Source organism: Lipophrys pholis (assembly GCF_963383615.2).
Source record: "Lipophrys pholis genome assembly, chromosome: 3".
NCBI classification, from domain to species: domain Eukaryota; kingdom Metazoa; phylum Chordata; class Actinopteri; order Blenniiformes; family Blenniidae; genus Lipophrys; species Lipophrys pholis.
Window position 1 is genome coordinate 14248769 of NC_137627.1, and position 144179 is coordinate 14392947.

At 42.5% G+C, this 144179-nt stretch overlaps 9 protein-coding genes across 14 annotated transcripts in view; 4 read left to right on the forward strand and 5 right to left on the reverse strand.

Annotated features, from left to right (window-relative positions):
- Positions 1 to 9565: 9565 nt before the first annotated feature.
- On the reverse strand, positions 9566 to 76543 carry cux1b (cut-like homeobox 1b). 4 transcript variants are annotated; one of them, XM_080459364.1, is made up of 22 exons: positions 76426 to 76543; positions 57972 to 58082; positions 53521 to 53568; positions 49505 to 49583; positions 46580 to 46717; positions 42643 to 42766; positions 39196 to 39272; positions 38200 to 38266; positions 33430 to 33478; positions 30851 to 30955; positions 30148 to 30339; positions 29956 to 30014; positions 29601 to 29643; positions 28940 to 29036; positions 14674 to 14877; positions 12054 to 12166; positions 11696 to 11812; positions 11484 to 11567; positions 10991 to 11047; positions 10831 to 10911; positions 10525 to 10589; positions 9566 to 10431 (listed from the first exon to the last, which is right to left on the reverse strand). In XM_080459364.1, the coding sequence occupies exons 1-22, from the start codon at positions 76486 to 76488 to the stop codon at positions 10383 to 10385; spliced, it is 2022 nt and encodes a 673-aa protein (XP_080315490.1). In that variant the 5' UTR covers positions 76489 to 76543; the 3' UTR covers positions 9566 to 10382. The 4 variants fall into 4 exon arrangements, with proteins under 4 accessions (XP_080315490.1, XP_080315492.1, XP_080315491.1 ...); XM_080459366.1 differs by lacking the exon at positions 76426 to 76543 and adding an exon at positions 64985 to 65051; XM_080459365.1 differs by lacking the exon at positions 53521 to 53568.
- Positions 17586 to 25771, reverse strand: LOC308107349 (homeobox protein cut-like 1; the record flags this gene model as incomplete). The annotated part of the gene is made up of 8 exons (XM_080459670.1): positions 17586 to 21190; positions 21424 to 21688; positions 22969 to 23157; positions 23264 to 23551; positions 24367 to 24508; positions 24795 to 25348; positions 25462 to 25563; positions 25726 to 25771. The coding sequence occupies 8 exons, from the start codon at positions 25769 to 25771 to the stop codon at positions 20683 to 20685; spliced, it is 2094 nt and encodes a 697-aa protein (XP_080315796.1). The 3' UTR covers positions 17586 to 20682.
- A 9255-nt stretch (positions 76544 to 85798) lies between the features above and the next one.
- On the forward strand, positions 85799 to 87476 carry LOC308107113 (alpha-(1,3)-fucosyltransferase 4-like). The gene has a single exon (XM_080459238.1). The coding sequence runs from the start codon at positions 85907 to 85909 to the stop codon at positions 87014 to 87016; it is 1110 nt and encodes a 369-aa protein (XP_080315364.1). The 5' UTR covers positions 85799 to 85906; the 3' UTR covers positions 87017 to 87476.
- Positions 87477 to 95988: 8512 nt separating this feature from the next.
- col26a1 (collagen, type XXVI, alpha 1) lies at positions 95989 to 118849 on the reverse strand. Its single transcript, XM_080458967.1, has 14 exons — positions 118361 to 118849; positions 118059 to 118181; positions 117415 to 117518; positions 102999 to 103060; positions 102770 to 102896; positions 102178 to 102276; positions 101912 to 102049; positions 99371 to 99460; positions 98452 to 98504; positions 98291 to 98353; positions 97823 to 97858; positions 97503 to 97547; positions 97347 to 97431; positions 95989 to 96901 (listed from the first exon to the last, which is right to left on the reverse strand). The coding sequence occupies exons 1-14, from the start codon at positions 118534 to 118536 to the stop codon at positions 96762 to 96764; spliced, it is 1341 nt and encodes a 446-aa protein (XP_080315093.1). The 5' UTR covers positions 118537 to 118849; the 3' UTR covers positions 95989 to 96761.
- A 1105-nt stretch (positions 118850 to 119954) lies between these two features.
- On the forward strand, positions 119955 to 124037 carry srprb (SRP receptor subunit beta). 2 transcript variants are annotated; one of them, XR_013935202.1, is made up of 8 exons: positions 119973 to 120182; positions 120469 to 120563; positions 120693 to 120770; positions 121657 to 121739; positions 121951 to 122087; positions 122176 to 122230; positions 123143 to 123468; positions 124019 to 124037. XR_013935202.1 is itself a non-coding variant. In XM_080459540.1 (7 exons), the coding sequence occupies exons 1-7, from the start codon at positions 120017 to 120019 to the stop codon at positions 123351 to 123353; spliced, it is 825 nt and encodes a 274-aa protein (XP_080315666.1). In that variant the 5' UTR covers positions 119955 to 120016; the 3' UTR covers positions 123354 to 124007. The 2 variants fall into 2 exon arrangements, 1 of the variants encoding a protein (XP_080315666.1); XM_080459540.1 differs by lacking the exon at positions 124019 to 124037 and having other exon boundaries at positions 119955 to 120182; positions 123143 to 124007.
- Positions 123933 to 127674, reverse strand: wdr53 (WD repeat domain 53). The gene is made up of 3 exons (XM_080459539.1): positions 127615 to 127674; positions 126055 to 126550; positions 123933 to 125338 (listed from the first exon to the last, which is right to left on the reverse strand). The coding sequence occupies exons 2-3, from the start codon at positions 126541 to 126543 to the stop codon at positions 124679 to 124681; spliced, it is 1149 nt and encodes a 382-aa protein (XP_080315665.1). The 5' UTR covers positions 126544 to 126550; positions 127615 to 127674; the 3' UTR covers positions 123933 to 124678.
- Positions 127675 to 129498: 1824 nt separating this feature from the next.
- Positions 129499 to 132515, forward strand: neu4 (sialidase 4; the record flags this gene model as incomplete). Its single annotated transcript, XM_080459730.1, has 4 exons — positions 129499 to 129699; positions 130152 to 130407; positions 131425 to 131850; positions 131989 to 132515. 4 exons carry the CDS (start codon positions 129499 to 129501, stop codon positions 132513 to 132515), a joined length of 1410 nt encoding a protein of 469 aa, XP_080315856.1.
- Positions 132516 to 133958: 1443 nt separating this feature from the next.
- Positions 133959 to 141139, forward strand: lxn (latexin). Of its 2 annotated transcripts, none has more exons than XM_080460028.1 (7): positions 133959 to 134161; positions 137974 to 138150; positions 138274 to 138336; positions 139031 to 139205; positions 139366 to 139502; positions 139751 to 139813; positions 140764 to 141139. In XM_080460028.1, the coding sequence occupies exons 1-7, from the start codon at positions 134021 to 134023 to the stop codon at positions 140875 to 140877; spliced, it is 870 nt and encodes a 289-aa protein (XP_080316154.1). In that variant the 5' UTR covers positions 133959 to 134020; the 3' UTR covers positions 140878 to 141139. The 2 variants fall into 2 exon arrangements, with proteins under 2 accessions (XP_080316154.1, XP_080316155.1); XM_080460029.1 differs by lacking the exon at positions 133959 to 134161 and adding an exon at positions 137610 to 137727.
- The window catches only part of gfm1 (G elongation factor, mitochondrial 1), a 13004-nt gene continuing 2980 nt past the window's right edge, over positions 134156 to 144179 (reverse strand). Inside the window, exons 6-18 of the mRNA XM_080460027.1 lie at positions 143931 to 144081; positions 143471 to 143625; positions 143244 to 143328; positions 142977 to 143114; positions 142648 to 142749; positions 142463 to 142519; positions 141887 to 142024; positions 141138 to 141220; positions 136407 to 136569; positions 136098 to 136242; positions 135831 to 135991; positions 135254 to 135307; positions 134156 to 134777 (exon numbers count right to left, since the gene is read on the reverse strand). Coding sequence (XP_080316153.1) covers positions 134646 to 134777; positions 135254 to 135307; positions 135831 to 135991; positions 136098 to 136242; positions 136407 to 136569; positions 141138 to 141220; positions 141887 to 142024; positions 142463 to 142519; positions 142648 to 142749; positions 142977 to 143114; positions 143244 to 143328; positions 143471 to 143625; positions 143931 to 144081 — 1564 coding nt within the window. The 3' untranslated portion in view covers positions 134156 to 134645. The remainder of the gene's footprint in view (positions 134778 to 135253; positions 135308 to 135830; positions 135992 to 136097; positions 136243 to 136406; positions 136570 to 141137; positions 141221 to 141886; positions 142025 to 142462; positions 142520 to 142647; positions 142750 to 142976; positions 143115 to 143243; positions 143329 to 143470; positions 143626 to 143930; positions 144082 to 144179) is intronic.

Below are 144179 nucleotides of genomic sequence, written 5' to 3' on the forward strand. Positions count from 1 at the left end.
AGTATTTATTAATGGTAGTTTTATGTATATTTCTGGTCATCTTGCTTTGGATATGGCCATCTTCTGTCTCGTTTCCTGTGTTTTCAGGATCATCGTGGTCAATTTGCGGCACTGTGTTGCAAATGTGTGGCTGTTTGTGTCTTCATAGACATTTATATTTGCATTTACATTTATTTGTATTTATATTGTATTTTAATGCTCATTTTGTGACTCTTTCCTCTAGGTTTAAGTCTCCACTAGGACTTTTTCTATCTATCTGTGGCAGCTTTTAAACTTCTCTGTGGTTATTTTGCACCTGATTGATGCATTTATCAAAAAAATGTGAAAAGTGAATACTTTTTTTGTAATAACACATTGTGTAGTTGCCCAGTAGTACTCAATACGATATGAACATCTAAACAATTTTAACGAGAAATAGTGGACCACTTGTGATTTAGGTTATTTTACACCACTTTACAGGAAGTTTAATTAAATAACTGGCATGTAATGGTGTAATTCTATTGACTTTGATGCCCTCAAATATAGAAATATCCTTCAAAATCACAGATGGACACTTACTTTTGTTTGGGCCTGATAATGTACACAAAGAGACACAGACAATGGGAGCATTGCCCTCTTAAAGCTTTATTTAGTTTCCGAAGTTATTTTTCCCTTTTAAAATGCATTTGATTGATGAAAAGTTCCAAAAAATACCCTAAAAGCATTGCCATTGTCTTTGTTCTCATGTTGTTTGGTCCCTCCAGACCTTCCGCGTGGCTCAGTGATGTATACTCCGGAGTGAGTGACAGAAAGACTTTAGCTCTGCGTACCTTAATTATAATCCCCCGTGAGCCGATTGACTCCGTATGGTGAGGGGCTGAAATCATAATCTGGTCAAAACAGGTGGCATAAGGAGGACGAGCTGCTCTGGAAGGTCAAAACCTGAACTCAATGTTTCCTCCTAAAACTGCCACAAGAACTCGGATCTCTGAACTCTTTGGGAAGCGATTAAATGCAATGATTAGCAGTTGATAAGTGATTGAACAAAAGAACGAGATTAAAGTGTCGGCAGATTTGTGTTGTGTGCAGTGAAATGTTTCTTGGAATCGGCTTTAATATTCCTGTAAACATTAGAGTGTAAGAACATTAAAGCGGATGATCGGGCTTTGTGTCACTATGCATTGGTTTGATGATTTCAAGGGTTTTTACTGTGAAACATGAGGAGTTTTGGGTTATAAACAAGGTGTTTGAAAGTTCCACAAAAAATATATGTGACTGATGAAGTGGCAGTATTGTGGTAAAAAAGGTTATTTGTGAGTCAAACGCTTAATGGGTGATAGATATGGAAAGAAGAAAAGAAAGACTAAAGAAAAACATTGAAACAAAGAAAGAAAGGAATAATGGAAAGACAATCAGAGTTTAACTGCCATGACTAAACTTGTAACAAGAAGTTTTCATGAAAACGTGAATATTACTACAACTTGATTTTGGTTATAAAGTGTTCTCATATTCTTAAATTGAGAACTTAAAAATGAAAAAAAAGAAGAAAATGTTCTAAAGAAAAAAAAATAATATTCTACAAATCTCTAAGAAGTTTAAACTTAACCTTAAGTTGCACAGCCAGGCCTAGTCTGAGCCAACATGAATCCATACTATTTGTTGATACATACACATTGATAGATGTTATGATTCTAGTCAACGTCAGGCAGTTTTCAGACAGTGAAACATCTCTCCACAAACGCCCCCGATTACACATTAACATTATCATGTTAAAGGTCATTTCACCAACACAAAGTAGGCCCGAGGTACACAAATGAAGAACAAACAGTTCAATGAAAAGGGTAATATCAGAGGTGTGACATCAGTGACGTTGTTTCATAAGCAGCGATGACTGTTTCACTGATGACGACACAAATCTTGAAGCTTATCATTCCGACTTCAGCCCCAGAACAGAGCACAGAGCGGCATAACAAAACAAAGAGAGACCTGTGCTGAGTGAGGGCGTCTCACTCCAGAGACCCTCGCCTCGTATTGATCCTCAAACACTTCCTGCCGGAAGGACGAATCGACAGAGGCCTCGAAGGCAGCGGCCGCCTCAACCTCCTGCTCGTTCACGGCAGATCCCACCGCTGCACCACATCTGTGTGTGTGTGTGTGTGTCCCTTCTCTTTCATATCCAAAGCCCTCTAACCAAATCAAGGCATTATCGCTGTGTTTCCTTCAATTTCCTCTCATTTCACTGCAGAAGATCTCGATTTTCTCACACGTCCTTTTAGCTCACGCCAGTCTTCAGTGCCGAGGACCCGTAACACAACAGTTCACACCAACGTGGACTCCTCGGTGGGCGTCATTGATCGGGAGGTCAAATCCTGTTTGTGCCATATTTAGACTTCAGAGGGGTGAAACGCGGGCGGCAGGGAGAAAGACAAAAGGGAATAAAAACAGAGATGCTCCTGAGTTGATTCGCTGTGAAAGCATGTGAAGTGGTGGAGATGGAGATTGGCCTCCTGGGGCTGTTTGAGGATCAATGTGTCAGCAGGCTTTAATAAGAAACTGCCCCTCACTGTCTTCTGACCTGGAAAACATGTTGCTGATGTGCGCTGCGGAAAAACTTTGAAGAAGTCACGTCTCATTTTAGCTCAGGGGCTATAAGATAAAATAATAACCTTTAAGTGATGGCAAAATTCGGAAAAAGTCTGAAAAACGCAGCTTGACATCTGCAGGCCTTCCTTCACATACCTCCAGTAGAGATTTAATGCTAATGCTGTTTCTCAACGTCTCGCCGTTTATTTCTGCGTGTTGTGTTTTGCCTGCTCATAAAACAATGTGGCACATAGTGACTGAAATACTAATAGCAACAACTGAACAACAACAAAAATGCAGTTATGACCTGGTGTTTTACCCTCTAACCAGTAATTTAGCAAACTACATATAACAGAATGGAGAACAACATAAAACGCAATCTGAGGGCAGGAAAGTAAGTGGAGCAGTGGGTAGCACCGTCACCTCACGACAACAAATTTACTGGTTCAAAACCTCAATTTCATTCATTTCTAATTATTCAATTTAACACTGAGATATGAGCCGAGAGATCAAGTTAAATAGATTCTACATCAGTAAAAAATGATTATGTTGAGAATATGCTTCCACGCTTAATGTTTTGTGTCATGATTCAATTAAATTATTTTCCTTCTACTTATTCCTCTTCACTTGAACACAAAGAGAAACATTTTACTGACATTATGCAATAGATTGACTGGATTGGATGGATGCAAATAAAAACCTAAACAAAAGAAACAATAGTGGTTTATAAGAGGTTGATAGTTGAAACGTTGGAAAAGTTTTTCAAATGGCCACTATAGCAATAAAATAATGGTAAAACTTTTAAACTCACTTTTACGGAAAAGGTTCAAAATCATGACAACAAAGTAAAACCTGGAGTCCAGTTAAAACCTCCTGTCTTATCTGCTATTTCAGCATTCAGCCGAGGTGAAATGAAAATATGAATCATGCCCACAAGCACTCCCGTTAAGAAACATCTGCCTCACTTTTTCAGTTTGTGTGGTGGGATTGTGGCGTGACGTCAGATCTCGTCGCACACAATCACAAGTCTGAGTCACACCAACTGTCACCTCAGTGAGACGTTGGATAACCCGCTGGTGAAATGTCACTGTGTGTGTGTGTGTGTGTGTGTGTGTGTGTGTGTGTGTGTGTGTGTGTGTGTGTGTGTGTGTGTGTGTGTGTGTGTGTGTGTGTGTCAGTGTCATCCTGTACCTGAGCGTCGTATCTCCTGATGTTGTGATGACGCCGTCACGGCCACTATCTGTCCACAAAGCAAGGAAACAACAATAACATGAGGGAAATCACTTCAGTTAATCATGTGCTGCAGAGCGTCTGTCAATAATCTTTTCAATGGAAAGAAAATACACGCAGGTATTATCTGATATTAGTCAGCACAACTCCTGCAGAGGGAAACATCCTTTTGAGTAAATAACAAGAAACACATTTTACATGTTTATTTAATAACCAGTCAGGATTTTAAAACCAAAACACTGAATATGACAAATTGTTAGAGTTTAATAATAATACATATCATTCATTTATCATATCAATACCATAAGGCCAGTGAGCACAACACCACTAATGCAGCTCACATAGTATATTAACCACTAACACTCAACTTTAGGGAGTTTCAGTTCATTTTTATGAAGCAGCTAAACAAAAATGTTTAAAGATCAAGAAGTGTTTTTGACCCTCAGACTTATTTTAGCCCTTTTTTTTTTTTTTTTGACATTTCCAATCTTTTTGATCAGCACTTAAATTGTGAGACGTTGCCTTTGAGGTGGGATTGCACATTTCATTCTTCAATTTTCTCTCATATCATAGATCAGACCAGGACAGTCGGCAGTCCATCATCTCAGAATGAAGACAGTAACACACACAACCATACATGATCACCAACTAATCCAACATGCATGTAAGGAAGTACTCTGAGGAAAAAAATTATAAAAAATGCACAGAGAAAACATACAAACGACACTCAGAAATGCACTCAGACCAGAACTGATCTTGCTGTGAGGTAAAAATACTAATGATTACACCCACACTGTGAAGACTGAGAATGCTCAATACAATCAGAATAAACTCAAATAAATGACTAGAAGAGCTAAATGAGGATGTTCAGAGTGGTATAGATCCATTTTACAAGGTGAATGACTTTCTATCAGATCTCAGATATGAGCTTTTTATCAGGATAAGTTTCACTCAATTTTCACAGCGATAGTATGTCAGTAATAAGTAGTTATGACAATGTGTCATGGAGTTATTGGGCTGGTATGTGTGCCAATGCTATGTGTGTCTTTTAAGACAATAAAAACAATCCAGGGGGTTCAACCAACCAGATCAATGGAGGTAATTTGGAGTCATGAATTCTATTATCTGAAGATGTTATTCAGCTTCTTTTTTTTCTCTCTCAATAATGACAACACAATTGCCAGTTTTGTTTGAGAATAACGAAGATCCTGCTCCACCTGTCCCTTCTCATCATGGTAACCACATGAGGTGGGATGAAAGCTGTGTGGGGAGGAGACTGGAGAGGCGGGCTGGTCGCTGGGGTCACAAGAGAGATCCGCTCCAGCTATTTGTCATCCGGACAGGCTGCTCCGACATCACGTGGCCGAGTGAATCAGCCAGACGATGTCGGAGCAAATCAGAGAGGAGAGGCGGGCACGGGGTTCAGCATGGAGCCACCTGACAGAGGAGACCTGTTTCCATAGCAACACTCGTGAGGGGATGGGGGAGGTGAGGGTGATATAAAGGGGTGGTGAACCAGTTTCCTGCAGACAGAGGGAAGGATGAAAGCAAGGAAGCAGATCGAGGCCTTCCCAGAGGGAATTATCAAAGGTTGAGATGTTAATGATTTTTTTTTTCTTCTTAAATAAAAATGAATGACACCTCTAAAGTCACACACACACACACACACACACACACACACACACACACACACACACACACACACACACACACACACACACACACACACACACACACACACACACACACACACACACACACACACACACACACACACACACACACACACACACACACACACACACACACACACACACAGCAATCCTCCCTCTTTCACACAGACACACTCCTACACACTCTTTGTATCTATGCAACAGTCTTCAGCAGTTTATGGTCTGAGCTGCTCGGCGACACAAAGGAGGGAAAATCCTGAATGGTGTGTTTGTTCAATGGAAGCACTGAATGAGATTTTCACAGCCGCAGAGAAGTGAATGAAGATGATGCCCCTGAATGGGAGCAGCATCGGAGAGAGGAGAAACGCCTTACCTGCCAAGCTGAAGCGGGATTCATGGAGAGAGTTCACACAGTTCCTCTCACTCACACCGGCACTGAGCCGCAGCTCCACTGAAAACTCTTCATCCGTTTGTTTTCAGACGATTTTATCTCATAAAGATCCAAAGCTGGAGAGAGAGCCAAAGATCCGCACACAACTTTCATCCATCCATCTCCACTTTATCCCACTTGGAGCTGTGGAGGATCACAAATCCCCACCTGACAATGAACAAAAGCAGGATTCACCCTGGACTCGTTCATTGACAATACATACATTACCGGTTGTTACACTTATAAGACAAGACAAACAAGTGTGCGTTTTAACATAATAGTTTCATTTTATGATTTCTTTATGAAAAAAAAAAAAAAAGATTTGCTGAAGAAATAAATGCTGCAGAGAAATGACCTCCAGACTTCCTGAGTTCCTCCGACAACCAGAGCTTCAATGAAGCGGAACTAGAAGATGGTGGTAATGATGGATTGAATCAAATTGAGGCCAAACTGTGTTGTGGGGGTTCGCACTCTCACTTTACACTGAAAATATCCCAGGTTCGAGTATTGGTGGTCCCTCCAGACTTACTCGGAGTACTCCGGTTTTCCCACACAGTCGGAAAACCAGCATTTGAGGTGATTGTAAATATCCTTCAGGTTGAAATGACCCAGTGATGAACTGATTATCCTCAATTAGACATTATATATAAAGTGGATATTGGCGATGGTTGTTTTGATGATTTAAATCGCTTTAGATAATAGTGACTTATGATTCCATTTACATAGCATATTTACATATTTCTGACAGACATCAGCACATTTGCAGGTGTGTAGAAGCAAACGTTTAATTTTTGTGGACGTCGTCAGCAACAAAGCACATTTTAGAGACCGACAAAACAACTTGGGGAAAAATATGATTTGCTTGAATTTACACTGGCCTACATACAGAAAGCAATCGCATTCAAAGAATTGAAGCTATAAAATATGCATGACCTGTGTGTCCTTGTTAAATGCCTCATCAGCCGTCTTCACTTTGGCTTTTCAGAAACTTCAAACATTTTATGGGCGAGACGAGGAACTGATACATGGAAAAAAGATCATTTGATTAATGAATTATTAAACGTTTTGCTGGAGGAAGCTCTACGTCCGTCTAAATGTGCTATTAGGACTGTTTAAAGGACACCGGAGGAGATGTTGGGAAGGCCTTTTTTTTCAAACAGGGAATATGGAAAACAGAGACAGACCGAGAGGGAGGACAGTCAGAAGAGTCAGCTCAATAATTCATACTAATAAAACAGAACTTTACTGTCCTCCCTGCTGAAGCTGTGATAGAAATGACACCACTGAATAATATACACTAATCTTTACTTCTGGGGTCAGTTTTCCCTCACTGCAACATGACATTTGCTGGTTTGAAACGTGGCATGACGCGGCAAAATCTAAAACGCTGAGCCATCATTGAGATGAAAGCCCTCAGAGCGAGGATCAGTCCGAGTGAAATGACCAGCACAGTAAAAATAACACGAGGCCATTAGGCTTACTTAAGACCTTTGTTATTCCACAGATGGAGGCTGTTAATATTTATGGTGCTGGTGATGGGCAGCAGGAGGAGCGGAGAGGAAAGAGTGATGGGCATGAGCGAGAGGAGATGGAGGGGAAATAAAAGCCGTGAGCATCAGATTTTGGGGTTAAAGGTGAACGGCGCTCTGGAGGGCAGAATGAGGCTGTAATTGTGCTGAAATGGCTCAGCGTCTCTGCTCTGATTGATAAGCAAAATGGGGCTTCAGACAGAGGGCAAAGTGGAGGAGGATGAGGGGGGTGGGGGGTGCTGGTGGTTGGGGGGGCGGGGGGCATATCTGTGGTCTGCTGGTCTCGTTAGGCTTTAATGGCCGTGAGCCGTGGTGCTCTTTAAAAGGAGGCCTCTCATGAATAATGCAGTCTAATTCAGTCATGCTCAGATGCAGGCAGCCTTCAGTGAGACTTCTGAAGCTCAAGTCACTGATCAGCAAATCCACTTCCACTGTGTGTGCTTGTGTGTGTGTGTGTGTGTGTGTGTGTGTGTGTGTGTGTCTCCGTGCAGACACGAGTGAAGCACGACCAGTTGCTAAACAGACCCCTGGGTGCTCTGTATCAGACTACATTCGTCTTTTCCCCCTCCATCACCGGCTCATTACAGACAAAATATCTAATGTCTCCAACATCTAATAAGGGCTTCACTCTTCCAGCTTGAACCCATTTGTTTTAAAAATTTGATATTGGTACTTATATTTAAGTGGCACAAATGGTGAAGTGAAACGTGGCACTCTTTTGCCTCACAGGGAGAAAATCCAAAGTGTGATTCCAGGTTTGGAGGCCTTCAATACAGTGTGTGTGTGTGTGTGTGTGTGTGTGTGTGTGTGTGTGTGTGTGTGTGTGTGTGTGTGTGTGTGTGTGTGTGTGAGGTCAAGTTTCCTCCCATCGTCAAAATATATGCGTTTGACCCTTGGTGGCTTAATGGTGCTCTATAAAGGGTTAATCAGGGCCTGAGGCTGGCATACTTATAATCAAAGCAAAATAATATCAATGAGAAAAAATATAGCATTTTGAACAGTTGGTCAAGAGTAATAATGTAATAAATGTATTTTTATGACATTCAAAACTGAAGTGACAGAATCACAGTCACCATAAAAGCCAACAACATCTTGGACAGTTCAGTTCACCTCAGAGCTGCAGATCCAGATCTACACGGCAGGCATCGACTCTGCGCTCTGCACATCCATCACGGTCGAGTTTGGATCGGACATCAAACAGAACATGAACAAATTACAGCAAACCCATCAGGACGACACGCGGCATCAATAGGAACCGACCTGCACACGTCCACAGAGGAGAACAGAGGCAGGTGGAGAAAAATGAGGCCACATCCTCAACACTCCGCTCGAGACCTGGTCAATGTTGTTTTCTATCTCACCCTTAGTATGAATAAGAGCAACTATTTGTGTTTGAAGACATCTGTACAGTCTATACATATATATGTTGGCATTTGTCTGATAAGAGATTTAGTCCAATTCAAAGATATTCCCTCCTTTGAACCATTATCATCATCCTGTTGGGAGCTATAAATAACACAAGGTCAAATTATCAAGAGCTGCACTTAAATATGCGCTCAGCTCAACATCTATCTTCTTTCTCCAACACGGGGTCATGGAGGCTGGAGTGTAGAGCGCAGCAAACACTGGGTGAAGGGCAGTGTACCATCACAACAGTCAATCAGAGCTGACAAACGAACACACACACACACACACACACACACACACACACACACACACACACACACACACACACACACACACACACACACACACACACACACACACACACAGAGACGGCAATTAACCTAACAAGCATGTGTTTGGATTGTGGAAAAAAGCCAATGTACTTATAGAAAAGCCCTACAGGAGTAAACGTGCTCAAACGCATCACGACCAGTTAGCCGGTTCTTATGACGTGTCCTTCAGTCTGCAGGAACATGCTCTTCACACATATCTAAATGGATGGAAGCATGTGTTAACCTTGCTCTTTTCATTACCACACACACAACTCATTATGAAAACGTAGCAACACCGGGAGGGAAGATGGGCAAAAATAGGAAAATTTGGACATCAAATCACCACAACTCAACTTTGAATTTATTTCCACCCATGTTCCTTTCCAGGGCTCCCTATATATGAAATAAAAACATGACACAATGGACTGCATAGTATTTATTAGGTATGTATCCGCAATGGCAGAAAGGGAAGAATAAAGCAGGTAAACATGCACAGTAATTCAGATTATAGGGAAAACAGACTCAGTAACCATTAATGCCTCAAGGCTCCATCATCAGATCAAACTCTGTGGAAGCAAATCACAGTAACGCAGTGATTCCCGAGGGAGACATCACTGAAAACGTTACTTACCCCACACCCATAACCCACGATCGTCAATCTCACGTCAGCTGAAACTCAAAATGAAATCAAAACAACCTTGTAACCGCTTCCTTTGTCCCAACACAGCAAACTGCCAATATAATCTCATCTTCAATAAACTGTAAAGAAAAATTATTCAATGTCACATTACCCCCCCTTTAATCAAATTATGTTAATCCAATAATAATAAACTGACACCAACTAAATCTTAACTGAATGAATTTCTTAACTTTTCAAAACACCAGTTGCCCCCAAAACGTCTCAACAAGACCCAAACTATGTGGTCCCTCTGGTACAGAACAGTAAACACAATAACCTTCATTAAATCTGAGCTTAAGCAGCACTGATCACATCTACTATTATTATGGCATAAATTATTACTGATTCCCCTTCACCCTTGTGTTAATCTAAGATTATATATGAAGAGCTCTCAAGTTTGACTGAACTTATAGCTATACTATATTGATGACTGATTCGAGATCAACGTCAGAAAACCTGATATCACTCAGCTTTTTGATTAAAAGCTCTGAAGCGCCCCCTGGTGGAGAGGTGAGCTAATCTATGCAGGCCGTCCAATGTTTCATGTCGGTCTCCTCCAGCTTAAAGGTTTGGGTCGTTCTCGTGGAAACGATGGAGGTGGTCGGAGTACCTGCGAGAGAAAGAGAAGAGGAGAATCATCTGTTTTTAGCTCAGGCGCAAAGCGACGTCTGTGACTTCTGACATCCAAAGGGTTCGCGCTCACTTTTTAGCACAGAAGGCGGCGCAGTCTCTGCCGATGCTTTCGCTCCAGGCGGTTTTATACAGCACCTGAAAATAAATAAATCCCCGGTGAGAGGACAGTCCAGGAGACACGTTCAGGAAACACGTTACTAATACAACTGAAACCACCAACATGAAAAAGTCATTCAGCTTTCATGAGAATAATGAAGACTTTCACATGGGTGCTGAAACGTCTCCAAAACCCTTAACAAGTCAATTTTACTTTTAACCCTTTATTGGGCACTCATTGAAATGTTTTTTCTTTCTCTTGTACTTGAGGTGAACTCACCAGGAAGACCAAGCAATGGAGGAACAGAGTGTAAAAGAAAGCAATGGTCCTGGCCATCTTATTGGAGAGGATCACACGTCCCTGAGAAATAAAGAAAACCACATATTTAGAGTCACCACACGCGTCAAAAGGGTGTCATTGGTGTGAATTTGCTCTTTACCAGGCTGAGGGTGGCTTTGTCCCACGGGCTGAGGCTCAGGTATCGACGCTGACGCTCCTGAGAAACAAACAAGACTGAAGCTCCAAAATATATGAGACGTGTCCTTCAAATGTACGTCACATCAACATACAAACATGATTTATCTGTTCCTGTGAGGAAGTCTACAGTCATTTCTTAACAACTGCAAGGGCAAAACTATTTCTATTTTCTATAATGCTGCAGGCGGCTGAACGACATCTATTCAAACTAAGAGAGTCCTCATGTTTGAGAATCAAACCTCTGTGAAAGACTTTTTCATGGTAAATTTTGTTCACTCCAGTTTTTTATACTGTAGCCCAACTACTACAGCCCAAAGGAGATCACAATGTGATATTAAGTTCCGCCAATAATTGTTTGAACTTTTCTTTTTGAGCCGTCTTTCTGTATGGCGGGTGACTAGAGCGAGTCAGGCTGAAATCAAATCTTGTGTGACGTGCGGGTGTGCACCTCGTACCTTCTTGCTGAAGGACGCGAATGGATCCAGTCGCTCCTCGTACTGGGAGGAGTAACGCATCACGGTGTCGTCACTTCCTCCAGCCTGCAGCACAGAGACAACGGGAGGGAGGCACATCTTCATTTATATGTGCAGGTTTCATTTTGCACCAAACCGACGATGTAATCAGAAACACACAGCTGATTCACTTATACAAACGCAAAGCGACGTACTCTGCCTGCGTAGCTCTGCAGGAACTTGATTTTCTCGTAGAGCTTGATGTTGTCGGCTCTCAGGCTGTCCAGCTCATTCTGCAGGGCCTGCATGGTCTGCTGTATGGAGCGGTTCTCCTGCAGGGAGAACACACACACAAGAGGAACTTTCTGTTACCAGACACAGGTGTGGGTACACAGGCGCATCTGGGAAAAGTACATTTGATCCAATTTATCACACAAAAGATATATTGAAATATTTGAGGATTTTTTTTAATGAAAATCAGAAATACAGACAGAGAGAGAGAGTGTGTGTGTGTGTGTGTGTGTGTGTGTGTGTGTGTGTGTGTGTGTGTGTGTGTGTAGGACGGTGACTCACAGCTTCCAGCTCCTGGTTGCGGGAGCGAAACCTCTCTCTTTGGCTGGAGATGATGGAGAGCAGCGAGTCCATCTGTCCCTGAGGGAGCTCAGGATGGGAGGTCGTGCCAGAGCCTGGAGATGACAGACAGCACAGACACACCAACACACACATCTCATCACGGAGCTCAGCTGTTCACATGAGTATCCCTTTTGTACATATGCTTGTTTTTGGGTTTTTTTAACTGTTTTTTGTAGTTTAATTAGCAGCCGTTGATCAGCCATTATAGGCACGTATAATATAATGCTCGGTCAAGTACTACTTGCAGAAAGGAGGCCGACTGGCTTGATGCACAAGTTTCTGGAAGTGATGGTTTCCCCCCACAGACCCCTGGTCCCAACACATTCAAGGCTGTCCGCGTTCACATGAAGATCTGTGTTTGCTTCTCCAAGATGTTTTGAAACAACATGCGTACAGGATTTAAAAACTGAGAAGAAATGATGCAGCTTCAAAGGCAAAAGGTGGTCGTATCCTCTATCTATCCTCTGCACTGTGACATTTGCTTCAGGACTATGGGTGAACGCAGCACAGCCACGACTAGTCGTCCATCCATCTCCGATGCTCAAACTCATTCAGACATTCACAGAGGCAATATATAGTGACCAGACAACCTGAAAAGATTGTCACAAAGAAAATCCTGATTTCTTTTTCAAAAGATTAACTTTGCAGTTTGCTTGAAGTGATGGAAATGACTAACATTATTAATGTTAGTCATAAAGCCTTTTCCCTCATACCAAGCTAAAACGTAGGCACAACACAGTATTTGCATTTGTTTCGCTTCATCCAGAGCAAATTCCTTCATCTCCCTCCCAGAGTGAGCGTGAATTAACTAGTTAAGGACAGAGTTTTGATTTCTTTTTTTTATTCTATGTTCTCCTTTGTTTAGGTGGGAGGCATCGAGCCATCAAGACTAGTCAGGTAGGACACATGTTTCAAGACATATGATCCAGTCTAGTTGCTTTGAGCGACATCACCTTGTTTGTAACACCACCACCCCCACCCCCACCCCCACCCTGTGCCTGTCCTTTATGTTGTGCCCTTGGCCCTGAATCTGGGGCATATCAGATGATTGACTTGTGTTTTAGTTTTCACATTTAAAGACAGGCATTCCGTTTAGCTCCAGCACCCAAACTGACACTCTCGCCTTTTCCAAAACATAAAAAGAGAAACACTTCATTCTGTTTAATCAGTCTTGGCAGTCGTATTTAAAAAAGCGAACTCCTGCAGAGCTTCCGCTCAACACATTGACCTCTTTTCACTCAAGCTGAAGTCAGACTTCAGTCACTGTTTCGTCTGCAAGGACCAGCTCCACATTTACGTGTCACCACCTCATCGAGAACAAAGGCGGAGATTTCAAACAAGCGTCAGAACTGGGTGATTAATTCAGTTTAGGAGATGAGAAACAGCAGCTGCTTAGAAGAGGAACTCAAACATCATCCAGACTCCCAAATTTCATCATCCATCTTACCTTGATGTTGTGTCACTTCAAATACTACTGGATGTGTTAACCAGCATGTGAGGATCACTTTAAAGCCAAAAGGCCCGTGCTATGATGGAGAGGTTCATAAATTAGAGCTAATCTTTTTCAGCCAAAAGAGACAACTGTTTATTCCCCCGTCCTGTCACACCTGAAAAGATTTGACAAACATACCTCTCATGACCATAAAACCTTCCGTTTATAAATCTCTTAAACAGAAAGACTAACAGTGAACAAAGCACCATAGCTCTGTGACCATGTACTCGTCAATATGGTGGAACACAGGACTCCCAAGAGTGGGGAAGGTAAAATGTATTTGACTATAAATATTATAAAGGAAAAATGCATTTGACCATTTTCTAGCATCTTTGATGCACCAGCTTAATCAATAGCAAGGGCAGATCAGAATTTAACTTGTTTTGACCCGTTCTGAGTCAGGAAACATGCAATCTTCTGACTCCGCTTCAGCAAAAACATCACTCTACAACTGTCAGATAATAAACGCTTCAGTTTTCTTGGAAAAGGGGGCAGAAGCGCTAGTATATAGGTGGCCTGAATATGATTATAGATATAAGGGTTAAATGGTTTCTGCTTCTGAGCTCCTCTCACTGGTTTTAAAAGAACTTATTTATGATATTGACTGTTTAGAATTGGATGCAAATTAGTTCATGAATGTTCCCTTTGATAAACAATCAGTCTGTTCAGCTGTGTGTGTGTGTGTGTGTGTGTGTGTGTGTGTGTGTGTGTGTGTGTGTGTGTGTGTGTGTGTGTGTGTGTGTGTGTGTGTGTGTGTGTGCGTGCGTGCGTGCGTGCGTGCGTGCGTGCGTGCGTGCGTGCGTGCGTGCGTGCGTGCGTGCGTGCGATCTTTCAAATCCAACCAGCCTGTATACTCTGTGCTGGATATATTTTAAAAGTTTAATATGTGTTGAAGCTTCAGACAAATGTTATTTGGTAGAAAAAGGACAAAATTGTCTCTTCTGATAATAAAAGCTGCATACTCCAGCCTCAGAAGTACAGAAATGATCCTCTAATCCAACATGACCTGCCAATGAAGCATGACCTTCTTCCTCTTACTGCTCCTCTACCTCTGGAACCTGGACGTACCGGTGAACATAGCCGTGGCCTCTTTGATGGGCTCGGGGATGTTGCCCATGTTGCTGACCTCTGACCCGTCTGCGTCGGGGCGCGGCAGGGAGGACATGGCCTGGACGGTGCTCAGGTCGTGCTCCAGCTTCAGGATCAGCTCCTTCTGCTCTGTGCTGGTGCGCACCGCAGCTGAAAACTCCACCTGAAGATCAGCGTAGCGGCCTGTGGAAAGTAGAAAGGATCAAATCAATTTGTCATTTATCAGGCTGTTTATTTTTGTTTAGATATTATCGTTAATTCCCGGAATAACTCACCTGTTGCAGCTATAAAAATGGCAGAAGTGACCCCAGAAATTGTGGTAAAACTACCTTTTCCCTGATCTCTTTCTCTGAGAATACTTATTTTACAGAATCAATGCATATATTGAACAGTACAACTTTAAAACAAGCAAACAAAAAAAACTACCACAACACACATTTAGTATTTGTATAAAAGAGATTTACTTCAATTATCACACCTAGGGTGCATGTGAATAATAATGATGATGAATCAAATGTCAATCATAACAAATACATTGTGAACGTTTCATACAGTGATATTGCTTTTCAATGTTGTAGAAGGGACTGTTTTACAGTGCTGAGAACAAACAACATGGTACGTTTAGTAAATAGAAAGATAAAGAAACAATGATACATGAGGAAAAAACCGAAGGAAGGGTTAGAGACCCCAAAGGAGGAAAAAAATAAAATAAAAGCATCTCAGGAGTGACAGAAGTGCTCGGGAAACGACTTTCAAAAAACATACTAACCATCCCTTTACAGTCATGCAGCCTTTTGTACTACAATACACACATACGCGCACGCACACTCACAAAAATAAGCTGTGGGAGAAGTTATGAAAATTATTACTTCCACATCGTTGATGACAGGTTGGAAAACAAAAATAAAAACAAAACAAAAAAATCACCTAAAAACACTCTCGCTAAAGCCTCAACAAGCATCTTAAAGCTTTCCAAAAGGGGGGGTGAAGATCTCCCCAGGTCATTTGGTTGTCAGACTACACTGTGGTTTAAGCTATGGGTGAACTGAAGCGACGACACTAGGTAGCAATACACAGACAAAAACTGTCAGCAACCTTTCAACAGAGGTGGATAAACTATTTCACTATTTGGCTTTTTGCTTCCTCTTTTAAGTCGTGCGAGTATCGACTGAAATGTTTATTGTGCCAGAGTTCGTCTCTCTGGGTGTTAAAATCTTAGTCGACTATGAAAGAAACTGAGGAGATGAAAAGGAAAGGATTTTAAGACTTAAAATTAACTGAAGCCAATGTGTGAGGAAAGACAAGTAAAAAGCACACTGTTAAAAGCAAAAAGAAGGGTGAGGAAGTTTAAAGGATGAGTGTATTGTGCTGTATTGTGTGTGTATGTATTACTGAGTGTGCTATGCATACAGCACCGCTGATTCAGAAAGTGTTTCCTTACAAAACCCACTTCATAAGATATATTTTAAAAGTATTACAAAAAACATCTGAGGTTTTTTATTTCTTTTTTTTTTTTTTCTTTTTCTTTTTTCTCCTGAATATGGTGACCAGTGCTGCTGTTCGGGCTTCCATTACAACTAATATGTCAAATGAATAACCACTACTTCAACAGATCATACAGTAAAGCTTTACGACTTCAGAAAACATGATATGATATACAGCATCTGTTACACCTTTACAATGTTATTCAACAGTGTATAGAATCATCTGATTTAAATTTGTAGAAAAATATCTGTGGATCATGGAAAAGTCCTGAATCGTCCCTTCTCTCCTCCTGCCTTCAAACAAAAGCATACTGTGACAATAGTGAGTCAATAGCTACTTGATCCGACTGTATTTACACGTCTCTTTTTCCAAATAACCATTAGAATTGGCACACGTCATTATCAATACCTGTAGTGCCGTTATTAATGTCACAGCAAACCTGACACAAAACAGAAAAAATACAAAAATGCCCTATGAATAAATTCAGTGTTATTACAGTGTATGCTGTTTCTGCATGCTTCCTCCTTCATTCAATGCTCTGGCCTTTCGCTGCTAGTTTATGTACAACGTAAGAAATGCATTGTGGGGTTAAACAGCCGCCTGAAATAGGACCTGCAGGTCAGTCATTAAAAAGAGTACACGTAAAGTTCCTTTGCTCCGGTTTCACTGCTTGCCAGCAATTATATACACCCTTCTCCAGAGAGCTGAGGAAAATCAACTTTTAAGTACCAATATGAAGTCTATGAGAGATGAATTTGGATGCGGGTGTGAGATACGTCCCAAAACAAATCAGACGAAATTGTCTACATCTAATGACATCACTAGTTTGGTGCCCTGCTTGGCAGTTAAAGGCACAAATCTGATGATCTCACGTGGTTTAGGTGCACTGATGGATCTGGCTAAGAGATGGGGCGATGGGTTAAGTGCTTAAACTTTACAGTAGCTATTCATGAGTTTAGGAAACACATGTGGCGGTTGTCCAGGCCGAGCCGCAAGACAGAAGGCCAAGTTACTTCAGTGTGTTGGAGAAGACAGCTGTCACACACGCTGTCGTCCACAGGTAGAGCCAATATTTGACAAATTTTACAATTATCAGACACACTGGGAAATCCAATTTTAACCAGCGTGTTGTACTGCAGTGCATCAGTATCTCTTTCCAGGGTGCCAATATGTCTGCATGCACCGTCGGGGGAGGAAAACGGACGGTCTGAGGAGATTCTGAATAGGAACCCAAACTGATGGCGACTCAAAGTATCTACAGCTGTACAGAACGACGGGCCTTTGTGTCACACAGACGTGTGGAGTTTGAAATGAAAGCTGTACATGTTTGCAGATCATCATATAAAAAGACATGGGTACAGCTATTTTATGCAATTTTTTTTTTCTTTTTTCTTTTTTTAGTGTTAGGAAGTGGATAAGAGTCTGTGCTTGATTCACAACCGCTTTTTGGGGAAGAAAAAAAAAAAAAAAAAAAAAAGGCAAACACTTCCCAGTATCCCGGGATCGTACTCTTGTTGTAGTGTTTACAGACCCTGTCCTAGGTTACATCTCAAAAAGATCCTAATAAGTGCTTTGTTACTAACTGCAATAGAAATTCTGCATAATCATAGGCTGGCTATTTCTGCTCGATCTGGCGTAGCACACCTGCTCGCTGGTACACTTCTCTAATCTCAATTTGGCAGATATGACCTCTTTCGAGTTAACATGTGATCTCAAGTTTAGGTAATTTCATTTGACCTATTTGACAAAATGCGTATAAATTTGGACCAGTTAATTAAGTTGATGTGATTAATGAGTGGGCGAACTCTAAAGAAAGCTGCATGCCCTGCCAAATGTTAACGTAGGGCTTGCCCGAAAGTTTTTTTTTTTTAAATAAAATGTTGTATCGGAGAGTAGAAAACAGGAAAAGAGATATCCTATCATATATTCACCAATATTGATATGTCCTTTGATTCTCTAGCTAGCAATTTAAGAGCATAACAATTGTGGTAAGATCTTTATGCTTACGGGAGCATGAACTGTAGCAAACACATATTTAAAAGCTATTGAAATGACACTAAACTTTAGGATTCATGAATATACAAACAAATGAGAACTAGTACATCTTTGTAAATATTAACCAATACTGCCGGCAGTCTATACGTCTAATAAAAATGTTACTTGCCCTCAGGAACAGTATAATCCCTTAAAAAATAGACAACTCAAATGATAAGACATTAAATGAAAAAAAAAAATACAGCACCTATAAATAAGCAGAATAAAAACCAAACTATAAATGCAAAATAGCAATAAAACCAAGCTACAGTAAATCATAGTATTACACTACTTTGTGAGAAGATTAATGTAATGGTAACGCATCAAACAGCTTAAAGAAGGGTGTCAGTTGTGCACTAGTAGTGTGTGCAAGTAGATACGAAATATGACCCCACTCATTGGAAACACTGAACACTCCTCAATCTCACACACTCGTCCACACACATGTATTGACAGGCATGCGTGTACATGCATCCATGCACACACACACACACACACACACACACACACACACACACACACACACACACACACACACACACACACACACACACACACACACACACACACACACACACACACACACACACACACACACACACACACACACACACACACACACACACACACACACACACACAAAGGGGAGGCAGTGGGCTGACAGGCACTGAGGGCTTGTGTGGGACAGGGAGGAGGTGATATGCCTTATAATTTGTAGTGTATACAGTAGAATTCAATGCAAAAGACTTACATCCCTGGATACAGGATAGACTGGAGGAGAGTGGAAACTACTCACACCAGGGTTGGGGTGAATTCACATCGACTGCAGATCAGTCTGGGTGCAGCAGTTCATTCATTGAAACCCATTATTCAGTCAAGAATTTCATTATTGACATAATTACATCTGATTCTGAGTGAATTGACCTCGACCCTGTCTTACATGCAGGCAATTACAAATGCACTCCGCACACATACACACACACACACACAGACACACACACATACAACCACACACACATTCACACTCTTCCTGATTTGGCCTATAAAAAGATGTGTTTGTGAACAGAGAAAATTTGTCGGTGGTTCAGACACATATTCATACACACACACACTCTCACACACCCAGCAGGTCCAGTGCTGGGTCAAGCTGTGACATGCACAACCGAAAACAACAAGAGACACGTATAGTATCACCATGTCAGACAGCTACAGTACTACGTGGATTCATTGTATTTTAACAACGCAACATCATTCCATTCTAATTTGTTTTCTTTTTAAAACTCGTTACTCTCTTATTGTCTGTTCTTATTTGTGTACTAATCAAAAATGGTTCCTAAGATTCCCTATTTTGTACTCTTTAGAGTCAAAAGACTGTGCAATCTCTTATTGGCAACCAAATTGCAATATTTAAAAAAAGAAGAGATCATCCTTCATCCTAAAAAGAAGGGTTTAAAGGAGGCAAAAAGAGGGTTCCTTCTTTCCTTCCTCTTCAGATGGGTGTGTGTATTTGTGAGGACTTACAGATCCTTCTGGCCATCACATGGCTGTCAGCAGGATAGGATATGGGACACAAGAGGTCAAAGTTCATCTTTCTTACATCAGTAACCATGGCAGCTCAGCCGGCAGGCCTTCCACTACCCTCGTAAGAGTGTAGGAGTGAGATAAAAAAGAAAACATGCTGCCATTGAGAAGAGAGCACACAGACACACCACTTTTTGGGGTGTGTATCCAAACAAAGACACTCACACACACACACAGATAGGTGCACACTGACACAACCCCTAATGTACACACACGCACGCACGCACACACACACACGCAGTGAGTGAAAAAGGCAAAGGGTTTGTAACAGTCACTCTACAGTGTGAAAAATGAGGCGTCTCACTGAGTGAGGGGAGGTTTGTGGACACTTGGGAGGTGAGAAGAAGAGCGGAAAAAAATCTCCTTTAAGAAAGTGAAAGTTCTTGTAAGAGAGTTCCTGTCTCTATCTATCATCTATCAGTGTCTATCACTGTGACAGCTGCTGTGTCAGGCCTTGCCTGTGTTACTGAGTCCAGGTTTCAACCCCAGCTGTGGGTCAGACCCCAGCTCAGGACTAACCAGTCTGGTGCACCAGTGGCTGGTGATAGGGGGAGGTACAGCAGGGCCAGAGGCCAGCAGGACGGCTAAGTGCTTATCTCAGTACAAAAACAAAACTCAGTTTAAAAAAAACAAAAAAAAAAAAAAAACAGGAGAGACACTCAAGTTCTCTTATTTTGTTCTTCTATGTATTCAGTAAATCTTCTTTTAAGGGTTTTGCCAACCACTCTCTGCTCCTTTCCTCTTTTTGGAAAGCTTCTATGTAATAAAAATGGCTGCTGAGCTTGACTTTGGCTGTGTCCACTCTCCAACTGGAACAGAGCAGGAGGGGTCCAAGGTTAGAGGTTGTGAGGTTATGAGACGAGAGGGATGAGGGATGGTCAGGGGGAGCTAGAACTCCCACTCTGAGGGATCCTCTTTGCTGGCAGCCTTCTCCAGCCTGTGGATGATGTTATTGAGATTGGCTGCTTTCTTCTTGCGCAGATTGTTGTCCCTAGGGTTTCTGACGGGGCCAGAGGCTGGGATGTTAGTACTCGAGGCCGAGCTACTGGAGGACGCCTCTGTGAGGCTGAAGAGCCCAAGTCCAGCCTGTCCACAGCTGGAGCCTGGGCCGGATAAGCCTGAGGTGACGCAGTCTAACTGAGTAGGAGAGCTATTAGATCCCCCTGCTTCGGACTCAGCCTCCATGTCGTGGTCTTTGCATGTTCCTCTGTGATCCTCCAGGCCGATGCCAAGTCCCTGGCGTGTCTCCACTGTGCCCTCCGATTCTGTCCCATCACAGCTGTCCCCCTCTCCTGATTTGGACCCACGCAGGGAAGGAGACCCACCCTCACTGCCAGGCCCTACCCCTCCAGCTGCCTGGATCTCCTCTATAAAGAGCTCTCGTCGGATACGCGACCTGGGACACAAACATGAGTTCAGTCAGACAACAAAGAAACCAAAGACAGTAACAACACATTCACAAAAATATTTGCTCAAGTTGAAAAACTCTAAACCCACAAATAAAAATCAATCCTCATTGTTGTCATTGTGCAACTCGCCTCAATATCATGAAGTTTTAGATGAAAACTAGCAATGCTACTACGAGACAACAATATCTGAATTTCAAGTATGTCTCCTTCAAATGCTCACCTGTAATTATGGAACCAGTTGATAACAGTACTGGTCTTCAGGTTGAGCTGGGAGGCCAGCTCCTCAATGGTTTTGGGGGAGGGATAGGGCTTCTGCTGATAAGCCTTTTTTAGGGCCTCCTTCTCTTCGGGGCCCAGCACCACTCTGGGCTTCTTCAAATGCTGCTGTCCAGGACTTTGTGAGCCCTGCACATAATCTGACCCTGCTAAAGCTCCGTCCACAGAGTGTCCATCACTCAAGGAGCTCAGCCGCCTCTTCATGTAAGCTGCAAACACACAAAAACAACAAGGAAACGTTAGCACAATTCTAAACAATATGGGATTTAAAAGGTGAAATCATTGGATGAAGCGATATAGAAGATGGATGGATAGTCGCTTTATTTGTACAGATTTCACGATATGAACACAAGTTATGCCATCCTCTTCAATCACCACTAGATGGCGGTCTCGTCTTACTTTCTATTTTCAACAATGAAGGCATCCCTTCCATTTTACAGCAAACAAGCAGCACCATTCACTGAGGGCACCAGCAGGCTGAAAATGAACAGCTCATGGCAGCTTTGCATGAGGTTGACATTTTACCAACCCCATTACACGCTGGCGGATATATTAGCGTTGCAGGGAAAAACCCTGAGAGCAAGGTTAGACCATGCTGAAAGTTGTGCGCTGCCTCAAAGGCTTGCACTACCAGGGTGAGAGGTCAAATGTGGTTACTCTAGATGAGGTCCATGTCTTTCCTCTGGGCTCTGCTGGTGGCCAGGACTATTGCCTATTCCTAGTCGGATGCATTACTTTTGGTCAATAGTCTAAAACGATGTTGAATGCAGAGTAAACCCCACCGGTCCAACGCCCCAAACACACAGACGTAAGGTCAGTTTTGTTTTTCGCCCTTGTGTGTTAGTTTGTGATATCAGTAGCAAGAACTGATCCTGGACGGTTGAGCCCACTGGCAGTTTCAAATATCTGATCTCCACAGAAAGAGAGCAGGACAGAGGGAGAGAGAGCTTCAAGTGAGCAGTTAGGGGTCACCGAGGCAGCTCGGAGGCTGAGGCCTCTTGGCTTGCTGATTCTTTAAAATCTTGCAAACAGAGGAGATTACAGAATGATGAAGTGATGCAGTGGGCTATGGACTCGCAAATAATAAAAACACGAGCTTATAGACACTGATGATTATTATGATGATGACGATGATGAAGAGGAGTGCTGATGACTGTGAGTAAGCAGGCCCTCGGCAGTCCCCGAGCTGTCACATCGAATACAGTACGTGATGTCTGCAGTCCTGATTGGTACTGACATCACACCAAGATGACTGTGATCCGCACAACATGCTCTGCTGTCCTGCACAAAGGATATTGTGTGTGCAGATGTGCATGTGGTATTCAAAGGCTGCTAGTTGTTTTTTTCCTGAACGTATTTCTACAATAAACAAATGCTTACACAGATAACATGAAGGCTTTTACAAGCCTTTGTTTATCTTCTTTGAGTTGCCGTACGGAGTTATGTGTTAAATTATTATTTTTTTACTCAAGCAGTCTTTGTTACACACCTTTCTTTTCCAGACGTTTCATGTGCATGAGTTTCTCCACGCTTTGGGGGTCCTGGAGCCAGAGCTGCATGCGGACAAAAGGCTCCCGACCCTTCAGGCTCAGCTTGTGCCAGGGTTTGGGCCTGGCCAGCAGGTCTGAGACAGAACCCTGAGTCAGGCCCAGGATTGTCTCCCCAAACAGACGCTGGCCTGGTTAAAGAGAGAAAGGGGAAACAATATTGTAATTTCAGACAGAATATCATCAGGAGGAGGAAATGGAAACCAACTAAGCAAACTAAATATGAATGTTTCTTACCAAGATTATTATCCGTCAGCACCTCCTTAACCTTCTTGGTGATGGCATAAGTATCAAGCTCAGGAGACATTGCAACCATCTCCTGGATGCTGAGACCCGAGTGACCTGGTACGGGGAGCGGGGTGCCCGGCTGAGACTCCCCTCCTGAGGGATCCTCAGACGTAGGTTTGAGGCTGGAGGACTGTGAAGCGAGTGGATCCCCTGCGAGACCATTGACAGACTCTTCAGCTGAACTGAGGGGGGACTCGGGAGCTGGGCTGCAGCTTGCTGATGTCTTGGGAGTACCCTCTGGTTGAGCAGAACAGACAGGGTGACAAAAGATGATAAAGGGTTAGGTGACATGTTATTATGTCAGAAAAAAAAACCTGTTTCATTTCCTCTCCCCGCTGGGTTCAGGAGGGACTTCAGTCATGCTACATCACCTAATTTAACTCCTGTTAAACAAACAGAAAAAGGTGCTTAAGTTTTCAGTTTGAAGCTTTTTTGGCTTCCTCCTCCTTTTCCTTCATCTCCCTGTCTCTGTCTGTGTAGTACTGCTGTGCAGCTCAGCAGGCTGGAAGAGAGCAGTCATGAGGAGCTGTCAGTGTACATTAGCTGCTGTTTACACCCCCAGAGAGAAAGAGACACACACACACACACACACACACACACACACACACACACACACACACACACACACACACACACACACACACACACACACACACACACACACACACACACACACACACACACACACACACACACACACACACACACACACACACACACACACACACACACACACACACACACACACACACACACACACACACACACACACAGAGCTGCCATCTGGCGCTGCAACACTAACTTGTCTATGACATGACAAACCAGCAGCTTGCTGGCTGACACTGCCACAGCACTGGGGATGGGGGGATGGTGGGGGGATGTGGTGGTAGGTGGGAGGGAAGCATGGAGGAGGAAGAGGAAGGGAGGGGTAGGGTGAGTGGCAGACTGACAGAAATGGCTCGCCACGAGCTCTAATCAGGTTTTCAGATTAATACTTCAGCCCAAGGAGCATAGTTGCGCGAGTCTATATAGTGCATGTGTGATGAGTTTACCTTGGTTCTGAGATTGCTGGGTGTGTGTGTTTTGGCCCTGGTCTCCGTTCAGCCATGGCTGCATGCAGAGGTATGGCTCTCTGCTCCTCTGGTTCAACTTGTTCCACGGTTTGTGTCGAGACAGACTGTCACTCAATATTCCCTAAAACACACGATGGAAAGAATATCTCAGTGGTGCAACCATGTAGAGTAAATGGTAGAATAAACCTCAACACTGTATGCATGTGTGTGTGTGTGTGTGTGTGTGTGTGTGTGTGTGTGTGTGTGTGTGTGTGTGTGTGTGTGTGTGTGTGTGTATATATATATATATATATCATCTGACAAGCAATATTGTTGACAACTTATACTAGCAGATGTATCAACCACAACGATCAAAATTTTTAATTCTTGTATTGTGACATTCCAAGTAGACTCTCCCCTCCTCTCACCTCTTTGGAGTCTTCCTGGTTATGGTTATCCTCTCCTGTCTGCACAGAGAAGCTTCTTCGAGTGTCCGTATGCATGTTGCTCCACCACTGCTCTCTCCAGTAACCCACTCCTCCAGCACTCCCCGAGCGGCCCGAGCCCTCAGAGCTCCGGCCAAGTCTGAGACCTCCATCAGCAGACAAGTCGATCCCCGAAGAAGCTCGGCCTTCTCTCTTCACACTGGAGCTGAAGTCCAGGACTGGAGATGGAGATGAGGGCGAGGACAAGAGGGAACTTGGAGGCTTCTTGAGGGAAAGCGCCAGGGGGTTGTAGGGAGGCAGAGGGGCTGTGAGCGGAGAGCTCAAGAGGTCCCTTTGAGACAGTGAGGCCGAGGAGGAAGACGAAGATGAGGCTTTGAGAATGGGCTCCAGTGCAGCCTGTTGGGCCTCCATTTCTCTGCGAGCTTGCTCTAAGATGGAGCGGATGGCTTCATCTGATCCGCTGCCCCCTCCACTTCCTAGTCCACCTCCACCTCCTCCTTTTAGTCCTGCATATGACGGCTGAGCGTGGGACAGATCTAGGAGGTGAGCAGAACAGGCCATCAGGAGAGATGTAGGTATGATATAAGATATTTTAAACTACGACTTTTCTGCAGACAAAGAGGAGGGGAAAAATAAAACTTTATCTCACCAGCTTTCTGCACTTGCAGCTCTCTTTTAGCCTGCTCCAGAATAGACTTGATGGCCTCGTCTGAACCTGCCTCTGGGGTGCGGACACGAGCGGTGATGTTACCTGGAAGGAGGGAAGAGGGAATGGGAAGAGATGAAAAAACTCATCAGATTAAAAAGTAGGAGTTATCCACAGAGCAGATGGAATAGAACACTGCCAGATAATTACACCATAGCACAGCACAAAGAGCAGCATTCCCACCACTGAGCTACGAGGAAGCAATACTGGAGGGATCGTCGTAATTTCTCTGGTCCCATCGGAGCTCATACATGCACACGTGCTGCAGGGTTCGTACAGTAAATGCTCCCAACAGAATAACAACTACCAATAAAATCCCTAAATACACATGCTGGCTTTTCCTTTGACGCAAGTCACTGAAACTGTGTGGTTACCTTCAAGGCACATTTATATCTCCACGCCTTCCCACAATTAATAAACGGCAACACTTCACACGCACACACACGATAGATACAGTTCACCCCGACACAAACATGCCACACAGACAGAACGTGCTAGAATCTCTGTGTGTGAAGGGGACAGACCTGTGTGTGAAGCTGTATCGGAGAGGGCTCTCCGCTTCGGAGCGTCCTGAAACACTCGGCTAAGCTGGGGCTGGCCTGAGCCCTCTGTTAAAAACAATATACCACACACTATGTTACAGCACTTGTGTGTTTTTTGTTTTTTACTAGACTATATGGTGCCTCACAATGTTCTGCAAACATAAGGAGTGTCTGTTCCATCCAATGCACATTATATAGTGCTATAAATGCATTGATCTTCACCATCTGTGGCCCCAGTAGAAATCAAACGTCTACCTCTTACAGAAATGTTAAAACCACTACAGAGACAGACTAGTGAGGGATTCATTATTTAAAAGGCTTCAGACACTAATGACAGCCTTCTCTTTCTTTCTCTCATTTTTTTCTTTTTCTTTTTTTTTACAGACCGTCTACGACTCTCTGGTAAAATATGTCGAATTCTTTGTACCACTGAGACCACCTTCTAACAGAAATGTCCTGATGCGTTAAGAAAAGCAGGCCCAGGCTAATCGAATATCACCGTAGTTAACAGTACCCCTGGCTTCCTCCTAGTTCCCACCGATCAATAGTATTGATGTGTGAAAGGTTTCTGTATTGACCACAATAGGTGGGAGAGGCTCTCGGGATCAGTGTGTGACTAGGAACTCATTCAAAACAGAGGAAAGAGAAAGAAAAATAAAAAGCTAGTCCATATTGACAAGCTAATCAATGTCTTTGTGTAGGGCTGTATACACACACACACACACACACACACACACACACACACACATGCAAGACACATACACTCCCCCACAAACAGGCGCATTAAAGAAACACAAACTGACCTCTTTGCCGTCCCTGGATGCTGCGCAGTGCAAGGATGTTCTGCTCATCGGCAAGGAACTGCCTCATCTTGTGGAAGGGCTCCTTCCCACGGATGGTTAGCTTGTTCCACGGCTTTGGTCTGGCCAGGATCTCGCTGACGGAGCCCTGGGACAGTCCCAGCACATAGTGGCCAAACACACGCTGGCCAATGTTGTGCTTGATCAGCTGCTCTTTCACCTGCCGGGCAATCTCTGCTGTGTCCATGTCCTCCCCGTCCAGAACGCTTCCTGTGGTGGCGTCAGAGTGGCTGGGTGACGGGGACGGAGCACTGCCAGCTGTGCTGCTCCCATTGACGGGAGCCATGTCGGGGCTAGCTGGAGGTGGCTGGGGGCTGCTGGCTGCTAGAGGGATGGCAGCAGACCCTGAGCCTGGGGTGGAGGTAGGGATGGAGCTCAGGGTGGGAGTGAAAGGGGTGAACAGTAGAGCCCCACTGGGGATTCCAGACGACTCCTGCAAGGCTTTTGAGTAAAAGGTCTGGAGCAGCTGCCGCTGAATCAGGGAGTTCAAAGCCATCTTACCACCCACCAAAGGGAACACGGGGGAGTAGAAGTCCTGCCCAATGCCCGTAGGAGTGAAAGGGTGTGTTTCACTGCTGCTGCTGCTGGTGGTGGTGGTGGCAGTGTTGAGGGGGTCCATGTGAGAGCGAGACAAGGGTCGCTGAGAGGAAGAAGGAAGAGAAGGAGGGGGAGGAGGTGGCGAGGAAGAGGAGTTGCTGGGCATGGTCTCCTCCTTCAATGTGGACTCTTCTGTCCCTTTTCGCCCGGCTGACCCTACAAGAAAGGTCAAACACACAATGCATTATGGGGGAGTCAACAAAAAAGGGGTTCCAAAACGAGAGGAAAAAAAAAATAATAATAATAACAAAAGTTGAAGGTTATTTTATTCAAGTCCCAAATTAATGAACTTTGTTTTCCTTTTTTGCCAACCCCCCCAGACAAAGTGCCCATGCATTTGTGATTTCAACCTTTCTTGTAAGCCACAGCCTGGAAGAAAAAAAAGGACAAACAAAACAATTGACACTGTGCCACTTAACCAGATTAGCTTGGCCTAGAGCTCAGTCCTCTTTCTCTCGGAGGCAAAGAGGAAGTAACTGGATAGAGCAAAATGATGTCCTCAGATAGCCAGGCGAGTCCTCTTCCACGCAGCCGCAGGATGTTCTGACACTCTTCCATTGTCGAAGCAGTATTATTTTCTTTTATTCACATAAAATACATCCATAAAAAAAAAAAAAAAACATTTTATATGGCTCAACAGAAAACAAATGCAGGTCACCAAAAACAGAGACGGCACAGCTCTGTTGACTCCGAGCAACGACTATTTAACTTGTTTTTATGAGTTACACTGATTGCATTTTTACAGTCACCAGAGAAAATATAGCCTGTGTTTTCTGTCTTGCAACTACCCAAATTCATCTTGATGATAAGCGCTGAGAGAAATATTATTCTAATGCATAACCATTGAGACTTAACATGATCGAGTAAGACAGTAAGCTTCCCTTACTGTGAATGTTAATCAATTCAAAGCTATTCAACTATTCAAGCCTAAAGCCATGACATTTCAAACCCATAAACACTGTTGCAGAGGGCAAGAATCCTCGTGTACAGTGCAGAGGATGGTGTCCTCATTTTGGTGCAATGTAGTCTGCCTACCATGCAGGTTGACCTCCTGCTGGGGTATTTACAAACACCAAAGATGCCTTTTCCCCTCCTCAACAGAGCGTGGGGGCTAAATACACAATATATTTGTACCTTGATAAGAAAAAGTTATGACTCTAGGCATAAGAAAGCTGTAGATGAAGATCCAAGTATTGCAAAGCATTACAGAAGCGTTCACAAATAGATAAGTATTCTCAGAGAAAAGATATCTGGATGTTCTGATGTAATTTCCACATAACTCCTGCTCAGCTTCACCTGCAGCTAAACTCTCACACCATCTCCGAAGCACAACCCTCTCGGTCACCGTCTTCGTTCATTGTTGTTGGTCAGCCTATCCCGTGTGGTTGAACCTTCTTTTATGTAACTTTTTTGCAGACTTACCACTCAGCTCAGTGTTGGCGATGCGCAGAGCAGCGCTCTCCGATTGCAGACTGCGGTTCCTCTCCAGCAGCAGTACCTCCAGGGGTTTGGATGAGTCCTGATGGACAGTAGAGGGGAACCGAAGATGAGCATGAACCATTTTGAGAAGCTCGTTCGAGTTGGGAGGACTACAAATTTAACATTTCTTTTGCTGGTTGTCTGTTTTTTAGATGCTTTTTAGTATTTTCGCCATTTATTTTGTCTTTATTAATGTTTTTATAGAGATTTTGATCCATTTCTAACAATTGTAGCAGTTGTATTTGTTCAGTGCTTTCAACATGTTTATTTGTTCTCACATAGAACATATAGACATAAACCAACATTGTCAGCAGGGAAAGAAAATACGTCTGCCGTCTTAATTATAATTAGAAACGCAACATCTATCACCTGCTGTAAAGGCTGTGAGCAGGAGACATGTTTATGTGCGATTCAGTGTGTTAACTATTGAATAACTTTTTAATGCATGACGTTTGTCACTCGACATTACATGGGGGAGGAAAGGCCACGTGTGGCTCCAGAGCCGTGGGTCACAGATCCAAGGTCTGGGTGTTTAATTTCCTAAGACATGAGGCCTTATAATTTTTAACTGGTGCAACATGATGTCCATAGTCCTATTTTTTACCTGCACAGAGTCAGATGACCCAAACTCCATAGCCTTGAGGATGCTGAACAAAAAAAAAGAGAGGGGAAAAAAATCAATTTGAAACACCTGGAAATGCACATACACATCTAGCCGAGCATTTCTTTTTCTTTCTATTTAAATGCTCAAAAAGGTAGGACATAAGGGAGCAAGAGGGTCACAATATAAGGCTACAGACATACAAGCTTCACTGTTGTGAGGTCACTCAATTAAGTTACAAACCCTAAATGAAGACGTTCATCTTACCTAACATTGCTGAAGGCATAAAATACATGCAATGTGTAGATCTATCAAGGACACACGTGTAATGAATGCACACGCAGTAATTACTCCTCACCTCAACTCCTTTTTAACCTCCTCATAATCAGCTTGTTTCTGCAGTTTCTCCTCCAGTTCCTAGAGTGTACAAAGAGATTTTAAAAAAAGGCATGAAAAAAATCGTACATGAAGCAGAAATCGTTCCAGAAGAAATGGCCAAACGGGGTGAAAAGAACTGAAATCCTTGGAAAAGTGTGTGCTCTGCTGGTACCTTGAGAACTGCAGACTTGCTGCTCAGCTGCTGCTCCAGCTGTGTGATCTGGGAGCTGGTGGTCTCTCGGAGTTTGGTCAGGCTGGCCTGCAGTCTCTGGACGTCTTCCACCAGCTGGGCGGTCTCCCTTTCTTTGGCCCTGAGCTCCGCCTCCAGATTTGAGTGGGATGCCTCAGCCTCAGCCAGTTGGTCCTAAAGGCCAGACCAGTTGATAAGCAATCTATAACCTTCACAAATATCTCGAAAAGCTATTTAAAATTCTGCCCTAGAAACATAAACATCATTTTGCCAATGATAATTATAATGCATTTTATAAGTGCCTTCAAAGGCTTGTGTTATATAGTCTGTGAAACGTAAGGTCAATCATATTTATAAAAATGCATTTAAGCTACAAGTTTATATGCTGTGTGTGAAAATAGGCTGAACTGAAAAAAATAGAAGAATCTTTTTTTGAGATGCAGCTGTAAATATCTCTTCTGCTGTCTCTTGTATCGATCCAATGAATCACTTAATCGATAAAACAATCACCTGTTCCTACTTAAAAAAGCATTACAGATGATGCCGGTGCATGACCTTTGATATCAGTGTTCCATAAATCGAGGCTTTAATCAGCAAACCACCTCTAGCATGAAAAGAGCCCTGCTCATCTCCAGACTATCGATACTCTTTGTCAGCCTTCCCGCGAACCAGAGAAACAAGTTACCATGTTGGGGTCGGCCTTGGCTGGACTGCCGAGCTGCTGGGATTGGGAACCCGAGGACAGCTGCTCTCTGAGCGACTCCGCCTCCCTCTGAGCTGTTTCAGCTCGCTGTAAGGTAAGAAAGAGAAAAGATGGAGAAAAGGCCTGCGATGGAGGCTCTTACACTGTCAAACGTGATTAATCTAATGTTTAATGCAGTTCGATTCACGGGTACTTGAGCGGTAATTTTGGTGTGCGGACTTTCCTTTTTACCCCCCATTCTCAACCTGTCTGAATTTTCCTCCAGACCCTGAACAAAAATTGAAACCCTTTTCAACACATGCAAATTGCAGCCTGGCAAGAGAATGAGACCAAGAAAGCGAACGTCTCAAGCAAAGGGTAAAATCATGCCCTACACTCAAGATTTAATTCTGTCAACACAAGTCTTGAGGATACGGTCACTGGGAAACAAGTTCTTTTTTCTTTTTTTTTATTATTCAGGCTCAACATTGCATAAGCATTGAGCGAATGGCAATCAAACTGAAGGAGGAACGTTTTCCAATATACAATTCTCTATCAGCCAACTGTGGATTAGTAAAAAAATCGGGAGCCAACCGCCTTGCAGCATAAACACATGTGTACTCGTGTGGAGGGCTGAAAGGATGCAAAAATGTGAAAAAGACTACTGAGAGTAGACATTTCACTTAATTAAATACATTAAACTATTCCTGATACTTGATGATTCCCGCTGCTGGAGATTTATAGCCAAACTGCCATGCTCCAGTTGGGAATGATCTGCAACACTGGCCAACTTGCCGTTATTAAGAGTTACAGGGAGCCGATTCCACAGCACTCCTAATTGCAACCATATTGAGAGCTGTTATTGACTGGGTGGGAGTTGGACTGCTGGTTGCAAGAGAAAAACCCTGTTTTCCATTTTCTTCTTAAAAAAGCATTAAAAAAAAAAAAAAGCCCGTCTGTGACTGAGCTGGCGGCCATGCTGTCATCCTCTGTAAACCTCAAATCAGAAGTGTGAATAGTGTGTGTGTGTGTTTTGTGTGCGCGGCGTTATAGTTGGAGCGTTAACCTCTAGGCTAATATTAACATTACATGCCTATGCTACCCCTTTAACCACAAATCATACTCTTGGGCTAATAATGAAAGTTAACAACAATGACATGAACAGATACCACAGGAATATTTACAACACAAGGGCAGAGGGTGTGCCAGGGGGCTTATTTCAGCTGGATGGGTTTAGTAGGTGTGTAATAAACATGTAAAATAAACAGCAACCCTCACAGTGATAAGAAAGTCGTTATTTGTTAGTGTAGACCACATTACATTAGTTCTGACTAGATAAGCATGTTCCTATTATAAAGAGTGAGGAGGGTAATGTTCTGCAATCTTATTGTCAACAAATCTCATTAACAAAAGGCCCAAACAGACTTTCTCAGACGCAAGTTTGAAAATATCTGATAGCGGATTTTCTTACCATAAGACGAAGGATCAAGAACTTGTGAGGCCATTTATAGAAACGGTGGCTATTTTTTTCTTAAACTGCTGAGGAGTTACTCAAAGAGAGACTCTTTAAAATATCTGTTTTCATAAATATAGTGCTATATAATATAATGTTTTATCACCCTTTCATTAAACAATAATCTATTAAATAGTTTCATGATCAACTGTCAGAAAATTATTGTAAAAAAAAGAAAAAAGAAGAAAAATGTCGACCAGTGTTTCCCTCAACGTTGATGCAGCATAAAATTCTTTTAACTTCATAATCAACCAGGACCAAACAAAAATTGATCAATGAATACTTGAAATATAAATATCTGTACAAGACGACACATTTTTTTTATTTATTTTTTGCCACTGCTTTCTTCTTCAAAAAAGGCCTGAAGCAGTAAACACATTATTAAAACCATTTATTGATTTTGTGGCGCCTAATCGGTTAATCAACAAATCCCTGCACGTCTAGTCTTTGTGTGTGTGTGTGTGTGTGTGTGTGGGGGGGGGGGGGGGATACTTCATGTTGGGATATTTTCAGCCACAGATTAATGCGAGTTTACTGTTGTGGTGAATATTAACAGCAGCATGACACTGCATCTGTGTTTCGCTTGTAAAGGCCTGCACACACAGCCGGTGTGATCAGAGAATATGTCACCTGCAACTCTGTGTGGCATTTCTGGGTTTTCTGAACAACAATGACGCTTCAAAGCAACAAGGCCCCAAAAAAAAAAAAAAAAAAAGTACAAAAAATTTATTGGATTATGCTCTGTTCACTTTTGCTGACGGGAAACACATACTGACCAGTCTCATTCTGTTACAATAATTATTCACTGCTGTGATGCAAAGTGCAACAACGTCCACATTTTAATGTGAGAGTCTGACGTTTCTAATTTTAATACATTGTATCATGGTTGTGACTCTTTTAATTGCCCCTCAGAGATAAATAAAGTTCTTCTGGTCAAGAATTAAAGGAAGAAAATCTTTATTTTAGTGCCATTCGTTTAAAAATCCTTGATACTTTAAGCAATAAAACCTGTTCCAAACAACCTGGACAATAGTGTGTAACATATAAGTAAAAATAATGAGCTGGTTACCTGATTGGCTCTTTCCAGATCTGTCATCACCATCTCAATCTCATCGGCCCTGAGAGAGAAACACACAGAGAATGCAACCGTTCTAAAAAAGAAGCACCTTAGAATACAGCTAACAGATAAAAGCAAAGAATGGATAAATTAATGGATGATTCCCAGGAAGAAAAGTACACTGTGCACACATCACGTGTGTGTGTGTAATTGTTCAAAGGGCACGCATTTAGAAAATGTTGGTGCTGTGTCCATTAAGCTACTGTCTAAATTTCACCTTAATCCATTGATTGTGAACCCCATAACCCAAACAGCTTGTATGTGTGCATGCGTGTACATGTGTTTAAGTGTATGTGTGTGTTTGTGTGTATGTGGGTGTGCACATGTAAGCCCCTAAACCCGGGCCACACTAAAACAGAGGGATTACATTAATAGAGCTCTAAGTCCTAATACAGCAGACTAATCTGCTATGAAGCTGTGTGATTGTGTCTGACTAATGGTCTGGATGGAGGCCATGGTTCACCTCTCACTTGTTAGAGGTCAGACAGCAGGAATACGTCCCTGTAACACCACCTCTCACTGGACTTTGGAAAAACAGTTTAATGACCTTCTTTCACAAGTGACGTGAACGCCGATCACTTTACAGAAAACATAAGAGAAATGGAAGAAAACAACAGGGGGAGGAATGAATAACGCTGATACTCAAAGAATGTCAAAACACCACGACTGAATCGTCTCTGTGATTTTTAATTAGTTGTTGACGTATGGGTGCGCTTGCTTCTAAAGTCTACTTTTGCATGTGAAGACGCTGACCTCACAGGCTGCCTTCAGTGCAGTGCCTGCGTGTCCAAATGCGTATTTATCTAAGACACTACTCGCTGATAAGAATACATGAGCGGCAGAATTGAGTGCAAAGACGTAAGCTCGCATGTGCACGACTGCATCCATTAAGAACTTTTGATTTCGCTGCAATCTTTTGATAGTGAACCCAATAACCCACACAGCTTTTGTATTTGTGTGTCATAGTATGAGAAACAGTGTTATGTCCCATAGGCTTGAGTACTACTGATTTGAATGTGTTTAACAAAACAGACACAGTTGATATTAGGTCAACATTGTGCCACAGGCAATGCAGCAAAAAAGAATCAGATGTGGGTGGGAGAGCTTTTCACTCTCCGCTTTTATTCTTTCCCGAACAGTTAAAAGGATCTAGTATGCATTTAAGCAACATAATAGTACACTACCTCAACAGCTTTTATCCTGTCTTAAGCTATAGTGTGCGAGACCCACGTGCGCACTCAGTCGCACTCCCGCACACACAAATGTGAGGTCAGGGAGCCAACAAGCTAGAAAAGCTTGTAATGGAGAGCGTTTATGGATAGTAATGCAACCCAAATACACCACCGCTCCTGCTCCAAATGTGATCATTTAATCAAAGTACAGATGCACAAAGTCTTCTTAAATAACCTTTGGATTTGGCTGTATTTGGGAATTATAAAGGCAAAGCTAGAGGCTGGGGGCCAAAGCAGATCACAGGGAAGGGATTTTCTGCATATCCTGATACAGTCAGTCAGTCGCTGGGCAGGGCAGGAACTGTCCACGGACCGCCAATGCACGGAGTGGAATTAATTCATCAAACACCGAACAGTAAAGGGGAGGGGGGGCTTGATCATGATAACGCCTGATTTGACACCACTAAAACTTCCCTCTGAAGAGTCACACAGCAGCCACAGGGAGGAGCTGTAGAGTAGACCTCCAGCTGCACTGGAAATCGCATTCATGCACACAAACAACACACAGCGGCACAAATTTCCATGCACACACTCTTGTGCGCCATGAAAGCCATTGGGTGCACCCAGTGACATCAGTCAGTACTGTAGGACTTCTGAAACAAGCCCAGAGCCTCTAAGCCCCTACTGTACTTCCTCCATCTCAGACAGGCCTTTTCATCTCTTATCATCTTCTCTCCCTTGCTCCTCACTCAACTGCTCCTTTTCTTTTCCACCCTCTATCCTTTCCCCTCAACGTTCCCTTCCCATTGCCCTCCACTTTCTTCTTCTTTCATCTTTTTTCTCCCCTTCCACCTCCCCTCTCTCATCTTTCGCCCTCTCTTCTTCGGCCTCTGTCCTCGGTGCCAGCAGGATATTCCCCTGATTTAGATTTTCATTTCCCTCCTCTATCACACTCTTATCCCTTCTTCCTCGCTGAAGCCTCCAGCCCCTGGTTTGCTTTTTGCCCTCCAGCTTTCATCAGTCCATTCCTTTTCTTTCCTTGGCTTTCTCCACATTGCGTTTTCACAGCGTGTTACCTTGGGGATTTCAAGGAGGCTTAAAAAGAAGCTAGCTGTGAGTGTGTCTGTGTGTGTTGTGCGCCATTTTGTGTTTATGTGTGCTTCAGCTGGACGCAAGAAAGAAAAGCCCATTGACTGCTGCCTAATTATCAGCAATTAGGGTTTCCTTTTGTTTTTTTTAAACGAAAATGGTATCAAGCCAATTGCTCACAGATAAAGACACACACACACACACACACACACACACACACACACACACACACACACACACACACACACACACACACACACACACACACACACACACACACACACACACACACACACACACACACACACACACACACACACACACAATCCTGTGGGGTTAAAGATCAATAGATCATTAATCTTTAACAGGGACTAAACGGGTAAAATGCGGCCAGCCAGAGCCTCACAGCGTCTGCTCAGACAGGGGGCTACACTACATCTACAGTCCCGCCTCCTGCTTGAACACACACACACACACACACACACACACACACACACACACACACACACACACACACACACACACACACACACACACACACACACACACACACACACACACACACACACACACACACACACACAGAGAGAGAGAGAGAGAGAGAGAGAGAAAGAGAGAGAGAAAGAGAGAGAGAGAGAGCAATCGACCAAATTCTCAGGGAGCGTGTGTGTGTGTACGTCGCTGTGTGTGTTTGTGTATTAGTGTGTATTTTAAAAGGCAGATTACCCAAATGCAGCAAGAGGATGGGGGATTTGTCACGCAATGTCCTCCTTAGTGGAAAGTTTAGAGCAAGTGTGTGTGCGCACGCGTATGTGTGTCTGTGCTAAAAGAAGTGCCTGATAAATATATCGTTTGTATTTTGTGGTGCCAAAATATATGCAGTTGAAGGGTTAAAAGTTGTGTTCAGCCAAACACTGGCGATTTGCTCAGCCAAGCAGTAAACGGGGGAAGGACTCCAAGGACTGGGAGGGTGCAGGGTTAGAGAGGGTTTGTGTGTGCTTTAAAGCGTTGCATTAAAATTTCAGATCACAGCACGCCACATAGTCAAGGACCCTGACTGCCTCAGGCTCACGAGTGAGTGAGCGCGCGTGTGTGTGTGTGTGTGTGTGTGTGTGTGTGTGTGTGTGTGTGTGTGTGTGTGTGTGTGTGTGTGTGTGTGTGTGTGTGTGTGTGTGTGTGTGTGTGTGTGTGTGTGTGTGTGTGTGTGTGTGTGTGTGTGTGTGCGTGTGTGTGTGTGTGTGTGTGTGAGCTCATGTGTGTGTGTGGGCGAGCATGTGTTTATTAGCTTCTGTAAGCAAATGGGGCCTGCTATAAGTGTCTTTTCAAAAACTTGTTTTCTTCTGACTAAAAAGGAAGAGACAAGAACAGAAAAAGGAAGTATGAAGAAGCCACTGCGCAATGGCAGGGGGGCTGAAAATAAACAACGACAGCTCTCCGATAGACTATGAAACCTATTGATTAGTGCCATTACTCTGCGTGCAATATCTTCCTGTTGCCTCTTCTCTCACATTTACAGACACACAATGCATGAGATAAAGAACAAAGTGAGGGAGGCAGAAAAGACGAAAAAAATATTGTGAGGAAGACAGAGAGGGATCGATCTGTTTTTAACAGCCAATCAATTTAACAACTCTGTTAATGGAGAGACACAGTGAGTTTGGGACACAGTAAATGGGGTGGGAGCGAGGGACCTTAAAAGCTAAGTTGATACTCTGCCGTCTCTGTGTATGCATACAAGATGTCCTTGACCATTTTATGAACGCTCTCAGATTTAGCACAAGAGTTTGGGATTTCAGGGGAAGAATACTATGTTTTTCTGAAGCACCAAAAGCTGAAAAAACGCTATGAAATGCTTTGTTTTCTTCCCAGGAATTCAATTTTTCAACTTTCCGAATTCAGTTTGGATGCTAAAGTGGTTCTGGTTCCCGCTAGGAACCCTGAGGGGACGACAAGTGTGAATGTCATAAAGTGCCACTTCACAGTGTGGAGTGCCGACATGGAAAAGCTTCTGTTCTTGTCCTCGCCCCACTATGGGATCAATAATGATAGATGCCCACAGCTCAAGTAATTGAGGCTTCTTTATCGTACGGTTCCTGTTAGAAAACCTGTGCGGATTTAAGTCTGAGCTCTCAAAGTGACCCTCATGAGCCTCCTGTCTGTTGTGACCCAGTTGAATCATAGCGAGCACTTTAAACTACACCACGAAACAAATCTATTTTGATGCTTTTCTGTGGCTGCAGAATACATTACAATCCCTGTCAGTATTTACAGTGCGTGGGTAATGCTGGGATTTGGAGGCTGCTGAGCGTTATGGGAGACAATCCAGCTGTCAGGGAGAGAAGGGGGAGTTTCCAGGCAAGGAGATTCACTAAACAGGATGATTATGTCAGAAACAGACTATGAAGGAGCCAGAGGGGAGAAGTCACCGGCAAACACAGACGTAGATCAGTGAGACACGTACTTTGCAGTGGATTCCTCGTCATACTTTGTCTTCAAATCAAAGAGCTCGGCCTGAGTTGTTTCAAGTGCTGCAAAAGATGGGAAATGAGCCGCTCGTGAGTTTCAGCGTCACAAGACAGCTTACAAATAAAGTACATCTTAAGCAGGAACAGCATTTTTAAAAGCAATGACAGGTGCACAACATTTTCTAATGACTGAAAATAACATGGATAACATGTAAATTACTCCTGCAACCTGGTTCAAAGGGCTACAAAAGGGGTAAGAAGTCTTAAAAGAAAATAATGACGTCTTCGGACTGTTAGATCCATGGTTCAGTGGACGATTTTTAAGACAGGGTTTTCTATTAAAAGAAAAGGTTAGTACTGCCATGGTAACATATAACAGAGTATAAACACAAAATATAATTTTACCATGACAGTACAAAAGTCCCAGTCTTCATTTGTAAAGCTTTTTAAGTGTGTACAAAATATTGAAAAAAACTGACTATGGATAATTAGCTGAACTACCATGAATGCCAAAGACAATGCCACCCAAATGTGGACGCAACGCTGCAGATTGTTCAATCCCAATGTTGGCTTTAAATCCTTTTTAGAATCAAGGTGGACCCTTGCGGTTGACTTTCAGTCTCCAAAACCAGAATACTGATGTTCCGTTCTAAAAATGGACTTGCTAAATGCTGGAGTCAGCATCATAACCATTTGTTTATCACAGAGTTTATTTTCTCAAAAAGTCCCCCCCAAAAAAGTTAATGTACAAAATCCTTTAGCAATCTGTACAAGGTATCAGTGAGATGCTAACGTCTTGGGTGGCCACGAAAACTACTACATCCCTGCGGCACTCATTGTTTTTTTCCACAGTCTGCTGATGGGTATTTATTGAGAAATACACTATATTATAAACAAAGTCTGCAAGGATTTTATAGCCAGTTTCATTGATGGATGCATTATAGCTGAGCTGGGTAAAACTGTAGGCCTGTAAAGTGTGAGCAGGCAGGTACCTGTCTGTAGGGACTGGGCCTTGTGTTCGGCCTCCTCCAACCTCGAGGACATGGAGTCTTGGCTCTCCTGGAGTTTCCTACAGAGGCAGGCAGAAGGCAGGAAAATGAGAGTGGGGAGCAGAAAGTCACACTTAAGAGATACTGAGTCAGTAAATCTTGCGTTCACACTTTGTGGCAACTGCAGCGATTCTCTATTTTCCCACCATTTCTGAAGTGTTTTCCCCACTAAAATCCTCCCAACACAACCCACTCCTCATTAAGCAGCCCTATTAGGCAGGAATGTCTGGCCACTGGGGCACACTGCACCCAGGGGGAGAGAGAGGGAGAGGGAGAGGGAGAGAGCAAGGGTTGAGCGAGAGAGGAGGGGGGGAGGGGGCGACAGAAACCACAAGGATAAAATAGATTCATTCTTAGCATATAAAAAGTTGGGCTTTGCTGAGAAATTGCCACTGCGTGTAAAAACATCAATAATCTAGCACAAAGACGGTCTTTATGGCACTCTTTGATGCCCCCCTTCTCCGCCAATCTGTCTCTCCTGTCATCTCTATTTTTCTGCCCGCTACTTCATCCTTTCATCTCTCTCTCTCCCTCTCCTTTCCCTCGCTCCTTGCAGGATAAAATGCATCAGAGGTGCCATCCATTTACTACCCCTCTCAGACACGGGAAGTCAGCTCTCTGCAGACAGGAAGGGGCCTATAAAACACTGACGTACAGGAAATACAGTTGGACAATTGATCTTCTACCATACGTCTGAAAGGGGGCAATGAGCGCCTATGCCTCAATACAGCTCCGCACACTAAAAAAGATGACTGGCACGAGCAAACTGACTTTAAAAATGTCTATTTTCAAACAAGCCTTACAGACCCACCTAAAAACTGGGAATTCCATCAAAATTATTTCTATCGAAGCATTTTAATGACCACGAGCGACTCTGAGAGTTCAGTCTCCCTCATGTAAACCGACAGCTGAAAAAGTTATGAGTCAATATATCATTACTATATCTGCACTGTGAAGTGTGGTGTAGCACTAAAAATGTCATGCTGTGGCTGTTGAACACATCTGCTTAATTCTTTAAGACAATTTCAATGTGTGTTTCAGCTCATAATTTTGGTTAGCCTTTCTAAGGAATTATCTTTTTTTTTTCTTTTGCATCATTGTGCAGCTTTCACACATAAAAACCTTAACAGATGGAACAGCAAACATAAAAGAACCCCCTTTTGAGAATCTCTTAGCTCATTTCATGCACAAGAGACATGAAAAGACTAAAACAACATAACTAGACAAATCTAGAGATATGAGGGAGAAAGACTTGACCGTGAAGAAAAGAGATCCATCTAATGTGATGTCGGTGATGAAGAGAAATAGTAGCCACATTGCACAAAGTGAACCAGATAACATTGACTGCAGAGCAGATTTAGAGCAGCAACACATTCCTCATCTATGGCCTTCTTTAGGAGAAAAGTTTAAAGTTAACAGCTCCAGAGAGAGAAAAAGATGAAAATGCCCTTTAACCTTCTTATGAGGAGGTTGACTAGATTTATTGTAGAACTGTTTAAAAAAATAAAGAGAAAGTGGAACAAATGAGTGCTTCGATCCATTTTTCAAGATGGCTTCAACTTCCAGTGTCTGGCCATTCTTCTGAACACTAGCATGTGCCTCTCAATACCCTCAAGAGCACAAAGTGTGACACGTTGCTTAATCTTGTCTGTGATTGGACGATCGTACTGAGGAAGTCCTGGGGGCCCATTGTAATGACTAGGATATGTACACAAAGCTTCAATTCTCTACATTCTGGTAGTTTTTCAATTTTCTTCTTATTATAAATGGTATGGGGCAGCCATGTCCAAAGTTCATTCTCAGGGCCAATCATGGCCCGGGGTCACATTTTATAGCCCCCTATGATTGAAAGTGTTTCTTTTTTTAGGGTCATGAACAAACTAAATCAATACAACATGCAAATAATATTTTAAACTCTTATTAGTACGATTGTTTAGCATGCATACATACAAATTATAGATAAGTGGACTAATCACATCCTTTACTGCCTGGCCCACGATAAAATCTATGATGCGATGAGCACATCTTTGAATTTACTCACCTACGCCAGCTTGTAACGCTGGTACACAATAGTGTAGCCCTATCATCACATATCAAGAGAAGTTTTCTCCTGTTTAAAATAATATAACCAGGGGCTGTTGGTTATTTAGATCTGTCACATGATCAAATGTGAACCTTGTTGAAAAAGTTCCAGTTACGATAAGTACACATGTCTGGCAGCATAGCGATGACGAAAAAGGAATCAAAGGGATGAAGAATTTATTTTTAATTTCAAAATTTGAACACATTATAGTACTTTTTTTTTTTTTATCTTTTAATCAAACAATTCTGCTTTTGAAGTATGTTATTTTTTAACCATCTTATCTGTATTTCTACTCTTTCTACTCAGCAAAAATCTTTGTTTTGTTGATTTGAAATAAGATCACATAGTTATCCACATTAACAGGGCCTCTGAAGCCAACATTTACTGTTTATCCGTATATTAGGGTGAATTAAATAAGGAATGGTGGTGAAAGAGAGCTTTACTGAAGTAATATCAATGCTGACCACATCAAAGGCAATTAGATTAATAGTATTTATGCTGAAGAGTCTCCTTCCTGGAAAAAGACAGTAGAGGGGCAATTTAGCATTTATAAGAATCAATACATCATCTCAGTAGTCAGAATTTATTTTGTCCATGTTTCGTAAATGTCTTGCTGCAGTTGTGAGTGTACTTATTACAGCTGCAGACTTCCTGTGCATCAAAAAATCACGGACACTTCAAAATCCCTTCCTTAAAGAGGAAGTGACCCACTGCATCGGAATGGGCGACTCTGCATCAAAATAAAGTGACAGCTAAGCATAATTCTTCACTATATTTATTCGGTGGGGTTCAGGCAGTTACTGTGTATTTCCAGCCGCAGTCGAGGACTGTGGGAGCTAAAATTACAACCATAATGGCTGAAAAGCATCTTGATAGGCTGAAAAAAATAAAAAAAAAAGTAGGTCTGAGGTGTTGATTCCGATCAAAGCAGGAATGGCAAGCACCCACATGACAAAAATGCTGGCATTGTCTTTTATGTAGGTTATCTCCCTTTGCACATTCATCTGCAGAGGGAGAGCAATAAGCAACCATTTCTTGATTAAGCTGATAACTCCCAAAGAAGTCCCAGAAGTATTACTTAATAGGAAATTATTAAATTGTGAATAGCTCGGCTAAATAAAGTTTAAAATAAAGCTATCATTCAAAGATTACAATCAGCAGTTTTGCCCGACGGCACAATGACCCAGAGGTTTAAAATGGCAAAATAATGCAGAGGTTATTACTTAAAACACAGCTGCAGCATACAAGCGCGCGCATGCACGCACACGCACACGCACACGCACACGCACAAAGAAGTTATACACTACCTCTCCTTCTCTGCATAGTCATTGTGTAGCTGGAGCTGCTTTTCTTGAGCCAGGTTCTCAGCTTGATTCTTCAAAGACTGCTCGTATTCGCGGATCTTCTCCTTCAAGTTCTTAATGGTGACCTCTGGAGAAAATTCACAACAGAAAGTCAAGTGTCAGGAGACTGAATCAGAATAAATATGCAGGCGATTTGCAAAAACAACCAACAAGAAGAAGTGGTGCCTCAGTTCATTATCGATCTGTTCAATCAGCCTCTATGGTTCATCATGTATGTGATTTGCAGGTTATTTGCAAATTTCAATATACTGAAACTTTTCTGAAAGACTGGCTATATATATATTTAACATGTTAAACTGAACAGTATTCAGAAGGTCTATAATGAAACAAGCATCCCCCCCCCAGGAATAACACCACAGTAACTGATGCAGGTGGTATCTGTGTTTATTCCTGAGACTGGTCACAGAAAAGATGGTAGCTTCTCAGTCTAGTCTGACTTCAGGCTAGACCACGGTGGTTATTCTCCAGAAAGACAGTCTGTTATACCGTGTGAATCTTCTGCACCAGCCCAGACTGGAATTAAACTCAGTATCAGGGATGTTGAGCTTCTTGGAGACTTACCGTGCCTACAGCAGAATAACAGCTCTGGTTACGGTTATTCTGTCTTTACGTTTCTCGTTCACATAACATTCCCTCTCCTATCTATGTCTGCAAATCACTTTGAGGGCCACGGGACAATCTCCTCTCACTGTTTGTGTTTTTCAGACTCTGTGCTCGTCATCTTCTTGCATTGCACTCAGTGACACCATATATTTTTGCAGCTTGACAGTTATAAGTCTCGTCTGCATTGATCACCATCAGCTTAAAATTAGCCTCATAACTCCTGTGTAGCTGACTCATTTGACCTACTTTTGAGTAACTTTTCTCCAGGTGATCGCTGTATTACTCCAATTTTTCATGCAGATTGCCATTATGTGGATGATACGGATATTTTTACTTATTAGTAGAATGCTAAGTGTATCAAATTTTGTTTCTTGACATTTAAAAGACAAGAAAAGGAGACAATTCTCCCTTAGAAAAACACTTTGTCTTATATTTGGATCAATGTTGTAACTGCTGTATGTAATTTGCCCTTTGGATCCGTCTTTTCCACTCATTGAATAGTACTGAAAGCACTTTGCATAGTTAGTCACAGTTTGGGGTTCAGCGTCCTGCTCAAGGACACTTGGACAAATGGACAGATGGCGATTGAACCTGCAACTTTCTGATTGAGAGACAATCTGATCTACTCACGGAACCATCGCCGCACTTTGTGGAAGGCAGACTTTTCTAAGCGAGCAGACTAAACAACACTGAAAAGAACAGAACTGAGCAGCAGTTTGCAGCAGGATGTTGCAGTAAAATCTAACTTTTTCCAGGGAAATCACATCAGCGTCAAGTCCATACTGTGAGGGAGAGTTTGTGGAAACCTGCAGGATGAAAGCTGTAGAAATCAGGCCGTCTAAGAAGAGACAGGTTTTTTTTACCAGCATAAGTTTAAAGGGAATCACTGTGACAAAGAGAATTTCAAGTTCCAGCACTTTCCTTCACTCTGAAATAAGGGAAACATTTGGAGTTGTCATTATTTCTATATTAGTATGTTATAATTTTACTGGTCTCAGTCAGAAGAGGTAAAATGGAGCTGCCTGTGGCTTCTGTGCTAAAATGAGTTTGACACTGCTGTTATGGATCAAAGCCACCTTATTAATCAGCCAAATGCCTCAGAGTACTGTTGTCTGAAAATAAATGGCTAAAATTAAAGACATGAAATTAAAAATATTGAAGATCCACTAAGGTTTCAGCACATTTTCCTATTGCTGATCAAAAAAAGTATCAGATTTGTATTAATTTCATGGTCTCTCAGACATCCGCAAAGTGTACTGTGGTTTCATGGATGTGATGGATGGCAGCGTTGACAATGATGTTTTTGACGGGATATTTGACCTTCACTTAAGCAACAGCGCCTCATATCCCACATTCTTCCTCTGTCAGCACGCACCAAGACCTTGGCCTCAATGGCTCCTGCTTAATCTTTACATTCACATTTGGTAAAGAACATTCAACATTCACCAATAGTAGATACACAGTATTCATTAGGACTGCATTAGTACTGAAACCCCATAACCTGCTGACGGCTGAGCGCTGAATGGGGCAGCCTGAAATAAATCTAACACATAACTGGAGTAATAAATAGGCCTCTGTGGGTGTGTGTATGTGTGTGTTTCTCAGAGAAAGATATAAGTGAGTGAGACAATGATATACAGCGTTGGTGCTTGCTGCCTTTGACTGAGGGCTCTTAGCACTTTGTGTGTGCGTGTGCGTGTGTGTGTGTGTGTGTGTGTGTGTGTGTGTGTGTGTGTGTGTGTGTGTGTGTGTGTGTGTGTGTGTGTGTGTGTGTGTGTGTGTGTGTGTGTGTGTGTGTGTGTGTGTGTGTGTGTGTGTGTGTGTGTGTGTGTGATTTAAACTCCAGTCTCACTGCTCTGACACATAATCAATAGAGGAGAGTCCCCTCAGAGCCCTCTTACCCCTTAACTGCTTAACTGAACTTTAAACATTTAGGTTGCGGGGATCAATGGCCCCTGCACTCTGTCTGTGTGTGTGTATGTGTGGGCGCAGGCAAGCAGGCGGACGGGAGGGTCCGCGTGTGTGAGTGTTTAACAGGAGTGGGAGTTCCACGGTGTGTTTTGGGGTTTAAATATCCCCCATCTATTGAGGCGAGAAGGAGGGATAAAGGATGAGGGAACAGGAAAATCAATAGCAGAATGGAACCCTGCCGCTATCGAGCTGTTCCAATTAACTCTCGCTGAGGAAAAGGGGGATTCCAAAACATTCCCCGCTCGCTCGCTCACTCCTCCCTTTCCACTGAAATTACTCCACTTTTATTACCACTTCTCACTCATCCCTCTGCCTTTGTCAGTTTCTCCATCTTTCCTTACCCCGAGGTAGCTTGTCGTTTTTTATTTATGAAGCAGTGCCTCGTGTTTTTCACCCCCACCAAACCAGTTGGAAAATGTAAAACCTTGTACATTTTTGGTGTTTTTGAAAGATTTATAAGTCATTAAAGACGTCCAAATATGGACTCTCCCCTTGAAAAGAGCCTCCAAATAAGTTCCTTTGATGTTACATTTGCACTTAAAAGTTCTCTGTGTCTTATCATCATCGACAAGCAGAAATAATAGCGAAGGTACCCTTGAAGTACAGCTGCTCAACGATGGAGAAATAATAAATAATAACGGTCAATGCCAATCCCCTGCACTAAGAATTTGCTGTATTGTTTGACAAAACACTTAACACACATTCAGTTCTCATTTGCTTTGACTGTCTTTAGTTGAGGCATCCTTTGCGATGTGGTACAATTTACTGAAAATTAGTTGTTGAATATACTTCCAAGTTACATCTTTGAAAATGAGTAAAGGTAATTTAGTTACTTTTATTATCAGTACTAACTTTTAACTGTCTCACTCGGTTAGGATATCTTGATATATATGCATAATTTCATACTATGATAGTGTTGCTGTGCGACATTAATCAAGCGGTCAGCATTGGGTGGAGTCACTCTAATCTATTGGGAGTCAATCTGATGCATCTGTACTGGGGCCTTGTGAGCAGGCCATGTTCTGAAAACAGTGGTCAGAACAAACAACGCAATCTAAAAATGTACGGACTTCCTAATAACAAAGTCACTAAAATGATAATTTGTTAAAAAAAAAAAGCCACAGTATGTCTTCTGTGTGTGCTTTTTTTTCAGGCTTAAATATGTTAGGGTCATTAGGACGGTGCAGATCCTCACGAGTATTAATTGGAGGAATCCGAGATTCTGATGTGTGATTAATCAATTCCAGTGCCCTATATGAATGCACTTTTCCAAAGTCAGCCCTGTGTGCCTTTGCCTGTTTCTCACCTTGGTTTTTAACGTCCGCAAACTCTTTGTTGTAGTCCTCCAGTGTCTCTCGAAGTTTAGTGTTCTCTGTCTCAATGTCGTGCATCCTCTGGAGCTTCAGCTGCAGCTGCTGAGCCAGCTCCAACACAGGTACGGGATCTGGTAGACAAAAACACACACACTGTGTTAACACACTGCAAAGCAGATTAGACAAGCAAGGGCAACAAGGTGGCCGAGTGAGCTCAGAATAACTCCATTCAGGGCACTGCAACAGCGAGAATATTTTTTCTGTATGTGTTTTTGCCCTGGTGAAGTGTCCTTGAGCAAGGCAATGAATCTCTACAAGCTCCAGGACAACTGTTCTGGAGCTCACCCTGACCCTTGATCCCCCCCTTTGGAGAATTACTGGCACCAGCAAGAACCATAACATATCACTATTAGCAATAACATTATAAGGTGAGCTGTGTGTGCTTTCACTGAAGCACTGGACATCAGTCGGTCAGAGCATGACTTTGTTTGATTAACTAATATCATCTGATAATACAATTTTACAGATTAATAAATGTGTAAACAAATATGTATATTTTGGCATAAGTGGGACACATTCTTACGCGATATCTGCTTTTCGAGTTATTTTTGGAATCGAACTTCAACAAATGTCACATTAACATTTTTAATTAGATTTATTGATGATGACTTTATTTTTATTAACGCCAATGGAATTTGTCTATTTATTATGCAATCGTTTATAATTTCATTGGAAGAAATACTAGTCAACTGTATCACTCTGCTCTGCAGCTTTTTCAGCCAACTTTAAATAATGAAATGGTGAATTTGAATGATTCTCAGGTATTGATGGTGAAAACAGCCAGACTCTGACACAACAGTGTGACTTCAGTCCAGGTCAATGATTAGACAAAAAAAAGAACAAGATATCTGGCTTGCCATAACACAGCACGCACACACACACACACACCAACATTTAGTTTTAATATTCTGTATAAGTAAAACTTTATGCATAAAGTCTATTGAAAGACACGCTATCATCTCTGACTCAAGAGATTTGTTGAGAAGAACTTTGATTTCGTATGAGACGGAAAAGAAAAAAACAAATGTGTTGACTGCTGACACAGCAGGAGAACTGGATAAGTGATACCTGGAGAGGCACACAGATGGGAGCATAGATGAGACACATTAACATGAGAGATTACTTGGCTGTGATCAGTTTAAGTGTTCATTATGATGCTTCTTGAGAATGAGAAACAAGTGAAACGCAGGAGGAGACAGATGGACAAAGCGGTGCTGGAAAACAGGCGTTGCGGAAGGTAAATGGAAGATTAGAGAAATAGCGACGGGAAGAAGAAAGACAACTTTCTGGAGGCATTTTACTAACATCTCTGTGAACACACAGCAGGGTTAACTGTCAGTGTGATGAAGAGAGCTCTGTCAGTCAGGCCAATCACATCTGATTGGTGCTCATGGGTGGCAGACTGGTGACAGGCAGCCAAGAGACGCAGGCGACGCTCATCAGCATGCCAGCTAAAAGAGCAGTTTGTGTGTGTGTGTCTGTGTGTGTCTGTGTGTTGTCGTACAGATAAGAGGAACTGACAGTTTACAGCTGGGGGTAAGGGCTGTGCGTGTGTGTGCGCGAGAGTGTGTGTCTCATGTCTGACGCAGTTAGATATCTTAACTATGCTAATGAGAGATCAACAGAGAACGATTGGGGAATTTCATGCTGATTTTGTGCTGTCAAGGTGACACACCATGCAGGGCTCGTCACACACACACACACACACACACACACACACACACACACACACACACACACACACACACACACACACACACACACACACACACACACACACACACACACACACACACACACACACACACACACACACACAGAATCTAACACAAGCACAAACAAACATGAAGTAACATAACTGTATGCCCTGAATCAGGAGTCCTATCTGCCTTGGCGCCCTTGAAAATCAACTTTCTCTCCCTCTTATCAAACCTTTGTCCTTCACATAGCCCCCTCCCTCCTCCTCGTCCTCCTCCTCCTCTTCACGTCAACTGTACGGCCTGTTAAAAGCAGTTTGACTTGTGGGCCACTGGTGCTGAACGCTCTCTCGCCAGACACCTTTAATCTAAAGCAGAGCACACTGAGCTGACTAACCAGGCCTTCAGCTGATAGAAGACAGAACAAAACACACTGTTTCCTCTTTCAAGACTGCTGCATTAGTCAGGCTGGTCTCTGTCTGTGTGCGTGTGTGCATCAGGCATTACATCATTGTCTCGCTGCAAGTTAAGAATAGCCCCGTCAGAGCTGGCGCTGACTTATTGGGAGCAGTACAATCCAAAGATATTACTGTAGGTCTATCCATGTGGGAATATGATGACCTCCTTACGCTATAGATGAACTCAACTTCTCTCTCTTTCCTACATGCGCGGCCCCCTCCAGGGCTCCCATACAGCTGAAAGTCTCCAACCAGCAGCACTGTGACTGTGTGTTCTGTAACACTCTGTGCCTCGCGTCCCCACTCGGCCTCAGTGTGCTGAACGTGACTGCTCATGTGTGTGCACTTCGCCGCAGCCAATCGTGGGCGCACTTGTCATCCATATCAGGAAGCACCTTCTGTTAAGATCCTCTAAAGGCTACACCAGTGGGGATGAGATCTCGTGGGGACACATTAAGGCGTCGCACACGCCTGGATGAGCAGTGAAGGAGCACCAGAGGGACGGTGTCATGTTTTTTTTCCCTCTTCCTCTGTTGGTGCTGTCTAGAGTGTGTGTGTGTGTGTGTGTGTGTGTGTGTGTGTGTGTGTGTGTGTGTGTGTGTGTGTGTGTGGGGGGGGGGGGGGGGGGGTCTCCTGATCATGTTTTCGCAGTTGGGAGGCATTGCGATAAGCACGTGTAGATAGACATTAAAAGCAGTCTTACCTGGGACATCGATTATTTTCTTGTACACGTTCAAGAAGGCGGCCTCTGCTTCTTTACTTCTCTTACTCAAGGCATCAATCTGTGAAGATGAAAAAGCGATGGTTAATTGTCAGTTATGCCAGCTCACATCCGAGTGTCAAATCCATAAGCTGCAAACTCAGACCCATTAATTTTACAGCAGGAGTAGTCTACATATCTGTCTATCCTCACTATGCGCTGGTATGTTGCATGCAATCACTGCTGTCTTGACAGTGGCTGCATTGGTGTTTCCTTCCTGTGAAGCCAGTTCAGCTGTTCAGCCGATGACGGATGCGTTTCGTTTGCTGTGCGCCTGTGTGTGTGTCCGCTGTCCGTCTGTCTGTCTTCAAGTGAGTGCACCTCACTCCATCAGTCCATCTGTGTGTCTATGTGCGTGTGTGTATGTGTGTGTGTTTGCATGCATGCGCCTGTGTGCAAATGTGTGTGTTCGTTTCCCCTCCAGCACGCTGACATCATTAAACAGCTGGCTCAGTCTTTCCAGCCACAGCAGGGGCAGATTATTCAGTCAGCTCTTAGCAGCAATACAGTGTGGATCCATTACTGATGCAGCCATTAACACAAGAGGGCACGGCATGCATTCCATCACCGATATTATTGAAATGGACAGCATTAGAATGGATCCATAAGAGATTAATTCTAAAGTCATACTGCGGGAACTTTTACACTGTTGTCAATGCTCAAACACGAGGCAATGAACTCTACTACTGGCTCTGTGTCACACTTCAATGTGAGAAGCAGACAGAGTAGGCGAAACGCATCTGAAATCAAGTCTAAATCGAGGGAAACAGATGCCAAATAAAGACATTCAGATGGTGCTACTGTACTGGGCAGAGCTACAGCTGACTACTCTGGCTCACGCACCCAGACTAAACAGCCTTGTGTTTCTCTTCCAACTCCTTCAGCACAATCGCTGAGAGAAAAGGAATAAAGACAAAAGCCTATATAAGTCCAAATATAAAGTCTTCACATTCCCAGCCAAGCCAGTAGTGTAGTTGATGGGTGGTTTAGGGGTTCTTGCCACTGTAAACAGAGCGGGCTACATGTAATACTGCCTGGGCTCCTATGGGAACCTAATAAATCTCTTCACATGGCTTTGATTCATCTCTAGTTTTTTAGCCGCAAAACATCTGGCCCCGAGTAGGCTGGTGCCAGGACCCCTCCCTTTTTTTCCCCCGTTATATTCCTCTGTGTCTTTCTCCCTGCTTCTCTCCCAAATTCTCTCTTTTGTCACTTCCATGTTTCTCCGACTCATTTTTTCCTTTCCCCTCAATTTCTTTCAGTGTCACTCTTCCTCACATGTTTCTCTGTCACACACTTATGTCTCACTGACGTGCACAGAGCTCCTGTCCTGTCCTTCTCTTTACAAACACCAAACTCACACAATGCTGCATGCTGTACTTTAGCATCTTCATGTGCCGTGTGACACTGAGCGATCAGGATCCTTAAATGCATGGCCATTAATGGGAGATTACTGATGCTGTGTACTAATACCTCTCACACACCAACATCAGACCTGATCACCAGTGTCGAAATGTGTGCGTATATAGGAGTATGTTATCATAAATTCTGACAACTATAAGAATATGCTATCAGAAAGTCAGAGTAAAAGAACACAACTTTACGATAAAAGAGAGACACACACCGACACATTAATGCAAAAAATGATGTGCCGATGGCAGTGAAGGAAGCCAGCTGCGTGACTGTACAACGACTGGGCCAAGGTCAGTGGTACAGCAGCTTTATATAGCCCAACATGGGAGGCAGGAAATAGACATTTAATGTAGGACACACCCTACAGTTAGAGGCAGGTTAACTGCAGGACCAGAGCCATTAGAAGACCACCCAGGATTTGCAAATACAACCCTGCTGTTCCAAACTGCAGCTCTTTCAACCAATCCCAATGACATCTGCTATTACATGCTTCCCTGCCCCCATCCCACACACATACACAGACCAAGCAAAACAAATGAAGTGACACAAATGATACCTCACCAGTATCAGTAGGTTACCAATGAGAAGTGCTTGCAATTGCAAAAGGTATCCCTGACACATCTGCGCACACAAACACATACATACATACGTCAGCACCTTGTGCCACCATCACTCAGCACCGCCTCGCTCCCCTATCTTACCCATGGTGTGTGAAGGGCATCAGGCTGACCCATGTGTGTGCATGCATGTGAGTGCGTGTGTGTGGCCCCAGTGGAGTCTGATAAGGGGAAGCTATGGGAAGCAGAGACTGAAGCCTTGGATAATGGAAAAGCTTATCTGATCGATGGACCAACAAGGAACACTGAGCACGCAACACACACACGCACACACACATACACACGTAACCAGTTTACCAAACTGAGGCCTTGTGGAAACAGTACTGTTATTGGTAATAATTATGACCAGAGGGCATCCACCTTTCAATGACAGAGATTAAACCCAGTATTAAGACCTGCAAGTTTCTGGGCTAAAACTTTTTATTGTTCTGTGTGGGTTCCACATTCGCTTAGTAAAGATTCAAGCTCCTGGGTGAAATACTTAAAGGATGAGTTACTGTGGGGCTTCAATAGAACCCACTGGCTGCTGGTGCTGTCTTGTCCTTGATCAAAGCATTGAGGGGTAAGCAAACAAAGCCGGGCTAAAATTACACATTCTCAGAGCGATTCATGTTGTGGCATGCAAGTGTGCAGAATAGTCGACTGATTGATGGGCTGCTCTAAGACTGGCTCGGGTGTACAGTATTATCTCAATAATCATAAGATAATGTCTTTCTCAGTTCCGCGACCACCCACTACGCGTCTCGGCGTGTTCTGGTGTGCACGCCGTCGAGGTGTGTCAACATGAGGATGGTGGAAACAGCTGACAAAGCCCCAATTATACTGCTGCTGTTTCTATTTTCTATTCTCTAAATAGACTGTGGATCATCAGCAGAACTTGGTGAAACCACTATAAATTACAGCATTTTTTACGTAACCACTGGCTGTGGTTGATGCTCTAACACAAGAATATGGAAACTAACCCAGTGTTAAACTGTAATATTCTATGGCCAGTAGCAAAGCAGCCCTGTCACTATCTATTGAGATGATTTTGTTTGTGTGCATGTGTCAGCGTGTGTGTGCGCTACAGAGGAGACGCTGCTCAACGCCCACCCACTCCACCCCAAATAACGCTCCAGTCTAAACCAGCCGCTTCCACTCCTACCCGCCGACATTCACATATGGGAGTGAACTGGAAATGCATGGCTGCCAGTAAGGAGGAGTCACGATAGAAATAGGCCAAAATGATGGAGGAGGAGATAAAGTGCTGCATTGGGAGTATGATATGGCACACATACACACTCACGCACAAGTTGTCTCATTTTGGTCAAGGTGTGTAAAAACTTTGGGCAAAACACTGGAATTGAAGTAAATAAATCTGTGGCAACGAACTAAAATGGGTCATGATTCACCAATTCGGCTAAAAACAACAAATAACCTGACCAAATCATGCAGACGCACAAAGTCTAAGGAAATAGCATTTGGTGAGTTGTGACTGGCTAGAGCTGGGGTTTTGTGGTGCCTTTTTTTTTATTTTTTGCAGGATGCAATTTAAACACACCCTCGGGCTACAGGACTTCATGAATAGGACAGAAAATCAAGAGCAGAGCAGAGCGAAGAAAAGAGGGAGAGGAAAGAGGGGAAATGAGATAGTGGCCAGAGAAAGAACAGGAGATGGCAAAAGAGAAAAGAGGGAAAAGTAGTGAGAGAGAGAGAGAGAGGAGATGACTGTTGAAGAGAGAAGACTAAAGAAGTAAAAAAGAAAGCAGGGCATTGGACAGCAGAGCGAGAGCGAGCGAGAGAGAGAGAGCGAGAGAGAGAGAGAGAGAGAGAGAGGGGCTAGTCAGTGAATGTCAAACAAGGTTTTTTCCCAAAATACTTTGTTTAATACTACAATGGGTATGTTTGTCTATCACTGTGTCAATATAAAGTCCCAAATAACACACTCACCTCTCCTTGGAAGCTCTTAAGCAAGGGGGCAACCTGTTTCCGTAAATCCTAAAAAATAAAGAGCAGAGGAGATTAGTGAGTATCAAAAGGAGATAATCGACCCAACATTTTAATCCGAAAATAGCAGTAAATACACGGGAACATGTGGTGATATACAGAAGCAGGAAAAAAAGAAAACCTACTGGGTTTTATAATAACAGGCTCTGTTATGTTCAAGAAAATGATTCATTGAAATCGGGCAGAGGCTGTTCCTGCCACTGCCGATGGATGAAATGTGGTGTGTGAATGATGAACATGCGGGTAGTGAGGAGGCCACGTTTGTACCCTGAGGAGCTCTGGCGAACTGCGTTTCTCATAGAACAGGTGCAGCACCACCTGGGCCACCCAGAGGCACTGCTAGTGCGTGTCAGCCAGAGAGGGAATGAGCCGCAGCGTAGGCCTACAGTTAATGCAAATCGTCTCCACACACCAAATTTTTTTCTTTCTTCACAATAGAGCAAATGCTCTTCATCCTCCAAGTCCCATTGCATGACTTTCCAGCACGAGTCAGCAGTTTCAGATTAGATAGCCAGTCGAGTATGTATCAGGGGAACATGCAAATCACCATGCTGTTAGCTGAGCCTACATCCTGACAAACTGAACTGGAGCGTACGGTAAAAAGCACAGCAGAATAGGACATTCTGTACAGGCACATTTGATTTGCACAGTTTGTGGACGCACACGGACTCACAAAACTGTCTAACGGAGATGTGAAGTAGGGCAACGACAGATGTGCGCTCAAGAGACTCAAGAGCGCCTTTCAGAAACCCCTCTGCCTAAAAGCCTCGCTGAGGCTGCAGGCAGCACACATCCCAAAGTGACCCGAGACCAGTAGTGTCTAAAGCTGGCCTAATCCCAAGTTTGGTCCAGACAGGCCGCTTGTCTGGGGCTGAGGACAGGTCATGACCTTGGTGACCCTGTCTCATTGTTACCTCATCAAGGGTCAGTGTGGCTGTTTGTCTGGGCCAATTCAATATCCCCCCGCTGAGGATAATGACCTGCACCCCCTCTCCCCACACTGGCTCTCTCTTTCTCACACAAACAGTCAGGAGAAGCAAGAACAAGACACACCTTGAAAAAAAAAAAACACAGGATAAGTGTTCATTCTGTTATAAGCAATATTTTCATTGCGTGCCATTTTTATTTTTCGGTGTTGACGTTCTTTTTAGTTGTAAGATAACCTTTACAATTTATTCTTTGCAAAGATGAATATTTGATTATTTCTACAAATGTAGTGTTCCTCGCTCGAACATCAGCACAACCTGTTTAATGTTATTAACACTACGTACCTTTGACTACAAACAGTTCAAATACCACTGAATAAGTAGATTGTTATCTCAATTATAGGTTAGTTGTTTGGGACTTTCCAAAACAATGTCTTCCATCTCTACCATGTCTACCATCTACAAAAGCCCTCAAAAACCCTAAAATATCGGATTTTGTCCTGACGACAGCACAAAATATTACTACTTACTTTATCAAAAGGTATTATTTGTTGTTCTCAAGCAAAACTAAAGGAAGCAGAAATGTTTACATTTAGGAAGCGAGAATAACAGACTATTAGCTTCAAAATAAATTAAAAAAAATAAAAATCTGCAGCACAATTTGGTAACTAATTTTATATCGATTAATGACATCTCTACATTTACAGATATAAAGTGACGGGAAAGAAAACTCATCATGATGTAACATATGTCAATGACACTCCGACTGCAATTGACAGCTTTCTTGAAAACCATAATGTTCATATCTTGTTTAAAAATATATATTTTTATGTGAGGTCCCACCTAAGAATGGCCAGAAGTGTCTCTTTATTACAAGTCTTGAATATATGCGATTCCACATGTTAAACTATTCGTGTAGCTGTAACTTTTGAGGGGAGCTAAATACTGCAGTCACCTTAACGAGCCTCGAGATACACTCTGGAAACCACACTGAACAAATGCATTTGAAATACCATGCAGCAGCAAGCTCCTGCTGAGCATCCGAGTTCTGAACCCCTTCGGTCCACTCGGTAGTGGTGCTCCGCCCCCTGCCCTCTCCACTTCCAAAGATTTATGACCATATAATATAACAATGCACACAGACACCATGGTCAATCTGTGTGTGTGTGTGTGTGTGTGTGTGTGTGTGTGTGTGTGTGTGTGTGTGTGTGTGTGTGTGTGTGTGTGTGTGTGTGTGTGTGTGTGTGTGTGTGTGTGTGTGTGTGTGTGTGTGTGTGTGTGTGTGTAGTGAGGGGAGTGTAGTGGAGGGGCCCAGGCAGCAGGAGATGGATGGCTGGTGTGTAAGCTGCCGGCAGACAGCAGACAGGCCAGCCCGAGGAATCCTCCAGGGAGTATGGAACTCCCATTCGCTGTCTGTCTGCCCTGCAGCTAAACACAAACGTGTGTACGTGCGTGCGTGCGTGCGCGCGCCCGCCCGCCCGCCCGCCCGCCCGCCCGCCCACACACACACACACACACACACACACACACACACACACACACACACACACACACACACACACACACACACACACACACACACACACACACACACACACACACACACACACACACACACACACACACACACACACACACACACACAAAGTTGTTTTACTACCACTGCTTCTGGCTAGCAATCTTTGGGACATTTTACAACCTTTCCCACCCTTGCCTTTATAACAGTATAGTCGAGCAGTCCTGACTAACTAAAAGGAAATTAAGAACTGAATGAATAATTTAGCAAACTTAGGAAGCACACTGAGATGTAGTCTGGAAAAAAAAATAATTTAACAGTGTGTCAGTCCTAATGAATTATGAAAACTTTGTTTTCACGCTGCATTTCTTTGCACTACTTTCAAAATGCTACAAAAGCCTGTGTGTGTGTATGTGTGTTATTATGCAGACCATGAGTGCAGTTCACACTGAGTACAGCTCAGCAGACTAGACACAGTCAACGTGGGCCGGTCTCCTGGTTGCTGAATAATGGATCAGAGACGGACTCCCGCTCAGCCTAATGCAGTCTGATCTGATGTGACTGTGATCTCCGCTGACTGGTGAGGACCACAGAGAGATGACAGCCCGCTCCATAGGCTGGTCAGCCACACACATGCATGCGTGCACACGTACAGCCACGCACGTGATGGAAGACACAGCTTCGCAGAACACACACAAGACGATCGGGGCATTTTTAATCAAGCACGGGCCATCACACGTTATGAAGCTGCCTATTTGGTAGACAGCCTTGATGCCTCCGTACATCCAAACGCCAGGAGTTTTAGTGCCGATTCTTATTGAGCCTGTTACAGCCCTGTAATGAATCCTGTCGCTCGTCTGGCCTGGCTCAGATTCCTCCTCCACATACCAGGGAGATGCCAGGGGCCACACAGACGCCAGAGGAGTCTTCCTAAATCACAGCCTTGTTACACTGATGAATGTGTGTGTCCTGTTCTGTGATCTAGGCTATCTGCCTGTGTGTGTTTGTGCCTCTGCTTCTCTGCATGTTTTCTTTGTGTGCACGCCTCGTTCTGCCTCCGCATGTGTGTTTCTCCCCCCTCAGAGTCTGCCTCGCCACCCCATGCGCATGTGTGTGTGTGTTTGTGTGTTGCTAGTTATGTGGTTATACTTGGAAATGAGATTAGAGATGAATGTGTATGGGCGAAGTGAAATTAGCGTCTTTTGTATGCAGGTACTGTTTCCTCCAGTGTATATTCCTCTACACCGGGTGGGCTACATGCTCAAGTCAATAGTCACGATATTCATCCTGTGGTAACTATAATAGGCCTACTGTCAACTCCACCGAGAGTTGACAATTTTCTATCCACTGTCTACACCATTCATACATAATTCATACCACCATCAATAATTCACCATGGTGACATTACCAATAATAACACAACAATACTTTGTTTTCACTGTGAGGATTGAAATGCGTTGCCTTGGTAACAGAGATGAAACAAATATTCCCAGGAGGAGTGATGGGAACACAGGAACAGGACAGAATTCCCTCCTGATCCCACTTAGTAGTGTTGTCACACTCTCTTTCTTTCTCTCTCTCCCTCCCTCCTGCTCGGGCTCTCTCTGTCTCTCCGCCTTTCTCCATCTCACATACACATTCACGGACCACACTTTCTGCTCACATAAAAAAAAAAACTAGGTCAGATAATACAAACTCCTGAGGGGTTTTCTGTTTTGTCTCTTTAGGATTTCAGGGAAACTAATGGAGAGACTATTTTTGGGAGCAAAGCCCGCATATATGCGCCGTCTACTCCTCCCCTGCTTTCTTGGTAAATAATCATGGCTGCACTTATGAGGAGAAAAGCAGACGCTTGAGAAACACTGATGCGAAAACAGTCTTTGTCAAAAGAATCGCGGGGCGTGTGCGTGGTCATGTGGCGATGCGCGTCTGTGGATATCTGGATTTCTCACCTCTGGAGTGTTCTTCTTGAATTCACGGCTCAGGTCGATTAGTTTCTTCCTGGACTGTTCGCTCTCGTCCTGTCTGCTGGCAAGCTGTGTGGCGGTGGTGTCTAATTCTTTCTGCAATACAAACAGACAACTTCTTTAGGTTGTGCTGCACAGTATATCATCTATTCCACAGACACAAGATGATCAAAATCACAATGTGGTTTTGTGAATGTTCTGAAAGTGTCTATACTGACATCAGTATAGCCATTTCACCAACTTTTTTACACAAAAAGCACAAACCACAACTTGAGGTGCCATGCATTATTTAGTCATTAGGTACTGGAGGAAGCATTGAGGTGTCATAAATATAATCATTACAAAAGATAAACACTGGAAATATGCTGCTGCTCGTTTTAAATACACAAAATGCAGTGAAGAACAAAACTTGGTGCAAACCTGAAATATTGAAAGAGCAGTGTGTGAAAGCTGAGTACTTTTAATTTGAACAATGAGCTCCTTTGTTGTTTTAAATCAAGTCAAGACCCATCGTAAGTGTTGTGATTCTGACAACATGCTACAGAAGTCCAGTCTGTAAAAAGTTTTTGGATCTGTAGTCTAGTTGTGATCAATCAGCACATTTAATTATGTTGACTTTTTACTGACTTTAACTGAAGGTAACCAAACCAAAAAGCTTGTGCATAATTTACACAGACACACACTAGAGGTAAATAATGAAACTAGGTCAAACCCTAGTAAGTCAGCAATAGAGGGCATATTTGAAAAAAGAAAAAAAAAAAAGAAAGAAAAAAGGTTTCATCATAAACATTGTGGTTTGGACAACATGCTACAGAAGAGCACCGTAAAAACAGGAGTTTTGTTCAGCTTGATATACAGATCCTGTAACTATCACAAATCTTCACCGCTCACAAATTGCATTTCTTGTCTAAATCAAATTTATTACCAAGTCATAGATGTGTAACAAGAGGACTTTTAATATAACATAAGGGGTTTCGTTTTTTTAATCAAAACAGGGTTTTCCTGTGTTTATTTGAATTAAAAATGCTAGAGAAGTTCAACCTCATAACAACCATTTTTCTTCAGCTTGATCTACAGAAACAGTAAGTATCTTAAGCTTATTCCCTTCAGCATCTAAAAATAAAAATGCATGACGCGGCCTTCACAAACGGCAAATTAATGTACTCAACTCTGTTCTCCGCCATTTTTGCACTGACCCAAAACAAGCTGTCGCTGCAGACTACACCTGCACACCTGCACACCTGCACACCTGCGTATGTGAAACTGTCGCCAAATGTGGTTGATGGCATAAAAATTATTTTCGAAAAAGTCATCAGTATTGTTTTTTTTATTTTTTTATTTTTTTAAATCAATTTCAAATTGTGATGCTTCATTAGAAATTTTGGTTGTGGTTCATATTTAGGTGGGAATGGTTTCATTCATACCAGTGCCGTTGCAGTAATATTCATCATTGCTGTTATAATTCAGGCTAAAATAAAAGAACAGGAGCTGTTTCTGACTAAACAGCAGACTCTTTGACCCATCTGGCATCATGCAGACTCCCCGTCCTGCCTCAGCAAAACTCCAGCCTCAGCCCGTGTGTTGCAGCAGGAGAAACAGAGAGGAGAATGACAACACTGATAAATTACTGGGGAAAACCGGATTAGTTTGATCTGCTACCAGCGAGGCCAATATCTGTACCTTTCACTTCCTTCGTCAGTAACAGCCCTGTCAGGCTTGACAACCGCTGTAGCAATAAACCACAAGTCGAACATATACAAGCAGTCCACAACAATTATCGACTACAGTCACCAGACAACCGCTCCCCTCTCCCTGTGTTTACAACAACAGCACAATTATCAACAACAGTGGAGTTGTCAAGGCTGGACTAAGCACCACCTTTATCCACATCCATTTTGCATTGTTATTAATAGCTATTTATGGGACTTGTTCCAGATGATGGGCCGAGTGCTGACATTAACAAGACGTTCCGGCCTTGTAAAGATTGTATCTTCCTCTGCTGAGTACGTGAGTGTTGCTGGATTATGTTTCTGTTGGATTCTTGCCCTCTGTCACGCTCACTACCCACCCCCCCACCCCAGTTTTCCATAGTCTCTACAGATCATCTACTCACTCACTCAACCAGCAGTTCCCACCTCCTCAGTTTAAAATCTTCTCGACTCCCTTCACTCCGCCTCCCCCTTTTTCTTCTCCCCCCCCCCACCTCCTGTGAGGCCGCCCACCCCTGAGAGTGATTAAACGCTGCTGAAGGGCCGTTATGCTAACTAACGCACTAATCATTTAATACACACATTACCACAGGGGCCCTTGTGGCTCAGTCTGCTGACAAGGTCCCAAAACACACTCACGCACACATGCCCACCACCCCTACTCCCCGCATCACAACCCCTCTTCATCAACACACATAAGGAACTACAACCCTCTGAAGAAATAGTGTGATCAAGTCCTAATTAGGAGATTTTCCCCCATCAGCATTAAGTTTAATTCCCTGACCAGCCGTGATCTTGTTCTATCCACAAACCATTAGGAGAAAAAAAAAAAAAAAAAACTCTAACAAATGGACTTGGTCTACTGTCCTCAGCAATGGATTTCATGCAGTAGCACAGGATGTTTGGGGGGACTGCTCACTTGCGAACATGCCATCTTGCTCTGGCTGCCCATGGAGCAGTTGATGTAGCAGCCTGTCTGCCCATGGCCATGGAGCAGCTGCACTATCTGTTAGTGAATTCGAGCATGCACACAAGCTTGTGCAATGCTTGATGAACGAAGGAATACAATAAATTCTAATCATGTTAAAATTAATTGTCAAAAAGTGGAATGCTCCACTTCATGAACAAAGGTGTAATTATTGTATTGGTAAGGATTAGCTACAGGAACACAAATACAGAGCCCAGTTGGTTTCTCATGTCAGTGGCAAATTGACAACATATTAATCAAAATATAATTATAATATGTGTTTGGCTTTGAGGCTTACTTTACTGGTTGTTTGGGGCATCACCGATATCATTCAACTTTAATAAGGTTGTGGAAATTTTCAGTTTTTTAAGCTTGATCTGAATTGAAATGCAATAAGCAGCAACTGGGATGTATTTAAGTATATCCCCAATGTAAAGAGATAATCATCCAAGCTGTGCCACTAAACACCATGAATGTGATTTAATATGATAGAAAGTCCCTTGAACACTCTGTGGACTGAATCGATGTAGATTTAAATTCCCACTGTAATTGAACAGGCTACTGAATGAAGGGCAATGGCAACAAGAACAAAAACTCAGAAAGCCTATTGAGAATGAATAGTGAAAAAACACTTTCCTTCATTAATTACGATTATACTCCTCTATCTATGAGTTTGGTTAGAACATAAACGTCATTGAGCACAGCAACTTTATAAATCCAAACAATGTCCTTGCACTTTTTATACCTAAAGTGAATGTATAGCTCATACCACTGCTTACTCACTTAAATCAACGAATGTCTTATATTCTGAAGATTTATCAAAAAGTTTTTATCAAGCAAACAACAAGGCATATACAAGGCAAACTTGAAAACCGTTGAAGGAGTGTTGATTAAAACAAACAGAATTCAATTCCGCAGGCCATTCTATTTACTCATCAATAAGGGACTCAAACTAAAATAACCTCAGTCTTCAGGGTTGAGCTTTAGGAGGTCATGTGCCAATCCCTGACGCCCTTGATTCGGCCCAATCCCTTTCCAATACGCTGCACGAATCCCAATGTGTTACCAAATCCCCCATCCCAAAAAAAAAATTCTCACTGCTAAGCTAAATAAACACATCACACATGAAAGAGGATTGATTCTATGCCAAGTGGGCAAGTAATTATGGGCATGGTCTTAGTTAAAAAAAAAAAAAAAAAGTGGGGGGAGACCCTCAGACCCAGTCAGATTCTGACTATGCAGCAAACTCTCTGCCCACATCAGCAGACTCAGGCAGACTTTACACTCATCTTGCTGATAGAGCGTAACATCCTGGAAGTGCACAGTCCCAGCTGCCTGCCCGTTGTTCACACACATCAAATCTTACTGACCATTAAGAGACCATTACTATTCCCATTTTAAGCCACATATTATTGCAAATGATAACCTGTCATATTTAAGTACGCTGAGTGAAATACTGAAAGAGGAGGCCTGGCTATTTTCTCTGCTGAATGATGTTTTTGTGTGAAGTGGGTTCCTGGCTAAACAAAACTGAACTGAAATGCGGTCAGTCGACAAGTTACAAAGTTGCACTGAAGCAAAAAAGCACACTGGAGCCGTTATTCCCGCCTCACACCTTTGTTCTTTGTTTCAACCTAGTATAAACATACAGTACAGTAAAGGTCTGAGGCAAACTTGATTCATTTTAACAGTTTGACTTTGGAGTTTTGCTATATTTAACATAAACACTTCACCGTCTTCTCACCAGGTGACAGCCTCAAACTTAGAACATGTGAAGGTATATAATCGGTTCACCAAAAATCCAATATGTACAACTTTAGTAAAGACATCCACTGAAGCTGTGTGAATTCTTCGCAGTAAGGACTGTCAGTGCCTAATACATGGCGTTACTCGATCCTTTCCCACACCCACTTTGCAGTTTGTATCACTGTCATGACTAAAGATAGCTGTAAGCTTGATTAATGGATGGCTAAACAGAAAGATGAAGACTTTTCACTTTCATAATAACTAGAATGGTGATATGTGTCACCAAGATACAATACAGCAGATATCAGAAAGAGCCAGATTGATCGAAGAGGCAAGACTCAAAGACTAATAAATTATTTCTTAAAATGCCTTCGCTTACAGCTCTGATTGGATCAGTAGACACATCCAAGAAATGTTGAGCATTTCAAACCAAAGCTGATACACAAAGTCTGTTAATAAAAAAAATTCTATCCATTTCATACTCAATATAATCCATCGGCAGCAGTTTTGTTTTGTCATTAAAAGAATTTAACATTATTAAAATTGTTCAAGCGCAACACTTTTTAAGGGAAATCCTGTTAATGTTGAATAAGACTGCTTGGCGGGGGCTAAAGCCATCTGGCATACCACTGGGATTTTCTTTCTGTCACTGTTGACAACTGTGAATGACATCGTACTAGTTTGACAAACTTCACAAATGAGTTTGACAAGCAGAAAACACACAAGCAAAGTGGCTCATTGAAAATGACAAAAACATGCACCAAAGGGAGGCCATGAAGTCTATGACAGGAGGGTGGTAGGGGTGATACATTTGAGGAAAACGAATGCTCCTTAAAATGTAAACACCAGAGTTGATCACGTTGGCCCTTTAGTGAAGTGACGTGACCACAATGTCAGAAACCACACAGACCGTGAAAACTTTCTGCCCACTGTGTTTTTGGGCCTTTGGGCTCAGACTCTGAGGTCATCGCTCTCCGGTCGTCCTTGGTCTGACTTTAAAGCGTTTGACTTTTCCAGTGTGAGAGCGGTTTCATTTATTGGTGTATTAATTTATTTAACCATTCACATTATCTCCAGCGGTAGTTTCACATCCAGCCACGGCTGGTTAGGACTGCACTGTCTAGTGTAGCAGAGGACGGAATATGGTGTGTGCAGGGGAGCATTAAGTGGGCTGTAATGTCTGTGTGATTGCTGTAACAGCACTGCTTGGCTTGGCTGGACTGGCCCACAGCAGCAGTCCCTGTCCTGGTTCATTTGGTCGTCTGGTCAGCTGTAAAGACGATTGGAACAGATTGCCAACCCTCCCTAGAGAGACTTCAACACCGACTTGGCCAAGAAGCCTCTCGCACGCCGCTCCACACGCGTGTGCTCTCACATGAATGCACAGACAGGCCGCTGCAGTAACTTGGGGAGCCCAGTCTTTCCACATTCCTTTTAACTCTGTTTCAAAAGCGGAAGTCTGCTTACATGTTGGCCCAGTGAAATTTGGCATGGAGAGCCATGTTTGCAGCTCGGAGAGGAGGCCGGGCCAGACGGAAATGAGCATCTCTCCATCCTACCACTGTCGTAATAACACTAATCACTGATAACAGTCACGGGTAAACAAATCCTATTACCACTGGCCATCAGACCCAAGGTGTATGTATGTGTGTTCTCCTCTGCTAATGAAATTCCTTCCACTCGTCTGCAGGCAGAGAGAGGCCTTCTATCTAACTAATTTGCTCTAATTACTCTAATGAGCCACAGGTGATGATACAGTGCGACTGATTAATTAAATGGGAGGCCCCAATCAGGCATGTCTGATTATGCCAATCATATTGACTACAGACTAAATGAGATAACAGCAGACAGACACACTTTAATTGAGGTATCAAAACTTTGTGGAATTCCTTATACCCTCACGCTCCGACGATGCCGAGACAGATAGGCTGCTGGAATGACAACAAAGTTATTGTTATGTACACAGTATGAAGTCAATCTGCAGCTGCTGTCTGTGCTGCCACGGTGACCGGGAGTGCACACCAAGGAGAGAGCACCACACAAGGATTTGCTTCAGATCTCATTCGCTGTTGAATAATTGGGACTGTAACTGCCCGAAACACTTTGTTTACACCTAGCCTGCAGTCACACATGCCAAGTAGTCTGCCACTACTTCTTTAGTCCAAACACCATGTAGGTTAACTGCTCCACATTCAGTGCATGTTTTACACATTAATCTAATAGAGTACCACCCTTGAATACAAGCCAAGTGTAGAAAAAAAGGAGAGCGAGACAGGCAAAAATATATCCACTCCTTTGCAGTAATATTAACACCATATTAGTCACACTACAGAAGAAGCTAATATTCAAAAAATAAATATTGCCTTTTCTGTGTTCACCACAAAGTGAAGAGCCTTTTACAGGCTCTTTACTTGGCAACATAACACAGATGTTTAGGAGATGAAGTTTTCTGTCCTGCCAGCGCAGTCACTAATCTTTCCTTTTATCTCCGACATGTCTGAGGCTGTTATGTGGTTATGATAGTAAACAGTAAAGGCGTCTGGAAAGATGTCTTATCTGAAATCTACGAGGCCTACCTTTCAAACTCCCCCTCCGTCTCCCTTCCTCAGTGCTGCACCTCCTATGTGGCTGACTGTTCTGTATGCCAAACCTACTGTGTGGGGGTGGAGTCGCGGGGTGGCGGCTCAGTCAGGAGCGACAGCCACGCTTGCTACAACGACATGGTACATGATCACAGATCACAGGCACGCCCCCTCAAAACACAGCACAACAGCGGCACAGATAAGAGGCGACGATCCTGGCTGCCTGGCTTCCTTCCTACCTTTGACATAGCGGGGTGCAGAACGTTAAATGTGCCAGCAGACGCTGTCTTCACAAACCACACTGGGTTTGAAGACACAAGTCATATCCTCCTAAATCTCCCCGTGTTTTACTTTTCCTCCCAGCCATTGGAGTGAAAGCCACAAAGTTTTCTTCTCCACAAGCCAACACAATAGTTTCTCAGTGACAACTGCAGTCTGCACCTTTTTTTCCCCCCTTCATCTTCTTCTTTTTTACGCGTGTGTGTATTTGCACAACTGCGTGTGCACATCCATGTTTGTGTGCAGAGCAGTCGGGGGCGGGGGTCAGCGCAACACTCTCCGCAGTCTAACAAGACACTTGTGGTCCCTGAGCGTTTTGCTCCTTTTTTTGAACACAGATCCATATCTACCAACAGCACAAGAGCTGTCAAGGCTCACCTTAGTGATGCTGACGCAAGCCTGGATCAAAAACAGCCTTTTTACACCGCAGCTTCGTTTGTATTGATCCATGTTTCTCTGCTGAGAGACTGGTTGTTGTTTTATCTCCCCAACATCCAAGCTTTAACTCTCCTCAAGCTTACTGAGAGCTAGTCATTATTTTGCCTGACCTATTGTCTGACAAGGGGATTCAGAGGCCCGGCCTGAGCCTAAATACAAATATAATGAGACTAAGATGGTTTCTGGCATAGAGGAAGTGCAGCTCACTTGGTCTCATTTTGCAGAGTTCGAATTTAGCTGGAGGCCTGTGTCACAAAGGGTGAGTGGTGTGGAGTGTGCAATGGGAGGAGAGGGGTATGGCGATATGCTGGGGTGTAATGCATTGGTGAAAGGGCAAGATTTTTCATCCCTGCGTTTACAGGGTGGAACGGCTAGGATATTGAGATCTGAGATAGGATCAGAGGGTAGTGAGCTGTTTCAGCTACGATAAAGGCCACGCATTACAAACACAGCAGAGAGAGAGAGAGAGAGAGAGAGAGAGAGAGAGAGAGAGAGAGAGAGAGAGAGAGAGAGAGAGAGAGAGAGAGAGAGAGAGAGAGAATCACACCTCTCATCCCTGAATTAATGCCTCCATTCTGCCAGGAAGCCATTCTGTGCCAGTGAGAGGAGATTGGGGAGGGGATGAGTGCACAGATACGGACGAAAAAATGGAAACTGCGATCATGGAGAGGGGCGATAGGGATTAATCAAGTCTGGAAGACGAGTGGGGTTCTCCAGGGCTGGCCTGTAGCATGTATCCAAGGCTGAGGCCCAAGGATTTTTGCAGGCAACTTACATTGCTGCTATTAGTTCTTGTGACATCAAACGCATATAGGAACAGCCATCAGGGGATGACAGTCCTTTTGGCCTCAAAAGTCTGTGAAACTCACCAACTGAGCACTTCTCAAAGTTGTTAAAATTTAGTTAAGATTAGATCTGTTCCCACTTCGTTACTCCCTTTGATTCCCTGTAATTCACTCAGACTTCCATATAAGGCCGACGAGCAGCTTCACGCTGTTGGCACAGTTACAGGACAGTGAAAAAAGGTGTGCATCACTCTCATGTGCCTCTGGTACATTAAATCCCTGCTCTGCGTGATGCCCTTTTTCCACGTTTTAATTTAGCCTCGTCTATCTGTTGTATCCAGTAATTTTGCAGACGCCTGATGACACATCAGCGTGAGTTGTGCCATAGCCTATAAAAGCAGCATGTTGATTTCTCCGCATAAATTAAAAGCATATATCAAAATGCCTCATTAGGCAGGACATATCTTTATGTCTAGACTCTTTCATGTGTCCAACGCATGCTGTCACTACTTTTCTAGTGTGGCCCAGCCTTCTGACTGAGTTTGACATCCATGGTCTATACAATCAACATCAACAGAACATGTCCTGGGGCTTAGTCTTACTCAGCCTTTATGAGCAAGAGTTTTCTGCTCTGCTTGCACGACTTTTTGAGAGGAAAATGCCGGGAATCAGCGAGAAGGAGAGAATGAGCATAGCTAATCCTTACAGTAATGACAGAATAATTAGCTTGCGTTAGGCTAAGTAATGGGTTGTAATTATATCATTTATTCTGTGTTGAGAGAATGTGATATAAAAGACTGCACAATGAAGGAAGAGGAATTGAGCTCAGTGGGAAGTAGGATGGAGCATGTGTAAGAGCTCAGGCTCTTTCTATTGATTGATCCAAACATCAAACGAACCACTGGAGTAATGGGGGGAGTGAAGGACAGCTAAAAGCTATTTGGAGCCTTCACTGCATAAAAGACTTGACCTGTTCCACACAGCCTACATATCAAAACCATCAAACAGCAATCAATAGACCAAAGCGGTCAACTCAACAAACCGTCACCCTACTAAAACATCAAACCCCCGGCCCAAGCGTCAGATGATAGGCTACACTCAGCTTATCCATTACCATCAGATAAAGAGGAGATAAAACACAGAGCCTAATCCTTTCATGTGTCGTGACAGCCACAGCAGCCTCCGAGGCATTCCTTCAGTCTGGCTCTCAAATAGTTTTATGGCGGAAGGCAGCCATTCAGTCAGCTAGCCAGCCAGCCAGTCAGGGCTGTTCTGGTCTGTTTGTCTTATTTCACAGTTTACACGCTGTTTTATAGGTAGTTATTATGGTCGCCATGGTGATGCCATACGTTTTTATGGTCTTTTGGTCTGAGGGCAGAGAGTGTAATAAACGAAAAAACACACACACACATGAAAACAAAGACTCACAAAACACACTCCTGCTGTGGAAAGGTCTCCTGTCCCTCCCTTCCTCCCTCTCTCACTCTTTATCAGTCGCGCCAAATGCCTATCTCTCCACTTTCTGCTTCATGTGAAACATGGATAGGCTAACGCAGATTTGTCCTCTCTCATTCCACATCTGGAGCTGATCAGAGGGCCTCCTGGAAGTTGAGGCCTCGGGGCCTATTAATAACCATACCGCTGAACTCAGGGTCAGACAGCAGTCAGCGGATGAGCCTGTGTCTACTAAACACAGTCCCCCCCCCCCCCCTACTGCAACAGGACAACTCTCACTTTTAAAAATGAGATGGTCAAGTACAGAGCTTAGCAACATACAACCAATTTCACGCCTTTTAATGGAGGCACACAAAGACTCCTTTGACTCAAGCAGGAGCTAACAAAATATGCACAAAAAGATAAACAAGAACTCAACTTCTAAACTTCTGGCTTCGCATTGGCTCATCTAGCTCATAAGAAAAAAAGAAGAAAGAAAAAGATAGATCTAGGTATTCCAAAAAACAGTATAAGTGAATTGTGTTAGCTTTCTTTCCTGAGCTTTAGCCCCTCTTCTTTCCATGTCCAAACAAGTTCAAGTTCAAGGAGACTAGACCTGTTAAAAGCAAGACAGATGGTAAAGTCATCATCTGTTAGCTGGAAAGGTTAGACCAGTCAGACAGCCCAGGTCACACGGAGGCCTTCAGGGTCACACTACCACTGAACCTTGGCTCCAGTCTGACAGCTGCTCAGGTCAAAGGTCAGGGGGAGGTTAAGGTACTGTCTGAGCGCTTTAATGCATTTAACAGATACAGAACACCATTTGAATAGAATTTGGCAAATTTAGGTAGGCCAAGGCAGAATAGGGCCCCACTTCAGTTTTAAGTGGGCACAAAAGTAAGGCTATAGAAGCAGTTACTTTAGCGTCTAGGACGAGTTAAACTGACATTACAAGCAACTTAATCATCTGTATTAATTGATTACACCGTCACAACTGAGGAGCAGTCGGCGCACACAGCTCCTCAACAGCTGTGAAATTTTTCCCGTCTTCAGCAAAAGTTTTGACAACTTACAAAACAACGAAAATGTAAACCTGTGAATCACACACTTAACACTGAGAAGAATTTGTTAAGCGTAACCCACCCCCACCCAGTATGTACACACACACACACACACACACACACACACACACACACACACACACACACACACACACACACACACACACACACACACACACACACACACACACACACACACACACACACACACACACCTGTGAATACAGGGTAGTTGAATCATCATAATCGGTGGTAGTTTTCTGCTGAGCCCAGCCAGCAGTCTGTGTTATTTTTAGAGGGCTGACACAGAAGCAGGCCGTCCATTTACTCTGTGAGCTGGCAGCAGGACCATCGGAGCTCTGGTTGCTTTTAAACTACCAAAATGGGAATGAGCTCAACATAAACACTGCAAAAGGTGTGGACACTCACTGCAATTAAGTTAGCTTGGATTGGGAGCCATTACACTTCCATTACTTAAACATTACACTCCTTATAACACAGGGTGGTGTTCCAAAACACCACATACGCACAGAGTTACTGACTGACCACTGAAGAAATAGCAGACAATCAATAAATGCTTTACCTAATCTAATGTCTATGAATTGGCACAAGTTTGTTATTGAAACAACTCCTGCCTCTTTGTATACCCATTAGAATATAATTGTAAAAGAAAAAGAAAAAGATAAACAATCTTTTTTTTTTTTTAGAATACTGAAATGAATACCATAGCAAACCAGCTGAATTAACTTATTACAAGATGGAAAAAAAGCAGCAGTACAATAAAGTATAATGGAACAAGATCTGAGGCGAAAGGTCAAAATTTGTTCCCCTCCGGTGTGATTGATGCATGGAGCCTCAGGGATGGCTATGGATCCAGCAAATTGAAGCCATGATTGACACCGAAAATTACACAGAGTGAGCTATTAGCAGATAGCAAACCATATCATAATTCAATCCCTTCACCATCAAAGTGCACCAATATCATAATTCAATACTAAGAACCATTAGCCTGCAGCACACCAATATCATAATTCAATCTTGAGGCCATCAGCCCATGCCAATATCATAATTCAATACTTGGACCATTAGGATGCACCAATAGGCCTATTAGAATTCAATACCTGTGGTCAATGATCTAACAGGACACTGATACTGGAGTCATGGGTTGACATGGGATAAGGCCCGCACATACAGCTCCTCAGACCCTATTTAGCCCAGACGCCTAGATAACAGTGAGATAAACAACACTAAAATTAGGTAGAGCAAATGGTTCACCAATTGCTTGGCTTCACCAGATACTGAAGGCCAATGAGTGTTTGCTGCAGAAACTAATTGGGGGCTCATGCTGAGTGACACATTTAGGGAGCAAAATGAAGCAATGCATTAGCGTCAAACTTAGCACTGTCCTAGGCCAAACTTGTCAAAAGAGGCGGCCCCCAGTGTGCGACCATCTGCAGTTGATCTATATTATCACATTGTGGTACCTTGTGGAAATAAGAATCTGTTTTGTTTTCTGGTCCACTGCCTCGGTTTGTATTTCCATGTTAACATCTTGTTTAACTCTTCAAAATGCTGTAAATCTCATGCAGGCTCTGCTCGCTGGGTCATCAGAAATCCGCACCTTAACAACCAATCAAATTGTTTCTCAAAGCTCAGATTTCTTTGGCTGTTTAAAATCAGTTTTTCACCAAAGTTGTCATTATTCAGAGTTATTCTCACCACACCATTTCTAGGGTTTCCACACTTAAATCGAATCTTTATGTACCGCACGTGGAGTGTAAAATGGCTCTGGAAAATGGAAAATAAAATCCAGACTGATGCATTACTGAAAAATAAAATTACTCGCATGACAGAAGATCAAATATTTGGACAAATTATCAACAGGTTTTTTTTTTAGTTGTAAAGCCAAACAGCTTTTGCTCTAAATTTCAAGGATTTCACTTTTTTTGTGTGCTTTATATATTTAAAAATTATTTGGCTTTCAAACCAAAAGTTGATGCGGAAACACCTGCTTTTTTTGGACGACATAAAAGCCACAAAATAATAAGAGTTTTGGGAAGGTAGTTGCCAGAGTTGTCAAAAAGGATGATAGTTGATAATATCATGTTGAATAAGATAAAAAGAAAGGCTTTTACTTTGTGGCGGCTACATAAATCTACATCAAATAGCTGGTAAACAGTCAAAGACAGCATATAAAATCAGACCACCTTGATGAGGGTAGGATAATTGATAACATGTGGTTCTAAAGCACAACAAAAGTGTTTTGTTGCACATGCGAATCGAAACCCACTGCCAGCGAACACCTTGGTGCGAGTGCATTCTCCCTTTGCCAGTCGGCGACAGACAAGATCAGACATTTTCCCTCCTGGGAATTTAAGGGTTGTTTTTACCGAAAACCACAGGCTTAATATTACAAAATGAACAATAGTATGTAAGATTGCATCAGCCTCAGAGGTGTTGTTTCCTCTGTACACTCAAGTTCAGTTTTTTTTTTTTAATGAAGTGGGACTCCTCCTGAAACTTTAAAGTGGGAAGAGACCGTATATTCCAATGTGAGCGTACAGCGAGGTGTCCAGTCACTGACACTGCTCTTGCTCCACAGGAATACAGAGCAGCACAATAATGGATGCTTCTGTCATGAGATACGGTGAAACTCTATGATGCTGTGGGTGAAAGAGACTCCAAGTGGGTCTGTAAGTAATGCCTGCCACTTGAAAATAGGTCTCTGGGAAGTGCCCCCCTCCCGAACTACTGCTGCTGGTGGACGTTGTGTGTGTGCATGTGCATGTCTGTGTGTTAAAATATAGTAACATAAAGCATGAGAAAATATCAGCGAAATGATCAAGTTTTTAGGATAATTTCAAGCTTAGAGACATGCACACACATTTCTGCTAAATTATTGATAGATAATAAAGGTTATGTATACATTACTATAACTATAGAGCTGGTATATTGTTCTTTAAAGCAGCTTACATATTTCTGCTGGTCAAAACACAGTGCACATTGCTGATCTTAAAAGACAGCAAAGATTATATTCATGTAGTGACAACCAAGATATAAAGTATTTTTTATCTTATACTAGCAGTCAACCACTACATTTCAGAATAGGCATGATTCCAGTACAAAGATATTTTCTAAATTTTAGAGCGAGTGTGTAGAAGCTAAATTCAGTCAGTGGTTTACAAAATAATATCACAAATCTGATGTCCCATATACTAAAAGCTGACAGTACAAATTCTGAGGCGCATTGTTTTTGCCCAAAGCTCCACGTTCTGTCAGGAAAAATGAGAATGCACACGATAAAATTCATGTTATAGTGGCAAAATTTGCAGCTTTGAAAATACTGTTTAAAACGCAATGTCAAGCAACGGCAATGAATCATGTACAAGACCTTCTGCTTGCCCTTAAATCTGACCAAACGATCCCTTCTTATGTTGTTTTTCCATTTATCAAATAAAGAGTTAAAATCCTAATTCCGATTAAATATTAGATAGTTTTTATTTAATCATTTTTTGAACATTCTAGTGTTAGTGTAGAAAGAAGGGCCTAAGGTAATTTGTGTCTTAACTATAGTGAGTTTGAATGAAATGCAGTCACAATAAGTGTTTTCACGTTTATCACACTCCTGGAAAAAAGAAAAAACAGCCTGAATTAAGAGCTGCTGAATCCATCTGTTTTGGAAGCCCTATTTTTAGACTCCTGTTAAGTGCTTTGCATCTTTTGCTCAAACATCACAGGACACTGGTCCGAATTTCTTTCACTGTGCCAAAGAACAACTTGTGTCATTGAAGATTCAGAATCTGGCTCTTGCGCAGACACGGCGCACTGTATTTACTTTGTGTATTAAATCGGATATCTAAAGTAAGCGCTCCTAAAATTAGGGGAGGGTGAAGAAACGGAGCCAGAGAGTGACGTACACTCAATCGCGAAGGAGTTGGGGAGTATGGGCCTCTGCCGAGAATTAGCTGCCGATAAGGTATATGAGCAGTTCTTTAGGTTCCTGCGAGTCGCATGTCCTCTGTTCAGCAAAGCTACTGTCGGTCTCCACGAGAAGATGTTGGAAAGTCGGAAGCGCAGTCTCGATCAAACCAGACTAAGGACAGACCAAAGACCTGACATGCACTCGTCCCTCTCTCTGACTCATGCTTAGTCGCTCACCACCCACCAACACAGTGAAACCTCAGTCCCAATGCCAGGTTTTGTCACTGGGCAGAGAAGCGGTTGGCTACAGTAAAAGCATGACGTTATGCCCCTTCCTCTAGACTCCCCCAGCCTGTGCAGCAACAGAGGGGTAAAAATATCCTAGCAGTGAGTTCAGACAACCAGCTCATAAATTAACACTAAAACTCCTGCAGAAAACAGCGAGCCAGTCGTTGAGAGATTTAAGCCACTCAGGTTGCCACTGACCACAGCTCTGGGATCAACTTACAAAAGCCCTTTCCTAAATTTACCCATTAGGAGGTGGTGAATAAGAACAGGGTCTAGATCAGTTTTCATTTAAGTCACTATTTAGCTGTCCGCTAACATAGTGAACTATTTTTCAAAATGGCTCTAGGGTGGGTTGTTCCAGGAAATGTTATGAGGTGAGATGTGGTGCTATTAAGGCCTTAATTGTGACTTGTGTTTAACAGGATGGTCTGTTCTTAATTTTCCGAGCTTGTACTGAAAATGCAGAGTGTATGTTTAGGCCCTGCTATGCACTCATATCTTATTAAGGCTCGCCTGTAATGAAGCGCAATCTCTCATCGCTCTCAAGCAGAAACGCAATGTTCCAGCAAACTGCTTGGCTGGGTCAAAAAAAAAAAAAAAAGGGAAAAAAAAAAAGGAAAAAAGAAAAAACAACAGGAGAGAAGAGTGATGATCCCCTCTAAAGAAACTCAACTCTGTAATGGACGGACAGGGATTACAGACGTTAAAACCTCCTCCATCTGTAATTCACTGTCACCCTGCCATCATCTCTGAATCACTGATCCACTTTGCAAGTGTGCAAGACCTTGCTAAAAGCATCACTGTTGCACCCATTTGTGTTTGTAGTGGAGGGGGGGGGGGGGGGGGGGAGAAAAAAAAAGAGAGGAAAAAAGCACGCAGAGAAGACAAGTTAACAGCTCACTGTGCTGTTTCAAAGCACTCTCTGTCCTGTAACAACCACCTAGCTAGTTTCTCACACAAGGAATGGGACACGCTGATCAAATAGGATTTTAATGAACATCAGCAGTTGGAGCCTGAGGAATAGACGCTATGATGGCTTAAAGCTACTGACATCTAGGTTGGGTTGGATTTTCATCATCAAACGAAACGAAAAAAAAAAAAAAAGAGAAAGAGAGAGAGAGAAAACATTCCTTTGCGGGAGACTCTCGCACAGACAAAACAGACTGTGCAGTGCACACTGTCCGTTCGATCACCTGGAGGAAGCAAATGAGAAAGCAATTGGCTGACAAGGCCATGTGTAAGCCATGATCACATCATGCTAACCCCACATCAGGCTCAAAAAGTAGATCTGAAAAAAAGGATTCTTCTCTGAAGGCTTTCCTCTAGGAGCCTCTCGGTGGGAGGGAGAGTAAATAAGATGTCATCAATAATAGACAGTGAATGTTCTGAGCAATTCTCTACGCGCGCACGTACATGCACGCACGCACACACACACACACACACACACACACAGGCGCACACACACCAGCTCCGACTGATTCCTATCCTGCAGACAGGCCTGCCAACCGCCAGCCTTTTTGCACACGCTCAGATTCACTGTCCTGACTAATCGCTTGTGATAGGGGCCTTTGCCATAATTACCCAGGGCCTTATCACAAACTTATGCGATGCATTTTTCATGTCCTGGCTGCTGGCGGTGCCTTCACTGTCCGTGCTGGCAGTCAATATGAAAAAAGACTGATCTCAGACAAATTCTCTCTCTCACACACCCACACACACACACACACACACACCAGTTCATACAGGGCAAGATAGGTGAAAGCAGGGTGAAGGGCCAGAGAAGAGAGAGGAAAAAATATAAAAGGAAGGGAGGGGGGAGGAGAGGGGGAGGCAGGAAGGGGGTGGGAGATAGATAGTGAGGAAAGACAAGAGAAAGCAGTCTCAATTTTTTTTTTTTTTTTTTTTTTACATAATGCATGAACAAGGGGGCACGAGTAGGAGGACCAAACAGGATCAAATAAATAGAAGAAGTGAAGCCTTGATGATGTGGCGTAAAACGCAACACAAAGCCCGCTGGGAAGTCTTGTTCACTGTCCTTTTGTCTACCCAGTCATAGGGGCATCATGACCTAAATTAAAGTTTAAATCCCTAGCCCGTGCATTTCACACAATCACATTCTGAACAATCGGGCTAGTCTCCATAATGCAATTTTATGTTAATGACCACGGCGACCAGGGGCTTTACCAATATTCATAAATTGTGATTTGAAATTCAGCAATGCATGTGAAAAATGCCACGGGAAACACACAACAGTGCCATTGTCTTGCGTGTCTTGTGATAGGTCAAACACGCTCTAATATACACACAGGCTATATTCACACAGTGAACAGGCCCAATATTTCCTGCTCATCTCGTCTGTGTCCGCGGATCTGCTCCGTGCACGCCGTGTGCACGCGCACTGTGGACAGACCAGGAGTTCATCACCATCACAAGGTCATGATATACCAAATTTGTATTATTGTTTTTTTTTTTTTGTTTTTTTTTTTATTACACCGTCCCGTCACTTTACTTCCACAAACGTGGCAACATCTGAAAAAAAAAAAAAAAAAAACACGCACGGAATACACACGCACATCTCCATGAGCGTTTGTGTGATTTACCATGAGGAGCAGGCGAAAAATACCGAGCCGAGTTCATCACCCACGATCACGACTTCCACATAAACTGTTCCAAAACCGTTAGCCGATAACGCTGCTAATGTTTCCTTTTCCAACTCAACTGTGTGCGGAAAAGCGAATAAAAAGAGGAGAAAAAGCGGCTTGTTGTGTGTCTGTGCTGCCCGTCTCAACGGCGGGTGTCACCACAGCGCCACCGTATAATGAGTCGCACTTATTTTTTCCCCCAAATTATCCAACCTTACAGCGGCTAAAGCGTCGGGCTAACTACGGCTACTCGCTCCGGTAAAAGTTGAAGAACACGCAATAAAGACAGCCAGCCGAAAGCTTTCCGCCAAAGCCCGGCCGTTTCGCCTCGTATTTCGGCGCATCCCCGCGGCGTCGCCCCGGCTTTTGCCCAGTTGCAGTGTCCGATCGATGTTGAATTGAACAAAGAGGATCAATTTCTGATCAGCGAGAGAGCCACTTTCATCAATGTGAGGAAGAGGTCTTGAATTCTCTTCCGAAACACCTCCGAGGCGGCCGCCCGACAAACCCCGAACCCGGCCCGGCGGAGGAGACGAGGCGGCCGCCGCGGAGGCGCGACAGACGGTTGGAGCGGAGGTGGAACTGACCTGTAGTTGTTGTAAGTCAAAGCGCTTCCAATATTGAAACATCGATCCTGCATTGGCCGCCATCTTGAGACATATTGAGACAGGAATGAGATGCTGATAGAGAGCGCGGGGGTTGGAGTTCAGTGGAGAGGAGCGGCCGGCTGGAAGACCCGGACCGGAGCGCGCCGCCGCGCGCCACGACAGCAGCGGCCGCGCGGACCGGAATCACCGCGCGCCGCTGTCACCTTAATAACGCCATTATAATTGCTTAAATAGCGTTCTATCAACACTCGGATATTACAGGTAAACAACCGAACTGGCGTTAAATTATTGTGAATTTTAAAACAGAAGAAGGAAATAGTTCAGTCTGAGCTCATTCTTCCTCTTCCCCATGATGTTTCAGTCAGTTTGATCAACATGCATCATGGAGAGCAAAGATCATACAAACATAATGCCAGGAGCCTACTAGTAAGCCATATGTAAAAAAACAACCCAAAAAAAACAGGGAAAACCCCCATGTTAGGATGCTTTCAGACCAATGTCCTTCTGAGGGAGAATAAGTAGATAAAATATTAATGTTATTGTTTTTACACCCACAATTAATCCTACAAAATACTGTTATTCAACAATTAACAAAAGAGTAATTCACCTCTCGCATTACAGAATGAATATTGTCAGTTCAAATACTGCGTGGAGTTTGCATGTTGTCCCTGCGTGTGCCTGGCTTTCCTCTGGGTACTCCAGTTTCCTTCCACAGTCCAAAAACATGCATATTAGGTTTCACTTCTGTAAACTCTTTCAACATTGCTTCCACGGTGACAATAAAGGACTACTCTATTCCATTCCATTCCATTAGTTGTTGGTGCTAAATTGTCTTTATAGGTGTGAATGTGAGTGTGTGTGGTTGACTGCCTCTGTGTGTTTGTCCTGTGATGAACTGGAGACGTGTCCAGGGTGTATCCAGCCCTCACCCATAGTGAACTGGGACTGTTTCCAGCACCCAGCAACCTAGCACAGGATTAAGTGGTAGAGAATATGGATGGATGGATGAATGGATGGAATATTCTTAGGCAAGTTTTGATCCAACAATTACAAAATGTGAACATGGCATATGTTATAAAAGTGTAAATTGAAAAGTGCAAAAAAAATAAAAAAATTCCAACAAGTTTAAAAATCCCTGAACACCTTTTTCTTTTTAAATTCCTCTTTATTTCAATATTTATTGATAAAGAGATAAGGGCTTCATTGATGTATGAGCCGAATTATCTATTCATGGCATAAAGTCTATTAATTTACCACCAAACTTTCCTCATTCACATCACTTCCTTGTTAAAACATCGCAGATTTAACTAGGAAGTTTGCATTTTTGTTGTCATTTCTGGTGCACCAACAAACCTTGGGCCTTTGAGAACCGGTAAAAGATGGAGTGGATTCGAACTGGCTCCAGGTGTCTTCAGCCTTTATTTCGCTTTAATTACACTGAACTGTTGTATAACCACTGCTTCACGGGAACACAATATATGGACATCGTTTCCCAAAGTTGTAGCATGTATGTTGCTTTATGTTTGTTTTTTTTATATCTTGTGAGAAACACTGGTTTGTTGCTTGGATAGGATGCAAACAGTGAAAGATAACACATGAAGAAGATATATGTAGTTTACAAATTCCCTCCTAGTTATATGTAAATGTGACATCCAATATAAATCTAATTTCTGTTTGGAAAGTCACAATCCAATATATTTTTTTAGGTATTGTGGAGGTATTCTTTTGAACCGCCGCCACAGCGAGCAGCCCAGTGGTCAGGGTGTCAATGTGCATACATCTCCTTTGTTGAAGTGACCTTGAGCAATGCACTGAACCCTGGCTGTTCCTGAGGCGTCACTCCTGCTGACCATGTCCTCTGACCCTCTCAGTGTGTGGACGTGCCTCAGAGGGATATGCAAAGAATTTCTAATTACACTGTATATTCCGTGTGCCCTGAATTCCTGCGTCAAACTGCATTCACCTTAAAACACATCGCCTGTCGCGGATTCCACCGCGGATTGCTCGACACACCAGACCAGAGCCAGGCTGCTCAGGTTTATCAGGTTGACAAATCTGCCATGCACATTGTTTTCATTTTAGCACTTTGTGGCTTCCCAAATGTGACTTGTTGAGTGTGCCGAGAAGCCGGGCTGTGTGGAAAAATCCACGGCTGCATTTGCAGTTTGTTTTTTTGTTGTTTTTTTTAAATTTCTCGACCAGTCAGAGACTTTAGATGAAATCGTTTTACAGCTCATTATGTTTCCCTTCAATCTTTTTAATTTCTTTACAACCATTCCACTTTAATAGCAGTCACCATAAATAGACAGCAAGAGAATTTGCCATAAATAATAACACCTCAAGCACTGAGTTTGTGCGCTTTGAATTTGCTCCACTCTCTGGCCATTATTCAATTTGAAGCTGTTTTTGTCTCCTCCATCTTAAATGCTCGTCAGTGCTCAATTCACAGCTTTAATAACTTTCCCCTATTTTATCCTTCATTTATGGATATGATACTGTGTACTCAAGGCCGCTTTCATTTTTGTTGTTTTAATCACATCCTGCCACGTCCTTTAAAAACGCAAAGGATTTTGTCCATCTCTGTATATGCGCATACACTGTACATGATTTTTTTTTCATATTACATTAGTATAAGTGAAGTATACTGAGATGTTAATGTGTTAGGATAGACAGTAGGTTGCATGTGAATTGATGAAGGCGGTGTATAATCCTCTCATTCCTTTCTCTTTGTTAACCGCTGTTCCTTGACCTGGCCTCCCTGACTTGTGATGCTACCTATCATTAAGCCGAACCAGAAATACAGGTCTGGCATAATCTGCATAAGCTCAGTTGCCTTGCAATGTGACCATTATGCTGCATGCGTGCAGTTATCTCTTTCCATCGCACAAAGAAAAGCCTGTCAAAGGAACTTGATACTTTTTATTCCGGCATGACTTGTGAAACAGAAACAGTGTTCAACAATGTTTTTGTCAACAAAAGCAGTAAAAAAGGATTTTATAGATATGTATTTGCACTGGGGAATGTTTCATAATTGCTTGATGTTGCATTTTTATTTTCAACTTTACAAGGAATATAAATTTGAATAAACCCAGAAGATCAGCTGATCATTATTAATATGTACAGTTCAGGGACAAAGTAAAGGCACAACCCTGTTCTCGTAAAGGTGTTTGATAACAATGTGCTGTGACAACAAGTACAATTTCCTCACATTCACCGTCTAAGTCTCTGGACTGTACCAAAAAAAAGTAAACACCGTCATTTTATTGTTTCATGATACTGACAAAGAAAGGCACAGCAGCAGGAAAGATCTGGAGGTCGGAGAGATACTGTTTCTTCCTTGGCGAGTCAAAATATGAAACAGTTTATCAAAACACATTTTTCTGAGAACTGATTATATTGTAAGCATAATGCACCAGTAAAATATGATTGTAAATAAGATTTAGGGCAAAAATCACAAGTGTAACAATTTCAACAGTTACAAATGGTTTATAAGACAAACGTATGAGACATTTTGTTATGAATAATTATGAGCGTTCATGAACAATATTATTACATAATCTCTAAAACCTCACAAAGTTAGTTATTAAACCAAAAAATTGACATCTCCAGTGTGAGAAATGGGGAAGTGGGAGAGCTATGTGAGGGGGGGCTTGTCCTCCCACAGCTTGAAAACTTGTTTTGGCGACACTCGACCACCAAATTTGCATTCAGCTTTGTCATGATTTGTTTATGCACTGCACCCCGACTTGGTACCTTAACTCATGTGATTGTTGATTGACTTCACTTGGTATCATTTACAACCTGCACATTTTCATATGAGTTGGTTTTCTTTTTTATAATCAATATGAAAATAAAGACCAGGCATTGCACGATGCAGAAATACACACTCACCACATTTTCCAGTCCTATGTATTCATGTTTTAATATAATTTTAAACACACACCAGTGAGGACACACACGTTCTACTGAAACAGTAAGCTCAGCAGTCTTTGTGACTGAACCTCTGGTTATCCGTGACCCAACGATCAACCACATCTAAAAATCACTAACATTTTCTCCTTGTCATCTTCATACAAATTCAGCATCTGCAAATTAAATGTTTCCTAATTGCTTCAATCAATATATATATATATATATATTTTTTTTTTCATTGTCACTGATTTGGGCAATGTTCAACACACTAGAGACTGATCATACCGTTGTAGAACGAAGACCTTTGTCAGACTTCCATGTGGCGTTATGCTGCAAATCTGAAAGCAGCCAAATCTCCTTTTGATCACCTATGCAAGATTAAACACTCGAAATAATGTACCAAAAAAACAGCCCATAAATAATCTTATAATGAACAAAAACACAAGAAATTAACTTTCATCTCATCTCATGCATATAGCAAAGCACCCTTTCTTCAGGGAGACCATTAAACCTGCCTGTTTCCATTTCTAATGGTAATTTATCTGAGAAGAGCAGTGCACTCAGAGGTCTCTACATTTTTAATCCTGTTTCTCAAAATCTCTATATGGGCTGTTGTGTGTTTTCATGCAAAACTATACACTTATCGGCAATAATTTGATCTGAGGAATAAATATTTCCCATGCAAAGTGTGCAATAAAGGACTTAGAAGCCATATAGAGCCGGATCATTTGTACTGCCAGACGCTCTTCTCAACCCCTTTGCATTTTAACATGCACCATCTCCATGAGGATTTGACTGAATCTTCACTAGACTCTGGATTACTTTGAAGCAGTAGGGGGTACACAGTGTAAGCCGGAACAAGTAACAGTCTAAGTTATCAATCTGCCTACAAATTATCATGTTCGAGCTGCAGAGATTCACGCACATTTGCCATGGATGATTTGAGAGGGTTTTTCTCTTCCCAACTTGCCTTTTTATTACACACTGTGGTAAAATTAGAGAGGAGGAATCAAACAGCATAAATTGTTCATGACAAGGACAGCAGAGGAAAACATGTTGGGGCCCAGAAATGCTGCCTCTAAAAAGCAAAACCTCATCAGTTCTCTTACATTTAGTTTAAATATAGAGAAACAAATGCACATTCTTTGTGTCAGTGCCATTATGCTGTTAGATCTTGTTCTGCGACAGAGCTGCAGGGTATGAAATAAAACAGCCTTTCTGTCCTTTAGCTTTCCCACTTTTCTCTGTTTGTGTCCTTTTTTCCTCCTGCTCATTGACTCTGCCTGTAAGGTGCTTTTAGCGGGCCTTGTGCGGCCGGGTTAGAGATGGATGTGTGGCCCTTGGGAGCCGCGGGCAGAGAGCAACACTGATCATGTCAGACAGGCTGGGGAGGCTGCATAAGATCATCATCACCCAGCAGTGGAGTGAATCGCCGCAGTGGCACTTTCACACAACCTCTGACCTCCGGGATGACCTCTGAGGTCATGATCAAGGTCAGGGGTCAGCCAGGGCCTCAGTGATCAGGCTCATCGCAAGCCCCTCCTTCCCTTTCCTCGTGGTGTTTTTTTTCTTTTTAAGTCCAAAAACTCTCTCTCCCCCTTCATTTTTTTCCCCTCTCTCTTTCCTTCATCTTCTATCTGTTTCTTTATCGCTCACACTCTCTTTCACCAGCCGGGACCAATTGAGACATCCCATCCCCTGGGAACGCAAAAAGGAAAGCAAGAGAAAATCAATAGGAAAGATGAGTGAAGACCTGGAGGTCCCATCAAAAACTGAATGCTTTGCTCTGTACTGGTATGATTCACGAAGCCACAACAACACACACACACACACACACACATACTATACAGACACACGGTGGTGTTACTTAGAAGAAACAGGAAGGCAGCAGTAAACATATCTCTGTAAAATGTGCTGGAACTATTGGAAAATCTGCAAAATGGTTTCCAAAGTCAACATGAAATATATCTTGTTACTCTGTTTACATCATGTTAGTTTCAGCTGTGATGCTTGTACTGAGGAGGAAGCAATATTGACGCCTCCATGGAGAATCGAGGCCTGCAACAACAGTGGCGCTTATGCATGTCACATGGATACAGATGGGGGGAAAGAATGACATGGGCATAAGTGTCCATTGCATGGGAAATTATCTCTGGAAAAAAAACCTATTAAGACACAACAGGATATGACTAGATGATGAATGTTTCTGGTTTTCAAATCTGTATCGATGAGTCATTTGTTAGGTTGGAAATAGATCACTTGAAATTTGCACTTGTGCAACTACAGCAATTGTTATATTGTTTTAATTGAACTCAATATCATTTACAGTGACAATATCATTTACCTCTGCCAAAAAGTACTTCTTTCATTCTTGTTGGTTGGTTAGTTTGTTAGATGGTTAACAGGATAACTTAAAGTCCGTGGATGGATTCTGATGAAACAAATTGGCAGGTTAACACATAATAAGTCAAGGAAGTGTTTTTATTTTTCGTTGGAATATGGATCATATTCTTGCCCAGCAGAGGTATGCACTCTTTGAATGCTTTATTCTTCTTATAAAACATTACAGTAACAATACAAAAAAAACCCTGCAGTTTGTATTTAAAAACAAAAACAAAAACAAAAAGTCAAAGTATTTGTATATTTACATTGTAAAAAAATAGGCAGGATAAATTCACTCATATGAAATACTGCATATAGCTTTAAAAAAAATGAAGTACATGGTAAACAAATGTGAATAATAAAGCAGTAAATTAATTAGAATTATAGTGGCAAAAGGGAGATCTAAATGTTTTCATAATTTCCGTGTGAGTTAACTCAGTCTTGAATTACGATTTTTTTTTTAAACACATTGTGTAAATAATTCTCAATTATGAGAAGCATTATCTACTTGAATAAACGCCTCAAATACAAAATTATTTTGAATATTTGTTATTAGAAATTCTAATCACAGCTAAAATCGTTTGACTGTTTGTATGTTTTTGTTCATAAAAAAAAATCGTAGAAATGAACAAAATAATCTGCTGATTGATAAACAAAGAATTTATATCTTGTCTTGATAACCCGAGAATCTTTACCCATATGTGTTCATAATGTTGATCCTCAGCTTGTCTATATAACTTAAAAGATTGCTGTGTCTTCAACACAAGATAACCCCCGGGCAGGACATTAAATGATCAGCCCAAAATAGAACTGTTCGGATGAAAGGGAGGATAAATAATGCAAAAAGAATACAAAACCTCTTATGGGTAGAACAAGTCACACACGCACGCACATGCACACTCAGACATGCTTCATTTTTTTCTTTCTTTCTTGCTCCACGGTGAAGAAAAGTGAATGGATGTAACAGGAAGGAGGAGGACCCAGTGGGGACACACATGCTTCTTGCTTCATCTCCTCCCACTCCTCCTTGTCTGCCATTTTTTTTTTTTTTTTTTCCGCTCAGAGTCAGACTTCATGACATACGCCGTGTCCATGGGGAGGAATAATGTTGTCCCAGCCACGGCGTGTTTTTCCTGCCCACCAGAGCTCAGACACAACACGCAGCTCGGGACTTCCAACTCATCACTTTTTCATGAGTTCTGATCAGGATGCATCCAGAGCGCACACACAACCAGGACAGTTGATCCCTTTAAGACCCAAAGTCATGTGTCCGTGTCTTTACGACGGTGTGTTTGTGTTTTTATTTCAGTAGTTGTGCAGGTTAGATCATCCTGTTAAACTTGTGAGTCATTTATTAACATTTCCGGTTAGAGGGTGTTGCAGTGCTGGGTCATGTCTTATTAATAAAACATTTCGAGACAAACCTTTTCAAAGCCTCGCTGCTGCATGCCTAATTTCTAGCTGGCATGTTTATTCATTTGCCAGATTAAACATGCATGTTTTAAAAGAAAAAAAACAACCCTAAACAACCGCCACTACAGTGAAGCGATGCTGCTTGTAAATCCTTTGAGTTTGTGCAGGGAGACATCTAGTGGTGAAAAGTAGGTACAGCGGTTTATATCGGGAGACGTGCATGACTGGCAAAATATTCACGAGTCAACATATAAAATATGAAGCTTTACTTTTATTGAAGCGATCAACCATGATTGTATATTTTAGTGGAGATGTGTGCATGTATAACTGAGAAGGGTGGACTGTCTGAATGAATGCGATTGTTGATATATGAATATAAAAGTGTTTTATATATGGAAAAGCTCAAAAGAAAAAAACAGGATTCTGGAAAAAGGATGATGATAAAATTTGACGGAATCGGGCTAGGATTAAATAAGTTTTACTTCTTCCAACCTCTTCTGTTCCCCCTGCCCTCTCCACTTCCAAAGGTTTATGCATGTATAACACTGCACACAGACACCATGTCAATCTGTGTATGTGTGTGTGTGTGTACTTATTTTATATAAATGTATTTGTTTTAAAATCGAAAACAAATTTACACAAAATGAGTATAGATCTTCGTATATAAATTCACCATGGTAAGAGGAATGACAATCACTGGATCTAACACTGTTAAACATTGACATACGTGTGTTTTCTCGTATTTGCTTTTGTAAGGCTTTCCTGACTCATGACTGGCTTGGAGGTCTAAGTCATAATAGGGGCACTTTTGACACATAATGGAGTACGATGTGTGACAACAGGGGTGTACATGCTGTCACAGCAGTCTAATTGGAAATTCAGTCAAATGGAAAGAAATCTGAAACATGTCTGCTTTTGCACAGTTTAAACTAATATGAAATGATGTTTTGAGGTGCTTTAGTTTTTAGATTAGATTAGTATTAGTGCGGGAAAAGAGGAATTCGCATTAGAATAGAATAGAATAGAATAGAATAGATCCGTGCCAATATTCAACTTAAAGAACCAAACTTGTTTTGAGGTCTTAAGGAGTGAGCTATGTTGAGATTTAGAAGACAATGGTTGTCAGATAAAAAATAAACTCAACTCAATAAGTTGTCAAATCGTTCGTTTTATAACTTTGTATTTTTGACACTGCACTTCTCTGCTTTGAAGCCAGGGCTCCGTCTCATAAACAACAAACAACCTCATAAGCTGAACGGAAAAATATGCCTGCTTCTATTTAGAAATTCCTAGGTTGGTTTTTTTTTTTTTCCATCAGTGAGGCACCAAATGCTGGGTCAAGTTGTTTACCCAACCTAAAAGTACCTGGGAGGCCCTCCTAGAGTCAACAGGCCTCACAAAAACCTCATTCAGAGGGAACTGAAAGGCAGTTGCCACGTCAAGATATGAGTAACCATTCAGGAGTGTTTTTCTTTTCTTTTTCTTTTTTTCCACCAAATGATGATGATTAGATGAAAGATGACTTGTGACACAGGTTTTGCTGTAATTTAATGTTATGCACTGCTGACCACCCCTGAAACTACATTTTGCATAGAGGAGGACATAACGGTGTAACTTCTTAACTGGCTGTGGACACTCCACTTTCAAAATGTGTGGCTTCAGACACAATCTGTAAAGTCTGGTGGGGGGGGGTGACAGGAGGGCAAAGGGGCATCTCTTGGAGCTAACTTGGTGCAGCTCCACAAGGGAAAACATGCACCAAGATTTCTTCCACGAGGAAAACCTCGCTGTCAGACGGATCTTGTCTCTGTGTTTGGCTGCAGCCGGTTTTGCTCTGGTACCAGGGGTGTGTTTGCTCCTGCTCTCGGACTCGTTCCCCAGTGGACCGTTCGTTCCCTTCCTGGAGGACGGCAGCGGGGAGACCTTACTCCTGGTGTGGGTGCATCCGTTCGGCATGCGCATCCAGATTCCCGACTGCCGGGAGCGGTTCGGGTTCAGCGGGTGTGAGGTCACCGACGACAGGAGCTTGTACACCCGGGCTGATGCTGTGCTCATCCACCACCGGGACGTCTCCTCCGGGGTCGCTCGTCTGCCTCCGGAACCGCGGCCACCGGGGCAGAAGTGGATCTGGCTGAACCTGGAGTCTCCCACGCACTCATCGGGACTGTGGGAGTACGAGGGGGTTTACAACCTCACACTGAGCTACCGGGAAGACTCTGACGTCTCTCTGCCATACGGGTTCTTGGTCCCAGGCGCGCACTTGGATGAAGTTCCCCGGGGCCGTTTCGCGTATGCGCTCGGAGAAGGAACCTCCCCCTCCGATCTGCTCCGTCCCCGCCTCGTGGCCTGGGTGGTCAGCCACTGGTCCGAGTCCCACGCGCGCGTCGTCTTCTACAGGCTCCTTAAAGATCACATCCAGGTCGACGTGTTCGGGAGGGCGGGTCAACCGATCCCACTGGGCGGTGACAGCGTGGTGGACCTGATCAGGCGGTACCGGTTCTACCTGGCGATGGAGAACTCGCAGCACACCGACTACATCACCGAGAAGCTGTGGAACGCGGTGCGCGGCGGCGCCATCCCGGTGGTCCTCGGTCCGTCCAGGAAGAACTACGAGCGCTTCTTGCCCCCCGAGGCCTTCATCCACGTGGATGACTTCCCCACAGCGCAGGACCTGGCCCAGTACCTGCTGGAGGTGAAGGACAGTCCAGCTCTGATTCAGAAACACCTCAGCTGGAGGAAACACTATAACCTATATATTCCGTCCCAATGGAGCGAATACTTCTGCACAGCCTGCAGGGCCACCCAGAAGAGCCGAGGCAGGATTGATATAGTGAAAAACCTGACAAGATGGTTTTGTTCATGACAGCCTCTCTCAGTGTCACTTCCAGCTTCTGTCTGGGAAGATGCACTGTACACCTGCTGCTGAGGAATAATCACAGAGGGAGATTATTAATAAATTTCACAGCATATTTACTTGGCTTGTTTCGTCTGAATTGGCTCATCCTGGTGCTTCATAACCTTTATTAATAGTCACCTTCAGCTATTTTATGGACAGTTTGATTTGTTTTCCCTCCCTGTCACAGCTTGGACTGGAACCAGAGTATTCAACAACTCAAAGTCAAGATTTAATCTGACACATAGATGTAATGAGGATTGAATTTTTATTACATTAAAATTTAAAATGAATGAAATGGCCACTCATCAAAGAATTGTGTCAAAACTAATGTTTTAGTAGAAAACATCATGCGATAGCTACTTGTAATGTTTTTGCTTGGGATGACTTTATGGAGCTTTTGTTCTCTCAGTAAAGGTCTGTCACTAGCACCCGCCATGAATTGCCTTTGTGGATCCGTTTTTTAAAAACCCTTATTTTCTAACGACAATGAAATTCAGGATTCCGCCAAAAAAACGTGTGCGACCTGAGTTTAAAGTGAAATACACATCCATCCATCTTCTATCCCTCTTGTCCACGTTCAGGGTCAAATGGTGCTGGCGCCGATCCCAGCCTACTGTGGGCGAGGGCAGGATACAATCTGGACAGGTTGCCAGTCTGTCTCAGGGCAAACACATATAGACAGGCAAACCACACACACTCACATTCACACCTAGGAGCAATTTAGTGTCACCAAGATATACGTGATTTTTAATTCTAACGTGTGAGAGGTGCAGGGCTGTTGAAATGGACAGGAGGCCTATCTGCACATGGATGTTATTGTCACCCCTGTAGGACCTACATGGCTTGTCATTCAGTAATCTGTTTTGTCTCTTCATAAAACTTTCTCATGTGCGTCCCTTGTTAAGTAAATTGTCCAGATCGGAGAGCATGGCAGGAGAGGAGATACCTCCACCGAGATCACTTGACATCAACACTGAAGGAGTGATGTGTGGAAAGCTTTTGGCTTTCCATCAACAATGGGAAAATAACAAGTAGAGATACAGTAATATGAAAGGTCCGAAGAAAAACAAAACAAAACACTGTTGCACAGTAAGAAACCATGTAGCCAGGCTATGTTTTTTTTTATCTGGTGTGCTTCCCTCCCTCACTTTCATTAGGCATACAGAGCGCAGAATACAGCCCAATGATTTATGTTCAGTTAATGTGATGACTTTAGTCTGATTAATGAAGTATGATTAGTTGGTGTGTTTGAATCAAATGAGACAAAGACTGTGAAAATGTCCTCACAGAAGAAAGATCCTTTTCTCTACCGCTGGAGTGTGAATAGTGCTGTTTATTATCTTGGCAGAACCTGAAATACACACCTTACGTGCACGTAGTTTCTACAGCTTAATTGCCTGACAACAAACCAATTGGACAAACACATAACTTTTAAATAAAAGAATCTGCTCTCTCTGGACAAACCAGCAAAGAAAGTCCATAATGACTGCGTTAGTTACAGACCTTTGAGTTTACTAAACTGAAATTTGAAAATCTATGCCAAATCGCTTGCGTGATGCATGCTCGGTTAGTTTAATGGTAATCAGGCAGGGTGTATTTAGTCCAGGACACTTTTGACAATATGAGAAGACTTATTTCCTCCCCTCCCAATAACAAATGGATCCAAGCCCAATTCCTTAGCCTGGTTACTCTACCCATTTGAGAAATCCACAATGAAACCTAATTTCTGAGTGGAGAGGAGGGATTTTGTATGAGATGGTGCAAAGTGACTGACAATCAGACTGTGCTCAATCGTCACTACAAAATACCCGTGGGACCAGTCTTTTTGCCTCAGGAACTTCAGCCACCCACACAAAAGAGCAAATAAACCAAGAGTCATGCATCCTGACTGTGGCAGCACGAGGGTATTTACAGCCTCACATTGAGCCTCCATGAGGACCCTGATATTTCTGTGCAAACACGACAGACACAGATGAAGAGCAGAACTGGACTGACAAACTGACCTGGAACAAACCTGGCGGAGACACCGAAGTACAAACAGCAACCAGACATCAGGGGAGGAGCAGGAGCAGAGAGGAGGATGCGGGGGTGGAGCAAAAAGACAGTGAACACAGCCAGGAAGTGTAACACCAGACATCAGGAAATATGAGGAAGTATAAAACGTTCAGCCACTCTTTGCTTAAGCATCATGTATCCATTAGAAAGCACAAGGAACAACATAAGGAACAACACATATATTTGCCCTGAGATAAATAACTTTATTGAGCTTTTGTTTCAGCGGCACAATGGATGGCATAGTAAGGGAGGGACCAGTGCAGCATGCAACATTGGAAAAAACCTAAAAAAAAAGAACAGGAAAACATCATTCAAACAGTGTTGTGATACGTAATAACAACATGGCTATTTCTTTTCTTACGTATATGTTTTACCTATCATTTAATCCCCATCATTAACTCCCTGGAAGAATCTGGCTCGGTTTCTATTTTTTAATAGTCTCTTAGTTGAAGATATCTGTAAAATTAATGTTTATACTCACTAACCTTTTGCAGCCCATTGCTTAAACTCTTGATGAAATCTCTCAGGTTTACATTTATCATATGCTTTCCATTTCAGCATTTCAACTCCTTTCTAAATCTTATTTGTTTGACGAGTTTAAACCACAGGTCCATTATGTATACTATTTTGGATCCATTTCAGATCGGTTCATAATGCCCAATCACACTTTGAATTTGAAATGAGCTTACATTTGATATGCTGTTTCTGTTTTATTAGGAATAGGATATGACTTTATGGGTTTTAGTCACGTTTGGATTTGATTTATGTATATTGTTGTTTATCATTTTCTATCCTTGATTCTTTGGCTCATGGTTTTATATCAAGTATATTTGGAAGATTTAGATGGCAACACTGGCTGGTTTCACTTTCCACTGTTAATCTTTCTGTGAGAGAAGCATCACCGTTTGGCTGAAATAATATCAGAATCATTATTATCATTATCTGTCTGCAGTGAAGAGATTTCGTTTGAATTCCAAATGTTCCAATAGTAAAGATAAGAAAGTACTATTAATTCTATCAAATACATCCTCTAATTCTGAGTTGGTTAAACATGTTTTTTAAAAAATTATCATTATTAGTGTTTTTTTGTAGTCCCCCCCCCCCCCCCCCCCCCCCCCCCCCCCCACACACACACACACACACACACGCACACACACACCCAGAAACAACAAACAAACAAACAAAAAAAACCTCATTAACAACCCAAAAAAACCTGACACCAATGTGTGAGGCCTGTTGAAAATAAATTAGCCGTATTCTTCGTGATAGTGGGGTATTGGTAGAAGTGTTTTTATAGTTTCCATCCAGAAGGGGGTGCTATGTCCATTAAAGTTAATACAATGGGACAGAGAAGCGCATTTATAATGTCCATCTCTTCTTGTACCACTTATAATAAAATGTTTTTCTACCATAGCGGAAATTCAAATTCCCCATTGCTTCTATTTCCATGTTATTTTTAGTGTAGAAAAAAAAGTTTCCAATATGCATGTTTTGTTTAAAAGAAAATTAAATAAATATGGTGGTAGATTGAGTGAGTAGTCTCTGAAAATGCTTTCTACTTATTTTGGTTGATTTGAATTCAGCTTATTTGTCAGTAGTTTCTGTTTGATTTTTTTCTTTCCAGCAGCTTGTCAGCTTTGGAGTCAGATTCAGAGTTATTTTTTGCTTTAGGTGAGGTCTTTTCCCTTCTCTTTCATCTTATAATGTATCCTAAATTCCCCTTCGTTTTCATTTAATTGTTCTTAGGTTTTTTGTTACAGCTTTATTTTCTTGTGTGTTTCTGTTCTAGACATCTCTGCCTATCCACTTCGATTTGTTTGAGAACCTCTCTATTTTACAGAATCCCTGCCTTGAATCTGTATATTGTATTTTTCCTTTCTATTCATGTGATTTATGAAAAAAGCATGCAACGTGGGTCTCCTGAGCAAGACCTCCGGCCCCAACCAGCTTCCAAAACCGCAAATACGGTGGCTGCCAACCAATGGGTCAAATCTTTAAAATTAATTTCCCCAATAATAAAGTATGACAAAATAATATAAATGTTTACTGTATATATGTATTATATAAATCAATCATGTCTTGAACATATTCTTATGAGACCCCATGAAGAAGATTCTGTCATGAAGCTATCTATTGTGAACTGTCCCGTATACTCATCATCAGGAACAATAAGAGAATTGTAGCTTTCGGACTTTCTTCATTCTGAATACATTCCTGCTACTCGCAGCTCAGTTTTGTCATGCAAGATGTATATGCCACAAATAAATAGTGACAACTGTAATACTTAAGTATTGACACTAATAAATCAAAGTACAGAAATGTATCTTAAAGGATAGGAATGCCTTGTCGCCATAACTGTGCTCTACGGTTGCAAGCACGCTTATTTAACTCATAACATCTATTTCTTCCTTTACCGTCTATTGACACAAACTTGTCAACGCACTGCTGGGTTTACATAATCACTGACAGTAAGTATCAGAAGTATTTCCCCTTTACTGAGAGATGTGGAGGGCACAGGCTATAGACTGAGGCACCTGGCTGCTCTCTCACAGATAGAAGATTTCTGGTAAGTATGGATACATGTTCCTCTGGGATTCATGAAATCCAAAGTGGTGTGCCCCAAGGCTCAATTTCAGGCCCACCTCTTAAGCTTCCCCTTGGGGACGTCATCAGCGGAGACGGCATTGATTTCCCCACGCAGACGACACATGGCTGTACATTGCCATGTCTCCTGAAGACATACGGCCAAATTGATGACATTTTAAATTGTATTTTAGATATTAAATCATGAATGGCAAAACACTTCCTTCAGCTCAATGAGGATAAAACAGAAGTTTTAGTCATCAGCCCGAAGGAGAGAGAAACATAATGTGGAGCTGTGAGAACACCAACAGCAAGGACTGGAGCTTGCTTGATACCAGCTGGTTGCTCTATGATCACAAGAGACAAGACAAAAACACTCTGCATAAAATACATATATGTAGCTGCTTTGAACCAGAATTAATCTACCTGGAGCGCGATTTTCAAAACATGAATTTTACAGCTTTGTAAATACTGAACAGGAGTAAATTATATTTATGGCTAAATTGTCCACAAACAAAACTTTTTCATGCAGCCACTTTTAAAAATGAATTGGCCACCCTTGATCTGGGATATGGTGCCTTACCTTAGGAAATTTATCACATAGAGAAGAACAGAACAAAAAGATAAATCTTAGAAAAAGTTTCAAGATGCAGATAATGCAAATGCTGGTCTGTAAATTACAGATTGCACTTATTTCAAAGCCGGCAGGATGGAAGTCGTAACTCTTGTTTCCTGGTGCTCTCCTGCGGTGTGAAATATCACCTTGTGTCACAAAGTGACAAGTTTACAGACGATGAGGTGAGTCGTTGCCTGGCAACAAGGTGATATAGTGGCTGTGTCAACATGAGATAGTGATTCAAAGATACCGGCAGTCTTGGTGCTGTTGAGTAAGCTGAAAATGAGCATTGATGAATACTCAGATTATAAAGCAATTTGATTTGATTTAAAACCGTTAACTGCAGGCTACAGCTTATTACAAAGATCCCTCTCAGCTCCCTCCAAGACCCCCTGTTTGGTAAAAGTGCCATTCATAACCTGTGAGGCCCCCGGCTGGAAACACAGTAATCTCATTTGTTCGGCAACAGATGTTTCTCTTAAAAACATCCGTTCACTGCTGAGAGAAAAGTCTGCCCCTCATTCTCTCAAGGGATCAAAGCTACCAGTATAATCACTATGAGATCTGTCACGTTGTGTACTGGTTCAACGAGACATATTGTTTTACAGTAGGCTTACTATGTTGTAAAACTGTAAACATTCTCCTCCTTTGTCCCTCTCACACAGTCTACCTTTATTTCATGGTCAAGCTTTTGATGTTAAGAACATTAAAAGGCAATGTAAAGGGACAGGAAAGAAGGACAAAAAATGCATATGGAATGAGAAAAACCCTGAAACAAATAAACAGCACAGTGTTCCCATGGCACTGCGGCGCCTTAATCTGATGGCTGGTTTCCCATGGTTTTGTCTCACTGCCCCATAGACCTTCACTCTGTATCACTGATGGCTCCTGTGATTGCAATCATCCATCTTACTGTCAAAAGCAAAAAAAAAAAAAAGAAAGAAAGAAAGAAAAGAGGGCAAGAAATCACACAGACCATCTCAGTCTTTCTCCCTTGTGCCCCGAAAACAAGCCACCCCACTGTGAACCTAACCAATACTTGGACCACAGGCCCTTTGCGGTGTGTATGTATGTCCGTGTGCTTGGATGATTAACAAGGAGAACCATGTTTGTGTGTGTGTGTGTGTGTGTGTGTGTGTGTGTGTGTGTGTGTGTGTGTGTGTGTGTGTGTGTGTGTGTGTGTGTGTGTGTGTGTGTGTGTGTGTGTGTGTGTGTGTGTGTGTGTGTGTGTGTGTGTGCGCATCGTTGTGTTGTGTGGGCCTGCACTGTGCTGCATGATCAGTCACTGGAGTGTACACGGGGCAGCGGTGGACATGTCTGATCTTGCAGCTGATCAAAAGCACCAGAGACTTGTTCCCTTGTGGCTGTGCGAGCGGCCGCCCTCATATCAACACATCTCTGTTCGGTAGACGGGAGAAACAAGAGGGGGGCTGAAGGGGGGAGGAGGAGGAGGGGGAGGAGGAGGAGGAGGAGGAGGGGGAGGAGGAGAGACGCTACATGAGGAGAGAAACAGACACAGGCGAAGCATAACACAGATGAAAGGACACATAAAGAAGGCCAGAGAAGAGGATGACAATGATACATAACCACATTTCCCTCTCCGTTCAGATGAACTAATTGGATGGCAAAAGTCAGCTCTGTTATTATAGAAAAGAAAAACACGCACACGATCACTCTCTGCAAAATGCAACAGCAATTTCTGCCAGAGAATCTATGCAATTACAAAATTGGGACAAATCTTTCACTTGGTTGCTTGTCGGTGAATCAGATGTTGAATATGCTTTCGGATGTTGTTGGTAACCTTGATGACAGGAACTTGTGTTATGCGATCGCCCGCAGCGAGGATAAAGAGCAGGAAGAACAACAGCCTGTTAATAGGAAGAGGACGATGAGGAGGAGGAACTGCCAGGATGGTGCTGCCTGTAAACACCGTCGCCAAGCTGTGAAGTTACGGGTGTAGACGGTATCGGCAAACGTAATTAAGTCCATTAAAGTGGAAACACAAGAGATGAATCCCTTTGTTGTTGTAACTTTAATTGTTCCTTAGCAATCAACACAAGATAAATACCTGCTGAGTACACCGTTTTGCAAATAATAATAAAAAAAACAAAAAGACTGAAAACTTCCGTATGAACAGATAATGAAACATGCACAACAGCTGTGTATTCGGGGCAGGCAAACATCAGTAGATCCAGACTAATACAACATATTAGAGACTGAACAAAATCAGGCCTCGTTTATATGACTGACAATTATAGTCAAAGATCACACAATATCAAAATACATACTTTACCATAGTACCAAAGTAGTGTTTTCAGATGTCCTTGTTTTACTTGGGAAATGAAGCTTTTTATCTTTAGACTTTAATATAAATATAGGCACTTTTTCCTCCTTACACTTTTAAAACTTGTCGCATGATAGAAGAGGATTTACACGATGGTTTGCCACTGCAACATCAACTCTGATATTAAACTGAACGTTGAGTCTCTGTCTGTGCATTTCATGCATTAGCACTATATACAGTAAAAGATCGAACAAACGAGATTAGTAGATTTGACCACAGAGAGTCGTGAGTAAAATTGAGGAATCAGTAAAAACAGCTCTGAAATGAAAAGAAAAATGTGAATAATTTTGGCTCCTCTACCTCAATGAAATCCTGTCTGCTTTAACAAACTGTTGCACTCTCTTGCGTTGTGTCTTGCGGTGATCTACAGTGGGGGGTTTTCAAAGTGTGGGAGGATGGGAGCCTCCTCACAGAGCTCGAACCACATTGCTTCCTGCCAACTCTCACACCAAGTAGTAAATCTTGGCTGAAGGTTAGACATCCTTGTATTTTCTTTTTAAATATTACAATATGTTGTTGATATTTGCTGCTGGGATCCACGGGCAAGAAAAAGTAGAACTCTTCCAGCCAGAAAGATATATTTTAAAATTCTACATATAAGGGGAGCCTCTATATATATTCTGCATTTACCACACTTTATAATACTTGTGGTTTTATTGATTTCCTCATTTTAACTTTTTTTTAGATTACGTCTATTATATTACTATTGTGATTTTGTCTGAGGAACTAACAGGAAAGACGAAAGGTATTGGGCAGCACAGTGGTTAGCACTGTGTGTGTGTGTGTGTGTGTGTGTGTGTGTGTGTGTGTGTGTGTGTGTGTGTGTGTGTGTGTGTGTGTGTGTGTGTGTGTGTGTGTGTGTGTGTGTGTGTGTGTGTGTGTGTGTGTGTGTGTGTGTGTGTGTGTGTGTGTGTGTGTGTGTGTGTGTGTGTGTGTTTTAGCTGGGATTGGCTTCTTCACCCTGCAACACTTTCTCTTCCATACATGGATGCATGGATGGAAAAGGAATCCCTTTGACCCCTTGAAATATTCCTTCAAAGCTCTCTGGTGAGGCTCGACCCACACTTTGTGAACCACTGGTCTGTACAGTTGTCATTGCAGCATCTCATTAACACGTTACATCCTGTTTCATTTGTACAAAAAGCAAAGTGTAGTGAGCAGACATAGCAGTCTGACATTTGAATGCGGGTCAGGTATATTTCTTTGCCGTGTCAGCAGGACATAAAGAAAAGAGTATATTGCAACAGTGCAATCAATCTTTCTCCGTCTCCATGCAACAAAAGAGCAAAAGATTATCTTCCAAAATGTCTTTTACATATGAACCTTGTAATGGAGAAAACAAACATTGTCCCAGACATTGCTGGATCTTTATTTAGAACCCAACAGCTGGGTCTCTATGAGACATATTATGCAATTAATCATATCAGTTTAAAAAAGAAATCTCAACGGCAGTTTATAAAAATGTAATCCCGTCAGCTTCAGCGCTTTGTCAGCCCTTTGTGTGAATGGTGCACTGGGGCCATGCAAGGTTTGTGGTTTCCGGGCCAAAATTCAACTGTTTCAGCATCTCCCCGCTTGCTTTCCAGATGTGCGCTCTGCAGATGCTATCCATTTCACCTAACTTTATTTTAAGCAGATATTCCTGGCAGCCTGTCATGTCTTACCTCAGCATTAACAAGGCAGAGCACACAGAGAGACAGGGAGAAGAGAGAGTAAGAAATATATTTGACAGGCGCATAAGATGAACCCGGAGGTCATTCCAAGAATGTGTTTGACACTAAATACTACGTTTTGACTGCGGCTCTCGGGAACTCAAAGATTTGCAATGTCAGCCAAGCAAATGAATGTGTTTACTAGGCAGTCTTTCATCTCCTGAAAAAAGAAAAGGATGCCAAATCTCCCATAACACTGAAACAATATTTCTTTATGTAACACCGTGAAATTGCAGCTGATTGAGTTATCCAGACTAAGGTCATGCAGCGACACAGAGGAAGAGGTTCAAATCTGCAGAGGCCTCCATTTTTAAGTTTGAGGAAAAATGATAAACACAACACGATTCCTGTCCTACAAAATCAGAAAAATTGTAAACACAAATACAAAATTAGACTGTACTCTTAAAGACGAACTCGTCGTGGTCTGTCGTCCAGCACTGGAGACTGTGGAGGGGTTTGTCCAGGTTGGAGCCGCTTCGTCTTCACGACAGGAAAAGACTGTGGGTCCGAGAAGCTGCCAAAACCGGATCCCTCTGAGTTTTCTGTCCGAAGCGAAACAAGAAGACAGTCAAAGCAATCGAGCTTCTTGTGGAAATGAAATTAGGTATCAGATGCAAATCACTTGTCTGTTTAACTGAATGTGACACCTTGGCAGGCGAAACTCAATACAGCTTGACTGAGGCGCAATCGGATGCACGCAAACTGAAATAAAAACTCTCACTTTCTCACTTTCACTTTAAACTTCTGCGACGAAACCTGAGTGAAGTGGAGATACATTAAATATGTGGTTTGCGCTTTGCTACTTCTCATCTCTACAGATAGATGAATGTTCCAGGTCTTAAAAGTTTGATACGTATCCGCCTCCTTAGCTAACACCCTGCCAGAGAGCAAGAAAGCATGTTTCTACAAAATCTCAAAATTATTCTTTTCACTTAATGATTCTTCTGTCTGGAGGAAATGACCCTCCGTATCTGTTTTTCTCCTCACCGTGAATACCGATCATGTGTTCCAGGATCAGGACCCTCTCGGCCAGGATCTTCAGCGCCTCCCTGAGCTGCTGCACAACTTCACCCTGAACACAACCATTTGTTCAGGACCATTTCTCAAAGGATCTCAGGAGGTAAAGACACTTATGTCTCTTACCTCATGCAAGCCTTCTCCCGGCTCTCCTTTTGGCCCCGATGCTCCCTGCGAACACAAAGGGAAGCGATCTGGTTATAGACGAGTGTGTGCCTGCGCATACATACAAGTCATGAGGACAGAAGGTAGTCCATTCTCCGTCATGATTTCAAGCTGGGTTAGATCAGAGTGTGTGTGTGTGTGTGTGTGTGTGTGTGTGTGTGTGTGTGTGTGTGTGTGTGTGTGTGTGCGTGTGTGCGTGCGTGCGTGCGTGCGTGCGTGCGTGCGTGCGTGCGTGTGTGTGTGTGTGTGTGTCAGTTCCAACACGAGAGCTTTTCACTTACAGGTAGGCCCTGCTCACCTGCTGCCCCTGAAGGTCCCTGGTAGAGGAATATCAAGAGAATAAGACAAATATTAACTCAGCCGACCTGCTCACATTCACATTTCACTGGCTTGCATTTTTTAACCCCCTCCGAGCTTTTCCGCCCCTTAACCAGATCTGCAATCTTAAATCAAGCTGGTAGAGGAAAGAGGATCAGGTTTAAAGACAGAGGCCCACTAGAGAGCTGACTACAGAGGGGACTCGACATGGCCGCCCTGATCAGTGAGGCCTGGCTTTGGACGTGAGAGAGAAGAAGATTAGTCATGGCTTGGAGTGAGTCTTTGAAGAAAAGCTTGTTCACCTTTAATGTGTTTGAGATTGCACGACAACTTGAGCCTTTTTACAAAACGTCAAACAAAAAGCATTTTGATAGTTCAGTGGAATCAAATATGTTCTGCCAGACTGGTAATCCAATCATGAGCAGCCCCACCCTTTCCCCTGGATCTCCTTTTGGCCCGGCATCACCAGGCTTGCCTTGGAGGCCCTGCTTGCCCTGGTTGTGTCAAACAGAAGGACACGTATTAGTGATTAAAGTCACATGTTAATGTTCGCATTAATCAAGCAATCGCCTCTCGGTAAACAGAAACTCACATCTTGTCCCGGGAGACCTGGCATCCCTGCAAGTCCTCTAGCTCCCGAGAAGCCTGCAGTGATTCACACGCACATAAAAACTGACAGGGTGAGACTCATGAATGTTTAACTTTGGCCGTGACGGCTCAGGATATCAAACTTCAGTTCGAACACAGATGAATTCAATTCAGAAAATGATGCTGATGTGAGAAGGATCGGTCAGAATCTACAAAGATAAACAAGATTAACAACTAAACCCCCAGTGTGCTCTATGTTGTAATCTTTTTCCCAAATAACAGAGATTTTACTGCACACAAAAAGCCATGCTTTTACATTCTGTGCTATTGTACATCCATCTTAATTGGACAAAAGACAGGGTAGCCCATGGAGAGGTCGGCAGTTCGCCACAGTAACAACCTAAAGATGTGCAGTTTGTGTATTTGGATTGTTGAGGGAAGCAAAGAAAAAACTTGAATCTTCTCACTTGTGATACTAAAGTGCCAACCTTTACTATACTGCACTTTTGATAAGAACATGGTTCAAGCCACAGTCTATGATTTATAGTACTTTCAGTCATAAAAACCATTCAGTCGTCAATCACACCTTGTAGATGGAGCTGCATCATGGAAGAGACCACTTCCATCAGGACAGATGTAACATTATAGAATAAGCTGATCACTTAGAGCTACTTTTTTTTTTCTTTAACTTTTCCTCCATAAAGTTCCTGAGCCATATCAGCACAATGCCCTCAAAACACAGTAAAACTACCAGCACTCTTTCATCTTTCTTTTTACTTTTCAACCATCTGGACAATTATAAGAGACTTTGAGAATTTTAATGAATGTGGACTTAAACAAGAAGCACGGATTTACAAATAACATGCTGGTGGTTTGTGGTGTTTTCTTGGGACTTGGGGAAAGTAAATAGTTTGTACTTGTACCTGTGGGCCCAACAGGGCCAGGTGGACCGGGTGGACCGGGTGGACCAGCTATAACCTGAGGCACAGGGAGAACTGGACTGGGGTTCTCTTCTGGAAGAAAAAAACCCAACATATCAACAGTATCTGTGTGACAATATTTTAATGTCAACCATGAGGAAAATAATGTCCAAAAACCTTTTACTTCTGACTCAACGGAATTATAAAAATCTAGCAGAAAATTAAAATTAGACTCAGGTTCATGAGTGTTTCAGTCTATAACATGAGTCAAGATACTGATGGTTCACAAGCTTAAAAAAAAATCTGGCAAATCATGAAGGTTCTGCTTGTTGCGGTTCTAAAATCTTTGCAATACAGACAGCAATATTGTATGAAGCACGTTTAATTTAATTCAGTTCTTCATGATACAAGACCCTAAAGTTGCAAAGAAAAAGTCAACTGAACCTAAATTGTAAAAACAAACAAAAAAACACAGCAAATGGAAAGTTAATTATGATGTTTGAAAAGTAAACAGGTTATTTTTAGGACAGCATGATGGAAGAGATGGATGGATGGATGGATGGATGGATGGATGGATGGATGGAAACACAGAATCAAAAAACATTTACAACAAACTGGCATCAAAATGTAAAATCGATGCATATTTGGTGATTTCACGTTTGGGTGTTGTCATGTCTGCATATGACTGCGTACGGCCTGAAGAGCGTCTTTAACCTCTCAGATTAGTGAAAATGGCCTCTGTCAGGCGCTCATGATGAAGGCTTCACCTGCAGTGACATACCAAACCTTTTTCTTATGCGGCAGTCACAGTTACCTTACGGATCAAGTCCAAGTCTAGTCAGATTCAGATGTATTTGAAACACACAGCATAGATAATTGATATGTCTGCTGTTCATTGGGGTCACATTTTTTTTTTTTTAATTTATAAAGCATTATATCCATACCTTGAGCATAAGAAAATTTCCAGGGGCAGATCTTTTTCCGAGCTAACAGAGGAGTTAAGACATCAGAGGTCCAGGTCAGGCTGCGGTTTCACGACAAGTCCACAGATGGACTACATCCAGTGTGACAGTGATGGACAGGAGCGGCTGGCTGATCGAAACAAGGTCCTGTTTAATGGAGCAGCTAATGCTTGGGCATGATCTATCCTCATAGTAAACATGCACAGAGTGGAAGCCGTCTCTTGTTCTCAGCATGTTGGATCGTTTCAAGTGCACTTGTAAGTATAAATTTTGTCTGAAACCACGCCACGTTTCCCCCACCACGTTAACATATGCTCAGCGTCAGTCTTCCCCTCGTGTTGAAACAGCACTGTTACATTATGGCTGCAGTCCATAGAAAGGGTCTAGAAGGAGCAGATTTCCCTCTGGAACTAATTTTCTAATGCTACAGTCTCTCCAGCCTGGCTGCCTCCCTCAGAAACTCCACATGAGTGGCAGACTATCTCCTCCCTCATTCAAAGTCGGACCAGCTTTTGGCTTGGGGCCGTGGCCAGTTTCCCCAAATCGCAGACGGTTGTGCTGACAGCTAACAAATTAGGCCTGATTTACAGCCAGTTGGCCCCCTCAGTTTACATGGTCCCACAGACCCAAATCTACATAGTTCCAGACCCGCAGACACTGTCCCGGGCTCAGAAAGGCAGACAGCCAAGAGCCTAATCAGAGCCAGCAGGCCTCGTGAGGCAATGGGTATAACATGGAGGTCTGCTGCCTCCATGTGGCCAAACCTAGGAACTGACAGTGGAAGGGTATAACTTGCCTTCACTGCTACAGTCAGCTGGGATTGAGTGCATTGCCCCACATCACTGGCTAAGATAGAATATAGAAGATGGATGGATGGGCTTCTCTTGTACCAAACAGTGAAAAAGTGTTGATTACAAGGAGTTAACAAAAAGTGGAAGTTGAGCAAAAGTTCTCATGATGAATGACAAATGTGTTTGTATACAGTATGCTTATTTCAGCTTATTTCTTAAACACCCAAAAGGTAAACTTGTGTATCATGAAGTCTGGCTGCATTTTTCAGTGGTGGTGTTAAACGAGGTTGCAGTAAACAGTGGCTCAGAAGCAGTAAAACACACGGAAACAATTAAACCAAATCTATGCCAGGCCCGCGAGAGAAAAGAAACAACACTCTCTCCATTAAAAGTTTAAGCCCTCTGCTGAATGCCATACAGTGTGTTTTTAGCATCTGTGCGTCCACCTGTCTCCCCCTTTTGCAGCACTTCCCACACACAGAAACACGTTGTGCGCCGGTTTCATGTTCTGCCTGTCAAAAGGATTTTTATAAATTCAGTCGAATGAAGTTCACGCACAAGACATTTGAGTGTGAAACTGATGACTTCATTGGAGGATGAACTGTTGGTGGTTTTGGCTTCAAACCAGACCATTCAAAAAAACTGAACACTTGAATAGTTTTACAATAGTTCTTGGGTCAGAGTTTAACTGTGTGTAAGATCTACTTCTACCGTGCTCTCATTTGAGCCCATCTGGGACAATTTAGCTCTAAGATACTAGAACAGGGTAGATGTGGAATCGAATAGCTTACCTTGATGGTCCACGTGAAAAACGTCACCCCGGATTCGGATAGGAGAGAGACTTGGCCCTGGAGGCCCTGGAGGCCCTGGTGGACCAGGAGGTCCGGCGAGACCTAACTCTCCTGGTTTACCACTGTCCCCCTTTGGTCCTGATCATCAAAGAAAATGACATTAAACAGACTGAAGTATTATTTTCACCAAACCCCTGATTGGAACAATTACACAAAACACATTTCTAAAGGAGCACTGATGCCTTAATGCTAAGAAACATATTTACCAATGGGTCCAGGGAGGCCTCCTACTCCAGCTGGCCCTGGAGGTCCTGCATGTCCTGGTGGTCCTGGAGGTCCAATAGGCCCTGGAGGCCCTCGACCTACTGGTAGCCCCCCCCCACAAAAACAAAAAATCTTGGATCTGATTTGAATAATAACATTAAAGACACAGCTGAAAATAAACTTTATCCCAACTTTTTGCCAAAAGGCACTGGATCGAATCCTCATCATGGTTCAATCAATCACGCTACTTCTTTCTGTCTGTGACCGCCACAATCTCCTGTTAGCCGAAAAGTTCCAAAATTCAGTTTTCTCTTGCGTACTGGGATGCACGTTCAAAATGAACCACAACTCGCCAAGTAGGAAAATGCAGCAAATGCTCATATTGTCCAGTCTAAAGTCCAAAGCACAAATGATCTGGTGGTTTTATTGTGAATATTTATGATCATGTGACCTTGTAATTTCCTGTCAGTACATGAACTGGTTATACAGCTGACATCTGTTTCATGTCTGAACGCATGCAATTGGTTGTTTTAATGAAACACTGAAGGCAGTAAAACATTTTCCTTTAATGATATATCTGTAACGTTTTGTCACCTGGTGGCAGGTACGATGGTGGACCGATCGGGGTAGGTTTCGGCGCGTCCACCTCATTGTCTGATGATCCTCTTGGTCGACTGCTGACTGACGGCGTAAACGAGCGTCCCTCCTCTAACAGCTGTATCTAAAACATGACCAGCACATTTCAGATAAAATACAATCAAAGAAGTATGAATCCAAACCTCAGAGAATCCTGTTTTCAGATTATTTCACAGATCTTTCTTACCTTTGATTCGATTGTATTTATTCTGCTGTTCATGTCATTGAAGCTGGTGCAGTTCATACACTCTGCAAAAAAAGCATAAAGGTAGAAGAAGGTAAGTTTAGTTCCTGCTCTATAGTACACACACATGCTGCTTCTTCTACATCTGTCTGTTACTTGTTTTTTCAGTCTTTTCGTGTCTCTTTCCTACTTTTTTCCCCCCCCTTGCTGGCACCCTGAGCACTGCCGCTCAATCTCATACACAGCCACTCCAGCCAAGGTACACAGGAACAATGCTCGTCAAACCAGACCGGAGATTTTATTAGAAATTCCTTCATAAATCATGTCACTCACTCACAGAATAATATTATTATATTTTTCACTGAAAAAAAAAAATCTCTGAATTGAACACACACCTGCTTGTATTCTGACTCCACAGGTTTTTGATTTGCCCACTCGCTGTGATAGTTGCATATTCATGTCTGCCTTCCAGATATGAAAGTCGTTTACTGTGACGCACATGGAAACACGTGTTTTGCGGGAAAAGACAACCAAACTGGATTTATTTCTATTATAAAGCGCCATAATCCACAAGAAACTAATAAAATACATCAATGAGATGGAATCCATTAGTATGTAACACGATTCCTCAGTTAAAGGAACTTTTTGTATTTTGCGCCCCTCATATCACATTACGAAAGACATTGGACTGCACGTTCTACCACAAGGAGAGCAGCAGTATGTGTGTGAGTGAGTTAAAGTGACTGATAGAACAAAGTACTTTGAGACCACTAAAGGAGTAAAAAAAAAATATTTCTTTCTTTGAAGTTGTCAATTAAATGTGGTCAGTGGTGTCAGACAAGGGCAGATTTGAGTTCATTCATTGAAGAGAAAGCTCAGCCTTGCACACTTTCCCACAAACTGACAGATTTCTTTCTCAGAGCAGCTGCCAGGAATACTATGACGCTGGTGTCAAATGACATGCCTTTGATGCCGCGTGTGAGAAAGGACTCCTGTCAACTGGCTGATCAGACGGAAGTGCATTTACATTCAGGGGAGACTGAAGCTCTAGAGACGGAGAGCTCCGGAACACAGAGAAAAACAGAAGATGATCGAAATAAATATCCTTTTCAAGCTGAGCACATAGAAAAACACAGTACATATTTCTCTGTCTGCAGTTCCCAACATTGTGACACAATGGCACACCACACTGCAGTGGCAGGCAACAGCAAGAAAACCCAGACTGAGGCTTTTCTGTGTGGAGTTTGTATGTTCTCCCCCGTTTTATTCCATAACACTTCTGTCAATGATTTGTCATTTCTTACTCAAAGTTAGTGAATTGATTAATGCCTTTAACTTGAAAATAATTTAGAATTCAGTCAACTGCCTTCTGGTAAATCTTATTTAGTCAGTTTTTGTGCAATCAACACATTATTCACTGTAGAGGTGGTCTTTCTCAGAAAATTAGAGAGCAAGTTTTAGTGATTGGAGAGTTTATAAGTGAGAAATGATAAATGCACATGTATTTCTAAAACAGAAACAATATGTTGGTGAAACTTAAAAAAAAAAAAATCACCAAAAATGTGAAAAACAAAATATATATATATTTTTCATCCATCCATCCATGTCTGAGTAGTAAGAGGCATAATGCTCATTATTGATTTTAATATTCTTATAGCAGCAGTGACACTTTCTCCCACACATGGAGCCTCTGAGTTAAAGTCTCAATTACAAATTTTAGACTTTAAATGCGATTAAATTTGGAGGGACTCAACCCTGTGCTGGGGGGGTTTTGGTTAAGTTTGACATTCCTGCCTTGGCCAACCTTATCAGTTGAGATGTCCTGTCAAAACATGAGGACAAAACATAAATGTAGCTTATTTTTATTTTCTTTTTTTCTGGTAATCCGTTTTGCCTTCAGCACCTGTCAAACATTTTATGAGGACAGAAATGCATTGCAGACATTCTTGTCTGTCCCGAACTTGTTATGTCTTCGGTCCGCTTTTGACACTCTGGTCATCTCACTCACACAAATTACAACATTTCACCCACCACTAAACCACAGCTCAACATGCCTATACTTTTCTGGCTGTGCTGCAGTTTTGGATTCTTTACACTCACTATAATCCAAAACACAGCTTCATAGAAAAACAAAACAAAAAACACTATTTGGTCTAAATCTGAGCCGTCTTCTGGTCTACGGCTCATAAGAAGTCTGGTATGTCAGCTGTCAGTCCCGCAGATGAGACTCACCCACATTGTGGTCATAGCAGGGATAACTAGAAGAGACACCAACTGGTGCTCATAAATAAAGCAACAACAAAAATGACCCTAAACAGCTTTGGTCCGTCTAAATCGTCGTCTCCGACCACAGTACACAGAGTACAAATGGTCGTCGCTGAGGTTTCTGTTTCACTGAAATAGGATGGGGTGACTGTCTGTACCATGTCTTTGTCCCGTGGTGTATCACGTTGTGTGGGGGTTGTTTCTCAATGATGTGTCTCCACATCTTGTATCTCACCTTGGAAAGCAGCCACAAACAGAAACAATGATCAACAGTTCAACCCAAAACACATTCCCCGGATTTCATCAACCGGGATACTGAGAGCTGTTGAAATACCGAGGGCGAAATGACTCCACATAAAGTGATGTGACTGAAGCGCACCGAGGCTTCGTCCATGATGAGAAGGACATGAAAGACTGGTACGAGCAACCATGGGCTCAACACTGTGGAGACTAATAAGATGATATCTCTTCATCTCCTTCACAGTTATTCATCATCAGCACTTTTCCTCCGTTTCACAAGCCTGTGACGCATTCCCAGTTATTTTCAGATGAGGCGTTGACGTTCAGTTTGTGGGCAAACTGGTGGTGCGTCTCATTCTGGCAATAGTTCAGAAGGTCTATATCTCAGCTGGATAGATGGACAGTAATGGGTTTCAGGTAATTCATCCATCCATCTTGTTTCCTGCTTCGGGGTCACAGTGGCAGTATAGACAGCAGAGGAGCCCAGATATCTCTGTCATCTGTGACCTCCACCAGCTCACAGACCAAACCAGAGATATAGTCTCTCAGGACTGCGCCTCGACACCCTGTTCATGAAAATCATGAAAAGAAGGGGGTGACAGGGCACAACTTCGGTGGAGTCACCTATCACTTTGAACAAGTTCGTCTTAATGCCGAGGATATGGACGCAGCTCTCACACTGGAAGCACAAAGACCGGACGGCCTGCAGGAACAGTTCCAGTACTCTATACTTCCTAAGCAACTCCGACAAGGCATCTCGAGGGACACGGTCATAAGAGTTCTCCAGGTCTACAAAACCCATTTAGACTGGATTGGCAAACTCCCACGCCCCTTCAATAATCTGTGAGAGGGTGGAGAGTTGGTCTGTTCCACAGCCAGGACAGAATCTGTACTGTTCCTCCTGTATCTGAGGTATCGGAGAGGCTTGTCAATATCCAGGGCCCAAAGCATTTCTGGGCATATCTCATCTACTCCTGAGGCCTTGCCACATGGGCTACATGAGGGATGACCGGTGCATTGCTCATGCAGTGCGAGAGATCGGGGAGCCATGGGGCCCCTGCAACAGAAAATGGCTCTTGGAACGTAGGTTTCAGATAACGCATCCTATAAACTTTGGCAATTCTTTGATTTAACCTGAGTGTTGTCAGGAGGAGGCATAAACTCCCAAAATAGGTTTCCCTTCTTGCACTTCTGGCTCCGTAGTCTCTGAGTTGTTTAGTTCTCTAAATGGGCAAATGTCTGAATTACAGTCTGTGGTTAACACAAAACTCACTGGCTTTTGGTGGTTTGCTCTGCAACATTGAATATTTCAAAATACCTCACTGCTGAAGTTGACATTTCTTAGGTCTCGTTAAAAAGGCAAACACTAACAAAGGGCTAAATTAGACCATACAGACATGGAAATGACTCTTCTATATCCCACTTTTTATTATATTCGTGGAACCTGCAGATTTATCATCCAATATCATTGTTGAGATCGAAAACAATAAAAATGCTTTTACAGAGAAAAGCAAACACACCAAATCATATAATGAATTCAATGAACTGAACTTTCTTTCTTTTTTGACGATTCTTACATCAGTTTGTTTTTTTGTATTTTGATACGATCAGTTGGGCTTGGTGGTGTGTGTGTGTGGGTGTGTGTCTGTGTGTGTGTGTGTGTGTGTGTGTGTGTGTGCGTGCGTGCGTGCGTGCGTGCCTGCGTGCCTGCGTGCGTGCGTGCGTGCGTGCGTGCGTGCGTGTGTAAGAGTGTGTGCTCGTGCAGTCGTATGTGTTTGTGTTTCTATTTTTATTTGTATTGTATGTAAAGCACTTTGTGCTACACCCTTTGCATGAAAAGTGCTGTATAAATAAAGTTTGATTTGATTTGATTTGATTATAAACCTAATGAAGCTTGTTTTTATCCCAACATTAGCTTTTTAGCGCAGGTGATCTAATTTTGGCTCCAAAACCATGAAGGTGGTGTTTTGATGTGCAGATTATCTTGTTGGATGAAACAGGTAAACATTTGTTTTGTTGCCTCGAGGGCAGACATTCTGTTTCTATAAGCACTCTAGTGGTGCTTATAGAAAGTTATAGCATGCAAAAATAACCAGGATATCATTTTATCACCACCAGACTCTACTGGATCTTACTCTATTATTATTATTGTTTTATTTTTTTTAACAACAGCATTCATCGGGGTGGCTCAGGTGAAAATCACTCCGACTCTTGACAAGACCCACGGAAGCGTAGAATCCCCCCCAGGACTCACTGGGCATAGTTGGAAAACACTGGTAACTTGTATCTGTCATCTTGGACCTAGCACTTAATAGCACAGACCTAGACCTACATTCTTCACTGCTAATGAGCAAACCTGTCCACTTTACATCTTGTATCTAGAAATAAACCAGGCATATCTTGTTATTATGTCATAAACAGACACCACAGGAAAACACCAGAATTAAGTCACTCCACCAGAAATGTGAACCGGAGTAGAACAACATTATTTTGTGAGGGAAGCAGGCGGGATTTCTGTGTCTACAGTTGGAATTTAATTATGTTGGGTTAGCAAACCAAACTTCCGCAGCACTCGAGTCGATGTTTAGAACGGGACCACAGCTATAGAGTCTGTTTGGAGCCATAATTACACCATGGCAACATAAGGCAGGGTTATTTTTCTTGGACTGTACTCAGCTCATGGGAAAAATTCAAAATCACGCTGTCTTTAGTGGGAAGCCAAATAAACAGAAAGAAAAGAGGACTTTTCTGCTCTGAAGAGAAGGATAGATTTATGTGTTCAGGCAGTTTTACTAAGTCTTCAGATGCAACATCTTCTCTGATGTTGTTGAACATTTATTGAAATAAATGGTGAGTCTCCGTTTGGTGGGGGAGTATTTATTCTCCTTTTTCTACATGATTTTGATAACCACTGATGCCGAATGCTGAATTAAACACAGTGCAGTTACTAAATAATTAGATCACTGGGTAACTACACCATGCAAAAGATTTAAATGTCCTTAAATAAAGTCTAGCAGGAAAAAAAACTGAGAGACAAGAGGCTGCCTGCTCAAATCAAATTCCCTCCAGGAGTGGAACAGAGCATAATTAAGACTATAACATTTTTTCCAGCCATTTTTTAATTCATTACGATAATGACATTTTTAACGATCCATCTTAAAAGTTAACGTCATCCGAATAAAATTAAAGGCTATTATTCATCCACATGTAATGAGTCATCCCCCGCCATATGAGATCTACAGGACAAGACAGGGCAGGATAATTAGCCAAGCATGAAAATCAGTCTGCGGGTACAGTCTGCTGAGACATTTCCTACATTAGACCTGAGTGTACATGAAAGAAATCACTGTTTTTACTTTTTCTGCACAAACACACCCACCGAGCCAACCTCCACCAGAAAACACGCCATGACGCATGCGGCTGAGAACAGTCATTTTCAATGCTGCTAAATATCATCTGCCTGTGTGTGTGAAGAGCACTGAAGGACGATCCATTGAAACATCTTCTTGGACCATCTCAAGAGTTGCTGTCATAGCACGAAGACAAACAGATGTGTGTGTGTGTGTGTGTGTGTGTGTGTGTGTGTGTGTGTGTGTGTGTGTGTGTGTGTGTGTGTGTGTGTGTGTGCGTGTGTGTGTGTGTGTGTGTGTGTGTGTGTGTGTGTGTGTGTGTGTGTGTGTGTGTGCGTGCGTGTGCGTATGTACGTGCATGCGTGTAAGACCACAGACAGCCTCCGAGAGCTGGCAGCGTCCCATGAGCCTGTTGTGTGTCGACTCCAGCCAGCAAGTGGTCAGCTATTGCTGGCATGAGGAACAGCTGGCACAAAATTCACACACACGCACACACACACACACACACACACACACACACACACACACACACACACACACACACACACACACACACACACACACACGCACACACAATCCGCAGTGGAATTTTTTATCTTTTTTTTTTTTTCTTTTAGCATTTTTTCAACATGATGCCAGTGGACAGGCCACACACTGTTTAAATGAAATGAACCATTTACACACAAGGAATTAGTGTTGTCGTTTGTTCTATTTCATCGATGATATATTAACTTTATTTGATCAGGAACAAGATACAAAAGTGAGTCTATAAAGCCACAGTTTGAAGCAATCATGTCTTTCCTCACACTATGCTATTTGTCATAATGGACGAAAAACTGAGCTTTTTCTTTTCTAGACTATGAAAAGAAACCACATGTTGACTAAATTGATTTGCTTGTGTCATCATACTGCATTGATATGGTGCAATCACATCTGTCATTACTAGAGATTGACCCTGCTGGTGCACAGACATACACTCATCATCCTGCTATTATGAGTTATTGCCGTGTGAATTCCAGTCAGGAGAGACGATAGCCGGATGATCAGCAGAAAGAAGGGAGACATTTTCAAGGATTAAATGGTTTCCCAGGAATGCACAATGGACACACTGGAGTGTGTGTAGACAGGAAATGTGAAAGTATCCCTGCTTCCACATGATAACCTACATGTCTTTTTTGTGGGACAAGAATAAGAAGACAAACTAGAAGACATGAATCCCATAACAAAGTTGGAAATATCTGGAATTATCTGGGTTGCCACAGAAAGTCATTATAACTTCCACCATGGACTTGGATAGTTTTTATGATGTACACCACAAAGGCAACTAGGGTCCAAGCCCGGGATCGCTACACTCATACATGAGGTCAAATAAAGTTCTATAGTACTGTGCAGACACTTTGCATCTTGGGGTCTTTATGAAATTTTGTATAGGTTTTGCCTATAGTATGTGTTTACAGTACTGTTTCACTTCTGTCACCACATTATCGGGTAGTTTTTGTTCCCCGAGCTGACAGTTTGAATGCAACGTATAATATATTTCTCATCAAGATCCTTCTTGATAACAAAGAAACCAGAAAACATTCACACTTATGGTACTTCAATTCACACATTTCAGATCTAAAGCACCTATGGAGTTATCAAGGATTGATTGTTTTTTACGAAATATAATAATTGATCATTTGAACTTCCTGAAAGTTTAACAAGAAAGTGGGTTGTTTTTAGCCTTAACGTGTGCAGGGTTTGATCAATTTTATTATCACTCCGTTCTAGTCCGTGGTTCAGATTGTTGAGTAACAACCAAATCACATTTAATCTTCCACAGGGACATGGTCACTCCGGGAATGTCGTGGTCATATGATGGACATGCCTGTGCCCCTTTCAGGAATGACTTTTACAGCCTTCTCCTAGAACGGCACTTTTCTTTGTTCAACATTTCACTAAACAAAAAAAAAACTTAACACACAGCAGTCCTGTTGGTTTCAGCTGTGCACAATGTGCTCAAACTATATGATGAACAAACTCGGCAGATGCCATGATGGGAAATTCTGCAGTGACTCTGCAGGAGCTCAGTTTGACTGGTAAAATACGTCTTTCATCTTTCAGTTCTGGATATTCCAACAATTATCTGATTTCTTAGCTTACTGGTTGTCACACAAACTCACTTGTGCAAAAGTTTCCCAGAACTCTTTGGGTTTTTTTTGTGTGCAAATCAGGTCAGTGAAAAAACACAATTAAGAAAAAAAAAATATTGGATGCGACTCCTACATCTTCTGAAAATCAAAAGCATGCATTCCCCTAGATTGCAAACAGAAACCTGCAGATGTCAGACCAGTTTGGATACATCTGTCTTTCCTTCACCCTAAAACTTTTGTTGAAGTCTCAGGAGACTCACCTACAAGTAACTCTGCATTAACAGATGTGTAGAGTTGCAGAAAAGTTGGACAAATGGAAAGATAAGACTGAAAGGCAGGAAACTCTGCTGATAAGCTGACGAAAGATATGAAAAACCACAGAAGAAGTATGAGCAGACCATCATCCATCAGACAGACCGGGCAAGGAGGAGGAACAGCTGAGCTTTCCCATCGCTCTCAGCAGGTCAGAGGTCACCCTTTGACCTATATCTAAGCACAACCAGGGACATAACAGAGACATCAGTCACATCTTTACACCGCAGAAGTCGTGTTCTGGAGGAGCACATGTGGACTATAGTTCTACTTTATCACTTTACTCGAAGGAGTGGAGAGCAGGAGGTCGAAAGGTCACAGGAAGTTAGACAAATGGAAAGCAGCAAGGTACAAATCCAAGCAGTGGCAAGAGAAAACAGAGGTAAAAGAGCAAAGGCCAGCACGGAGAGGAAAAATTCACAGGGTGTTTTTGAACCATATAGAATATGGTTGGTGTTAAAGATAATCCCTCCAACAGCGGCTTTTTAACACACTTCCTTCATTTCCTGCTCATCCAGCTGCAGAAGGGGAAAAGGCGACTTTAGCAGCTTCATAGCTGTGGCATTAACAAATTAACACATATGACATCCGAAGCTCTCCACAACCTTTTCACTCATGTAATGAATTCACTTAAAGCACACACACGCACATGTACACTCGCACACAGTCAAATCCTTTGCATGAACACCCAGTATTAAACTCTTTTAAAGGCCTTTCCTCCCTGAACTTATCGTGAGATCAAAGGTGACGGTTCTCATCAGGGAAGGTCTTGGCACTAGATTATGTTTCCCTGTACACTGTACACAGACGATACACACAATCCCGACAGTTAATATGATCTTGTGTGCAGATAAATGCCGGGGTGCTGCTGTGATGGAACAAGGAGATGTGTGCGTGCGTGTGTGTGAGCGTGTGCAATGGCGGGGGGTTGGGGGGGTGGGGAGGGACGACAAGGAAATTCCGAACACATTTCAAGCAAATGTGTTCCATGCGGTCATGTGTTAGCACAACTCTGCTGAAAGCAAAATGTAAATGTTCAGATGCACTGTTATACGCAGCCAGCACAAACTGGGATGTCAAAAATATTGACGGGTCAGGGTGTCAACCAAGTGAATTTGGAAAAAACACATATTTTCCATTAGCAAACACATAGAAATTCAAGCTTTGAGACCGGAGGCATTTGGCCACAACTTTCAGGACTTTTCACAGTGCTCTAAGGTCATCAAAGACGAGGACATGAAAAGTGCAACACACTAAAGGCTCTGTAAACTTGACCACAATAACACATTTAACACCTGATTAGTTACCTGTTCAGACTAAAGAATTGCTTTTTCAAAGTCATGCACATTCAAGCAGTGGCAACAATTAAATGTGGTGCTTTCGTACATTTTTATCATGAATATTGGGAGTTACATTCTCATGGAACTGTGCAGCTATGAAGAGCCAAAAGTATTGCTGATTACCACAACAAATGGAAGCGATGTCTAACTAGGGCTCACAGAAACAGACATGTTTAGGTTAGCATCAAGTTAAACAAAGAAGTACAAACCACCCCGTGTCAGGGGGTTCAAACAAATGAGTGAGCAATTGCCACACAGAAGGCTGATTATTTTTCTGTCCGTCACTGCAGAAAGTAATGAACTCTTATGATCCACATCCAGGTTTTATAAAGTGTGGGAGGATCAGCCCGTCCTCGCGGACCTGAAACCACATTGTGCCACCCACCCTCTCGTGGAGCACATGCTTTGTCTTCCTTGCAAGCAGTAATTTGTGATTGATTGCCAGACTCCTTAATGTTTTCCACATTACAATACATAGCAAGCAATAGAAAGCGTGGCTCGTCTTGATAGTAGGATGCTTGGGGTTTGAAAGAAATGGCAACTCTTGTTACTGTTAAACTTGTGGTTAAGCTGAGTTTAGACATGCATTCATCTGTTTTGAATTCCCAGCGATTTCAGCAATAAAATGTGTGGCTCGCAATTTAAAGACCATTGACCATCAGTGAACAATCTTTTTCCCCTAATACCACCAGTGAACCTGAACATGATAAAGCAGCATAGAAAATGGATGGATGGGTGCACAGTATCCCTGGTCTGCTCCTGATACTAGAAAGTGTCATATTCTGGGTTTTCTATTACACGTGCAAACCTCATGTTGACCGTGTCAGGGCAGGCAAAGACCTGGGCCCCCCACTGTTATCTCTGGTTCCACCCCCAGGGGGGTCCTAGACCCTAGGGTGGAAACCAGTGCTGTTAACACTTTGGATCGATTGGATTGATGCCCGGGACAGAGGCAAATACTCGACTGTTGAACCCTAAAAACAAAATAATAAGGAATGAAAAATTATTATACTCACAGCAAATCAAAATTAGATGAATTACTATGAAAATTAGATTTGGACATAAATAACGTGAGATATTTGATTTGAACAAACATGAAAATGATGGTTTTGTAGTTGTATATTGTAAATACTGTACATAAAATGCACAAAAATATATGTAAAACTGTAAATCTTTAGAAACCAAATAACAGACTGATGTAAAGTGATTGTAAGGTAACAAAGGGACAGATATTATAAGACTGATCTTCTCTTCTGCTTCTTTTCATTCAGACTGTGTCGGATTGGAGGTTTTGTTGCGGGGAGGGTTTTTTTCTTTTAATTATTCCCTTTGAATGAAATAAAAAAACAACAACATCCTTTCCTGCTCTTACTCAACTTAATGAGTGACTATTTTTCTATGATTATTTGAGACAGAATAACAGGAGAGTAAGACATTGATGCTGTGCAGAAAATGGTTCAGTATTCCGAGGATGAAAACAAGCACACAGTGCAGAAGTGATGGAAGCAAACTTTGAGTCTCGCCTTCTTTGTGTCCTTTGTCTCTACATCTCCGAGGGCCTCGGGGGCCTCTGAAGTGGAGCCAGAACCCCATCAAACTAAAACCAGAGGTGATGTCATTTTCATTGGTTGCGGCTGTCTTCTCTCTCTCTGATAAAACAGCTGGCTCTGTGCCCCATTGCAGCAGTTTTCTGCTACGCAGAGCTGCATGCTCAGTGTTGGCCGAGTGACATAAAGGCCCAAAGATAAATGCGCACACACACACACACACACACACACACACACACACACACACACACACACACACACACACACACACACACACACACACACACACACACACACACACACACACACACACACACACACACACACACACACACACACACACACACACACACACACACACACAAAATCTGATTTCTGTTATCAGCCAAAGCTGTCCAAGCTCAAAGTAACTGACATTTCGGGAAATACACTTATTTGCCCTTGCCAAAACTTAAATTGAAAGATTGATACCATGGCTAATTTTTGTTAAATATCAACCTTGAACAAGAAAAGGTTTGAATCATCTCATCCTGCTCAACTGAACCGGACCAAAACCCATAAAGATTGTTTAAACTCAGATTTATGTGGATTTTGGTTTGGCAATGAAGTCTCACTGCCGAACAAAGCTAATATATATATATATATATATATATATATATATATATATATATAGACAAGGCTAAGCAAAGCTACTGGCTTCGGCTTTCAAAATGAATAACAGTCAAGATACACATGTTCTACACTTGAGTTCAACTGAATACCAGCATTTTCGTTTGCAAAAACAATCACAGGATCATGATTAGATTTATTTTCCCCACTAAAATGTCAAGGCACTGAAATATATGCAGATACAATGGCAAAAGCAAACTCTTGAAAACACATTAATTTTCTTTGAGACGGCATGTCTTTTATATAAAACAAATCATGATTAAAAAGTGTTGTTGCTGTGATGCCATTCTGTTGTTCACAGCCTGCTACATCCCTCTGTGGCGTTTGCAAGTTCTGCCTGTGTGGGTGGAGGGTTTTCTGCAGGTACTCTGACATTTCAAACACGAACATCGGAGGTGATTTTAAATTGCCTGTCGGCATGAATTTGCACGTCTTTCTGTGCTGGACTGGTGACTTGTCCAGGGTGAACCTTGCCTTCGGTCACATCGGCTCACGCGCACCCTGTGCACTTTAGTTTTTCCAACGATCGCAAGACGGTGGTGTTAATCTCCGTTCAATGTTTGAGCCTTGAGCGGAAAGTGCGCGTTTCCAGAGTTGTAGAAATATCCCTCTAGTAGCAGTAATTTTTCACAATGATGTGAATAATTTTGGTTTTGAAAGCCATCAGAAGAAGATGGTAGTAGCGTTTAAATCACGCTGTCATCTCGGACGAGAAACAGCTGCATTCAAACAAAAACATCTGTATTCAATGTGAGCCAGCTGTTTGAAAAACAATGGAACATCTTTGCAGAAAGTCCTAAAATGCTCAAACTGTGGTAATAACATGAAGGATGGCTACTATTTCTAAGTCATCATTAACACACTTCTTTTTTAGTGTTGGAGAGGGAGAGCGGCGTCTGCAGGAGGGAATCGAGTTGTAGTTTTAGAGCTGCAGCCTGATCTTCACACGGTCAAGTGAATTACAGCGATCTGGTGGAGGAGCGTCACGTTCATTAATCTGAGCGGGGCAACTTTCCCACACATTCAGTTCTGCTGCTGTCTGAGCAGCTCATAGCAGCTGGAGGCTTCAGCCACAAAAAACACTCATCATAAGGTCTCTTCTCTTCTTCGCTTCTCTTCTCAATTTGAACACCTTGTTGTTTTTACGTGCAATAAATGAATTCCCTCAGCATCCCCTCCTTCTGTGGTCTTGCTCCAACACACTGACCCCTGCCAACTCTCCCTCCACTCCTCGTTGTGAAGCCGAGTCTCGGTGACATCAGCCTCCGTCTTTGAGGCCTTCTCGCCGACTCGAGCCTGGCCCTCATTTTATCCATATGGAGGTGATTTTCCTGTCGCTCTGTAGCCATTAGAAAGTGCAAATACATTTCAGCAAATGTTAAATAAACAGCGTGATTACTTCTTCACACTCCTGCAACCGCTTTGGTCTCAAGTGAACCATAATCTCTGGCATTACAGAGTCAGCGGATACGCTATGTGTTAATCTTTGTGCAGGATAATGTCCACAATCTGGAAAGTAACAACCTCAAAAGCACTGGAATAATGCCTGTGTTTATTCCATTAGCATTCAAATTTGTTTTTGTGGGAAGTCTTGCCAATCCAAGTTCAACAATGGACAATCTTGCAAAATGGAACCAGTTGTGGCAATTATGAGCAATAAATAGAACCCACGTTTTGAGGTAACTATTAAACTTGGACATATCTGAACTGGCCATGCCAGAGTACCTCAGTGACATATCATTTCTCCATCCAATCCAGTGCTGCCTCCATCTCTCTCTGCAGCCCTTTGGGATATTTAAAACAAAACATTTGAAATTCAGCCGTATGTAAGACCTCTATCCACCGTCCACCTTTGACTGCTGTGACTGGCCCCTGGGAGAAAATTTAGGTCTTTACTGAGCCCAGAGTCTGCGGTCTGTGGCTGTGCTGCCCATGACGGAGATGTAGGCGACCTCCCACTTTATCAGCTGCTGTGCTGAACGCTCCTCTGAGCTTTTTTTCATTCCTCTTTTTGTCTTCAATAACCACGTTATAGTCCTGTAGCCTGACCAAACTGTCTTTGTGCTGTCGGCAGCTAATGTGTGAATGTGCAAACAAAACAGAAGAAAAGAAAAGAAAGAACTAAAGGATGTAATTGTAATTCTAACCCTCGTTCCAGCCACATAAAAGTCTAACGAGCAAAAGAAAAAGGTAGAAAAACCCACAGGGCACAGGATCCCTTTCAACTCCCACTTCACTGAAAGTCCCAACTCACAAAAGTGATCTAACACAAGCTTTCAATTCTAATGCAAAATGACTTTACAACCATTTTGAGAGGCTGCTTGCAGCACAGTAGCATGATTTATAAAACATTCAGAATTACACCACCAAACATTAAAAACTGCCACTGATGTGGGTAGAGGTGCCTGCTGCTACTAAAAAGATACAGATGGACCGTATTGGCAAAACACATGGCTTTCATTTCAACCCGTGGCCAATTAGTCTCAAATGAAACTATGGTCGTCTACGGCTCCTCTACTTTGGTGTTCGAGAAAGCGACATCATGTGCCGGTAGGAAAACTCACCTTCACGACACTCCTCTCCCACAAACCCTGGACAGCATCTCCACTCCAAAGCCGTCACTTGTTTGTAGGTAGTCTTGAAAGATGGCCTGATTACAGTCCTGTAGCTGGAAACCCACACAAAATCAATGTTATCAGGGAACCTAAATAGATTTGATCTCCCTGCAGAAACAAAGAAACACACACATTATAAATGTTCTATTCTTTGTTTTCGTGGGAATCAAAATGAGAAGAAATAAACCCCTGCAAGCTAAGTTTGAATGGCTAATAAACATTAGCAAATGTACTTTATATGATTATGTCATATATATACGATACATAGACTTTTAAGTGTGTTTAATGGAGCCAAACCCAAAATAGTAAAGTACATCTGACTTTATTGTGTGGCTGCAACAAGTGATATCAAAAAATTGTTAAGCAAATTAATTTCTAAACATTATACACACTGTTTGACTTTAAAGGACTAACAAAAACAATCGTTTTCAATAAGACAAAGGCTGTAAACATTGCATGACTGAGGCACCATGCTTGTAGAGCGCCTTAATTATTACATCTGTCCTATGCAGCCACAATGCAGGACGCCCCCCCATTGAAGACTGATTTTGAAGATGCAAACAGAATGAGCATGAGCTGAGTGGTGAGGTTACCTGATGATTTTGGCACAGGGTCCTGGCCATCTGCAGCCCTGAAACACTCTCTGCACAGTGGTTTCTGTCCCATTGTGCACCTGACAGGTTACTGTTTTGGAAACAGTGTACTGACACCAGTTCCTTAAATTAGGAATAAAAGAGACGTTTAAGACCAAATGCAATAAAGCTGACACATTAAACACAACCTGAAAAAAAGCAGAATGCCTAAACGAAGAGCTTCTATTGTGACCTGCAAGTCTTGCTTCTCAAGAAGTTGCATTTGCTCGTTAAGTGAAACAACCTGTCCAGTGTGAGCGAACCTGAGTTGGGTACGTGATCCAGTACCCGGTGGTCCAGTGTTGCTACTCTGCTCCGATTTGATGCGCTGCCGCTGCACAGTGATGCCTGGGAAGTGATAAACAAACCCGGTTCCCAGCGAAGGACAGACTAAACTGATCCACACGCACAGCGCGTAGAGTGTAGAAAGAGTCCTCATGTCCCTTTGACTTACCGCCTGACAGAACAATCCGACAATACACAAATAAGTCCTTAAGTTATAAATCCTTTCCTGATCGCAGATCTACTTTATCTGAAACGGGTTGCGAAAAGAAAACCTAAAACAATCCTAAACCCTTGAAAGGGGGTGTTCATTTCTTCTTTACAATATGAAATAAGCTGTCCCTGTAAAGAGCCCAAAATGACTGAGACACAGCCTCTTCCTATAGAATAATGTGCGATACTGACGTTTGACGCTATGTCGAGCGCTGAGGAGTCAAATATCCAGCGTGCGTAAAAGACGCGCGGAGTGTGAGGGCAGGAGGCAGAGTGCGTAAAAGCGCATCTGGTCCTCATAGAAAACCACGATATCTAATATTTAACTTGCAAACGAAGTACATTTGCAAACGGTTTCTAACACATCCCGCACCTTTATGACTTTCGTCTTTATTGCCCCGTTTAAATTGAAAGCACACTGTCCCGCACAGTGACTTATTAAAGCATATTCAACAGATAAGACGGGTAACACGTGCATATTCGGTCATTCATATCAGTGTTCACTTGGCTACTTATATATTTGAAGATGTTCAAATTATATGTAAATGAATCCATAGGCTATCTGAAAAATATGAACAAACCGGTACGTCATAAAATACAAGCTTTCCAACTAACGAACCAATATAAAATCCAGAATTCTGGACACTACATGGAAAGGATCTCGTTGCTTTGGTCGAGTGTTTATCTCTCAATAAGAAGTGTTATAGGTTCGATTCCTCATTTACACATGTCAAAGTGTCTTTGAGCGAGACTCTGGACACCAAACTGCTCCAAATGGATGGATTGAACGCATTGAGTGTAAAAATTTGCAGACCCCTCGAGCCGTGGAAAAACAGCTATTTCAGAGAAACCCGGACTCTCGCGGGCAAATATATATATATCTATTCATATTGTTGTGTATCACACTGGAAGTTGTTAATCCAGTTGTGATCTTTGTCCATCCTGTTGTGGTCATCATGCTTTATTGTTATTTTGCTTATCTTCATGATGATTTTTGGCAGACTGGTAGGTTGTTTGTTTTTTGCTCATTTGACCATTCTGTATCCGTTTGTGTGTTTTATCTTCAGGGCTGTTTGCCTTGATGTGTTATTGTAGAGTTACATTGTGTCCCTCAAACCAGAATCCGTATCTTTTTAGTGATTTAGCTTCTATATGTTGACTTTTTAATAATTGTGTGATAGTTTTGCGTCTTTTGAAGATCACTTTAGTCAGTTTTCTGTTGGTTTTATATTGTGTCGCGTTAGTCGACATTGTTTTTACGCCAGTTTTTCCAAGTCTTTGATGACCATTTGCGTCTCTTTACAGCGGGTTGCGTTATGATGTGTGCTGACCTGCAGCGCCCCCTGCTGGCCAACCACACTCCCTGCAGGCGTCACGAAGAAGGAGACGTGTCCCAGCTCACTCAGATTAGCAGAAGCCAAGAGATGGAAGCGGACAGCACCGGTGGAAACATGGGGGACAAAGACGTGGAAATGACAGAAAATCCATTTGAACCGTATATTGAATCCCTTCGCCAGCAGCTGGAGGATCAGGACCCCGTGTTTCTGATCGCGGTCATCGTCGCTTTGGCAGTGGTCGTCATCACCTGCGGTAAGTAGTTAGCTCGTTAGCATTAGCTTAGCAGGCCGAGCGTGCCATTTATCCTAAAATGACCGGGCTTTGGAGAATATTTCTATTCGGCTGGGCGTTTCTTTTGTTGATATCTATTCATCTAATGTTGGTTTATTTAAAGACGCGTTTTAATGGCTTCGGCGTGAGAGCTGACGGGCTATGCTAAAGCTAACAGCTGTTTCATACAGCAGCTCCCAGTCATTCAAACTTAATCCACAGCTTCTGTTTCACAATACCCAGGAAGATTTCTGCTCTCTCTTTGCAGTCTTCCTGAAGTACTTTCTCACCAGTAAAACCGTCCGGAGTGCCGTGCTGCTGGTGGGACTGTGTGACTCGGGGAAAACGCTCCTCTTCAGCCGGGTGAGTAACAGAAGAGAGCCGCGGGCCCGCCGCGGCCACGCTGTCTGTCTCCTGGTGCTCAGACAAGCTGCAGCTTGGAACCTTTCGTTGGAATAAACTGTCATTTTTGTTTTGTGTTTTATGTTTTAGCTGCTGTGTGGAAAATACAAACGGACACAGACTTCCATCACTGACAGCAGTGCTCCATACAAAACCAAAAATGACCGGGTGAGTTCATCACTGCTGACCCTGCTCATGTTGTGTTTCTTAATATCTGTATTTTATTGAAGGTGAATCTTTGTTGAGTTCAATCCGGGAGGTTATCCTGTCAAGTCTGTGCAGAAAGATGGATTAAAGACAAATTAATAAGCCCTGAAATGTTTTTTAAAGTTGAATAATTTGCTGTTTGTACTACTGCAATAGACGTATTACCTAAAATACCTGCTGAGTAAAAGTATGGGGAACACATGGGGTGATGGAGAATACAGCAGCTGGCTATTGGCGAAGGCTGGGTACAATCTGGACAGGACATCGGCCTTTTAACAAAATTCACTGGACTCAAGAGAGAAGAGTTTAACACAAAAGATTCACTGTCTCAATTCTGGAGAGCCGACCTTCGAGGAATGTATTTTTTGATAGAGCTAAAAACATGATTGTGTTTTGAAGGATAGAGTTGAAGGCCTTCAGACTGACTTGACTCCTAACAATGTTTCAAAGTGGCGCAGTTTGCTATTCCTGTGATAGACTGGCTCAACGGTTCTGGTAGGGAAGACGAGAAGTCAGAACTGGTGGGATGGGGTCTACAGGGTGGAGTGACAGTTGTCAGTTTGTCTTTATCAAAGTTAATCACAGGGCGGATGCAGACCCTGACACACACACACACACACACACATTCTGTTTGCGGAAACTGAAGTATATAGAAAACGATCCAAGAAGCACAGTGAAATCAGTCATTTGTTTTAGTTAAAGGAAGTGCCGGTTTGTGTTCAACAGGAAGTGTTGTCAGCCAGCTTTCAACTCTGCTGACTCAGTTTGTCTCTTTCACTCAGTGAAGTATTGTTTTTAAATGTTTTAAGGTTTTTACTTTAATGTCCGATGGTCTTGGCGTTTTCAGGGCAGCACCTGGACTCTGATCGACCTGCCAGGACACGACAGTCTCAGACCTCAGTACCTGGAGAAGTTCAAGTCTGCAGCCAGGTGAGAACAGAAACATCCCTCACGAAAACCCTTTTCTATAAAAGATCCCAGATATGTTGTTGTTTTTTTTCTCTCTTTCACTTTTGCACTTTGATCATAATTTATGAACAAAGTTCATAATTTAATCTCGATTGCTTCTCATGCGTTTTATGTCCTTGACACACCTTTGTTGTCATCACTTTGGTTCCCCCGTCTCGCTCATCGTGTCCAGAGCCATCGTGTTTGTCGTGGACAGCGCCATCTTCCAGAAAGAAGTGAGAGATGTGGCCGAGTTTCTGTACGTGTTGGTGACGGACTCGGTTATCTCCAGAAATCTCCCGGATCTCCTTGTGGCCTGCAACAAACAAGGTTCAGAAACAGCTTTCCTCTGAAAATGGCCCAGTTACTCACACTTGAACTTATGGCAGATTTACTCACCAGTCTCTTCATTTCTCAGACATCACCATGGCAAAGTCTGCAAAACTGATTCAACAGCAGCTGGAAAAGGAACTGTAAGTATCCACACTGTTAACAAAGAAATATTTATTGATTTAATACTAATGAATGATCTCAGATAATGTTCATTTATATATTCCAAAGCATCTTTTACTCCTTATTAAACCCCCACATCTGTTATGCTGGCTAGACATTATGTGATTTTGTCCTTCAGGGCAAAAGATAAGTCCTAATAAAATCGTAGTGTTATCTTTGGGCTTGGCTCTAAATTGGTGATCCTCCATCGCACTGTGAAACCGGTCATTGTCATCGCCTTCCGATCGAAGACAACCTGCGATAGAATTCTGACGGGGTCAGGAATTTGGGGCGATACTGACTGCTGCTGCCACCGACAACTACTAACCAATAGAAATGCAGCATAAAATGACGCACTGATCGGTGTCACTGGGGCTAAACCTAAATAGATGCTTTGTGGCTTTAATGGCAAAACCTGTCAAAAAAAAAGTACAAGGGCTGTGAACAAACTTTTGAGTATTTCTCTCCAAACACATAAGAGCCACACCGGCGAAGGTTCTGTTCGTGTTTCGCTTTTATCTTTTATTCTTGTGCAATCACTTCCACCCATGTACATCGTAGGCTGTGATTCAGCTTGTGTTTTCATGAGGCAATCTGCACACGGCAGACTTCATGTCGTGCCCAATTTTTATTAGATTCATGTCATATAATGTGGCAGGCTGTGAACTTATTAACCCACACAGTGTGTGGCGGCCATTAAATACCACTGGCAGTTGGTAATGAAGACGTTTAGTGGTAAAAGTGTGAGAATCCTGCTGAAATCAGTTCTGTTATTTAAACCACAAAAACACTCACGGAGTTGTGGGAAACTCTTGGCTTTACTATTCTCTTTATGCTTCTTGGACAGTGTGCAGACAAAGCCAGTTGAATGCTTTCCCTTGTTTTCCTCACAGGAACACCTTGAGAGTGACTCGCTCTGCAGCGCTGAGCTCTCAGGACGGCTCTGTGGGTGGCGCCGTCTACCTGGGGAAAAAAGGCAAAGACTTTGAGTTTAGCCAGCTGCCCATGAAGGTGGAGTTTCTGGAGTGCAGTGCCCGTGGCAGCAAAGGGGAGGCGGGGGACGCGGACATTGGGAACCTGGAGAAGAGCCTGGCTAAACTGTAAAAAGCAGCACAGCTTGCCTCAAAGGCTCCAATCCTCCAATCAGACCACCTCGCCATCCACCCAGACCTCAGTGATGGAGGGATTTAAGAAAACAAAACAAAAAGAAAACCTGATGGTGGGGCGTCTGTGAAACATCAGCCACACACACACACACACACACACACACACACACACACGCCACTGCACAGTGGTAAAAGACGTTCAATCAAACTCAATAGAAATGAGAACTGATGCAGCAGTTTATGGCTGAGAAACGATCTGGTTCATTTATTTCAATCCAACTGCTAAGATCAAAACCTTTGTTTCCTTTGTTGAGAAAGTGCAAAACTTTAAGACTTTGTAAAAGTTCACAAGTCAGTTTTGATTGCTGGAATGCAGATTGTCAAAGGTTCTTTTAAGATTGCTGCCTTGTGAAGGTAGAAAGGCATGAATTGCCCTTTTTGTTTTTCCTTCCTTTCGTTATTGGACCGTCTGCTGCTCTGTGCCTTTCCTCCGATCTTACAGAAACATTAAGCGTGTTTGCAGAAGGATGGTTGACTTGTTTGAAGTCGCCATGTCTGCATTGAATGTATGAATTTGTTCCGACTGTAAAAGATAAATTATGTTTGTCTGGATTGTTTGAGAAACTTCCAATATAAAGTATTTTTTTGTTTGATATGTTGCAGAATGCTGGGCCCCAAACAGGATTTAAGAACATGCACACAAATCTTTATTGCGTGTTCACACGACTGCACAAATTAGCTCTGCCTCAGTTTACAAGAAACCGCTTTACATTCAATTTAGAAAGAGCAGCGCAGCTCCGCAGAGGACGAGCTCATGCGGCGGACCACAAAGCAGTTCAGATCTCAAGCTGAGTCGGCTCACTGTTTTCTTCCATTTTTACAGTCGCTGCGCTTTTGATTTCTTTCTGGCTCAGTTTAAATTGCGCCGTCTGCGTGTTTGAAGTGTAGAAAGATCGCAGCAGACTCGAGTTTGACCTTAAACACAAAAACCTCTTCTCTTAGATGTGGAAATGTTACACTTCTCCAAAAATATTAAGGATTCCAGTGTAATACTATAAAAGCATTTCAAAAGACAAGTCTCATAGGACCACCCGTAGAAAAAACAGAATGAAGACAGACAGTTTGTAGCATTCTGTAGTTTTACTGTTCATGGATCAGGCTCTAAGACTCTGGTTTGCTGTGCAGAAAAAAAAAAGACCAAACCAAAGTTCATTTCATCAAAACTACTAAATATAGGAGAATATCAAAAAAATTAGACTTCATCTTTGGCAAGTCGAAATGTTTCAGTGTGAGCGGAGAACCGGACGAGTGAAGTGTTTGGATCTACAGCTGAGAGAGGGGATAGACCGTCAGGCTGGAACTCTGATCTGCCACAAGCACACTTGGTTCACCTCTCAGTACGGCGGGGCAAAGCCAGTTCACCTTATCCCCGTGTCTAATGCTCAGTTTAGGCCCGGCTTTCTCCTCCGTCGCCTCCTCTGCACCTCCCGCCGCTTCGTCGTCACCCTCTGCTTCAGCACCCAGTTTTGTCTTTCCTTTGTCCTGAGGTTGTTCTTTTTTTCTTGCCTTGCTTTTACCCTTCCTGCGTTTGGGCACTGCGGCCTGATTCTTGCCCTCCGGCGCCACCACCGGGTGCTTACTGAGGTCCCACAGGGCCACCTGGCTGTCGTTTCCACCGCTGACGAGCCAGTAGGGGTGGGACAGGAAGCTAACGAAGTGGGCCTGTGAGGCTCCCTGGCTGTGGGCTTTGACGGCCCCCTGCTGCTCCAGCTTTGAACCGCCGCCGACGCGCATGAGGTGCACCCGCCCGTCCTCCGCCGCGCATCCCACAATGTTCCCGCAGCTTGCCACAGAAACGCAGTGGGCCAGCGGTGGGTTGAAAAGCTGACCGGGCCGCTGCTGGTGGTCGTCCAGTTCCTCCGCCACGTCCTGAAGGTTGAGCGTCCACAAGGGGCGGGTCTTCTGCAGTCCCCACAGCATCACCTGGAGCAACAGAGAAACTTATATCAACAACTCGATTCATTCATTTAGTTTAAATCAGCCGTGCTGTAAAAAAGAATAAGAATCTTAATGAGATAGTCTGTTGAAGACAACAGAGTATTGATGGAGCAAACACAGCAGCCATACACTATGAAATTACAGAAGAGTGCTCAGGTTTCCAAAATGTGTCATAAACAACATTAACAAGCCTAATGGTCAAAAAAATATATATACCTTCATTTTATTGTTCCCTATGAAAAACAAATGTAAATACACTTGTTATTTTTGGGGAGCCTCAAGGCACCATTCATTAGTCATAATGTGATCAGCACCAGGATTAATCTAGAGAGGCAGATCTTCAGATCAATAAGCAGTAAAGTTAATTACTGGTCATATATTATAAAGCACCTTCAATTTTCAGGGTCATTTTTAAATATTGATATGTGCTGAGATAAAAACTAAAATTGAAAAACACAAAGGAATGAACAGCCTGGGAGCTGACTAAATACTTTAAAAAAAAAAAAAAAGGAAATTTTGATGGTATTTAAACTGAAGCCTTTTCAGGGAGCAACTAATGGATCAACATTTTGCACAATTTCCACAATAGTTGATATAAATGGAGCCATCAAAGTTGACTACCTATAAACCTCTGAAGCTACTATGTGAATAAGCAAAATAATCCAAATAAATCAGCAATATACTAAATGTCCCTCCCTCACCTGCATGTCCAGTCCAGCAGAAACCAGGTTGTTGGGCCTGTGAGGCCGGAAAGCCACAGAAGAACAGATATTAGTGTGTCTACGCAGAGTCCTGCACACTTTCCCTGCCGGGAGTTCCAGCACCCGCACGGCCCCGGAGTCGTCAGCCACCGCCAGGGCCGAACCCGTCTCGTTCAAGGCCAAAGCATTGATCTCCTCCTCCCCGGCACCCGGGAACGTCTCCACCGGGTCCTTCAGGATCCTGGGATCGAGCACACTCACTGTGTCTCCGTGTGACGTGTACAGCAGACTCGGAGTGACCGGCGAGAACACAACACTTGTGATATCTTCGTCACCCGGGAGAGTGAGGCGGCTGATGATGTGTCCCTCTTGGCTCCACACGGCGACTTCTCCGCCCTCAGAGCCTGAAGCGAGGAGACCATCAGGGCCTGAAGATGCTCCGACACACAGGACGGGGGTGGAGTGGCCGTCGGACCACTGCCTGGCCATACTGAGCCTGAGAAATGGAAGTTAACAATAAAATAATTGTAGCACTCACGTATCAATTCTGTTTTTCTATGTATCTATAGTGAGGAAAATGTATTTATGACATGTTACTGTGACTTAACAAAACTACCCAGCAGCTGTAGTAAAGATCCAAATAACCAGCAGGGTCAAGTGGTGATATGTACAGTATTATAGCAAAGAATAAAGCTTAGGGGTGGAGGGCATACAGAGGCTTTCTTTTCATTGCAATAAAAATGAGCACAATTAAATTAATTTGGCAAAATTAACAACAGAATGGAAGCCTCAACTTTCCTTTTAACCACAAAAATGATCTGATAGAGAATGTTGCTCGTGTGAAACATTATGAGCACCAACAGGGAGAAATCTCTTGTTTGTTTTATATTTTATTTGTTCCTCGAGGTACATGTCCATGGTAAACTGATGGCTTAGTCCACTTGCGTATGCAATACTTCCCCCGATTCCTTTAACAGCGTTATTCTATGCCTGAATGTGTATTAACAGAGTCTCAAATCCATTTCAAGCTGTGTAATAGGGAATATAAAATATTAATTAATACAAACAGATTAATACACAATTTTCTTCAGGAGGAAAATCCTTCATTTTACATATGAAATATAAAAACTCTAAACAAATAAACCAATTAATAATATCAGAGGTTTTTCCTGTCCATTTTAACCAGAGGTCAGAATTACCACCTCTAAAACTGGTGTAACTAGTTAAATCTCCAGACTGACAAATTTAATAATATAGTCCGAGCTAAAAATATTGGCAAGAACACAGTTTGTGTACGCAAAATACAGGATTTGACGAGAATATTTTCAACATTTAAAAACACTAACCTGAAGTAAAAGTAGCTTTGGGAAGCTTTAAACATTGACTTCAATCTGCTGCAGATGTGCTAACCTGTTAGCCGTGATGCTAACATGGCACTCTGCTTATCTGACGGTTTAACGACGACAACAAACACGCAGGTATTTACTTTCTGAAGATACACGATTTAATAAAATGCTCAATGACATGTGTATTAAGTCCTCAAACAGATATTTAGACTACCTTAGTGAGAGCAGATCAAACTCCTGTAGGATGCCATGCGGAACCGGGGCGCATATTGATGACGTCGGATATTTTGATTTCCCTGCATTCAGTCTTACAAGTGTAAGTGCCGCTTGTATTTACGGCACATTTCTGCAGAAAATGAGAATGAAATTAAAGACAGAAACTTAATCGAAAGTTTTCAAATAATTTGACACAGATATTATGAATAAAACAGAATAGAAAGTGTACATTTATGACTCTGGGAACAACAAAGTAGGTTTGATCCATATTACCTGAGATGTGTTCTGAACATACTCGGCCCTAACCTTTCATAGCTGTGTTGACCATCAGTGGTATTTTAAAGTCAATCTCCTGAGTGACAGGATGTCAATGCAAAAACCTGTAGAATGGACCTGTATGGAGCAGTTTGTATACAAAAGGCCTTTCTAATGGTGGAAGGATTGAATAAATAAGAGTTGAACTTTAGTTATATAGACTATTGCATCCCTTCTGTTTTCATCTGACTCTTAGATCTATTGCACATTGACAGTAATGTGTAATGCCATTAATAACCATTAGACAGATCACAGGATGGGTGTTAACCTGCTGTGAAGTTTACTTTTCATAGATATAGGAAATCCAACTTCAGGAATTAGTTTCTCTGTTTGAGTTTGTAAGTGTATTTTATTGGAGCCTTTGTAATTAAAATTTCCAAATAGTTTTTTTAGACACAGTTTGATAAAAATGCAAAAAAAAAAAAACCCAGAACAAAAACAAACAAAGAGGCAAGACAAACAAAAGCACAATGACACAAAAATTAAGACAAGTCTTTTTTGATTTGGTATTTAGAATTTAATTTAGAAGTCATGTGTCCAGAATACAGTATCATAAAATATAACTTTTTTTTAAAGCTCTGATAATCCCAATTAAAATATTCAAAATGCTTGGAAATGTTTTAGTTAATACATTCCGAGTTTAAAACAAACTAACAAAACAACAAACTTTTTCAATGATATTGTATTTATTTGAGATGCACCCGTATTCTGCAGGAGAATAAAAGCTGCGAGGACACAGAGGAGCCACATCATCAAATCATTGTTCTGCCGGCCTTCATCTCCACAATGATGGCCCTGCGCTGATTCATCCAAAGCTGCAGATCTGATGAGTGTGGGCCATTTCTGGGTCAGTGAACAGCATGCCACTGAATAGGGCGCAGAGCGGAGAGGCCACGGTTTTCAAACCCTCACCCGAAAAAGACACACAAACTGACTGCACACCCGCAACACGTCCACCCTCCACTCAAGTTCAGAGACTTTATATCTTCACAAAGCAGCAACACTTCTCACAGAGCATTGTGGATGTAAGTACTCTGCAGTCGTTTATTATTTTCTTCTCAGGTGCTGTGGATCAGGAGCAATTTGATCTTCATATTGCTGGTATAGTCAACGACTCCTGGGGAAGCGGATTAGTTTGTGCGAGTTAATGTGATGCTGAGGTCAGCCGGCTGCTTCACAGCTTGTGGTCAATTCACTCACAGACTCTTATTGTCTGTTCATCAGCTCCTCTCAGGCATGTGAGTAAGAAAATAGATTTTTTAGTCTTCAGGTCAAGTTTACTTCTGTTGTTGCATCTGAGAATTGATGTAAGTGACATTTCTATAGTATTATATTTATATTGAACAGTTTGCTCTGAAATTAAATGTATTTAGAAATGTATTGATCTGGTATATTCCTGTATCATTCTTATCAATCAAGCAAACGTTATTCATGTGGCTCTTGTCAAGCAGTTTATACAGTTGAAAGTTTAACTTAACACGCCTGAAAAGCTCCTGGAAATCTAATGTCTAAACTCAGGCTCTTCCTCAGACAATTCCCCTTCTGCTATTCCCTCAGCTTCCAGAGTATGAAGTCGCCCTATTTCCCAGCGAGGTCGGTGCTTTTCCACCAGGAGCCCAATGGGGTGACTTACAGAGTTCCGGCTTTGCTGTACCTGTCCCGTGCCCGATGTTTTCTCGCCTTTTGTGAGGAGAGGCTCAGCCCCTCCGACTCTCAGGCTCATCTGCTGGTCATGAGGAAAGGGACTTTCTACAGAAACTATGTGGAGGTCAGTGAGGCCTCAAGACTCTGCAAAGAACAATATTACATTTCCTATTTTTACAGACACAGATGAGATATTTACTCATGAATATTATAAAAGGATACAACGAATGTTGACATAGGAAACTATATCGTGTTTGGAATTAATAGACCATGCCTTTAAATTTTATCAAAATAAATGAAAGAAAACAGTTTTGATTGTACTTTTTTTTTAATCTGTAATAACAAAAATCAGAAGAATGTGTGTGATGAAAATATTGCGGTGATGTTGCTGTAATTGGTGAATTAATGCAAAGAGAGAAAGACCTCTGTTTTTGATATTCTGGCTTCTCAGGTATATTCAGGGCTTTAGAAAATGCAAGAAGAGTTCATCTCAATTAGTTCTGTCTTCATGAAAATAGATGTCATGAACTTTGTTTTCCTTCCACGACCTGCTGTGTCCTGCTGCTGCTGCCGCAGTGGGAGGACGTGTGTGTGCTCGGCACCGCCTTCCTGCCAGGCCACAGGTCCATGAACCCGTGTCCGGTGTACGACGAGTTCACCGGGACGCTCTTCCTCTTCTTCATCGCCGTGCTGGGCCACACCTCGGAGTCCTACCAGCTGGTGACGGGGAAGAACGTGACCCGGCTCTGCTACGTGTCCAGCACCGATGGAGGAGAAACCTGGAGCCCCGTCACTGACCTCACCAAGAGGGTCATCGGAGACACCATCAAAGGTTTACAAAGCAACACACCTTCCAAATCACACCTTCCCTGTTTTATTCTGACCAGTAAAACAACGAGAAATAGGAAGAGGACCTCGGTACATTATAAGTAGCGGTGCATAAATTACTTTGAGTGACCGTAAAGCCCTATAAGGTCATAAATATTGAACATTTTCTTAATATTAGATACAAGAAAAGGTTATTTCATCCTCTTTCAAGGGGTCGTAATATACATTTAAAATTTTACTTGGAGAGATGGTAATAGAATGTATAATCCTCCTGTAGTGAATCATAGAGGCGCATCTCGAAAAAATGAAATACTTTGTAAATGGTATATATGAAAATAATGTTCCCATTCAAAGAGTGAAACAGCCATACATTTTAGACTTAGTACACATAACGTGAATTACTACAAGTCTTCTTTGTTCAACTTGTCACCAGTTAAATGAGTCACTTTAAAGAAAATAGGAATATGGTCACTACTGCTTTGAAATACTTCATTATTTGAGTTACGAGTCTCTACTGTTCAGAATAAACTTCAATACTACAACATGATTATCTTAAAACTTTGGTATGCAGAAATAACAGAGCTTATATAATATTTAGACTTTCATTCAGGCCTCTAATCAGCCGTGAAAACGCACTGACAACTATTGGCAGTTTTTAGTACAATTCCCATTGTGTGTAAAAATACACATTAACATTTATCTTTAAGATAAAGTAAAAAAATGTATTTGTTCGCTTTCATTATTATCTGCAACATTTTTACATGGGATAAACTCTAGCTCCTAGACTTGGGCTGTTTACACTATCAAATCAAATTCAAGACTATTTCACTTAAGTTTCAGGAGTGAATACAATGTGAATGTTGCGTCATGTGCTCCTGTCTGATCTGCCACATGTTTCTACTGGATAGGGTGAAATGAAAAAGCAATATTGTTTCTAAGAAACAGATTTGACTCCTGATTAGCTGCTGAATGAACTCAAGCATACTTGATGTTTCACTGATTGTTTCTTCCTCCCTGGTAGATTGGGCCACGTTCGCCCTGGGCCCGGGTCATGGCGTCCAGCTGAAGTCAGGACGTTTGCTCATTCCCGCCTACGCTTACCACATCGAGTGCAGAGAGTGCTTCGGCCAGCTCTGCCAGACCACGCCCCACTCCTTCTGCTTTCACAGCGACACCCACGGGAGGACCTGGCGTTTCGGAGAGGCCGTGCCTGGGCCAGAGAGCGTGGAGTGTCAGATGGTGTCGGTGGATGAAGAGGATGGGACGAACGTCCTGTACTGCAACGCACGGAGCCCGCTGGGGTATCGCGTTCAGGCCCTCAGCCTGGATGATGGAGCGGTGTTTCAAGAGGGGCAGCTGGTGCAGCGGTTGGTGGAGCCTCGAAACGGTTGCCATGGCAGTATAGTTGGATTTCCTGCCCCTTTGCATCTCAAAAAAACGCTCGACGGTCTCCTACAACAACCTGCACGCTGCTTCAGACATTGTACATCCTGCATGGCCTTCTCCACTCACGCCACATCAGCAAACACCAGTTCTGTTCCATCCAGGACAGCAGTTAACAGCTCAAACACACAATCTCACACAGACTTTACTCATGTTTCTTCCACGTCCTTGTCACCTCATCATAATGCCCCTCCAGACTTCCTCACGCCTACCTGGGTGGTCTACTCCCACCCAACATTGACCTCCGCTCGCAAAGATCTGGGCGTGTTCCTGAGCCTTTTTCCCCGCGATCCTGACAGCTGGCGGGGCCCCTGGGTGATCTACGAGGGTCCCAGTGCCTACTCTGACCTTGCCTACCTGGAGTTGTCCCCCTCACCCGGGGAGCCGCCCGCTGTGGCCTTCGCCTGCCTGTTTGAGTGCGGCGCCAAAACGGCTTACGATGAAATTTGCTTTAGCCTTTTCACCCTCTACGAGCTCATCGATAATCTGCCTCGTGGCGTACAGCTGAGAACCGATGAAGAGGGTGGAAATAAAACACGGCAAAGCCACGTCTCTGAGAGGGGTGGAAGTTATAGACATGAAGATCGAGGAGCATCAGTATTCAAGGAGCACCATGTGAGGAAGACGAGAAAGAATGACAAGTGGACAGAGATGTGCTCCTTGTCCTGAAAGTGGTTTGAAAAAAATAAAATAAATAATGCCCCGGCGGTATTGGCTTGTTGGCCTTAATATGTGAAAAGTGTCCTCTCAGCAACTCTCCAGCTTAACGTCTAGTGGAAATGTTCCTTTGTTCCTTCACCGACTGGTTCATGATGAAGAACATATGATTCTGTATCACTACACTGGAAAGCTACAAAGGAAATTACACAGTTCTTCACAGCTTTCCGAAAGATACAAAAACAGAAAACACCATATAAATAGAATAATGCGGCACATGGGTTTGTCCACTTGGTGTACTGCTTTATATTGTCACTTAGAGTTTCAGGGCTCTGGAGTCAGTCCCAGCTGGAAATGGAAGGCAGAGTACAACCTGGATGGGTTCCAATCTATCACAAGGCAAACACAGAGACAACAGCACACAATGACCCCAGACAATCTATATTCACCAATTAATCTCAAGTGCATGCTTTTAGATTGTGGGAAGACACCGGAATACCAAGAGGAAAAACTCCACATAGAAAAGTGCCCAAGCCCTGACTCGTAATGGAGTCTTGCTGGGAGTTGAGAGTAAATACTGCTACTTCACTGTGCAATCCTTATTTTCCAAAAACTGGTGAATCGATGACACCTTGGTTGTGCATTTAAAGCACTTCTCCCCACTCACACACACACCGATGACAGCAGCTGTCATGTTAAGGTGCTCGACCCTCACTGGGACCAATGTGGGTTGTTTTATTTCTTTTTTTTTTAAAAATGAGAATGTAAAAACAGTCCATGTCCCCCAGACAAAAGAAATGCTCAAAGGTTTTTGAAATGTAGGATTATTTCAAGAAATGTTCCTGCAGTAGGATTACAGTCAGAGGATGTTTTGTGAAACACGGCTATGGGATAGTTGTTTTAAGATTCCCAGAACTCTGAGTCTGGTGTCCTTTTCCTCCATCCTGTTATCAGGATGAAACTCTGCCGACATAATCTGAAAAGGCCCTCCAGTTGTTCCTATGGGGACATTCTGTTTGTTTTAGCTTTGCGTTGCGCAATCTCACTTTTCAACACTGCTTTTTTTGTTTTGTTTTAACATCCTCTGATTATCAGGAACATGTTTCATTCAGCCCAATAAAAGTCTTACCTGTTCTCGTTTTCATTGTAACACACCGTGGACCTGACAACTCTGCAAACTATCAATCACTTGTGCATTTCCAGCGACTATAATTAGACGCGCACTGCCAGAATATTCACTTCTGAGTTAAACACTGTGTTGGCAGCTGATAAGTTAGGTGAATCAGTAAAAGAAGAACAGAACAAGATGAAATTGAGCTGTTTTGTAGAGAAAAAGAAAAGAAAATAAACTGATCATGCCAAGAGGATGACAGGATCTGGACAGTCTCTCCTTCTCTCTTCCTCCCCTCCTCCTGGTTATATAAGTCCACACTGACAGGAGGGTCATTTCCCTGCCTGCATTCCTCCCCAGAAGTCACTTTTGCTTCCCTCAAGTATCTCTATTACAGCACGCGATAATGGGTGTGATGATTCTGTTCGTTCTGGCTGCGTGTGGAGTAACTGGGAGCCCCAGTGTGACATTCAAGCCTGAAACTGCTTCAACAGATATATCAACTGCCCCTAACAGTGTACCTGAGATGACAAAGAAAACGGAACAGGTGAGAAGGAACAATCCGAGACTGATATTAGTGTGTATTGCCCGGGCTATCCTTTGGTTGTTGTTGCTACTAAGCTGCATAGTGTTTGTCTGGTGCATGAAGAACCTGTATGGAAACCAAACCACACTTTAGAAGAAGGATCAATGTCTTTGTTGCAATAATTATTACATGGAGACCATTCTGTACATAGTACAAAAGCCATTAAAAGCTCAAGTGAAAACGATGAGCTTGCAGTAACTTATCCTTTTTTAAACCGTGGCCGTAGACAGTAGAGTTCGAATGGCGCCAAGACGAACATAATAAATATGTTTTCTGCAGTTATCAGTCATTGGGGTGAAATCTAAACAATTAAAAGGAAGTAGATTACCATTATTTGTTTGGATCTACAAATAACAGCCGTGTGGTCGTGTTGGAAAATGCGTGCAAAGACGGGGGTTGGGGGGGGGTCTGAAAGTCTGACAGTGACAAGCTGAGATCAATCTCTTCAGCTCTTCCACTTGTTCTTCTTCACAGGCAGCTGTCCTGTAGCCTCCAGGTATTTATGGATGAGGTCTTCTTGTGTGGATGGTATGCAGGGATGATATCTGCTGTAATCCATCGTGTACTCGCCTTTTCCCTGAAACAATGACGAGATAAGTTAGCAACTATGACATCTATGCACAAGAAGTAAAGGACGTTTAAGTCGTAACTGACTGATTAAAGCATCTTTTTTTTTTCTCTGTTTATTATTTAAAATACAAAATTTTACTTGATGAAACGAACTCTGGTGTGATTGTTGTATTAGTTTGGTATGTTTGTGATAGTGTTGATGCTGCCATTATAACACAAGGTGCATTCAATTGAAAACGCAGCACTGTTATTGGAGTTCATTTGCATAATATACGTATACATACTAGCTGTCTAGTATGTATTTTGTTTATATATTTTCAGCCACTTTTGACAGCAACACTGATGACATGAACAGTTCTTAAACTTTGGCCTGAACTAGGGAACTACAACATTTGTGAACACAGCCCAACTGTGTTTTTAGGCACTTTTCAGACTTTTATTTCTCCATATGATCTGGTGTTCAGTATCTGAGGGTGAACTTACTTCAGTACAAGAGCGCAGCTCTGTAGCATAGCCAAACATGTCGTTTAGTGGAACCTGTTGGAGGAAAGAAAAAAAAAAAAGAGGATATTAGTGTCATACAAATAGTAGTGAAGAGTCGTATTTACTAAGATCCAAACTAACATACTGCATGATATCAGCCATACACAGTAATATTGACACTCCAAAACACAATGCTACTCTTTACACTCATTTACAGCAGCTGTGACTGGGCCTTGTTGTTTTGTTTGTTCTTTCACACAATCACATCTGCAACGCTCGGTGAGTATCTAGTGCAGTAAGACTCTATCCGACTGCCCGAACAAGCAGAGCATCAGTGCCCAGTACATCTAAACACTTTATAGCAGTGAACGATAAAGTAATGATATATCAAAAAGATGTGATCACTTTCCATTAACCTTGCATATTCATGAATGCAAATGCACTAAGTAGAAGCATGTTATTTTGTGTCCCTCTAAGTAGTTTCTAAACTGGATAACATTTACTTTGTCATGCCCAAGTGTCAAATTAAACACAGTGACGACATCCTGTGAGAGGAACATGAATACACTGCACTCACCTCAGCATACAGAGTGAAGTACCCATCCGCTCCATCCTGCCCTGTGATCACACCGTGCCGACGGTTGACCCCAGCGATGACGACTCCTTGAAACTCCTGAGGGGCGACCACCTCCACAGACATGACTGGCTCCAGGATGATAGTGTTGGCCTTCTCCATAGCTGCGGAGGGAACACATCAACATGGACGATAAACTTCAGACGGAGCACACATGGACAAAGATGAAATGAATGTGCATGTTACGGGTGCCCTAAATCTGACCCTCACCTTGTTTAAGAGCGCCCTCTCCTGCCCGGATGAAGGAGATCTCATTGGAGTCGACCAGGTGGTTTGCGCCGTCCTCCAGGACAAACTTCACCCCTGAAATCTTATGTCCGCTGAGGGGGCCCTTCTCACAGGCCTCTCGAAAGCCCTGCGGCATGATGGGAGGGCAAAACAAAGTGAAGCAGACAAAGAATCAAGGAAGCCAAAGCTTTGCTTCAAAATATTTTCTTATTTCCTATATGGTACCAAAATAAGATAACAAGTAAAAAAGGATGGAAGAACAACAGAAACCGTGAAAGTGATTGAAATGACCTTTTCAACAGCTGGGATAAACTGCTTTGGGACGTTGGTTCCGACTGTCAGATCCTCAAACTCCAGCTTGGTGGAAAGTTCTGGCTCGAGAGGCTCAAGAACGCCAATAACTTTACCGAACTGCCCAGAGCCGCCAGTCTGCTTCTTATGTGTGAAGTCAAACCTGCAGAAAGAAGGCACAAGGCACAAGGCAGATGGAACAGCTGCTCGTCTGGAGCGTTCTTACCTCAAACAAACATTTCACTAGGAATAGAAAAAGCACAAAAAAAGAACACAATCTGGCTGGACTGCTCCGGATCGGTCATGCTAAATCCAGCTTGCTCAGTTTGTGTGAATAAAAGGACAAAATAAAACAAACACACTCATTTCTTAAAGAGGATTTTTAGGCCGGGCTGCACAGTGGCTTAGTGTCTTCGCTCTCACGCAGTTCAAGCTTGTTTGCATGTTCTTTCTGTGTGCACGTGAGTTTTCTGCAGGTTATTCTCTCAGTCTTAAAATGTGTACTTTAGCCTAACTGGTGAATTCAAATCGCCTATAGGTGTGAAAGTGTTTGTCCTTCAGTAGACTGGTGTTCTGTCCAGGCTGTGTTCTGCCCATGCCTTTACTGCTCTGGGCTTCAGCTCCCCGTTTACGCAGAAATCGGATGAACTGGTGTAGAAGATAGGCAGATACAATTTTAACCAGCCCCTTTTGATGAAGCTTCTTTATAGGAGCCAGTCAAAGTATTGTGACATCTAATGAGAATTGAATAACGGGGAGGAAAATGTCTTTAAATGAAGTTGTTATAAATTTAATTATTTTGGTCACGCTTGCTTCAGTTGAAAGTTTTGCCTTCATTGCACAGACAGAGATATCTGGACTTCACACCTTAAAACAAGGAGATGCTGTGAAAGAAACAATAAGGAATTTGATTTATTTTTCTATTTATTTTAAATGCAGAACGATTGCTTTTTGGCCTATTTGAATTAAACTAAAATCAAATATAAATGTTGACCTGAAGTGATTAATATATAAACACATTTTTTTAAATTTTGCAAAACGGACAGCAAAATGGCCGCAACGAATAATTAGTTGCATTGATAATGTTGAAATAGTACTATAAAGATGTTTAAGACCTCTAAAGCTGATGTAAATAGAGCGAGTATGGGGAAGAAGAAAAAAGGCTCTGTCTCTTTAAAAAGAGGGCAGTCCTCAAAGATCTCTGCAGTCAGAGGAAGTGGGAAGTAATATTTCCCCTGGCATGACAAGCAGCTGACTCGGACCAACGAACAGATAAAACTTTCCACCTGCCAAGTATTCAGCAGGAAGTCTGCTTTTCAAGGCAAGATGCAACTCCTTTCCTTCTTTCTAGTTACTGCTGGGCCTCTCTCCACCTCAGATTTACTTTCGTTCTCCTCTCCCTGAGGAAAAGTGTCTTAAGTCTTTACCGATCTGGGGGAAAAAATCCTGATCAATGAGAAAAGTTCCACCGACGGTCAAAGTCCATCAGGAGCTGGAAACCTACTGTTGTTTAGTGCAGCTGCTTCTATTGTCACTTTCAAACTTTCTCCCCTCTCATTGTCCACAGGGGCAACTGTTAGAAGTGGAGATACCCGAGGAGGATGTGATGGAAACTGGGGAGCTGAATCCAAACCACTATCCTGCTCAGAGAGCAGCCAAGGTCGTCCAGCACTTTCTCAACACGCGCTACGGGTCTCCATTCAGACTGTTTGGACTGCAGAAGGTCCACAGCGGGAGTGCAGAGGTCAGCTGGACCTCACTTTCCTGACATATTCAATAGTCAATAGAACCATAAAGTCATCTCCATACATGTCTATTATGGGATTCATGTTTTAACCATGACTGTGACCTCTAATGTCTCTTCCAGGATGTTGCCGACTCTGGAAGGAAGTATCATCTGGAGCTGACAGTGCACGAAATAATCAGCAATGTAGGATTTTATTCTAAATCACATTTAAGATCAAAACAGTTACAAAATCTGTGACTTGCATGTCATTTTCTTCTCTGTTCCTTCCTGTTGAACACAACCAGTGAAGGCTGATGGCCGTGACCTTTGTGTCTGATGGTTTCCTCTTGTTAAATACTTTTTCTTTCCACTTTTACCTTTGTGTACTTATGTAGAATTTTGTGTGCTTCTACTTTATACTTGCTTCTCAAAATATTGTAAAATAATATCGGAAAAGTGTAGGCCATTTTTTTTTAAAGTGCAGTTTGCGTGGCATCACATAGGGAGGGGTCACATTTTCAATTAAATTATCGAGAAAACGTTTCCATTGAATTCAAATCTTTTTGAACAAAACGGATCACTTCATATGTATCTGTAAAGTTGTCGTAAATGGCTGCACCCTCCCGTAAAAAGTCTGCGCTTGTGGAAAAATACTCAGAAATGGGTTTAACTTTAAAGTACACAGCTGGATAATCTCTGGCTTTACAGTGAGCAGGTCGGACCAGGCTTGGTACGACTCTTCATAGTGCCTCTAAAAGGAAACTCCAGTCAGGTTGTGTGTGTTGCAATCTTGACTCACTGGTTGTCGTGGCAACATGTGGACTACGCCTTTGCTCTGTATACATTACACGTGCATTTCTTGCTTATCACCCATACTCCGTGTGTTTGACTCCTCCAGGCTGCACAGAAATGCTCGGTGGAGGTTTTGTTCCCACGAGGAGAAAAGCAGCAGTCTGCTCACGTGCAGGCCTCATGTGAGGAACTGCTGAAAATCAACATTACATCTCAAGAAGAGGCCTTGTATGAGCAGTTCATGACCAACCAAAGCCTTGTGTCAGCAGAGTATTTACCTGGTACGTCCAGTAAGATACATATGATTTTCTTAAAAAGACATAGAACGCTAGATATTGCACAACATTGTAGGTCATCATTTCAAAACCCAAGTGTTTTTTCATTTTTTAAGGAAACTCACTGTTCCTTGTCACGCTGTGCATTTGTGTAAACTTCCCTCAGATAGTCATGGTCACATCCAGCCTCAAAATAAGCCTCTCTGGCACCTTGGCATCGTGGCGTCGAGCTTCGTCATGCTGAAAGAATCCACTGAAAACTCGCTCTACAACATGGCTCAGGTGGCCAACATCACACTGCGGGTAGGTGGTTTCATCTCGCTGTCATATGTTCAACTTTATCATTTCATATAAAAGATAAACCGGTCAGGTTGAATAGATTGAATGTGCATTCAAATGTTTTCCTACTGTCAGTAACACACAAAACTGTCTGCCTCGCAATGCTCCAGTTCAGTTGTGCATTTTTAAAATGACTAACTTGACAGATTTTGCAGACGAGGGAAAGAAAATTTCAGTGTGTCTTTCCAACAAACTGATTTTGGATCCTGCAGGCAAGTGAGAACGACCAGCTGAAGTTCGACTGCCACACACTGCTGCATGAGATGGTGTCCCAGGTAACCGATAGTGCCGCTCACCTTCTTCATAAGCTTCTACATTGAGTCCTATCATCTAAGACGTCTGTCATAGCGTGCAGTGATAGTTATATTAACAGGCTGACCATCTCTCCCGGGCAGGGCACGTGTCACTGAATCATTACATAGTTTACTGAGCTGCTCTACCGTTGAGGTCGTCTTCAGTTCGCCAAGAACAGAAGCGACGTCGATACTTTAATAAGGACCGATAAACACAACAATGACTGAAGCCGTGATCAACTCGTCACTGCCACTCATTGAATACAAGAGGCAACATATAAATCTTATATGATGCTTCTTTAAAGTTGCAGAATGTACTTTTAAAATGTAATTATAAAATATTAGAATATTGAAGTGAAAGGGGTTTTTAGAGACGCTTTTTCTCTCCTTACACTCTGCATTAGCTGATTGAAGTTGATGATCAACAACTCTACATTTGGGGATGTTCTCATTTTGAAACACGGTGATGCCATTTCTCTAAACTTAAACTCTAAACTATCCATTTCTCTAAACTGCTGCACAGCTGGGGCACAAAACCTATTTTTGTTCCTCAGTTTCAAATTATTACACTGTAATCAAAACAGTAAAAACATGTTCACTTCTTCCCAGCAATTCATTCCAAGTCGAAAATTAAAATGGTTTTGGACCATCAACAAATTTATGTCTCTACAAATTCTTTCTTTCATAAACCAAGAAAAAGCGGTTTGATGATTTTATGATGAAAGAGTAAAAAGGAAATATATTCTTGACAAGTGATCAGTTATTTTCTCAAAATGACAGTTGGTAAAACATCCAATACTCTTAAGTGTTTGTGGCATCAGTGAACCAGTGTAGCAGTTAGTGTGTTATTGGTGCTAAACTATACAGTGTCATGTTATGTACGCATCTAGATTCAGCTGTTTGTACATTTATGTTTTTCCTTCTGTTTGCAGGAAATCATCCACTGGAAGCTGCAGTTCACCTGGTCCCCTGCAGAGGGCGTTAGAGTGTTGCAGATGGAGCAGCTGCCTCACTGTCATGAATGTGAAAAACCTCCAAACAACTAAAGCTCAGCTTTTCATCACTCTGCCAATACAAGTCAAAATACATCATGTACTCCAACACTGAAGCATAAATGTGTTTACAAGGAAGTTTTGTTGCTTCTGCAGCACAAACAAGAATACTGCAGTTTATGTTCCAAATATTTTATTAACCCTAACCCAACCATCCAATCATTTATGAGTAAGCGATACCCATAACGTATGGTGTATTTTAGCTGAATAAATATAAATAAAATATACAGACTGTTGCGTTTGTTTGCACTTACGGTACAGAGTTGGTGATCGTCTCTCTGAAAGCCACTTTGGGTTTCCCCATCACACAGGGGCAGTTGTACTCCCTCTCCATCCTCTGAAACAAAAACACACAATCTGCCAAATGTACCGATTCAAAAGGATATGCAACATAAAACATGTGTGCTTTAAATATTTACAAAGGATTTTTGAGGTCTGGAGTTCAGTTGATTTTGATGCCTCAAAATATCTCTTTGTATACGATACGGAAGCGCGTCACATTCTGGAAAAACTAAGTTGTGCAATGTTTTTGGGAAACAAGTTTTCAGATTTATTTCCAAATTGAGGAGATCTTTTGAAATTGTACCAGAATCACTCAGTTGTCTGACCCTCTACAAAGACATGATTCTGTGTAAAACGTTTAATACCTGGAAATCTAAAATCAGTTTATAGTTTTCTTCCTAAAACTCATAAATACTGAAATAATTTTATCTTGCGAAGAAAATATAGTAAAACAACAATCTTTTTCACACATATTGTACATTAAGAGGAACAGAGCAACATTTTACACATGAAAATGCAACATGGCGCATTACCTTAATAAAATAATGTATATATCTTTATTCTTACAAGATATTCTGGCAAAAAATATTTATTGAAAATCAAATATCAGTGGGCTCCTTCTCCGAGGAAATACAGTCGCAAAAACAAAATCCAACACAGGACGAGATCGTGCACTAATCACGCCGTTGCTCGTGTAGTGCCGCACTGTGTGACGTCATACCTGCGAGTAGATTTCCAGATGCAGTTCCCCCATCCCTGAGATGATGGTTTCTTTACTCTCCGTGTCAAAATGGACTCTGAATGTAGGATCTTCTCTGGTGAAACGGTTTATACCTTTGGAGAACTTATCCAGGTCATTCTGATTGATTGAAAAAAAGAAAAAGGAAAAAGACAAACTGAGAAATGTGTTCTGTCGCGGCTGACAGGAATTCACATGCATACTTCCCATAACCTTAACTCTTTTTTAGGATATTGACATTATTCAAACTACCAGAGAGTACTTTGAGGCCATACTCTAGTAATCATGGTTGTCCAAAGGACTTTTGAACTGGTTACATCCAATCACAGACCGGATTCTCCAGTGTGTCGCACATTTATAACATCAGATCTCAGTGCTGTCAAAAACAAATTCATTAAAACTTTACGTTATCTTGGAAAATTAGGGAGAGGAACTCACTCGGTGTGCATTTTTTGACAATTCTACATGAATATAATGGAAATAAAGTCGAGCGTCCAAGACATTAGAGAGTAGAGTTTATAATATTGCAGGTGAATTAAAATCTTTTTCTTTTTTTACCTTGTTGGCTGGTTTTATGGCCATGGAAATGACAGGCTCTGGGATGTGAATGGACTCCTGTGGGGCAAAAAGCATCACCAATTAACACCAGATGCCCTTTATAACACTGGAGGAATAAACAAAAACCTTTTTTTTTTTTCTTCAACCATGCTTTATTATGTAAAAATAAATAAGACGCCACTCACCATGGACAGGTTCGCAGTACTTTTGGATGTGAAAGTGTCGCCACTTGCGCAATCGATCCCAAACAGAGCACAGATATCTCCTGCATAAACCTCATCCACATCCTGATGAAGCACGGAAAAGACAATGTGTTTTAAAGAAAAACTTAATCCTGTTATTAATTTCCAATTAAATAAATGTTTTGATGCGAGACCGATGTTATGAGCGTCAGCTACACACTTAATTAAAGCCAAAAGAGGAACCCAACCATTATGTCCAGTCATGCTCCTCTGCTGGTTAATCTGTACGGATGGAAAACTGTTTCCACTGACGTGTTTTGGTTTCCTCTTACCTCCAACTGATCAGCATGGAGACGCACAAGCCTCTGAATTCTGACTCTTTTGCTTGTGCGTGTGTTGTAGATGTATTCCCCTTTCTTCAGACAGCCCTGATACACCCGTATATATGTCAGCTGACCAAACTTCCCCGCCTGGTGATGAGATAAGGACCACAGGAAACAACAAACGATGAGAGTTTGGTATGCTCCTGTTGTCCCCACACAGCTTTTAAAAGAGAACAACAACAACAAAAAAAACGAAATATTTTTGAAAGTCCTTGCCTCCAGTTTGAAGGCCAGACCAACATATGGCTGTGCAGCATCTCTTGTCGAGTCCATTTCGATCTTTGTTGTTGTAGTTGCATCTCTGACAATGAAATAAAAACATTGTTGGATAAAAAAAAAAAAACCCTCAGAAGAAACACATGGGCCTGATTATTTATGTAAAGTCTCAGTTAAGCATTTCAGGTACTTTGAGGGCAAACAGTGCAACGTGATACCACACTCACTCATCGTTGAGGATGGCGTAGTTTTTCACTTCACTGGGGTTCGGCAGGTAATCCAGCGCAGCGTCCAGGAGAGGCTGGACTCCTTTGTTCTTGAGCGCTGTGCCTACCAACACCGGGGAGAAGAGACGCTGCACCGTGGCTCTGCGGATCGCGGCCTGGACACCAGAGGTTGGAAAAAGACTGAACATTGATTCTGATCCAATAAGATCTGAAAGACTCATTTGCTTCAACATGACTTAATCCAACTCTGAACAAGCCATCTGGGGGGGGGGGGGGGGGGGGGGTGACCGCGGATGACATGGCGAAGGACAATTTAGGCCGACCTTAAATCCATCGACATCACCTGGCACGGATGCCCTCAAGTTTCCGCCGACAGACAAAACGATTCATACCCATTAAATCATAATTATTTCTTTTAACATTCACACCTTCGTGCACATTTTCTCCCTCGCACACTAACCTTCAGGTCACTGTTGGTTGGGATTTTTTCTTCAAGGAATAATTCTCCCAAAATGTCATCGGCATTTGCAACACATTCCACCAACTCTTCCCTCCGGTCTGCTGCCTCAGCACGAAAGTCAGCTGGGATTTCATCGTAGCGAATTGTTTGCCTGCGGGGAGAAACAAAACATTTTGAACGCATTTTATAACAGAACAATGTGATTTAGAAATTCATGTTTGCAACTGTGTTGTGACAGAACAATATGTC

Coding starts and splice junctions, on each gene's coding strand:
- cux1b (XM_080459363.1), bottom strand. CDS start 76,488: ATGGCGGCCAATGCAGGATCGATGTTTCAATATTGGAAGCGCTTTGAC. Junction 53,569..57,971: donor TCAAGAAGAACACTCCAGAG/GTGAGAAATCCA, acceptor TTTATTTTTTAG/GATTTACGGAAACAGGTTGC. Junction 29,037..29,600: donor GGTCATCTGACTCTGTGCAG/GTAAAAAATAGG, acceptor ACTGTCCATCAG/GACTCATCCAAACCCCTGGA.
- col26a1 (XM_080458967.1), bottom strand. CDS start 118,536: ATGAGGACTCTTTCTACACTCTACGCGCTGTGCGTGTGGATCAGTTTA. Junction 118,182..118,360: donor GGATCACGTACCCAACTCAG/GTTCGCTCACAC, acceptor TCCTAATTTAAG/GAACTGGTGTCAGTACACTG. Junction 98,354..98,451: donor CAGGTCTCCCGGGACAAGAT/GTGAGTTTCTGT, acceptor TGACACAACCAG/GGCAAGCAGGGCCTCCAAGG.
- wdr53 (XM_080459539.1), bottom strand. CDS start 126,543: ATGGCCAGGCAGTGGTCCGACGGCCACTCCACCCCCGTCCTGTGTGTC. Junction 125,339..126,054: donor CTGCTGGACTGGACATGCAG/GTGAGGGAGGGA, acceptor CTGTTGCTCCAG/GTGATGCTGTGGGGACTGCA.
- srprb (XM_080459540.1), top strand. CDS start 120,017: ATGGAAGCGGACAGCACCGGTGGAAACATGGGGGACAAAGACGTGGAA. Junction 120,183..120,468: donor AGTGGTCGTCATCACCTGCG/GTAAGTAGTTAG, acceptor CTCTCTTTGCAG/TCTTCCTGAAGTACTTTCTC. Junction 122,088..122,175: donor TGTGGCCTGCAACAAACAAG/GTTCAGAAACAG, acceptor TTCATTTCTCAG/ACATCACCATGGCAAAGTCT.
- lxn (XM_080460028.1), top strand. CDS start 134,021: ATGGGTGTGATGATTCTGTTCGTTCTGGCTGCGTGTGGAGTAACTGGG. Junction 134,162..137,973: donor TGACAAAGAAAACGGAACAG/GTGAGAAGGAAC, acceptor CATTGTCCACAG/GGGCAACTGTTAGAAGTGGA. Junction 139,503..139,750: donor TGGCCAACATCACACTGCGG/GTAGGTGGTTTC, acceptor TGGATCCTGCAG/GCAAGTGAGAACGACCAGCT.
- LOC308107113 (XM_080459238.1), top strand. CDS start 85,907: ATGCACCAAGATTTCTTCCACGAGGAAAACCTCGCTGTCAGACGGATC.